The sequence below is a fragment of the Apteryx rowi genome, unplaced genomic scaffold, assembly GCF_003343035.1.
Source record: "Apteryx rowi isolate R43461 unplaced genomic scaffold, aptRow1 scaffold_25, whole genome shotgun sequence".
NCBI lineage: Eukaryota > Metazoa > Chordata > Aves > Apterygiformes > Apterygidae > Apteryx > Apteryx rowi.
This window is the reverse complement of record NW_020448863.1, coordinates 1,035,934-1,180,112: the sequence shown is the minus strand read 5'-3', so window position 1 is coordinate 1,180,112 and position 144,179 is coordinate 1,035,934. Positions and strand designations below refer to the sequence as shown.

Here is a 144,179-nt window from a genome sequence, read left to right as displayed (position 1 = left end):
GAAACAAAATAAATAAAGAAAAAAAAAAAAACTTACAATCCTTTTGCAAAGGAATCAAAAGGAGCCAAGGATGGGACAACACGTATTACCAGAGATGCACTTATGCTAAAGTCCACAGGATACTGATACACCTCATCTACTTAATTCTTTCATCCAGGATTCAAATAGTATTTTTACAAATCTATGAATAGAACCACACAAATTTATCTCACAGATAGTTAAGAAGTTGATTTACTGGCTGGATGATTCCGCTCGGGGCTTGGACTAAAAAAAAAAAGTCATCAAATACCAAGCTGGAAGTTCCATCATACTAAAAAACATTACCTAATACAACCACTGAGTCATGCCTTTCTCAGTGACTAAATGACATAATAAAGTAATGAAAATCTGTGTTTTGTTTAAATCTCCTATACACTCCAGATAAAAGTTAATGGTCTAACATTTCACTTCTAAGGAAGTGGCAGGACAAAATGTCAAAGATAATGACTACTCTAGGCTAAGATTTGACATCACCTCTCCAAGAATTTGAAGAGATGCAGCATATGATACTGAACGCCCAATATGAAGCGGATAGATTGCTTGTGTTTGATATAAAGCTAGTTTACTTTGAAATATTCTAGGCAAAGGGAATTTGGGAGTCTTTCACAGGGAGAGTGTTTTTGTTTTTAACTAAAGTACAAAGTTGAAACTACATTACTGGGAGCTGTTTTGAAACATTAAAATTGTGAAACCAACAGAAACTACATCATTTGACTTGGGAGTAGATTAAAATTGAAACGCATACATGATCATCTATATTTCAAAAAAAAAAAATTAAATGCAGTGTATGTTGAAGCTATGACTTCCGAGCATCTATATCAGAACTACAGACAGAGCTGTTTCAGTTTGAACTCCCATGATAACCAATCTTACATCTGCCCTATTTTATATATATATATTTTATGTTTATATATTAAATATATTTTATCCCTAATAAGATTCCATTTGTGAATATTATCAAGCTGTGACTTTTCCTCAGTTTACATGCAGCAACATGTATGCTAATGATTTTAAGAAAATTAATGCCAAGTATAAGCACTTAAATATACACCAACAGCTTCAAGATGCTGAGAGATTAGCACCTCTATCAACAATTTCAGACTTTCAAATGACTTACTAAGAAGAATTTACTCCATGTCTGAAGTTAGTCATTCAATCAAAAAAACCACATGATACCAAATCAAGTGAATGATGTAAAACACAACAGCTGAATGCCCAGTGCCAGGCTGCTGAAGGCTTACTCCTAGTTACCACTAGATAGAGAGACGATACTTCAAAACAAAATTTGTGCCTATCATTGAAGAAAGGAGTATTGGGAACTAAGGAAGAGGGAAATAAGGTAAAAAAAAGTAACACCAACCCCTCCTCGCTGACCATCCACATGTATGGAGCGAATGTGATCTGCCAAATCCGGGCTGGAGCTGAAGCAAGCATGGCAGTGGTCCCAACAACAGTTATACGCAATGCTTTTTGTAGAGGAGGCAGGAACTCCTTGTCCATTCATCATAACTGGAGTTGAACGCCCACTGGAAATTGTGCTGTCTACATCCATAATAGTGCTGCTTATGCTGTAAGATAAAAAGAGAAAGTTGGTATCTGTTGCACAATGTCTCTTTCAGATGTATTCAGACATGTTGAAAAGATGATCTTAGGCAAACACAGCATTATTTTCAGTGGCTCTTTGCCTGAACTACAATAAATTTATAGTAAGGCAGTAGTTACTGTAACTCCACAGTATAACTTATTCTGGACACTACCAACAAAAGGGAAGGCTGGAAAATTCTCCCAGTCACTGACTTGCCAGAAGATTAATTCTCCTGTGATTAACAATTATTTTTCAACTTCATCAAGCAGCCATTCATTATTTTCATTCTCCAGAAACACAAAAAAAAGGCATGCTGGGTCAGGTCAGAGATGTATCTAGCCCAGCATCCACCACCAATGCTAGATCCTTAAAAGCACGCAGAAGAAAAGTTTTACAAACGGTTTAAGGCACTCCCATACTTGCTCATAGCCCTCCCTCTCAGGGGGTCGAGGACTTGTTTGGGTTGTTTTGTGGTGGGTTTTCTTTGGGGGAGGAAGGGGGGAGGAAGGGAAGAGGGGTTTTGATCCCCCCCCCAAGTTTCCAGAGAAGTTGGTCACAGTACTGGAAATATATGGCCAGCAGGAGTCATTTTTGTCAGCAGTTCTGCTCTGTATCTTGGTCTAAGTCAAGCCAACTACCAAAAAAAAAAAAAAAAAAAAAAAAAAAGTGTGGAGATGGCTGCAAGTTGTCCCTGAATCAACACGTCACGCAGCCACTGACGTACCTCTCTTTCCATACATTTGTCCACAGCCTTTTAGAACTCTTAAACTGTTCTGTGACTTGATGGAAGAAAATAATTTATTTTGGAAGGGACCTCAGCAGGTCAGCTGGTCCAATCCCCTGCTCAAACAGGGCCAACTCGGATCACATTGCTCATGGCCTCGTCCAGTTGAGTTTTTAATGGATGCTTTTAAAGGATGGAGATACTGCTACCTCTCTGAACAAAGTCTCTAATGTCTGATTAATATTTTCTCTGTGGAGTAAAAAAAAAATCCCAACATCTCATTAGAATTTCTGGTGTTGAACTTTTGCCTGTTGTCTCTTGTCCTTACCAGCCGTACACTTGAGAAGACTCTGGCTCCTCCTTTTCTATACTCCCCATCTGGTCACTGAAACAAACAGTAACTCAGTAACTAACAGTAACTTCTTTTCCTAAAATTGAAGGAACCCAACTCACTCAGCCTCTGTCACGTGCTTAAGCCTTTTAACCATCTTGGAGGCCCTCCACTGAATTTCCTCCAGCGTGTCAGTATCTGGGACGAGCACCAAACTGGACATTAATCCAGATGCAAGTGCATAGAGGGAAAGAATCACTTCTACTCACCTGATAGCTACACTTTTGCTAATACAGCCCTGTATGTGGCAGTAATTTTACACAGCTGTCTTTAAATATTATTCGAGCAAAGTGCAAGGAACACTTAATGAAATTGCTTTAAAGAAAGAGAAAATAATAATATCCCATCCATTTCCACATAACATTTATGATTTTATAGACTTTAATCACACCCCTTTTCTTCCCAAGCCTCTTGCATATCTTTTTTGTGCCAAAGCATCCTGCTTTTACAGGTACAGGTGCTGTTCCATCTTTCTGACCATGACTGAAAGCTTTTTCCATATCTGTTCTTATTCTACTAGTTTTTGAGATGGATGAAACAAGAACTGCATCATTATTCAAAATGCAGCATCATTAGCATGTTTTCTCTTTTGTTTTCAAAGACATTACTACCAATTTCTCACATTACCTGTGTCTTGTTTAATCATTATTGAACCAGCATTGTTTCCTGTGACATCTATGATGATTTCAAGATATCTTTGCTTATTTGCCTTTAGATTTTTTCCTCACCCGCTATCTGCATTCCTCTGTATTTATCAATATCAAATTTTATGGCTTAGTCCCAATAACAGATTCCCTTTGCAATACTTTGCACATTAAGCTTTAGTTTTAACTACTCTGAGTAATCATTAGCAAACTCTGATCTGAAACAGGGAGAGATACCAGTAAGGTAACATTTATGAAAATGCTGACTATTATATTCCAAGAACAGATCCCTCTGAAATCCCCTTTTGATAAACTTGTCTCCTGATATTATTAAAACTGAGCAATTATTCTTAGGCTTTTGTTTTCAAAATTAATCCAAAAAAGAATCTTTCTCCTTCAAACATTTTAGTTTTAGAGCCCTTGACAACAGGATTTTACTTTTAATTAAAGTGTATCAAATTCAAACTTCTTAAATGTCATGCAAATACCATATCCTATTTTTTCTATTAAAGAAAAAAAAATCTAGTAATTTGCAAGGCATGACTTCTCCCTGTGAAAGTCATAATGGCTCTTTACTGCTACACAACATTTTTCCATGTGCCACTATTTTTATTTTCTTCCTTTTCTATGTCCTGAATATTACACATCTTTCCATCTCCCCTCCTCTTCCCTCACTCCCCTTTTCCCCTCCAAAAGGTAACCTCAGTTCCCTTCTTGCCATGTAAACTCACCATCTGTGACTACCAAATAAAGCAAAGGTGGCCAACAGAAGCATACATATCTGGCTTTGAATCTGTTCAATACTGATTTCTTTCCCCAAAAGACTGTTTTGTATGTTCATTAGAAACTTCCAAAAAGTGCATCTAGCACTGAGCTGAAGCTACCAGTCCCAACAGTGTTAACAGCCACTAGCTGCAAACTACTCGTAAGAGTAGTTTAGGATCCCTCTAGAAAATTGGCATAGCTTTAAGTGTAAAATATGTTGCAAGCAACACCAATTTTTCCACTAAGCCAGGCCCACAATAGATGTACTAGGGGACTGACAACCCCTCCTTCCTCAGCTGATGCCTAAGTCAAAAATTATTCCTGAAAGTAACATCCTTAAAATTGTGTTATGAAAGCAAAGTTAACAAAGAGGATGAAAAAGAAGAATTGAAGAAATAATTTAATCTGACCCCACATACCAAATCTAGAATTATCAAAATATACATTTCTCAAAATCAGTGTTAAGGAGAAGTTTTAAATGCATACAAGATGGCACACAGTCTGACCACTTGTGTTGAATACGGTAATGTTATACGGATCAGTGGTTCCAACAGGAAGCTGCTTAACCAAGAACAGCAAAGCACTGTAGATACACTACTCATGCAATAGCTGCCTCAGATCACTTCAAATGGATAAATAACCCTAACTTTCTCACAGCTGAGAAGTATCAAAAGTAAAGATTTTTTTTTAAACTAGGAACTCAAACTTCTAAGCAATTTACAGTCAGTCCATGTTTCTATATCCATTGACAGCATTAGTATCATTCTAAAAAACCCCTCAGAAGAGCATAAGCCAACTTTCAAACAAAAGGCATAGAGCTAGAGACCATAAGTACAGACTAAGAGTGGTTATTGAGCATACTTCTCAAGGGTGCCCTTCTTTTAAGGCCTAGTTTTAAGTGAGAAGACAATTAGAATACATAACCCAGCATGAGTTTTGTGAAGGGTGTGTGTGTGGTTTCTTCAGTTCACAGGCATGAAATCTGACTAATTTCTCTAAACAAAGATGAAAAATACCCTAAAATCAACCAACCCGTAGCAGATGAGTGTTTATTTAATATGGCAAATGCAACATACCCTGACCATTTTAGGGTACAAAGTCACAGGTCACTAATTTTTACAGCCTAAAAAACACAAGCAGTCAGACATTCTATATATGCTAGTCCACTTGTAGAAAACAAACTTATTTTCAGGAAAAAATATGGAAGAGATGAAACTAGTAATATTGATTCAGGAAAGGATATAAATATATAGATAAGAGATTTCTAGCTATAGATGGATATATAAAGATATAAGTTTATTAATGACTTGAGAAACCAGTAACACTTAGAAGGCTGATTTGGTTGTGATAGTTTAAATGTTTGCTTGATTTGGTTCTAATAGCCTATGTGTTTGATAAGGACTGACAGATTAGAGTTTCATGCATTATATCAAATTTTAATATTAGAGGAACAGAAACAGAAAAAGCAGGCCATAGCACTTAAAACAAAAATAGCACATGGAATTTCTTGGAAGTTGAGGATGAAGTGCTATACCTGACCATGCTTCTATGATCCATTCGATCATGCTGAATTCTATTTAACTGTCAAATCCAGCTGATTTTTAACATGTCAATAATTTATTTATTTAACAGAGAACTCCCCCTTTCTCCCAGTTTGAATAACTTTGTGTAAGATATTAAGAAAGTAGACCAATATCGTGATCAGAGGACCTACTACAGAAATAGCCAAAATGCTTATAAAACAAAATGGCAAGCAGCAGTCAAACAACGGATCACTATTTTCTGATCGTTTCTCTTGGCAACTTCCCCCAAAGTGCTGCCCTGACCACATTCCTTCACTAAAAATAATTCATTAAATAAAAACACAAAATGAAATTTGCAGTTTTCACAGAATCACAGAATAGTTGAGGTTGGAAGGGACCTCTGGAAATCATCTGGTCCAAGCCCCTGCAAAAGCAGGATTAGCTAGTACAGACTGCACCCAGAACCATGTCTAGTTGGGAATTTTTTCTCCTGTGTCTCCAGAAGCAATATATTTTAGGTGCTCAGGGATCTACCAGTACTCAGAGGACCCAGGATTATTTTCAGTCTTTCACACTCAATGAGTTCTGGGTCATCCAGTAAAGAAGAGCTGTGAAGAGAATCCCTGTAAGACCAAAAACATCTTTCCTCTGTATCATAATGTTTTATACAGCTCAAGTATGTACACATTTTCTCTGCTAGTATTCCATACACCGAGAAAAGATCAGGAAACTTTTTGGAGAAAAAACTATAGCATCAGAGCAGACAATGACTTGGAAGGTCACTTGCCACTGAACTGCTATTTCAAGAGGCAGCTGAAAGATGATGTTAAGTTTTATAACCAGACCTATGGCTGTTGCTGAATACTGTGAAGACTTAATTGCAACACTGTTTTTGTTAAACCTGCTGATTCACCCGCTTTTTTGGTTCTTTGGGTTTTCAAAAAGGGCATGAGGGAGGACATGCATGGAGATGAGATGTGTCCACACGCTGCACAATTTTTTTAGTCCACTTGAGTCTTTTCCTGACCAAAAGAATGGAAATAAGTCAACCCAGCCCTGTTTGGAATACTAAGACAGTGTCCGTATATCTTTCACCTCTGAATGGGACTTTTCAATCGAATCTGACTCAGTATCTACTTGGGATGATCCAAGAAAGGGAAAAGGTCCTTAACAAAGAAAAGATAATAATGGAAAGCACATCACTCTGCTTTCCTTTCGCTTTCTCATCTGAAATCCACAAAGCCTGTGAGTCAGAAACTAATAATACATATCAAAGGAGAGGAAATGGAACAAAGTAAGGAAAACGAGCATTCTGGAAAACTACTGATAACACAATGAAGATACTAAAACAAATTTTTAGCTAAGTAAGTTAAAGTGAGCTTTCCCTCCTTAAAGGAGAAAGAAAAAAAGAAGAAAAAAAGACTTTTCCCCAGCGCAGAGATCTGTTTAAATCTTGACTGCCACTCTCAAGGCAGAACGACACTAGTAGAACTTAAGCGCTTGTGGTATTCTCCTATTGCCAGTGACAGACAGGTCTGGTTTTGCTCCCTTGCTGCAAGCAGGCTCCAGTTCCATTGTAACGGATCTATAGACCATAGCCCGATGAAGAACATTAGACATTTGAGTTTCAGAGAGTTCAACTCAGAGGTCATCCCAAACAATAGAGCATCAAAAACAGTCACTGCTGGAGAGAGCCTGCATACACAATAGCTGTTTTTAAGAACCACCATTCAAAAGACTGACTAATTACTAAAATTTAAAACTGTTACAGCAAGCACAACATAGACTTCAAGCTTATACTATCCCCATTTTCATCCTCATCTGAGTACCAGAATCAGCCTGAAGCAAAAATCACAGCACTAGAGACAAGAATCAAGGACACAAATCTTTAAAATGCCTTAGCACATGCACACACCTCATTTTACTCAAACACCGGCAAATGATGCCTTCCAAATGCAGCAAGGTAGAACTGGAAACACAGAATCTTCTCAGAAGAGTCAGACCTTTTTCCCTCCTCCTGTAACTTTTCCTCTGCTAAGAGGAACAGCTTTGAAATGGTACTGACATTTAAAGTCTGTTCATTAGGCAATACAATTAATGTAAGCTTAAATAGAGGAACCATTACCTCAAAAGCACTGCTTGAGCTATTATTTTTACATTCTACCCATAGCTAAAATAATAAATCTTCATGATCAGGAGGATTAAGATTTTTCTAACATCACTTTCATGTTAGAGGTTAGCATCTGCACAATCTGTATGTGCATGTGAATCAAATCAATCTAGCTGGTTGAATCCAGTCCAGACAGTATTTAAAAATAATCTTAAAACTGATAAACATCAGTGCTAACAGCTGAAAAGTCATTAGTAGTTATAAGCCATTATTTTCACTTCATAAGCCATTATGTTCACTTTATAAAGAACAAAAGTTCTTCAAGCAGTTTCAATCCTGGATTCTTCTCCTCCTTTAAGGATCTGAACAAAATTAAGTCATTGTTGGAGTCATGTAAACATGAAAATGTTCTTTAATAATAAAAAACCCTCCAAATTCTTTCCAATTTAAAATGCACAAACTTTAAACCACATAACTTACATGCACATTTGTGCATTAATTGCTGTGTACAGTTAAATGCAAATGAAAATATAATGAGCCTGTGATTTAATGCATTGAAGAAAATGGTGTATGGCACATCATTCCTGACACATATTTAGCTCTCCAAGGAGATCGATTTCCTATTTCAAGTAATCCCTTCCATTCAATTAAATGAATGGGATGCCTACCCCAAAATCTTTTTTTCTTTTAATTTTCTATAACTGCAGACATAGCAGTCTAGAAGAAATATCAACAAAAACAAAACACGCGAGAACAGCGTGATTTCTTAACTTTCCATGAACCCCCCATTAGCAACTGTCCACTTGAAGTAATAGCACAGCCACACACCAAACATACACCAATACAAAAGCCCAGTCAATTTATTACTGTATTTTTAATGTCTGCTAAACATACTCCCTCTAGACTTTAACTGAAGTAACCTTCCCTCAGGCAAATTCAGACCTAACAGATGGGCCTTACACCATGCCCTTGAGGGTCAGCAAGCACGAGTTCAGTCTGATCAACAGGCGCTCATTTCAGAGTTGCAGCACCTCCACTGAGAACGCTTAGCTTCCAGTCCCCAGATGTTCAGTAGGTAGGCAAAAGACTCGGCTGATTTCAGCTAACACCAAGGGAAATTATTTTGATCCTATAATAAATAACCTCATCTTGTAAGGCAACAAACTAAAGACCAGCAGAGTTTTCAGGGAACACAGTTGCTAAAGCCAACACTACTGAGTAGCCACGAAGCTGCACACTAAATACACTAAATGCAACAGAAGAATCTTCAAAAGCAGTTTCATATAAAGTACACAATGAAAATCAAGTCATAAAGCATCAAATCCATGGAAGATTGCCTCTGACTAGATGAAAGGCATAATTAACATTCGAGAATCCAAATATGATGAACCTCACTGAAAGTACACGAATATTTTAATTATAAAAAAAAAAACCTACCAGGTTTTTTTAGTTTTCACTAGCCTGTGAAACACAAATTCCAATGATTTAATTATAGGTGCCAAGTAAAAACAAAACAAAAATTGCAAGGGGGAGAGGGTGGGGGGGGGGGGGAGGACAGGCCCAGTGATCTGTTCAGTGACATACCTGGGCACTTCATCATTTTCATTTGACTAGGAAAAGTCAAAATATAAAGAATATAAAGAAACTTAAACTTCACAAGTTTCCCCATTATTCTATTCCTTTCCAAGGTGAGAAGCAGCACTCTGGAGCATAACGGCCAGTGGACCATTTCCACAATAACAACAGAATATCTAACAATTTCAGGACTTTTGACAATGGCAAATTCAAAGTGATTTACACTCACTATTTCCTATAGACTTCTTTTACCATCAACAGTCAAGCAAAAAAAATCCTTATGATACTTGAAAATTATCAAGCCTGACCTCCCATCTTTGATATGAAGAGCCTTCATCTGTCCTAGGAAATAAATCACTTTTTTTTTTGATAAAATCTCCATCACTCGCAAATGTGGGAGCGGCTACATGTTCTCCAAGAAGCATTATCTGATTTATTACTTTATGTTCCACTCAAGAATAAGAACTGCAGACCAAAGCTATTAAGAACTAAAGTAGGACTAACATTGTTTTTAACAGCTAACAATTTCAATGGTACAACTGAACTTGTTATAATTGACCTTGACGCAACTGAACTTGATACCAGAAATTGTTACATTGGCTCCCAAATGAGAGCAGAGAAAGAATAAATTCATACATTTTTGTATTAACTATCACTGGCCTTCAACGAATATTAAGCAAATGTGAATGCCAACATCTTTATGATGTTACTATCAGAACATCAACAACAGGGTACCAATATACAATAAAATGCAGTGCTCAAGGCAACTATTCACAGTTGCCCAAGCAGATTTAAATTAATCTTTGCCTTATGCTCTCCAAATGACTATGGTGCCAATTTAAAAATGAGATTAAAACAGATCTGAAGAAAAATGAAGAGCTCACAAAAAACAAGCCAACACTATGAGCCAGCAACAGAGTGGAAAAATTTAACACTTGCCTGATCTTTCTCGTTCCACTCCCTACATTTGGTCAATTTTGTGTTTTATGATGTATTATTTCTATATTGGTAATACATACACTTCTACTATTAAATTTCCACGATTACCAATTTAATTCCCCAAATCAGAAACATTTCTGCTCCACAAGAGAAAGAGTTTCTCTTATTTTAATGTGTGTAGTCTGATTCCAGCATAGAAATGCCATAAAGCTTTGGAGCTCCTATAGTTTTTTTCACTTAACCAGCAAGTAATTCAGAGATAATCTTCACAGTAGACAGGAAATAACTTCAGCTACCTGAATTCCTAATTAGCTTTTTGATGATTAGCTTTTTTTTCCTGGGAAAACCATTTGTTTTTAATTTAATAGGCTGTCAAAATCATATAATGACTCAGATAATCATCAGTTCCTGAATTCAGGAGAACCTACCATCAGTAAGAAAAATTCAATGTATGCATATAAACTACCATCAAAAAAAAAGGAACACAGTCTGCAAAACACTAAATGTCTGCAAAAGAAAAAAAAAAATGCAACAAGACACAAGAATGCCTGGGTCCAAACAATAACCCAGAACTATGCGCAGTAAAATCCACCACTACATCCTGAAGGCAGCACCTTCTATTCACATCTGCTCTTGCAGCTCCAGATACAGTCCACTGATAGTCAACAACACAACTCACTCCATGGCTCTTCAAAGGCAAGGGAATAAAAACAGTATAGGGAAAAATTGCAGATGTCAGCAAAGTTGTTTTGCAAGGAAACAAAATGAAGGAGAATTAAACCAGCAATTAAGAGCTGTTATAAGAAAAGTTAAGAGAGGGATTAAAAAAAAAAAAAAAAANAAAAAAAAAAAAAAAAAAAAAAAGGGGAAACAGGACTGCAAGCTTGGTGTTGTAGCATTTTCTGGAAGCGCTTTCAGGTTCCTGATACCTTTAAATAGGTGAAAAGCATGTTGATTAGGTCAACCTATGGAGAAAGAAAAAAGACCAGAATTTCCAGAACTGCATGAGTTAAGAGCATCAATTCTCTTAGAAGCACTTCTGCTTCTGAATCACATTTACCTGGCATTTTTTGGAAATTCCACCTATGCTTTTTTTTTCATTAAGTTATCCTAACAAAAGATTCCTGAAATGAACAAAACTCGAGAAATTTTTAGAAATCAATCTTAAAAACAAGCCAGCAAAACTCCTTATTGAAAACCTATACAATTACACAATTACTAAGAAATCAACATGGGGGAAAATTAAAGAAATCAGGGAGAGATAATTTCATACAGCACAACAAGTGATAACATTAAAGACTTGTTTAGAAATTTCTTTTGAGGCAGCAGCTTATTTTAGAATAAAGCTATTTCTAGATTAGGTAGAAATACCTTGAAAAAGGAGCAACACTACAAACATTTCAGTTTGATGATATAAAAGTGGGAGAAGTTAGAAAAGCTCTTCAACGGAGAGAAATCAAAGGAACTTAAAATAACAAACATGCACAGGAAATAAAACAAGACTGAGAAAGTGTGTTCTGAATCACCACCTCTCTGTAGCTGTTTCCACTCTCCTGAATTACCTATTTGATTATGTAGGTTGTTAGCCCTAGAATACTTGGGCTCATAGATTTACATAACACAAAACCAGGTTATCGTCCAATTTGTAGCATACAGAGGAATCAATAATATGATAAAGAAATGTGGAATGCCAAAATATCAGAAGAACAGTGAGAGAGTACAGCAAGTTAAATGTGCATGCCTTGCGATACGACAGCAAAAAAGACTACATATGCAAAAGCATTACACAAATCAAGAAACTGTAAGTGTCTGCCTTAAAGATACAAATAACACTGAATTTCATTTCTGGGAACCACATTATCTGCAACTTGATTATCTCCTTAGAAAGTTAGGGAACAGGAACAAGTGGTTCATAATTTTAAATCTTTACTGATAAAGCAGTGTCCTTTACAAACACAGGTTAACTAAGATAGGCACAAAATAAATGCTTTCTATAGTTGAAGAACTGCCAGATTTTAAATTTTTTATTGTGCTTTTCATTCTGAAAATCATAACCAATTTGAAGTCTAGTCAGCAATGGAAGTCAAAAATATTCAGGCACAATGTCAAGTAAATTCTGCCAGGTGCTAACATTGCTGTCCCATTCTCCCATCCCCAAGACATGTTTCCCCTGTACTAAACGCGAAACTCAAAAAAYGAACAGAGAAAGATGCAAAAGAGACAGTACACAAAGGAGACCCAAAAAAGCTCTAATTTCAGTTACTGTCACATTAGGTTTGACTCAAGAAATAGAGAAAAGAAACACAGACAGGATAGCATTCTATGAAGTAGCAACTTTGCCTGTTCATACTTCAGTGAATAGTTGCTACTTCAAGTATTAACCAGCCATCAAAAGTAGAGAAACCAGCAACATAGAACTACACTAATGGACTCAATTCATAACATAAAGGCCATAATTAAGGTCTGATTCCCATTCTGCTAAACACTCTACTAAATACTACTTGTATAAATTGTTCAATATACAGCTTGACATGCAAGTCAGCCTAAGGAAGTCTACTAAAGACATTCCAAAAGTAGCTTTATTTCAAAAGAAAAAAAAATGTGATTTCTCTACTTACTGTGTATATAGAGAAAGTATTTTCATTGAACCTTTAAGATCATTTACATTTGAAATCTTTCTTACACTTACTAGCATGCATCTGAGTTATGGTTACAGCACAATAAACTATAATATCAAAATTAGGACTTCGCTGCAATTTTACAGGGCAAATGGTAATTCGTACAAGATGCTATGCTGAACAATGTTAAGATTAACAATAAGTGGAGGTTATGCTGCATTCTTATATAGGTAAAGTATATTTCATAAACGATATTAACATTACCTGTGCTAGTAATCTTGTTTTAAGTCTCTGAACTCAAATATCTTAGGTTCTTTTTATTCAGTGAAACTTCAAGTTATTTGAATAACAGCAATCTTATACTACGCATCATGATGACAATGTTTGATATCTATCAAATTAAATCTTTTGCTTTTATACCAAATATCTTAGCCTATGTCTTAAGGAGCCCTCTATTAAAGAAAGCATCCATTAAACTTAAGCAACCAGAAGTTTAGGCAAAGATCATTTAAGACCTTAAATCCTATTATAAAGAGAACTGTATGGAGAGAAAAATTAGACACGGAAAAACAAATTCCAGGTCACTATTTTTTGCATTTTACCACCATGAAGAGGGGAAAAAAACCCAACAAACACACACACATCAATATCTTGAGTTAGAGGCTGCACATTTATTTTCTTGATAATGTTTTATTTTTTAGTTTTGCAAAATGATAACTTAAGAATTGTAAATGCTATCTCAATGCACTGCAAAAACAATGATAAATAGCAAGTATAATAAGGAATGTTTATATTTCATCTTCTAAATTAAATTTATTTGAACATACTCTTATTTTAAATGTGAACAACTCTGGACACCAGGCATACAAAGCTACAAAAAGGACCTAGTTACATAGATAACAAAACAAAAAAAAGTTCAATTATCTTGAACAACCTTCTAAAACTACTAATTTTGTTTTTCAACAAGTCATGCCATCAGTTTTTAAAGCAACAGGGAGCCTGGAAGAGACTCACTGCTCACACAAAGAGGTTCATTACTCTCTTCTGTTCCCCCCTCCTGCACGAGTTAGCTGGAGATTACCTTCCCTCTCTGACCTATTTCAAGGATTCCTTGCAATTACTTAGCTCCTTTATGACAGGGACTAATTTTCCACTTCCCTCATAAGCTCTCACTTTTTCTCAGGCTACTAGACACATCTCATTCCCTATCATGCCAAAAGGTTTCTGTGTATATCTCATTTTCCCCTTGCCAGAAACTCCTATTCCCATCTCAAGTGCTCCACCTGTTCCCTTCTATGCCATGTCCCCACTTTTCTACTCAAGAACAGATTGCTCTGTGACTTCTTCAACAGAGCAGGTTCTAGGAATACTTCCACACTGCTGTCTTCCACATTAGCTCTGCGTACTGCCCATTCCCCCACCATTATTCTCTAATYGGATAGTACTTAATAATAATAATTATTATTATTATTATATATTAAAGCTATTGGAAAAATGTGTAGACCTGAGTAAGAGTGGCTACCGGAAAGTGTTTGAATTGCAAAAAAGTTAGTTTGATCTGTGAGCAACTCCAGAAATGCACGATGTTATCTCTTTGCCAAACAGATGTTAAGGCTGCATATAACCTCCACTTTAACTTAAATGGAAAGCGAAAAAAATAAGCACAGTTCCTTCCACTAATGCCTAGGAAATTCCCTGAAATTGCCCACCGATCATACCTCATATACAAAAGTTACCACACTTAATGGCATCACAAGCTTAACTAACAAACTACACAAATACCTGTGTGGATGCCAACAAACAACAAAAATAATACCACTTATCTCTTATATTGAGTAGGAAAATACTTTTCTCAAATTATAGGAAGTATATTTAAATATTACTGCAATAACTGTAACAGCTCACAAGACCAAGCTCTTTCATCTAGTTCACAAAAAGACCTCATGTTAACCACTCAGTTATACCAAGCAACTTCTTTAGTAATGAAGATATTAGTTTTGCAAAATATCTAGGCTATTTTGTCTTCCCATCAAAAGCTACTTTCTTCAGTGCTAAAAAGGCCTGAACGCAACCTAAGCAAGGATTTTATTTTGCAATTTGAAAGCAAAAAAACCCAATAACAATAATTGCAGTCAGAAACACTGTTAATATAATGTTCAGCAGAATGTTGGTATCCCAGGTAATCACCTACATACCCAAATGCCCACTGTGACGCATCAATATTACACACACACACACACAAAAAAAAAATTTAATGACTTAACCACCTTGCCACAAGTGCTAATGAATGATCTTCACTTCCTGGATCGGAACAAGTGAGACTATGTAGCAAAAGAGGCCTGAAGAATTTTATAATCTGGTCTCATAGATACATGATACAAAGGTATTAGAACCATATGCCTTCTTGATCATATTTCAGATTTCCCTACTGCCTTCATAACTGTCATTCTTATAATTCATGTATCACTGCCAAATCAGTCTGGAAAATTATTCAGTTTTAAAACTACAAGTTTAAAAACAAGATCAAATAAGGACAATACTTAGACCTTTAAAGAACTAAAAGATATTTTTTTTTTAATCAACATACACACAAAAGGCTAAGGAGGCCTTCATTTTAAATGAGATCAGATAAAAATAAGCCTAGTTTCTGGATTTTTCAAGTTTAAGTCTCTTATCGTTGGACCTGTTAGTTTCACTCTGTCTCATTTCATTCTATAAAATGAACAGACCTAACAAAATTTTAAGCATAAAAAGGTTTATTAGCGATCTCAGAGAAGTTTTTCAATAACAGTTTTAAGACTGAGTAAAGCATCGCTCACCTATTACACAGAGACAGAATATCCTTTCTAGAAATATTTTACAAGTCTAATATGGTTTACTATAGCTAAAAGTTTCCTTTAATATTACTTTTAGACTAGTTTTCTTATAAAGTGAGGTTTGTGCTATCATATTGTCAGTGCCTCCTAATAATTTTGATTCTGTTGATGAACTTCAATAAAGTGAAAAAGGCTCAAAAAAAAAAAACCCCCAAAACACTCAAATCTTACCAGTTTCATGAAAATTGTCCACTGTATGGAAAAGACAGACATAAATCAGTGCTGCGCATGAAGGAAAGATTACAACATAGGTCCAACAGCTACCTGTTATATTTGGCCTACCAATTAGTCAATCAGCACTTACGTACTAGTCGGCAAAACTGCTCATGCATACTTCCAACTGAAACACATTTTGCAGTGCTTCTTGCCCAGTCAGTAAGACAGAGCAAAGAATGAAGTGCTAGAGAAGGGCAAAGATGATACAAGAAAGAGGAACCTGGGTAACTTCTAGGAAAGGGTACAAAGATGCAAGACAAATCCACAAGTGTTGGGGGGGGGGGAAAGGGGGGGAGGTAGGGGAAGGCGGACCCTCATTAGCTGTACTACTTAGAAAATAATTTATTTCTTCTGAAACATTTTATTACAATTGTAATGTTTGCCACTGTTCTCTAAATCAAACACAAAATCTGATAACAAGACTATTTCAAATTTAAATACACGTCCACAATAAAATTACTGTTAAACAGTATTTAAATGATGAGTAATGTAACACTTAAAATGTTTCTAAATAAATATTGTAGTTCAGCAATAACGCACCACTGAGCTGCTGCTATACCTTCACTGCATTCAGATCAGCTATTTGTACTCAGATCCATGCATCTGCTTAAGTCTAGCTTTGGTACAAGAGGCTAAAGTCAGTTACTGTGTTTATTATTAATTGAACCATTATTTTTGCTTTTAGAAGCATCTCAAATGTTTCTCAGCATTGTAGTAAGATAAGCTGCTCCAGAGAACTGTGGAAAAACTTACCCATTCTTTCAACACATGCCTGAGGTTCGGGAAAAGCAGTAGAAAACTACGAGAAGTTACATGGCTTTGTCCTTGCCCTAAGTACAGATCGGAGGGTGACTAGACCTAATTTCAGCCTATTACTCTTGAGCTAGTTGACCTGGGCAGGATAAAAGGCAGGCCAACTTTAGCACAGTAGTAGGAGCCTCGCACAATACCCAGGAAAAGGCTTAGCTTAGCTCTGCCACTAACAGTCAACTAAATCAAACACTGCTAAGCCTGCGTTTTGATTTTAGAAAAAGAATCATCACTTCAGCTCTTTCCTTTATTATTTTTATTTTAAAATTGGTATCTCACTGATTTGTAATCACTCCAGAGTTATTGCCCTGAACACTGATCACTAATATTAAACTGAAAATGCCACCTGGTTATCCCAGGTACCAGCTTGGGTTTTGCTTTTTGGTGGTGTTTTTGGAAAATACATCTGTTCAAACAAAGTACAAAGTCTATGTGCATGGAAAGAGCTGGTTAAAATTCACTCTAAGTTTCAGGGCATCATTTTTTGACATTATTTTTGTTTCTTTTATTGTTTAAAATACTTAAAAATTTCCTACAGTAATGCCCCCCAATTTTTTTTTATTTTATTAGCAGATACTCTCAAAATCCATTCAAAATATCAGTATTAGCAGTGGATGAACAGTAGTTAAAAAAGTTTCAGCTGAACAGGAAAAGTTTGCATATGATCCAAATATATATAGTATAATTTTATATTTCATACCATTAACTCAAAAATCACATGGATAATTCTTTGATAATCGCAGAAAATGATAAAGAGCATGCACAGAGAAAAAGGAATTTGATCACTTATGGAATTCAGGCCCTCTCACCACACCCTCTTATTTATTCAAATTTTCTAAAGAGGAAACAAGAAAAAAAAATCCCAAGCCTGAGGGCACGATCTGAGTGTTACCAAACCTGCCTACAGCAGTCTTAACAGGAGAACCTTTACCAATTATACCCTTCTACCAGCTTCCTCTTGCTTAATCCTGGGACTGTACAAGTTAAGCACGCTAGTTCAGTTTCTTTCTTTCTCTCTTCCCTCCCCCAGGTAATCTTACTACACAGCACACTGAGACAAGCATAGGCCTAGTTGTTCAGGACTACAGAAGCAAAAATTCAGAAGCTCCATTCAGGACACAAATAGTCAAAGATCATGAAATACTGTACAATATACTATTTAATATAAAACATCACTTATCAGATAAAATATCATTCTCCCATAGTCACAGGTTTTATACTTTAATGCAAAGGTACCCAAATCAATGAACGGCTAAATCTCAAAGGATTTTATTATTTAATCGTAAATCTGTACCTCCATTTACAGGTCTAAACTATTCCCAGCTCTTCCCTGGTACTTCACCGTCCTATCTTTCATACTCTTCAGCTTTTCTGCACATTCTCTACCTTCTACAACACTGTTCATCTGGCTGACTGTTCAAAAGGCACATACTATGCTCTGACTCACTGCCAGGGAACAGCAATCATTTGGATCAGTAGGTCAGGCAAGTGACTTGTTGGGCTACATGTAGCAAAAATAATAATGCAGTCTACCATGCTGCAGCAAGGAGTGCACCTAAAATGAAATTTTCAATCGTCAGGAAAAACAAATGGCAGCCTTAGCATTGCTCTTTACCTACCCAACTCAGCTCAACTAACAGGCTTTGAAACTACAGTGAAGCGCCTGTGAATTACAGCGCCTTCTCAGCATCCCCACGTTTTCCGCCTGGAAGCTCAAGATGAAACTTTATGAAGATTAAAAAGAAGGCAGAGTCCTTATTTAAACAGCTAAACACAAAGGGTCCCGCTCCTGCAAGTGAATCTGTGCCAATGTTACTGCAAAGGAGCAATGAAGAGTGCACACATAGATATAACTATGTCACTACAGCAAGAGAAACACAAAAACAACGATAGAGAAAGAAAATAGGACACTGGCTTCGGAGTGCACAAGCAAGACATAATACCAACTCTATCACCAGAAACCCCCCTGCAACTCATTTCTATTATTTCCTCAACTCACAATTGATCTGGACTCAGGACGGATCAGGATTAGATTCAGATTACACATAAAACAAGAAATGATTATCTTAAAACTCCATTATGTATCTGCTGTTTTTCCAGAAGCCTACTCCCATACTTACACGATTTCATGTAAAATCTCAGCTTTCACAAAAAAAGCCTTCTAATCTTGCACATGTACGGAGAAAAGAAAATGTGACCCCAGAAAAGCCTGAAGTCTCAAAAGTCAGATGGAAACCAAAGAATTAAGGTTTTTTTCTAGTCTTAAGACTTGCAGGCCAATTACACGGTCTTGGGGAACTGACTCATGGGGATTCTGTTTGCTTGTTTTTAATACCTGAGGTTAGATCTACTGATGCCACACTTCTGAAATATGGATACTTGAATAGGTACATGGGATTCAGTCTAATGTATTCTGAAAATACATATCTGGAGCAAGACACGTAATTCTTCACACCGTAACAATGAAACTCTCCCAAGAAAAATTCTATTTGATTTAAATCAAATTATATTTTTTACTTAATTGTAATTCCAACAGGGAAATGAGATACTGTTTTTAGGCTAAAGTGAGAAGAAAAATAGTACACTAATTTCTTAACCTATTTGACAGGACAAGCTGGTAAAGAGCCGTACAGTATTTCAAGTATCCTATCTTCAGTTTAAGCATCCTATCTATTTTCAGTTCAATTCAACCATAGCACACACATCTGAAAAAGCCACTACATAAACCACAATCTTTGGAAGTTCTTGACACAGTAAACTAAACAATATCTGAAAGGTAGAATTCAATCACATGTGAGGATTTGGTTGTGCCTTTCCACAAGAACTAAGTCTCAATACAAGAAAGATGATCCAAAAGCCAAATAATCTTCATCTTTGGATGAATTCCATAGCAGTAAATGTAACTTTTACATTTGAGTATTCTGCCACGCTTAATACTTTGCGGACTTATTTCTTGTGCGTGCTTAATGCTGAAAGACTAGCTACCTTTTTATTTCGGTAAACTATTTTTTTTATCCTCGTGCTTGGAAAGATTGAGGTTCTGTTTCTGCCTGTAGCACAGAGACACTTGTGCGGGTGCAGGCAGCACAAGTCCGCAGAGTACTTCCCCATCCTTAAGCTTTAGCACATCCTGCCTGCGCTTTAACGCAAGGCACAACCTCAGCATCTGCTAAAAAAGAAAACACCAGCTTCCGAGGAAAAATAACAACTAGCCGAGGCCGCCCAAGCAGGCGCTGCTCCGAGCCGGCACCCCAGCGGAGTGCTTGCTGCGATCTTCAGCAAAACACCGACCCAGCGACCGACTTGTGAAGCGCCACAACTCCCCCACGGCGCGCGCGGGCCGGGGGGCCGAGCCCGCTCCCCGGACGCGGGGGGGGTCGGGCAGGGCCCGAAGGAGCAGAGGGCCCCGGGGGGGGCAGGCAGGGCAGGGCAGGGCGAGGCGGCTCTGCCCCGCACGCCGCGCCGGGCGGCACAAGTTGGCCCGGGAAACCTGTGGCTGACATGACAGCGCGGGGCTCCCCGCCGCCGCCCCGCAGCTGCGATGGCGCCCGGGGCCCGCGGCGGCTCGGGGCGGTTGGGCGGGCGCGGAGAAGGCGGCGGCGGGGAGCCCCGGGCCGCGCGGCGGCGGGACATGGCGCCCGCGGGAGGGCAGCGGCCCGAAGGCAGGGCCCAGGGCGGCGCGGAAGGGCTCGCGGCACTGACCTGTCCTCCGAGTCCATGCGGCTCAGGGGCTCCCCGTCCGAGGACATCTCCAGGCTGCCCCGCCGGCCCCCCGACGTGGCGCTGCAGCTGCTACTGCCGCTGCTGCTGCCGCCGCCGCCGCCGGTGCCGTAGCCCTCGTCGCCGCCGCTGGACACGCTGCTGGAGCTGCTCCCGCCGCCGCCGCGGCCCAGCCCGTCCTCCTGGCTGCCCCGGGGGCCCTTGGGCTCCTCCTTGGCGTCGGCCTCGCTGCTGCCGCCGGGGCTCAGCGAGCGGGTCTCGTCGCTGCAGCAGCCGCTGCTCGTGCTGCTGCTGCCCACCAGGCTGCTCTCCTCCTCCTCGCCGCCCTCCTCCTCTTCCTCCTCCTCCTCCTCCTCCTCCTCCTCCTCGTCGTCGTCCTCGTCCTCCCCGTCTCCGGCCTGGCTGGCGCTCTCCGGGCTCGGCTCCGACATGCTCTCCGCCTCGCCGCTCAGCAGCAGCAGCGACTCCGCCTCTGCCGCCGCTGCGGAGGACGAAGACGACGACGAGGATCCAGCCCCGGCGGCGGCGGCCGCCGCCGCCTCCTCCTCCTCCTCGGCCGCGGCCGCCGCCTCGCCGGGAAGCAGCAGCAGCCCCTCCGGCTCCGCCATGTCGCTGAGAGCGGCCGCCATGGCGCCTGCAAGTCGCTGCGAGCGAGCGGGGCCGGGCGAGCACGCGCGCGCGGGGGCGGCGGCGGCAGCGTGCGTGTGCGCTGGGCGCGCGCCCGCGCTCCCCCCGCCCCTGCCCTCCTCACCCGCACAATCGCGCGGCGGCGCGAGCCGCAGAGAGGCGGGGCTCGGGCAGCCGGCGCCGCTGCACGCGCTACGGAGCGCGCCCGGGGACAAAAAACACCGCGCGCTATGTTCCCGACGGGGCGAAGGTGGTGCGTGGGAGGGGCGTTAACGGCCCAGCCCGCCGTGGGGGGGCGGGGGGCTGCTCGCACAAGCAGCGTCACGGCCCAGCAGCAGCCTTCCCCCCCGCCGGTGCGGTGGGCAGAGCCGCTAAATAGTCATGTGCAGGGGGAAGTCCCGCAGGACGAGCCCGGGGAGGGAGACCAAGTCGGTCCCGGCCGCGAGTTGCGCCAGCAGCCTTGCCTCCCCTCGCGCAGCACACCCCGGCGGCCCCGGCCCCACCGCCGCAGCAGGCTCCTCAGCTGTTGAAAAGCTGGAGTTGGGTAGCCCCAGGGGTGGCCCGCAGGGCTGCCGGCCGGGCCAGGCAAAGAGAGTGGGAACCACGGCGGAGCAAAACTTAGCGAAATTTGTGTCCGTGAAAGAAAGGGGAAGCAGGGGAGGCTGTAGGGAAGCCAGACCTGACTGGACTAACAGTTACTAAGGGGGGGGGGGGGAGCAGAATACAGAGTTTATGAGAAAGGGGAAAAACAAGGCTCTTCAGCAAAGAGAGCTACAGGGTACGGGTCAAGATGTGACGTTACCGAGTGAGAATTGTCAAAAGACAAGCTCAGCTGGGGCACAAAGGAGACAGAAAAAGGTTTTCAGTAATACAGAAAGGAATGAAGAAGTAGGCCGGCTATGCAGAGAGAACAAACTCGAAATGGCCTTAAACCTCCATTTTCAATACAGAACATGTTAGTTGGGGGGGCAAAAGCAGTATGACTAATGGTGAATGGAAAATGTAAATTATTGCATTTAAGTGGAAGTAAAACTAAAGAGTTAAATGTACCAGAACTGGGGAAATGGATAATCTCTTTTTGATAAACCAAGTTTTATTTTGGAGGGACAGGGATTAGTAAATTTGTTAAGTTTAGACCTGTGCCATCTGATAACAATATGTGGTGCATGTATTTAAGAAGGAAAGGTGAATGATAGATGGATAGATGATTGTCAATCATATACAAAGACTTCAGAACAACTGTGAAACTTAAAGGCAATTTAATATAAATGTAAAATGGGATAAAGTTTACTAAAGGCAGATGCCAGACTAACCTAATTGGCTGTTTGACAAAGGTCTTATTTATGCAGACATTAAAAAAAATTGATAAAAATGTCACATGGAACTGATTAGAAAAGGCTTATAGGATGGGGATTTGCTGTAAAACAGGAAGGTAGATAGAAACTGAAAAAAAAAACAGAGATGAAATTAGGTAGTTTGACAAATTTTTGGAGTGATGAGGGGAACAATTGAATACATAACATACCATTCCATATGAATTTTAGATGTCATATATACATCTTGTCAGTCTTTACCCAACTCTTACAGAGCTTTGCCACATTTAAAAAAACTATGAAGTGGTGGTAGTTTAGTTTAAAAACAAACAACAAAACACAGAACCACAACTCAGTCCAGAAAAACATTGTGCATACTGCATAATAGGAAGAATATCATCAGTTCAAGTTATAGCAAGCATTTCTGGCATATCCACAGAGATCCTAGATTCAAGCAAGAGTTAACTACATTGGATTAAATTCTGGAAAGGGTGCTCCTAAGACGTACATTAGCATAACTGGAGATGGTATCCAGCCCATCAACAAAGTAGTTGTTAGCAGCAACATCAGCAATCTATAGTGTAGCAACATCAAAATAAAATGTCACAATGGTGAAATAGCAACACAGTATTGGAGCAAAGGGACATGACATTAGAATAGTCACCAAACTCGGAGCTTCTACATGCTCTCTGCCCCCCCCCCCATTTCCCCAACCCGAAATGACAACTTGCTCTATACCTCCCCCTTCAGTTACAAAGGTGTGGCACTCTAGCGTGGGTGTTGCTGTCACTAGTCTCACCACACGGTAAGAGTAGGGTTTAAAAAAGAGTTAAACAGAACCCTTTTGACTCAGTCAAAACGCAGCAGTAATTGGAATAATTCCCGTGCCTCTTCTACCCATTAATTCCCTTCCCTTCTAGAGTTCTCTAAAAGTCAGTAGTAGTGAGGGACAGAATCAGAGAGGTACCAGGTCATGAAAAACCAAAAACGTGTAAAGGTGCTACATAAAAGGCACCTTTCACAACCTATGAATCTGAGGGGAAAAAAAGGAAGGAAAAAAAAAGTTATTTATCTCAAAGAACTCCAGGTACTTTTTTTTATCATCTCCCTGGGTTTCTTGAAATCATGTGTGCACCCAAGGTTCCTTGTGTTTGCGTACCAAAAGCATATAGGGTGATTCAGACCTCCCACTTTTCACTTTCATAAGTAGAGCAGTAGAGATGCCAGTTCATTAGGTAGTTATTTGTTTATTCAAAGAGGGCCAGTGAAATAAACCTCAGGACACAAATGAATAGGAAGGATGGTATGGACCCTGGCTAACGGAAAGCAGTTAGCATTTAAGCAAGAGATCAGTACCAAAGAGGTTAGTACTACAGAAGTGATCAAAGAAATACTTTTTGATCATCTTTTGGTGCCCTGCTCTGTTTTTCAAGACCACCAAATTCTCAGTCCAGACTTGCTCCTTGAGCACTGTCGTAAAGTCAAACAAGCAGCAATGATGACTTGAGTCTCTTGTTATTGAGATTTTTCTGTGACAATTTATCCAGATGAGCCAAGACAAATCTCCTTTTTCTCTATCATTTTTGACTTTTTCAAACCCTGACTCCAGTCTTGAAAGAAGAGATCTGTCTGAGAACAGGTGGGTCTAAAACTTGCAAAAGCATCAAAAAATCAGTTGTATTTGAATGGTCTAATAAAAGCTCAAAGCAAGGGACATGCTGTTAGGAAATCCTTTAGAAAAAAGAGCTTGCACATCCACTTACACCATAAGGGTGGATGTTACTCTGCCATTCACACAAAGGGTTTCTGGTATGCTCAGTCTAACTTGGTATGATTTTATTACAACAGAGACAATACTTTAAAGCTGAGGGACTTATGATGAGACATACTAATCTCTGGTACTCCAAAGATATTCTCAACAAGGTACAAAAGAAAACAAAAGTCAGTAGATAAGCTAGCAAAAGCTTGTTCATGGTAAAGGGTCCAAGTAGAAACATTCTCCTCTAGTACAAGAACAAACAACAAGCTTCACAAATCTCTGAAGAAGATTTGTATTGCATTGCCGACACAGCAGAGCAGCAAGAAGAAATTAAGAGCATACCTGTTATTGTCTCACTTCAGGAACACAAAGGTGCAGGGCATTCACATTCACAGCAGAGTCAATAATGAGTATACTCCAAAAAAGTAGTTCCTTCTTTTCTTGAGTCACAACAACTTTGCAGTTTTTGGGGGGGTTTTTTGTTGTTTTTTTTTTTTTTTTTTTAAGGACGCTTGGGTGAGATCACCAGAAGTAGCTCAGCTTTGATACTTGTTATGTAATTTTTTACCTAATGTTGACCAGCATCAAAATACTCTATAATGTATAGTATGCGAACAAAATACTTCAAAACAGTGAGAAAGGCCTATAAAGAGAGAGAGAAAAATACCAGAGGCATAAGATACAGGAAAAATGACATCCTGTCCTGTGCTTGTTAGGATACATGGGGAAATTCTGTAAGATGAGACACTTGGTCACTGAACTCTTTTCTCCTCCTCCTGCCTCCGCATGCACGTCTTAAACACTCTGCAGGAAATTCCTGCTGCCTGAACCTCATGACTCACCTTGCTCACAATAACTCGCCTGCTCAGCAGCCTCTGGAAACTGCACCCTTCCCTTCTTTCTGCCCCACCCTGCCCCATCCAAATGCAAGGTCTCGAGGAAGAGGCTGCAACCTCCCATTCCCTCAAGTAAGCATCCAGCACTCATTTCTCACCCTTCCCTTCAGACCAACTGAAACTACCTCATACTGCAATTGCATTTCTAACCCCACCCTCTCCTGCAGCAGCCAGTTAATCCTCCCTTTAAACTCAGCTTCTACTCTCTTTCCTTTTTAAAGTTGCCTTTAATCTTTCCCCATATTTGCTTAAAACCACGGCAATGGCCATAGGAAACATCACATCTCAGTTAGGTTGGTTTAAGGAAGCCTGTTGGGAATGCATGTTTGGCTGGAGTCTCTCTTCTATTAGGCTGACACCCAAAGCTGAGCCTGTAGACTGATGTTACAAAACACTCTGTGGCAATATGACTTCTAGAGATTACTAGGGTCCTTCTTCCTCCCCTCCCTGCCCATGTTTTGTTACAGCCCTCATGGTGACACACTGCCCCTTCTGTTGGGCCAGCACAGCTGGCTGTGAAATTCATGCCGTGAGCTAGATGAGAGAACCCATTTCAGTGGTAACTAGAAGAAAAAAATTAGAATGGCATTCTGGTGAACTTGGATCATGAAACTTCAGAAAACTCCAGACACCTCAGTTAAATATAACTGTGCTCATTTGAGGAATGGGAAAAACAAGGAACAGAGAAATTAAAAAATTACTAGGGTTACAAAAAAAATCAGTAGCTGGTTCAGGAATGGGAAACCCTATCCCTCATTCTAGAGGTTATCCAAAAACATGTCCTAATATTAATTATACTGCATTTATACTACCATAACACCCTGCAAACCCACTGAGATCAGGGCATCTTTGTGTTAAGTTGTATATAAACACAAATAGTAAGAGGAAGCCCATGCTCCATAGATATTGTGATATAATCAAAAGGAACCAGATATGTTACAAATACATAAAACCTCTTCTTTAAAGGATACAGTAACTGACATTAAATTCGCTGCCACATGATACTGAAGGAAAACAAGTACAAAAAGCAAAACAAGTAAGAAAGCAAGAAGATTCCTTATAAGTGAAATATTATAAAGCTTTAAATTCAAGGAATTAGAAGACCTCATAATGCTGTTCATTTACAGGGATTACAGGCTGTTGCAAAAAAAAAGAAACATAAACACAAAATTTAAGATAGATACTATGTAGCCAAGATGAGCTATTAGTTGAGTATTGTTAATACTACTGAGAACCAACTCAGAATTTGCTTCAAAAGCAGAGCAACTTGCACTATTTTTACACTGGTATATCTATCTGAATATTAATACTGTCATCCTGTGCCTCTATATTTTTGTGTGTTCCAGAGGCTGGGATAAGTATATGCTAAAAATGAGATGTGCTCTTCTTTGAAACTATTCAGAAAAGTTTCCAAATGCTGCATTAAAAAATTTAAATAGGTGATCATATTAACAGATAAAACAATAATACATGTAATACTATACAAGCAAATAGAGCATCTCCTTGTTATGCCTATTGCCCGTATTTTTCTTGTATATTGTGATTTGGACAATACATCTATGTAAATTATCAGAGAGACATTGTCTCCTCATCCCAAAGTACCCTGTATTTTCTTGTATACATTATTTTACTTGGCACAATTTGTTGTTTTTCAATAAAAGAAGGCCAACATTCTTGAGTCTCAGAAGAATCAACATTCTTAAAGTGTGCAATTTAGATTAGTTTTAACCAAAGGTAATTAACATATTTGCTTCCAGATTAAAGAGTCTTTACATGCTGTTAATTTGGGGAATGCATGTTTTCTTCATTCTTATGCAAAATGAGCTGGATTCCAGCTTTAAATGAAGGTGTGCACCCAACCACAAATATAGAATTGCTACCAGTACCTCCATTTATTTTCTTCAGGTCAGTTACTACAGAACATTACCATTAAAATGAGGTAGGGTATTCCAATAGAGGGGGCAATTCTGCAGGAGCACACTAGTCTCTAAATCTATCTTTATATATATATATATTTTTTTTTTAAAGTAGATGTGAAGTCAGTTACAGAGTCTCTCTTTACACACAGAGATTCTTTTTAAAACCAGAAGAGTAATCAATATCTTGCATGTTGCAAAACCAATGTGTAACCATTACAACCAAACAGAAATGAATAATGAATTGAATGTTAATTAAATACAAATCACATCTTGGAAGGGGTACAAGTATACAGCAGCTTTTCCACATTCTTCTAGGATTGCTTTAAAACTTCCCTTTTATAATTTGTGGTCATATCTAGAATATGGGTTTGTTTCATAGGACAGTCTTAACTTTTTTACATTAGTATTTATAAAATTTAAATGAAAATTGCCATACAGAAATCTAGTTATAATTTTTAACTTTTTTTTTTTTTTTTAAAGAGTCTCTTAACTGTTTCATCTGAACAGCACATGAACAACCACAGTTCTGGGCTCCCCAATACAAGACAGACGTGGATGTGCTGGAGCAGGCACATCAAAGGACCATGAAGATGACTAAGGGCTTGGAGCATATCACACATGAGGAGGGGCTGAGAGAGCCGGGACTGTTTAGCCTAGAGAAGAGAAAATTCAGGGTCGATCTTACTAATGCGTATAAATAGCTGACGAGAGGGTCTAAAGAAGATGGACCCAGACTCTTCTCAATGCTATCCAGTGAAAGGACGAGAGGCAATGGGCACAAACTGAAATATTGGTCATTTCAGCAAAAGAAAAAGCTTTTTCACTGTGAAAGTGGTCAAACACTGGAGCAGGTTGCCCAGAGAGGTTGTGGAATATCCATCCTTGAAAATATTCACATCCTGACTGGACACATCCCTGAGCAACCTGCTCTCTGACCCTGCTTGAACAGGGAGGTTGGACTAGATGATCTCCAGAGGTACCTTCCAACATCAGCCATTCTCTGAAAGTGAGATATTATTCCTGTATTACACAGGAATACAAGCAATGTCAAAGCTGCAGAAACAATAAATATTTCTGAGTTCCCAGATCTGAGCGTATACCCTGGCTTTGTCCCAGCTCCACATGGGGTTGAAACCCACACTCACACCTGTTATGCCTTGTACCATGATTTCTGAAGAGCGGAAAGGAAGCCTAATCAGGCCACAGAAGCTGGGCTGAGCTGCATGACTATGAGACCAGTAGTGAGTCCCAGCAGGTAGGTTTAGATGCAGCCTGAGACACTAATGACTGCATTCAGATTTCTTGTGATAGTGTGTATGACAAATGTAGGGTCCTGCTAAGGCCCATGAAATAAAAAATGATGAGCAACTGAGACTGCGCATTCTCCATGAGTGCCAGATCTTGGCATGCTAGAGTTAAGGAAGAGGGGTTAACATTGAGAGAGGCATTTATCACAGTCTGAAGTCAGCCTTGAGCTAGATGTGGTAATGGAGCAGGATCTCAAACTACAGATTTCCCAAAGCCTTAACAGCTGGACTATTCCTCTCATTCCTCTTCTCTCCCCACTCCTCTGCTAATGTTACAAGAAAAATTTAAGTCATGTGGAATGTTTCTGACACAGCTGGAGATATACAGCATTACCATATATAAACATAAAATATTATTTAGTAGGCCTGAGCATGAATAATCAAACTCTTGAATTTCAGAAAAGTTCAGCTTTGCATCAAAAAACTAGTATTTCCATTATTATGGTATTCACTGAGCAGCAGAAGTCATACTGAAAGTTATCCAAACTGATTTAACAATTACAAAACCAGCAGGACAACTTTATTGTCATTAGTCACTAATGACAAATACTTATTATAGGTAGTATATTTATCTTCTGAACTACTAGAATGATCTTTCTAATTTGTAACTCTTCAAACCTTTCTTATAAGATCTATGATCTGTCATGTTCAAGGAAAATAAGCCAAGTCCAAAGAAGCACAGTGTCCATCCCTATTCTCAATCACATCTGAGAGAGAGAGAGAGAGGGAGATTGATGAGAACAACCTACTTTTCTGTGCATAGCATTCACTGAATGTGAAAAGGGGCTTCAGCAGGACCCAGAAAGTAGCTGTTGTCATGACAGCACTGGGAAGCCCAGGGATTGAAAAGATCTTCATCAGCTCGCGGCAGCAATTCTCTGCCAAAGGAACTGCACTGCCTGTCCGCATACCGAAGACAACAGAGCCAGGGGAATGCCTGCTTGTCAAATCTCCTTAGTTTTTACTTTGCAGACTTCCCCACTCTTGCCCTCTGAAGCTGGCATCCAGTTGCAAGTTAGCAAAAACACGTGTCATCCCCCCCCAGTACCCCACACACTTACTCTCTCATTCATCTATCTTTACTTAGCCTTCCTAGATTCCCTTTTGCCTTTCTCTGGAAACAAAGTTACATTATAATAGAAGGCAGTAATCTGCAGAAAACCGGTACAAATACTAGCACATTCTGCAATTCAAGACTATCAGTGTAACAACTGTCAGTCCTGCTATCTCAGTGTTGTGGGCCAGCATGTGTACGCTGTGATGCTTGCATGGCAGCTTTGGGGCAAGAGGTTGGGAGGATTTTCGTGACAGTATCAGCAGACTGGGGTGATGCTCTGGCAATGCTCAGATCGTATCTGGTCTGTTCTGGCCATTCCTTTGCAAGTAAATGTATTGCCTTTCACGCTGTAACTGGGCAGCCTGCCATCCAGGCCAACTGCCATGCTGTGAGTACTGCAAGCACCAGTTCTGAGGACTTGCAAGATCGTTCCATTCACAGTGAAGCTTTTATTTTACAGAAGTGACATAAAATGATTGCTGCGTGGCTGTGACCATCATAATGTAAACAAGGAAGGAGAAAGTAAGGTACTTTTTGACTTTGCACAGGTTGGCTGAATTCCAATATTATGCATTTGACACACTAGGAAATATAAACGTGAATGTTTGGAAACTTGCATTATGGTCATGCTGATTACCGCTAATGGAATAGAAATTAAGATTGGACACTTTATACCCAATCTTGCAACAACCACCTTTATTGCAAATTAAAACCTCAGAGATGTGTGCTCTCAGATGAACTCCGCAAACCTTTTCTGGTATTACAATTTGTCTGGTTTCTCCAGTATTGATGGCAAAATTCCCACTGACCACAGTGGGACCAGAGCATCAAATGTAGCCCAGGAACTGAGGAGTTCTGAGGAACTTCTAGCAAATCCTGGTATCGGTGGCCTACAGAGAATGGCTGCCAGCAGGCGGGGACTGTCAGAGATCAGGATTCAGCACGTATCACTGGAGAGATCCCAAGTTGCACTGTGACCCTTCAATAATTTAGAATTTAAATAGTTCAGAGGGTCCCTCTCTCAGGTACCCTGGAACACATTGCAGAATTGGGACACCTAAAGCCTAAATTAGCTTAATGCCCCAATGACATGCCCTGCAGATGTGCTGCATGTCATCTAATAGGCAAAGCAGAGATTTTCCCCTTCTGAAGTCTATTCCCAGCTTAGTTGCTCACAGACTCAGCAAGCAATTGACTGTATAGGAGTGGGCAAACCATTTCATCTTTTCGTTATGTATCAATTTAACCATAGTTAGAATGGGCATAAGAGAGTCTCTTTTGCCAGATTGCTCTGAGGTACAGGCATCTTTCTTTGAAGCCCTCCAGTCATAGCTGCTGTTATACATACACATGGACTGTTCTTAATAGAGCTGGGCCTAGTTTTTAATCACATAACATTTTTGATTTTATTCAATCTTTTAAAACTGTTGTTTCAGAGAAGGCAAGCATTTGTCATCTGTTTATTTTAATAATTTTTGCCTATTGACACATTTAAACTGTATTCATGAAACAAATACCCTTCAGCATTTCTTTTCCTAGACAGTTCAGTAACCCAAAATAATCAACCATACTGCTTGAAATATAGTAGGAAAATGTGGGCACTATAAATTATTAGTAAGCTGGTACTATAGAGGCCTAATATCAGGAAAAAATGGCAGTGGTTTGGCTTCATGTTACATTGAACTGGATAATTTATCAGAACTGTCATCTTTACAGATGAGTTTCTAGCTGGGTTTGGCAGTGCTAAGTATTTGTTTCATCTTGGTGAAAATTGGATTCAGTTCTTTAAAGCTGAGAAAACACAGGAGACTTTTTTTATAGTGCACTTTAGAACAAGGTGAAAGAGATCTAGTTTTAAATGTACTGTATCTTATAATGATTCATGTCTACAGACACATCTTTCCCATAAAACTGAGTGATCCTAAGTTGAGAAAACTATATGATTTAGGCTGTGCTGGTGCATGAGAAGCACAATGAGGAAGTATATATTATACAGTAAGCGTGATTCAGGCATTAAAAGGTATCAAGGTATCAGCTCTGTAAAGAACAATCACCTACTTCTGCCTTGTTTCTTCCAAGGAAAATCCTTTTGGCCTCACCTCAAGTCATGGCTTCTCTGCTCCTTGCTGTCTTGAGCCCTCGTTTCCTGACCTTACACAAATGTTCCTCAGCCATATTCACTTCCCAGTTTCTCTCACAACCTCAAGCTCCACATACAGAGGTAGCAAAGCAGCCAGTTTAAAATGGGACTCTATAGAAAAAACATTCCCCCTCACCACCCCCCGATTTATTTTGAAGTGAATTAAGTGCTGGACCAATAGTCATGAGCCACTCATCTTTCAGTTTTATTACGCTAGCATACATCTCAGAGCTCTTTTTCATACTAATATAGTCAGATTTGAGGGTTTTTTTTTTTTTTTGCACCAGGTGATCTCAATCCACCACCTGCACTGTGCTGTGGTAACTTGCTTTGGCATATTGCATATACACTCACACCCATTACATACAACTTGTTTTAATCAGCCACTTATGCTCTTTACTAAAACATATGTACAAACATAAATAACCCACTTTATATCAGGCTTGAGCTAGTATGATAAAATATATGTTGGTTTAAAAATGATACATATACAAAAACATAAAATATTTCACACTTAGTCCCCCTCCTCCCTTACCTAATTATAGTATTAATGAGCAACATGCTGAATTTCGGATGAGATGTAGTAACCACAAGAGATCAGACTCTTGCACAAATCCTATCTCACATTGTCATGTTTGCAGCATGAGCATGTGTAACTTTTAATCACACAAGTTGTTCACCTAAAGCCAGCAGTGCTGTTCCCATTTGGACTCAGGCCTGCTMTAAGAACGTGACCTTTGCTGCCTTGGTTGTACGTGACTCCAGGTTAGGCCACGGACATGCTTCCTCTGTGTTGCAGTAATTTGTCCTGTAGTTCCAATTTAATATGATCGCTTCTTATCTTTAACAGTTGCTGTGCACAATTAAGCAGCAATACCATGGCACTTAAAAGTCACTTTGTTGTTGTGGTTAGTGAAGCAAGTCTATTCTGTGGGAAGAAAAGGGCTCTGAAATGCAACTACAACCCTGCAAAGAAACCTATTTATGCCAAGTCACACTAGGGACTTTCTTCATTTAGATTAAAGGATTGAGCCCTTAATATTTGAAAATACACAAGAAACATACAGCAGTGGATCATTGAGTATGAAGGTTAACAAAAACATAGCCTGGCATTAACATTAAAAAGGCTCTAATTTTTCTTCACAGGTAATTAGTTCATACAATGAAATAATCTCCTTTCTTATCCTGGAAACACACGCATAAAACAGCTCAGATAACATCATTTACATATGGGCTGCTGCATACGCATGTTAATGTCTGGCAGTGAAAAGTTCAGACAAGTTTGTAATCCCAGATTTCCTGCGCGTGCTCAGCACCCAGATTCCCAGAAAGCCAGAATAGAATGAGGTACTAAATATTACTAAAATGACAGGTCAGCTGTGGTTTGTTCTGCATCTGGACTGCTTGCAAGTTAGGCAGTTTCCCAGACCATAAGATTTTTGACAATTCTGGTTATTTTAACATCAGGGGTCTTTTAAACACATATTGGTATTTGTATATCACAGAGTTTCTTTTGTCAGTCACTTCTGCTTATGACAATCAGTCTAAGCCTATTGTGTTACCTCCACTTGCTTTGTCCGGGTTACTATATTGCTTGGTATTGGAACCAATCTGCATTCCTATTTAAAGTGCTATCATGTCACCCATCAGCAATCATTTGCTTTCATCCCTTAAAACTACTATACAATAGTAACCACGCTATGAGGCCAAAAGCACAGGCAGAGAGGAAAAAGGAGAAAAACTAAAGTGGGAGAGCAGCAGCAGCAGCAGCTGCTAGGCTAACTTTGTTCTTCTGGGGTCCTTCCAGTTGAGCACTTGAACTTGGGCTTATAATGTGCACGCCCTTCATCTTCTGCTTCCCCTGTTAATGCAACTTATCTCCCCAGTGCAGATACTGCAAAGAAGTTTAGATTGGCTGCTTTTGTGTCAAAGCCAACAGGTAATAATACTATTTTTACGGCACAGACCAGTGAATTTGTGCCTACTGGAAGCTGCAATGGGAAAAAGGGAAGGGAAGCCTCTCATTGCAGTAAAATTGTTGGCGGCAGTTATGGAACACAAATCCAGCTTGCTGGGAACCTTTAAAATCAACAGCAGATACTCCTACTGTTGTTGGAAGAGGCCATTGGATTAACAGAATAGAAAACCAGTTTGCTGCCTTCAAAGATGCAGATACAGTATCAGAGGGCTTGGGAACTGATTAGAAAGTCTGGAGCGCTTAGACTTTAATTTGAATTTGCTCCTTTGTATAATCATTCTCCTAATAGTTTAGAGCCATCAGCTGTAAAAAGATCTTAGACCTCTCAGACTGCCCATGATTAATCGCCCAGAAATATCGCAAAAGTTTGGGATCCTGTTCAAAGGTGAAGTAACTGGAAGTGCTCTAACCTGGAACCAGACATACTGGGAAAGTTGTATGATAAATCATGGCAGAGCACCTCCCTGAGTCCAAGGCTACCTTGGACTGCTACCTTTCACAAACATGACCTGACTGTGCTTCTAGGGGTCCACAAGATTTTAATGAGGCGAAAATGATCAGTGTCATGACTTCTGCTCCTTCTTGCCCTAAGTTCTGGAGAGCAGAAATGAGGAGGAGCTTCGTTAGGTTATAGTTCACTGTTCATATGCTATGGAATAGCTTTATGAAGATCAAAAGTTTTAAATAAATGCTATGAGTTCAGAGTAGTTACCTTCCTGTACATGAAAATCATCAGATCGTATAAGCAAGTATCATTTTCCCAATGTTGCAATTCATTTAAGTATTAACCAGTTCTCCCTCACTAGCACAAACTAAACAGTTATTTTAACTCATGCCTGCTAACCTTGATAACAGCGACCGCTACCTCACCTTGCCTTTATAAAAACACTTATGTGTAGATATAATGTACAAGAAATAGTAGTTGCAAATATTATAGATATGATGATATATGCTAAGAAAACAGAAACTGAAAACAGAAATAGTTCAAAAGTTCTTTCCATCAAAATTCCAGGTTTCCAGGCAATCTCCTTGCTCAAGAAATGACAACTTCAACTAGTCCTCACTCATACACACATTTGCTTTAGTACAGTAACAGCTCTTGTATAGGCAAAGTCTCTGAAACAGTCTCCAGACTGCAAAAAATCAAACATGAAGTATCATCAGTCACAAACACCAGGAAGAAAACATTAATGAGAAAGTTCAGCTATCTTTTTTCTATCTGTCTAGGTATAACCATTACCATGTTAAAAAAGAGAAAAATGTAACAGTGACCAATGACAGTTCCCAAAACTGGATGAACACGAAAATACCAAAAAATACACTTATCTTTAAAGCTAAGGCATCTGAAACACATTCTTGTTGGTGAATGGGATTTTATCAAAAAAGCTGTGCAAAACAGTGCAGTCAGTTACACATAGAATTAGCGGCAAGACTGAACAGAAATTCATATGGTGAAAAGGTGATTTTTATGAGTTTAAGAAGTGTTGAATTTTGCAGGTTTTTGCAATCACTTTGAAATTTATGACAGTTTTCTCAAATTCTTATATATTCATTTGCACTTAACAATTATTTGATTTTTAGCAATGTGACTAATACTTCAAAAAAAAATCTTTGTTCTTGTAAACGAAATCTACTGCTGAAAATAAAGGAGACTTGCATGTCATTTTATTTGCAGCAAGTTACTTGGAAAAATTAGGTGCCTCATGGTATGCCTTGAGCCTCATTTTTCAAAGATGCTGAGCCGCTGCAATTTTTGTAATCTAAAGCTAGAAATTGGTGACCTGGATTCAGCTGGCCCTGTTCTTTTGTCGGGACAGCTGTTGTATGGATATGGCATTTTTTTCTCCATACAAGGTATGCAGAAGATTTTACATCTTGGGCTGAGAGTGGATTTAAATTTGCAGAAGAGGGATCTGAACACGGGCAGTCACTTTGCTGCAATTCAGGAGAAACACCAGGTGAGAGATGACGATCAGTATTTTCTGGAAATTCTCAGTGACCAAGTCGCTAGGTCTTAGGTAGATTGTGCTGCTTCTACTTATGAACTTCAAGCCACAGGGTCTGCAATTTTTAACAATACTGATTTCACCTTCAAGAGAGGAAGAGGGTTGCTTCCATTTTTAGTCTCCAATTCTTTGAAGTATTCCTTTTCCGTTGAACAGGGATCTGGATAGAATTTGACCAAAAATTCATTCCGTATTTTACGTTTGGTTTCAGCAATAAAGAAGCTAATGAGATCACATCTGTTTTTGTCCTGTTACACTCTACAGGAGTCCACTGGAAACAGCACCATTTTCTTCCAGCATTTTCTTTTATCCCAAACAGAAGCTAACCCAGCCTAAATAATGTTCTTCAACACATCCATAGAAAGACTGCCACATGAACCAATTAGCAGTCGTCCTAATGATGGTACTTACCCACAGTTACAATCAAGAGTTGCTTGCAGTTTCACAGCAATGGCTATCTAATACATTTAGATAGATCTTAAAAGATTTTGCTTGGAGTATGACAAAGTGGAGAAACATCACATAAAAACACCAAAAAATTCATTCCAAAAGTAACATTTGAATATTGACATATCTGAAACAGCTGGGTAACAAGTTGTGCGTGTCAAGTTCAGAAAGCAGCTGCTTTTAGCCTTCATTTTGGGCCAGACATTTGCTTTCAGCCACCAGCATATTCCATTTTATTTTGTAGCAGCTTCTTCAGCGTTCCCATATGGACAGGCTAAACACTCCAAGAATATAACTGCAAGTATATATACTGTTCTTTAGAAGAAATGAAAGCCAGATGTTGCTCTGCTATCTTCACGGGCAACCTTAAAAAAGTTAAATTAAGTTGTTCCAGATACATTATTAATGCCAGGTATAGGCAATTTGTTCATAGGCCATTTAAATGTCAACTTTCCAAATGATGGAAAATAACATTTTAACTGAGGATTCAAATTGAAATAAAAAGAGTCTACCTTAGAATAACTTCATAAAATAAGTACAGCAGAATCCAGGATTACAGGGACAAAAAAAATATAGTGCGGAACAGACATGATGACCTGTTTCTGAGACCTGAATGAGTACTATTTATGGTTTGTTTTATTAAAAAAAAGAAAAAAAGTACCTCGCTGTTACAATATAACGGAAAGTTTGGGTTAAGACCAGCACAAGCACTGATTAAAGATCTTTCACTGCACTGCTTTACTCTTGCAGGATATAATATAACCCACCAGCCCAAATGCTAGAGAATTTAGTAACTCTATTATTGACAGTGCAAACCGTTAACATTCTTCATGTATGGTTATTATATCTAGTGGATCCACTAGAGTGAGTAATAATTCTTTCCCAGACTGTCCAACTAAAGTGATGTAGATAAAAACAAACTGTTTTTAATTTTTCTGATTGCCTGAGAATAAGACCTTATGGTACTAGTTTTATGACAGATTTATTTATAAGAAAATTTTTATTTAACTGAAGACTATTTTCCCCCTGCTCAGTTGTAACAAAAACAAGGATTGGGTTTCAATTGCCCTGATGAGTTCTTTCTCTGTGAGCCAGTCTACAACAGTTCACACACAAAAACTGCCAAGACACCAACTATAACTTTTTTGAGTAATGTCACTTTATTAAGGAACTTAGGAATCACATTCTGTAGTAGTCTTGGAACAATGCAAATAGTGAACAAAAGACAAAAATAGATGTAATTGGTTCTGAAGAGCATGAACATCTGTAGAGAATGTGTTGCATTATTCCTAAGGACTCTACTTTTGAAAAAAAGCACACGTTCTGTATATACAAGTGTCAGTGCAATAGCCAATAAAGCAATCAATCAGAAATATAAAAATACCCTAGATACAAACTTAAAATAGACATTTGAAAGCTGACAGTGTCAGCATTCTGTTATTTCTATACCTCAGGAGCATGACCACTGGGATGAGTTATTCTGATGAGGTAAGAGACGGTAGATGCTCTGTGATAACACAAAGCAATACATTTTTCTTCCATAAGAAACAAAAGATAGAGCACCCAATGAAATTTCAAATCTTTGCTGCAAGTGCCCACAGGAAGCGAAACTACAGTCTATGAGTGTTGCCACATTCCTGTAAATCATCTGTTTGCTGTCTTTAGCAACAATTATACCAGCAAAAACTTGACAATTCCTCCCCACTCTCCCAACCTCTGTATAAATTGCACCTGCTTTGCAGGTATACCAAACCAGCAACACCTATAAACAGACACGTTCTACAAATGTCCAAAAACCACTTAGTCATTCTTTCCTCAACGGATTGCAAATCTTTTCTTGACAGCAAGGACAAGAAGAGATTGCAAAGCTTGACAGCTGGACAGATCTCTCTTTACGGGTTAAGGAGAGAACAGGGTGTGTTGTATTTGCTTTGCTTTGCCCCAGGTATTTCAGTGGTGCCACTAAACTTAAATCTTAGCTGGCTGAGCTATAAAAATCAAGCTCCTTGTGCTCACTCAGTTTTGGATGTGTGGATGGACTAATCTGGGGCTACTGTTCCAATAAAGGAGGAAAGGCTATTTGGCCAAACTGTCAGCCTCCTATTTCTTGACTTTTTAAAGAGAAGCAAAAAATGCGCTTTATGTCTCTGTGTGGTAAAGCACCCCAGGAAGAACTGAGAGCAGAGCTGGGAGTGGCAGAAGAGTAAGAGGAACAAAACCTCCTACTTTATAGGGGTAGAGTGATAAAGAGTTAATTTCAAACTGCGTGTCAAACCCAGGCACTCCTTTATGGAAAAGCACAATGAATTATGTAGTCTCCAGTACCTTCAGATTAACTTTAACAGGATATGATTTATCTAATGGGCGGGGGGGGAAGGCACAACAGGAGCTGGCACTCTTCTTCTTATGGAACTTTCCTTACCACTTATGGCACACACGTGCACTGAAGCATACAGCAGTTGCTTAAATCTTTAGAAAATTCTTATCTTTATATCCTAGATTCAAAAGCTTTCCCTTTAAATCTTTTCATTTTTCATCATTCTTTTGTAAACCTCTTTGGTCTCTAGCAAATTCAGACAGATTGCGAGATGGAAAAGTGAAGCTAGTAACATCTGTAGCCTGATGACACTTGACTATTTCAGGTTTTCTTTTGGTTCATGGAAGATGCTTTGCAGATGTCAAAGCCTCAAGGAATCATCATACTTCTCTCCTTAACCCTACTAAATGTGGCATTCAACAGTTGCAGATATTGAATTCCTTCTCACCACACCCCAGTGAGACAGACTATTACTGCTCATGTAAACAGGCAGGCAATGGAGGCACAGAGTGACTAAGTCATTAATCCAATGACACGACACAAGTCTGGGAGAGTCAGGAGCTGAACCTGTATTTCTTGCGTCTCAGTTGCAAGTTGTCTTTTTGTTCTGTGTTGCAGCCTCGTTCTTTGCCATAGAGGAAGACTGGAATCTCTTAAAAGTCTGTCACTGCTGCGCTGGTTCATAGGTGACGTCGCCGGTGAGAGAAGAACTGTTGTGTTCCCCGCATTGAGAGGTGGAACACGCCGTATGACAGCTGTTGGCTGGAAAAAATACTAACCATACAAGTCCTTAAGAACATCAACATTTATTTAATATGATATAAAAGAAATGAGATATGAACATTTGTATTTGAACAATAATAAGTAGCTTCTTATACTTACATCAGATGTGCTCATTGTATAATATATACACAATGAATATAATTACATTTGTACACAAACTAAATACTGGATTGAAAACCTACTTATTGCTGTACACACCCTAAACCAACGAAGGAAAAGCCCAGTACCTCAAAATACCTACACTCCATTTTATTTAAGAAAAAAAAAAAAGCACTAACATTAATGTATATGTTGACGGAAGTGTGGCAGTAACTGCTGACATTGCAACCTGACCAAGAAATAATTACAGCAGAAACGGGACATATTTTACTAAGCAATAATAAAAATGGCACATTTTAAATATATCTATATATATATTTATATATATAAAAATTTTTACAAATAAATGTTAAAACAATACATTGTAGTGTTAAAAAGTGTAAAACAAGGTTTAATGGTGATATGTAAAATTAACTGATTTATAATGCATCTAAAAGAAGCAAAAAGCAAATTTATATGATCCATAATTAAAAGAACACTAAATTCAGGAAAATATCAAATAAAGTTCTGACTGTAGGCTGCACATTAAAAAGAACCTTTATTTTATGTGCACAGAAATCATAGCAGCGAGCTGGTATCAGAACAATCTGAAGGTTGTTGAGTGTACATATGGGCCATTTAAAGCTCTCTTGGAATAAACATTTTCCAGGAAGTGATAAAATGATGCTCTGTGGCCAAAAGCATCAGAACTATGAATTTCATAGATTTAAAATATACTGTACAATATCTTCTCACATTTCCATAGGTCAGGTCCATACATCTCAGGCATGAATTTTTTCAACAGAAGCTGTTAGTGCTGAAAGACAGACATAGATTAAGTTATTCTATTTTAGCAACAGCAGAATATTGTATAAAGTAACTCCTGGGATTACACACAGCACGGAATTTCTGACCTCACCCTAGCAATAGTTATCAACAACATAGAACATAATAAATTATAATGTATTTTAGAAATAAGTTGTTTCCAAAATAATTTTCCTGATGAATAATACGGCTGTCAAAGTACTTTGACAGCAAGAATCAAAAGTAAAACTTTTTTTTCAAATTTACACATCTTTGTATGAAAAACAGTTTACTCCGAGAGTTTTAACCTGCTGCATATTGCCAAATCAAGTGTTCTTCATATAAGATCAGTAATAGCAAAGACCCTAATTGCTTTTACAAATGACAAGCAAGGCTTGAAAACGGATGCCGTATTATTCATTTGCTATACTGTAACGGGCGTTCTGCAGTAGTACTCCACCCAGAGCTAGCTGCATTTTGGTAAATGCTGAAAGGACTTCTATAAATAGCATTAACAGTTCGTTAGTAAAAATGTTTCTGAGCTTTGGATCCAGGTGCTGTATAAAGTTTCATTATCGCTCCATTATTCCATGTAAATGCATTGCTTAAAATGTAACAACATCAGTAGTACACATCCAGATTTGTCTCTGCAATGCAAAAGCTGTGATAAAGAAAGTAGCTTTGTGTTAATGGTTTTTTTCTTAGTCCTAGAATATCCTGTACCACCAATTTCCTATGCCAAATTCTCCCGGCATTGTGCCAAGAGTATCATTTTACTAATTGACTGTAAAAGCTAAATATAGGTATTACCTCATTATTCTCTGAAATCTGCCATACATTTTCCAGATGCCTCCTGAAAAATTGGGTCTAGTAAGAACAGGCCTGATCCTAGAGCTCTGAAGTTCCCTCCGCTGCACAGGATTTCTTGCCCTTGAGAGAGACAAAGCTCTTGCACACGAGAAGACCTACCCTCCAGCAAAGCACTGGAGATACTGGGATACGGTCCCAGAAAGCAAGGGGCAGGAAACCCTGCGGGCTAGCAGATTACGTTCATACATCTCCTACATACACTAGGCCCAGCTCACGGCATCAATTTGTTTTGGAGCCCCAAGAAAACAACTAACAAGGGCATTGAGTGCAATGAGGAAGTTTGCAATGCATGTGCACATACACTGAATAGTTTTTCTAACTCCGTTCAAATACAAAGCAGCCAAAAGGGGTATATTTTGCTTTCTGGAATACATGCTCCACTACAGCGAGGCGCGTACAAGCAGAGAGTAACTTGTAAAAGTACCAGCCCAGGGATGCGTTACTTTGTCACAAGCAATGACGTTCTGTTTGTCTTAAACGTTAAGGTTATAGTTACAGTGCCATAGATGCATAACACTGTGGGACACCAAGGATTAGGCATTAAATTACAGATCAGATCACTATACCAGCTCTTCACCTTTGCTAATCTCAGATGTAGCAAAAATACTTAAAAAATGAATTTGCAGATCTGATCACTGGAGCTGATGACAAGAGCTGAGAGCAACTTGATGAAATTGGTAAAGAGTTTCTGGTGAAATTATAAGTTGCTCCCCTTCAAGACAGGCGTGCTGTGCCTGCAGAGAGAAATCAGCAATACAGTTTCAGACTCCTGATCTGCAACTGAGTTGACTAGGTAATGTTTGTCCTAGTTAAAAATAAGAGGCATCATAAATGTGTTTATACAGTGAAATTAAAAAGCATTAACACAAATCAGTATTTCCATAAAAACCAAATGGTCCCACTAATCAGTTTTAAATACTTCCATAATATTACTTTTTGAATAAAAGCATTAAGAGTCCAAACTGAATCTAGTCATGATAGACACACCCTCAGGAAGCCAACACCACAGGTGTCAGTATTGAATGCAATCTTTACATGCAAAAGGACAAAAAGATGAAGATATTTTCCATTTTGTTAAAGAATAAAAATAGTTTCCTGCCTACAGTTCATATAAGAAAGGAATTTATGATGCACAGTAGGCATAATTTTGCAAAGATTAAAGCTTGGTGATATAGATTGGGACAGTAAATGGGAAAATGCATTTTAGACCTTCCCATGCTAAATCACTGAAAACTTCTTGATTTAAATTTTTCCTAAATCATATCATCTACAACATTTAACATTACCATTAAAACAAAGCTTGTTCTTTTAGTAGAAAGCTTATTTAAACAGGTGCCTCCTTGCAACAAAAAAATGTTGATTGATTTAAATGCTGGTAAAGCGCCAAAGCATTCAGTTTTGTATCCTATTAGTTTCTTTAAATAYCTGTATAAACAAATATGCTTACTTATATTTCTACTTTCATTCATCAAGTAGGTAACACTACAGGCAAGAATATGTAAATCTAGCCAAACTCATGCTTTCTAACTTGATTCCTGGAAGAAATCATCTAGTATGGAAAGGCAAGAGAAAGGCTATCTCTGTATAGAAAGAAAAAATATATATTTTTGTAATTGTTATACTTCTTCCACCCTCATTTTTCCCATTCTATTTTTCATGCCCCCTTTATCTGTGTCTTAAAGCCATAAACTCTTTGGGACTTTATTCCATGCCCTCCTATGCATCCCTAAGAGCTCTAGCTCCCCTGGCCCAGTACCCTGACTGAAGCATTACGGCTTATTTGCACCTGAGCACTGATGCTCCTACCTTAACTGCATATCTGCTCTGTAACAGCTTAAGTCTCTCATATATTTTAGCAAAGGGCTATTATCCTGCCATTTGAGGAAAGTGTGCTTGATAAGCCAATTAGTCCTTTCTCTTTGTATTTGAATACAGAATACATTACTTGCAAGCAAAACCATACATTTCTTTATTTTATTTTATTTTCTAGTTAGGTTGTATTCAACATTGCAAATACCTTTGTCTTCCATAATATTGTCTACAGATGTTTCTCAGAAAGATAACTAGAATACACACACTGAAAAATAATAGGAATATGGCAGGAGGGGAGGGAAAAAAAACGTACTTGTCTGTAACTACACACACATGAAATGTGATCCTTCTGTGAGCTGTGGTTGTGTAGATGGAGCTGGTGACAATGATGATTCTGGTGAAGAAGGCAAACTTTTCACTGTGAGTCATACAGCAAGATAAATAAAAATAAAAGTTACAGAAGGCAAGGCTTAGCTTGAAATCATGATTCCAAGCCATAATAATATACGCTTGAAAATCATCATTTCAAACCATAAGAAATATAAGCAGAATCAAATGAAAGTTACCCAAGTAAAGACTTAAAATATGATCTTTTTAAAAACCACAGCACAATGAACACAATTCAGAGAAGAATGTAAGCTCTTCTCAAGAAAGATCATCATGCAGACCTATAAGTGACTAGTAGAACATCTAAGGAACAAAAACGGAACACATGAAAGCTAACGTTATTTACATTACAAAGAGAGGAAACATTTTGACAGAAGATGTAAAATTTAACTGTTCAGGATACTTCTAGATCCACCTTTATATCTCTAACTCAGAATAACTAAGCATTTCTTATTCTGCTTGACATTATAAAATGTATTTACAAGTTCTGGTCTGGATTATCAAGTCACAGAAAGGATTGCTGACTGCACTACAAAGGTCCAGGTCAGCTTTTAAATCCATAGATTTCAGCATTTTGCTTACTCAACCATTTCCCTCACCAAATATTCTAATAACACCTTAAATTGTCTTCTTTTTTCTTGCTCCCCCACATGCTCTCCTTTCTTTTTTCTCTTTGCAAAAACAATTCTGCTTTACTCCAGCTTTTGGTTCTTGCAGGCTGCACCACCAGTTGTATTACCAATCGGCTACTGTTTTTTGTTTCTACACATTTTCTTACTCCTGAAAACATGACCAAACAGTGGTCTTTTATTTGCTAGCTCATAATCTACTGTATATACTGGAAACTCTTGAGGAATCTTCAATCTTGGTGGTATTGGAGGCAATTCATTAGCAAGAAGGTAAGGGTAAACAGTGTATAAATATCCAGGATTAAGAAGTTGTTCTACACGATGAATATGGAAGGATTTGCTCCAACCAAAACCTACAGTCTGACTCAGTTTCTGGCAACAGTCTCATCCCTGAATTAAATGTATTCACAAGATCTACATAAAACCTCAGAAAACTGGAATTTCTGTAGTTATCCATTGGGTAACTACTTTTCTCTTTATGTTACCCAAACACACATTTGATATCTAGACTATGTCAGCACTTTTCAATTCACAAGGATTTAAGAGCATCAAAAGACATCACCAAAATGAAACAAAATTTTACACTTGTAGTGTGTAGGTTGTGCTTCAGTCAAACCTTTTTTCATACCTGCTGTTTTCTGACTTCCTTTTGAAGACTGTGCTGCTAATTCAAATGAAGAAATAATCCCTTCTTGTTCTTGAACGCTGACTATTTCACTTTCTTCTGAATGGGTTTTAGGTTTGTGGTTTGTAACTGTGGTCACATTCTGCAAGCTGATTAAAAAAAGCACAGCTTTTAGAACACGCTCTAACTTAATTTCAGGTGTTAACCACTAAGTATAGGAGTTACAATTTAGTTTTCTTCTGCTAATAGAAAAACCTTGCAACTTGGAAGTTGGTGTAATGCAAGTCAAATACCTATTTTGAAACACTTCTACCTTGTAAATTTAGACTCTTCAAAGAACTGAGTACTGTTAACTGAACTCCTTTCCTTCACACATGCTCAGTTTCCTACTACAGGATACCTATTTCACTGAAGTGTGAGAAACAGTGAGAAAGGTATGATCAAATGTAGGAACTCCCTTAGGATTTATAATGCAACTGTAGAATCTGTGCAATTTATGAAGTTATGAATCATTAAAGAGGAATATCTGAGATACAATATTCCTCTAATTTTGCTATCTTATGAAACAGTGAAGTAGACATTAAAGCATGAGGTGTAAAATAAGCCATTTAGTCTGCTCCTGAATGTGATGTTTTCTTAAATATCAGCAAAAAAGAACTTGCTATGGAAGACTACTACCTTGGCTGAAGCTTTCACAAAAAAAAGATACAAAGCTTGAGCCAACATAACTACCTTTTATATTCCAAAGCGAGGATTATGAACATATTCTGCCTATAACTGGGACAATACTTGAAAATAAACATTGCCTCTCCCACCTACTCATCACCTCTTACTGAACCCTTACACTGCTCAAGTTTCTCACTGGATTTCTCTGTAAGTAAACCCCTCAAACATATAAAGATACCTTATAAGTATTTATGATGGTATTTCATTAGCTGCTTGGTACTTTCAACTAATAAATACAATGTGCAAGCTTAAAATAGCCCCTCCACATCTTGTTTTATTTTTACCTTATATCACCATCATGTGTTTCTTCCAATTTATTTTTCTTTTCCTTTTCTGCTTTCTCTTCATTATTTACTTCTTTTGAGTCAGATACAACATGTGCATCTGATAAAAGACCATCAGTTTTTGTCAGCTATAAAAAAATTGAAATCATGAAACAAAAAGCTGTAACACATACTAACTGGTAGACAAGAAACACAGTATCAGGAAACAGTTTTATTAATGGACAAATTTTGTCATCATGTAAACTTAGTAACTCAGAATTACATAACTTAAGAAATTTTTATCAATACCATTCAAGTTGATAGTGTTATCCTGAAACACACACCACAGTCAACGAGCAGGACTTGGCCTAATAGCTTCCAGAATTTATCTGAACTCTTTAGATTGCAGCCTCTGTCTTTTCTCTTACTATCCCTCTCTTAACAATGCCAACGGCAATTCCAGCTGCAGGAACACATTGCTGATGAGCTTGAATGCTGCTCCTAAAGGTCTGATTAGATACAACTGATGGTAGCGTGTCACATAATACTCCTTTAAAAGACTTGACTACTTAACATAAAGCAACAGGCTCTCAGTAGAAAGTGCTTTTAAAACCATGAGAAATAACAAATGTTAATAATCTAATTTTATAGCATTATCCATCAGAAACATGCTTTAAAAAGCCAAATAAATATCGGAAAGCAAAAGGAAAAATGAGGGAGGAAAAGGAAAACCAAAGGGAGATTAATGAAAGAATATGGATAGCAAAAGAGGGGAAAAAATTCTACACAAGCAAATTTATAAACATACAATTGCAAGGAGGATATGCTTATGTGGGAAAAGCTCCAGTAAACTCTGCTCCTCACAGTCAGCCTGCTTTTACTGAGCGTTCAGGGCATTTCAGTACCAAGGTAACACTGCCAAGTGAGTCAGACTATTTTGAGACAAGAATCAATCTGATGACCAAATAGCACAAATCGCAGTTACCACCTAACTTCATGTGTAAGTTATGGTGGCAGCTTTATTCTGCTTCTTTTAAACAATTTGATGCACTGGTGCCAACCACACAAAGAAGTCAGGTGTAAGAAATGACTGTCAAAAAATATTAGGATATCTTATACAAAGAACAGATCAATGATTACTAGTTAAAGATGCATCAATATCAGCTTGGTTTTCAAAGAAGCAACTCTCAAAGACCATTCTGTCATTTTCCATCAATTAAGACATGAAGAGCTAATGTTAAGTAAAATGAAATTTAAGAAGACTACATACACAACTAAGAAAAATGAATTTCTCAGTAACAGACACATCTGATCCAATTTGCACTATATATGCTGCACAATATTGGTAAGAATTTTGCACTATAAATGTTCTGTAGAACATTTTTTACATGCAAGAAGACACCTTAATCTTCCAAGCAAAATTAATTGGCTCAATCCCCATACTCTGCTGTCTGCAATTAAAAAAAATTCTACCATAGGACAGACTGATGAACCCTTCAATTAAGCACCGTTTAGTACCTCTTTAGTAAAATCTGAATTATGTTCTTGTGCTCCATCATCTTTTAGTTGTGCTATTTCTTCTCCAGGACTTTCATTATTTTGTTTCAAATTATCTTTAACAGCACTCTCTATGTTACTAGGTACAGTATCATCCTTTTTTCGACTCTGCAGAACAAAATTGATATATAGACACTTACTATTAAAAAAGTAGTTATTACAGTCTCAGTTCTGCCTGAGGCTTGCACTCTCCTTTCTGAATATGGTAACAAATTACTTAAGAAACCTTGAGCATTTAATCTCAAATTTTCTAAGTGACATTCCATTGCAATACATACCATAATCCAGTAAGCAAAATTAAAACTGTTTTTAAGAACTCACTGTTGAGTTTCTTAATTTTTTTGTATATTTGAAAACTGCCCAATGTACAACAGTGGCATAAAGTAATATACACCTTAGGGAGACCACTTGCAGTAACATCTGCATTTAGGCTGCCTAACCTTTTTCTTCTGTGCAATATTATTATACTTCCCCCCAAGAAGTTCCAGCATTTTTATTCATTGCCTTTTCTTATCTTCTGTAACTCCATTTATATTTAGCTCAGTTACACACAGGTTTAGTACTTTTCTTATTTAAATTCATAAGCACTGATTTTTTTTTTTAACTTTTTCCTAATTAAAAAATTATTGATAAAAACCTACTTCTACAGTGCAAAATTTACAGCACACTTGCATGCATGATCTCCAATTATCTTGGGTATCTTCCAAGACTACACTGTTAACTGATTTAACAGGGGACATCTGATACTAGCAGAGGACAAGTGAATGAGGTTAAAACCACAATATTACTTATTTCATAAAAAGAGCCATTGCACAGAGCATAAAAATATGACAAAATTTTTGAGGAAGGATGGTAGAGGCGTCTTAAGATTTTGAACTGCAAAAATTATGTTGTCAGAATAACAAACCAAACTGAACTTCATATAAGTCATGTCGAACTAAGTACTGGGATGGAGAAACACAGGAGCCATGAAAGAAGCAAATCTTGTGGTTGAATTCCTGTCCAATTAAGCACATGAACTCTTTTAGGAGGAAATTCCATCTAAGCCAGTTCACAAATCAACCTCTCTGCTTTCCTACATAAAGTATGCACCCATATTGTACACTTGTCCCAAACAGTAACAATTGTTAACTGACTTCCTTTAGTATTTTGATAATACTAAAGGATATTAGTATCTTTTAGAAAGGATACTAATTTCTTTTATATAACTAAAGGATATTACTATCCTATTAGTATTTATAAAGGATACTAATATCCCCTTTATATAATAAAGGATGTTTATAAAATCCTTTTGCTCCAATTCTTAACAAAACTTCAACTGAAAAGACTTCCAGCAGTTAATGCTACTGCATCATTTTTCTGTGTGAAATCAATAGAAGCATTCCTATATAGAACAGAAGCATTAAAACTACGCTTTTAAAAATAAGTAGTATTAATACAGTGTAATGGCTCACCTTGGGGCCCTTTACCAAAAAGCATTCTGGAAGAATAAGAAGCTGCCACAGGAAAAGCGATCTGGTAGCATGGACTACTAGCTAAAGATCTAATTCACACACATTTTCACTTACACTGTAAATTTCTCATCTCATTCACATAGCATTGATTTCACCCAGCAGCCTGAAGTTTATGCTGACATGAAGAAAATTCTTTTGAAGCCTGTGTGGCAAGTGGTGCTGCCACACAGGGTTTAGGATTTGGCCACTTTCCCTCTCTGCTTCCAGGGTAAGCAGAGCACCTGCTAACCAGATACAATAAATACACTACTGTTAGCTTCCTCACCTTGAAGTATGAAATGATACCTAAGGAAAGTGGTGAAGCTCAAACACCTGTGCAAAGAGTACAAAAAAACTTGTGCAAAGCTTTGCTTTGCACTTCCTCCTCGTGAGAAAGGCCACATTATTTACAAAAATATCTGGAGCAGCCACCCTGCATTCATGACATCCTCTCAAATACAGATACTGCAATGCAAAGGCAAAACTTGAATTCAGTATCTTCAGGGGATCCAACCTTGTTGAAGGAAAAGTAACTTTTGCATAGCTCTGAAGACAGTTTAGCATGCTAGTTTTAGATTAATAAAAATCCTAAAACTTATTTGGAAATAAGTGACCTCTTTACAGTGCAATGCATTTAACCTGGCTTTGGAGAATCACATGTCAAAACAAATGTGAAACATGAAAGGAGGTATTTCCAGGTTACTCTAAAATATTAACAGCAGGATCTATGAGACACAAAGTGTGTCAGAAGATAAAAAGATAACTCTATTAAGCTCTTGAAAAAGAGAACATGATTCATTTTTTAACTCAGCTGTTGCAAAGTAGCAGGCTGTGTCTGTAACGTGCACCAAGTTGAATCTATTTCTGTTTTTGTCCTGAAGGTGTTTTTTTGTTTTGTTTTGAAAGAAGTATTCGAGTCAGTATTTCCTGGTTAATAACAAGCAATTATTTCCTCCACCTCCTCCTCTCTCTCCACCCTTACACATTTAATAAACACACCACTTTGCCTTAATTGTTGCTTAATAAAAGTATGAGTGAGAAAGAAAGTGAGGATTCTATTTTTATGAATTTATGGGCTCAAAAACCACAGCTAAAGAGAACACCATTTAAGAGCTATGGTGTTAAAATACACACTTACCTACAAATGTTTTATAAATCATTTTAAAGATGTTTGTATATACTACATGACACACGATCTTCATGATTTATACATCAAATGATTCATGATTCTCCCTGACACTGTATTCAGTGACAAAGCTTGTAATTTCACAGTTTGTTAAATTTGACAAAATATCATAGCTGTTAATAAACATCACAATGCATAATGTGTATATGTAATTTTAACTATTTATTTTCAGGAAAAAGAAGGTGAATTTCACTATCATTAGGTATAAACATGAAGATTGTCATCTCCCTTTCTCTTGTGCCTGGTAGAGAATTGTGACTGCTCTTCTATACGAACAGTCTCAAATAGGCACACAATATCATGTGACTTTGGAATAAGAATAATTTCCTAAAACTTATTTATTTAACATATTTGGGACTCACCTGTGTCAACTTAAAAGGATTATCTCTGACAAAAGACAGGCTCTGTGAAGGAGACTGCTCTGAAACACCAATAATATTTAGTCCTTTTCTCTTCTCTCTTAGGCAAGCTTGTTGGTGCCTTTTTATTCGTTCCATCTGTTCCTCCACAGTCATTCGAGGCCGAGTGCTTTCTGCAAGACACAACTGCTCCACTGCACTTCTTGGTCTCTCCTTAAATGGAAGGATACTTTTTTTTAAAAGAAAGCAAGATTCTAAACTGTTCAGCTTATCACAAAAGATCACCTAATGATTTACTAAAAAGCAGAAAAATAGTTGGCAAGAAAAGATCTCCTATGTATCTGAAGAAAGTACAAGAACCAATGATTAATAAATGAATGCTGACATTGAAAATAAAAGGAAGGAATATATCTATCTAACCATCTATATTTAACAGTGACATCATTACCAATGATAAACGTCAAGAGAATGGGTAGATGCTTTCTCAAAGCCATCCTGCCAAGTTTAAACAATTTACCAAATATTGTACCATAGTCAAACACTTGACTGAGACAGAAATATAAATGAAATCTAATGATCCATGATATTTCTACCAGTTGATCTAATAGTCCCTTCTATTTTTTTATTCTAAGAAAAGATACAGCTAGACATCATTTAATAGCAAGTGAAAAGTGGTATTCTTTCTTCAGTCAACATCCTGCTACTTTTTCTCTCCTCTCCCATTCTTCCTGCAACTTTTCCTCTTCTATTTGTTCTCCAGCTTTGGCAAAAGTCCCCCTCTCGTGCCTGAACTACCTGCATTTTAACTCTGTCTTCGAGACAAACACTGAGGGACTACCTGATCTGAAATTTCATTTATTACCCACATATTGATCACTGTATCCTTATTTTCTGGCTGCTTTAGGTTTTTCCTAAATTGTTTTTGCAGTAAAATAAATAAAACCTAGTATTTATTATACAGAGATTGTTAAATTGTCCCAAAACCCAAAGATAAATCCTTCAAAAAGGTTAACAGAAGATGCTTCACATCCTTTCAATACAACACGGGATGACTGCTCACTGCTGCTGTCCTGAGTCTAATAACAATAGTAGTGATGAACTATCAGAAAAAAATGAGCTTGAACTTCAGCTCTCAGTTGCGTAGTAGATTTTTCATTGTCACTTAGCTGTTCACCTGTTTGAGTGCAATGAAATCTCTGTGCAGTTTACTATATATGACCTTTACAGTTATGTCATTCTTTCTATAGCTGTCTCCATTAATATGGTATATTTTGTCTTACCTCATAACGTTGTGATTTTTATGTAAAGGAAATGAAAAAGCTACAATTTTTTTTAAGTAACTACAGAAATTAAGCTTAGAAAATTAACACATCACTACCCATGAATGATTGAAAGTTTTTATTTTATTTTATGTTTTATTTTATTTTAAAGTACCGTTCTTAAATCTATCTTCTTATTCTTCCTTAAAGTGACATAAGAAGCTATTGTTGAAGATTCTGGAGTCGGTGATTTGGTTCTAGGCGGTACAACTCCCACAGGAAAATGTGAGCCTGTGAAACAGTAAAACAACATACTAAATGCTACAGAAAATATCACCAGAAGAGTTTATTATTTTCTAAAATTTTATGTTGTCAGCCCTGGAAACTGTTCTTCAAAAAGACCACAAAGACCCTAATGCCTAACTATCATGGCTGTTAAGGTATGCAGGTAGATTACTAGCCTCCAGCCTGAGGTTTATCTAACCGAACAGAACATGAGAAACTACTGCACATGATAAGAGAAATTACTGGACATAAAAGTAACAGTGAGACACTGACAGAAGTTATAGGTAGCACCGTGAGGAATGGCTAGATTTCACAGATGGTTAAGGGGGAGTTATGTGAGAGATGGCCAAACTTCACAGATAATTGGAGGGGCGTATTGAGGACTTTCTGGGAAGCAGAACTGGCAAGACCAGCAGCGCCTAAGTAATTCTATCAGCAATAGCACATAAGGCCAAGCTCACCTAGATAATGGTATGAGAAATACAACATTTGGGTATGGATGTAGCAAAAGTGGCACAAGTGAAGTAATTATGTGCAGGCTATTTACTTGGTGAGGAAACAAGGGCAGAGAAAGGGAGGGGTCAAGGTGGACAGGAAGAACATGCATGGGAAAATAGGAGGGAGAATAAGAGTGGCTGGTTGTGTGTAAGCAAGCTGCTGGTCAGTATGCTTTGTCTGGCCAAGCCCTATGCCTGATTATTACTGTCTATCCTATCTTTGTATGAAACTTTATTCCTAAGAATTTCCTGTGTATGAATGCATGTGAGATGCTAGCAATCTTCAAGTCAGACTAGCTGGCGAGTAGGATAAGAGATGTGGGAGTCAGCTATAGGGAGATCATAGTCTGGCAGCCAGAAATGGGAAAGACTGAGGGTCTGCGAGCTGGCTACTGGAAGCACCATAGGTCTGGAGCTGCTACAAGAAAGACCTGTTTGTCTGCAAGATGTCTGTGAGCCAAGACTAGCCAGTGAGCAGAGGAGGTGTGGGAGCCAGCTATCCAAGAGACCTTAGGTCTGGTAGTCAGATACTGCAGAGGCTGGGGGGCTCTGAGAGTTGCCTACAGGAGATACCATAGGTCTGCCTGGCTCCTGGAAGGACTGTGTGTGCACATCTGTGTGCATCTGCGAGTGTGTGCATGGGTATGAGATCAGCTAGCAAGCTTCGAGCCCGATTAGCTGCTGAGTAAGAACAGATCAGGCTGTTTTGCTCCATTTTTATGCACGTACTGTTTGTGCTTAGGTGTTTGTGTTACTCTGCTGCTGGTTGGGCACATCTGTACTGAGTGTGTGTGCTTGTGCCTGTTGGGAATATGTGCTCGCTCAGCCTTGCTACTAGCTGTACCTAGGGACAGGGAACTGCAGCAGCCTGGCTCTGTCAGACTGGGATCAGAGGAATCTCCTGGGTCTTGATGTCCACCACATTCAACATCCCTTAACAATATCTGCCCTTAGTTTTACTCCTTAAAGAACCCTTGCCAAAATGTAATTAACCTGGTAGAAAACTGACGTGAGTTAAAACTTATCAAAAAATATACATATATATATTTAAATAACACATACTTCATTTCTGCTTCTTGATGCATGCAGGAAATCAAACTGTTGAGAAAACTGTATTCTGTCTTTGCCTAAAAAATATCTTTGACAGACAAATTATTTCTCCTTGTTTTTGCTGGAGAGGTCACACAGATTTCAGAGGATATATTGACTCAATGAAAGCTTAACTGTTTCTCCAAATTATTTGGTAGGGCTCACAAAACAGTCTGGAAGTATTTGAATGCCAAGTCTAGCATTCAAAACAAAAACTGTAAAACAACAGTTTGGGTCTCCTTTACACATCAAAAGGATAAAACACTGAGCAGAAGTCCATTTGCCTTGTGCATCACCTTTATGCACTATTCAGGTCATAAATATTCCTCTGTTTAGGGAGAGCAGTCAGGGTTACCTTACATAGTTCCATTAAAATGTTTCTCTTTTTTGTTGGCATTTGGAAAGAAACAGAGAGGGAAATGATTGACAGCAGAAACATGAAAAGTGGTTGGTACAGTGAAGTACACAATGAGCTGGAAAAATATTTACTTTTCCCCTGATATTTACTGAATCGTAGAAGCACCCGTACCAGGAAGTTAGTCATTTAAGTATGACTCCTTAAAACAGCAAGAAAGAAATATTTCAGGGAGATGAGCTGCCTGTGAGTTTGTTTCCTTTTTTAGCTTGCAAACTGTTAAGACAGAATGTCATAAAAAGTTCTTTGAAACCAGAAGTTGTTGTTTTAATGACACATACACTATAACAAACAGACGAGTGCCTGTATTTTTCATAATGCATGGGATTATTAAGTGAATACAGAGAACAAGAAAATATGTTCTAAATAATTCACATGCTTCCAAGTGTGGACTAGATGATAAAACACAGCTACCGCAAACCCACTTCAGTCTATTGTTTAAGGAAGATAAAGAGTGTCCCTCCACTTGCTACCACTGCAGCTATTCTCCCTACCCCCCCAAAAGCTATTTATATTATATAGAAGTATTTATATTATTGCTTCCTGTTACTGAGGACTGTTTTGTTAAAGATGGACATAATAAAATTACTTCTCTCTTTACTGAACAAGACAAAAAGCAGAGTGGGGTGCTCAAAAAAATATCAGCTTGCTTTATTTAGTCAGAGAAGGCTTTCTTGTGTTGTCTTTACAATGACTTTTCCTCTCATCCTAAATGTCTATAAATAGCCTGGAACATCATAGGTCAATAAATCTTAGGTACGTCATCAGAAAGACAACCGCCTCAATTAACGTGGCTGATGATTAGCAAATCTCAGGCTAAACCTTGCATCTTTCACCACAGGTTAAAAGAGATTTAATATCCATCTTAAGTGAACATTACATCTCAGCATATGCCATACTGAATCTGAATTGAGTAATTTAGGAGCATTTGTCTGGTAAGTGCAAGCTTAATAAAAAAAATGTATTACAGTACAGAGTCATTCACTGTGTTTTACACCCAAGCAGTATGCTGTCCTTAGTTTTAACCCCCTCCCACAACTGTTCTTATGAAAGTAATACCCTTACCATGACCACAGTTCTGGGGTCATATTCAAGTACCATTACACCAGACTGCTATGCACATGCTTAATCACACTATCACAACAGAAGCCAGCGATCTTGTTGGCACTGGAAATATCAATCCTTATGGAAAGAAAAGGGGTAACTTCAGTTACTTTGTTTAAAAGCTCTTAACATGGTTTTTGGTGGGTGCTTAAATTGTTAAAGTTGCAACTGCTTTTCCTGAAGTCACCTTTAACAAACTATTCTGTGTGTTTTAACAAACAGAATTGAGAAGCACTTCCTGGTAAAGGACTCTACCAAGCAATTAGTAGCTTTTATAGAAGCTAGATGAAGAGAAGAATCTAAAGCATTTAGCAATTGCAAAGACCTTTATTGTCTGTACACTCCAAGGTCATGATCATTATTCCTATCATATCAGAGGATAGAAGGCAATTCAACAATTACAAGATTAAAAAAAGAAAAAGACATTGTTTCCCTGCCTTACGAGAGCCTGAAAATTCTGTGGTGCTGCCTTTTTGGACATTCCAGTGACATAACATTGGGAGCTTGATTCAAAAACTGAATAATTGTTCAAGGGCAAGCACATAAAATGGGTAATTGTTCAAGGGAATGGTGTATGGGGAATGTGAGTGATGTGATTAGACATGGTGTCAATAAGGATTTCAGGGTTGTTGGTGAGTGTAAGGTTTGATTTTTCTGTGGTGTAATTGACTGAAATCTTTCTCATCATATGATTAAATCATTATTTTATTGTGGAAGTTGTTTCATCGTGGACAGGCTACAAAAAGTATGAAGGACAATATAGCTTTTATAACAGTTAAAGCTTTGGATTCCTTGTGAAAAACACTGAAAGACTGTAAACAACATGCCTGGGAACAAACCTTTAGGTGTAGATTCTGATTCTGAAATTTGTTCTATCTTTTCTTCACCATTAGACTCATCCACTTCTGCTACTGTAGTTAACTCTGGTTCACTCTTATAAAGTCTATAATCAGGACCCTGCAGAACGACAAGTTAGGAAGTAAATAAACTGGGATTTTTGTGCAAGCATTTGTGTCTTAAGACTCAAAATGGTTATTCTGCTGATGACTTTGCTCTCACTTTTTTAGGCCAATGTTTCATCGTTTAAGTGCTGTTGCAGTGGTATTCCTTTTTAATTAATTTGAGTGACAACAGTTACAGACTTTCTGAAATTACAGAAAGAATTTGTCATGAAAACATGAAGGGACAATTTTTTTAATGATCTTTAGGAACCAAATTGGTACAAGGCTTCTGCAAAGATGGATTCCAAGCCTAGAGTTTTTTAAGAACTTGTGAGAAGAATCCGATTTGCTGAAATTTACTCAGACACAGAACACATGCCTTTAAGTCTTAAGACATTTTATGTATGACAGAATACATGACAGGAAAATGTCAAAAGCAAATGATGGAGCTATAAATAAAACTCAGTAACCAAAAGTAAAAACATAACGCAGAAGAAGCCAGATGGCAAAAAAAAAAAAAAAAAAAAAAAATAGTGACTGTGCAAAGGAAGGGGGAATGCTTCAAGAACAATGTGGCAGTTTAAGCCACTTACACAGTGAGATCCATTTCTCTGATATCCTTGAACTTGGTGAATCTTCTTTTCTTCTGGCAGATGTACTGGGCCCCTGCTATAACAGAGCAAGGAGCTGCTATCACTGGGCAGAGGGGGGATTATGGGAGGATGCTCTGTAAAGTCATAGGACCGAGGGAGTGGAGGACGAGGTGGGACTACTTCCTCTTCCTAAAGATTGTAGAATAGTCACCTTATTTAGATGTGCACACCTGTTACAATTATTTATAACTTAAAAATAAAAATATATTACCATAACTACACAAGCTTTAGTTTTTGGAATTAAAGGGACAATGTCACACTTAAAAAAAAAAAAAAAAAAGAGCAAGAGGACTTTATTTTTAATACTATCTAGCCTGAAATACTTTAATTATTTCACTCTTCAGCTTATTAAGTTTTTCAGTTCTATCACCTGTATTTTCTGATGGACATGTACAAGCTCTCTGAAACATCATTTTAAAAATTAAATTCAGTATCTACTTAAAGATTTGTACATACATTAGACTTTCAAAAAGTTTTGCAAGCCAGATGTATATTGTGTACAATTTAGACAAACATGACAATGTCCCTTTAAAACTGTAACTTCCAGCCAGATTTTCAGAGGAATTCAACATTTCGGAGCTCCAGCAGTTTCAGCTGCTGTTTGTTGTGCTCAATATGCGAATAGACATATAAAGCAATGTATATCTTCTCATGAAAATTGTGGTGGGGAGAAAACAAATCCAAAAACCAGGGTTATTTTTTTTAGGGTAAGAGCCTGGAGAGAGGAAAAGGTGAGAAATGGAAAAGAGAAACATACTGGTGAGAATATAAAGACAAAGAACAAATGAAAGTTTTAAAATTACCCTCTGAGATATTACTCTTTAAAACTAATCATAATACAATATTTTAATGTAAGCATATTGAGTACATATTTCAGACACTCTTAAAACAATTACAATAATATTCACTCTTATCATATATATATATATAAATATATATATATATATATATAAAAGAAATTCAGTGATGCTAAAGTGGTAAATATGCTAAAATCATACCTCATTTTTATACTTAATAGCTGAAAAGGTCCTTGATCCAATCATGCCTGTTTGGGGGCAAGGGGAGTAGGAGAGAAGAAAAAAAATGTTTACAATAAATAGCTTTTAAAACATGTTAGCATGTTGATGGTTACATGTTGCAACAGGTTACACGTTGCTATTAAACAAATATGCAAAACATTAAATTAGCTGATTGTGTTCTTGTTTTCAGCAATTGTACCACCAAAGATTTTTCAAACATACAAAAGCAAGTGTGAAATGTATCCTTTAAATGTATACACAATCCAATCTCACCTCCTAAGGGCTAAAAACAATCACTTTACCTGCTTCTGAAGAGCTTCTTTGTTGTTTATGTTTACTTAAACCCTCCATGACATCTTGAATTCTCCACAGTTCCTTCTGAATTTGAGCTCGCTGTATCCCTGCTGACTCAGTCTGCCAGTAAAGAGATAGCATATGTGAGCTATAATTTGGACTATGTTTGAGGCGGGAGGAAGCTTTTTCTTTCTGTAGACAATATGACATTTCTTTTCCCAATGAAGGAAAATAAGGTGCAATAATGACAGACAGTCTCCTTTCCCATAAAGATGTAACATTCAAATATTGTCAGAAACATCAACTATAAGATTAAGTCATTTCTAAAACACAATGTGTCAATTAAATTAACAGCAATTTGCTAGTTGAAACTGCACTTAAGAATAGAATTATATCTAGTCTTTCCAAAGAAAACCCAAGCAAGCTTTGTACAGGAGACCTACAAATGATGAAAGAAAAGGACTCATCCCTTCCAACCCTAAGACAGGTGGAGATGAACATGGTGTTTGCATACCGGCATATAAACCAGGGATCCATTTGCATTCATGGTTATGCATGCTTTGGGCTGAAGTATGAGACATACGCAAATTTGACAGCTCTTGGGCTTCCTTGTAATTTCCCCTCCATAGATGCATAGAAAATCAGTCGCCAGAGCAAATGGCCGTTAACACACCACTGCATGGACCACACCATCCAGACGCCATGCTCACCCATGTGTTTTTTGTGTGACAAAGATCTCAGTCGAAATTCAGAACTTATACTAATTGTTCAGTCCTCCAGAGCACAGCACAAGCAATAAGATCATATGGTTTATATGAAAAGTACTGCTGTATCAAACCTGAACAAAAGCTTAAAATATTTTTATTATAAGTTATTTTTGATAGAATAGATTTAATTATATTCTTATGCGTGCAGTTAAAAAGAAAGGACTTGTGAGAACATTTAACAAGTCCATCATAGCAATTAAGGTCTGAGGAAACTTCCCAGTTTTGGACACCATCACTGTGACAGAAAGAAACTGGCTTCAAAAAACAGGAAAAACTAGAGACCCCCCCAGCCCTTACAAACTTTTAATTTCTTCTTATGCCTCGTTAGCTAGTGTTAGTTAGTTAGTGTCACACGTCCCCCTTTTTTCATTTGTGCACAGTCTTTAATCAAAAGCATAGAAAATTAAAATGACTTAAATGTACTTTAAGATAAGACCTGTGTCACACCTGAATTTCTCCAAGTCGATCAAGTTGCTCCTGCATATGGTTCCTCATTACCGTTACATCATACTCTAACTTATCATATTCCCTCCAAGCTCTTTCCAGTTCCTAAGTGCATAAACAAAGAAATGCATGTGCACACTCAACAAAAAACCAAACCAAACCAAAACAAGGGTACTTCTTTCAACAAAAACAAGGATACTTTCTTCATTCAAGAGCATGAAATTTCAGGAAGTAATTCACAAGTAGATACCAGCAATAAATACATACATGTTTTAGAGAATGTTATCTTTAAGCAACTTTTTCAATTTCCAACAATACTGAATGAAATTAAAGCAAACAGTATTTTGTCTTCTTTTACAAACAAAAAGATAGGGCGAAATTTTAATCCGAGTACAGCCTTTACAGACACCAGGTATATGGGTCTTAAACTTTCTTTCCACAGGGGCAAAACCCCACAATAGTAGATGAAAACTTGCTTCTCTCATCCCACAGAACACATTCCTGTGAGTGCAGAGCATGTGCATGTGTATGCAATGTTTTATGCAAGACAAATGTAAGTCATCTAATCCTGCCTGTGAGTTTGCCAGTGAATGCCCTAGACTTACTAATATACTATTATTTTACATATGTGAAACTATGAATACCAGATGGGAGGAGGTGCAATAAAAAACCTGCTCTGAGACCAGCCCTGGCATCTCACTTTTAAAGTCTGCATCGAGCAATTTACTCAAATTAGCATAAATTAAATAGTTGGGGATGAAAAGTATATTCTGAAGATTCCTTTCCTTTCCCTTGCTTCCATTTTCCTCAACTAAACAATCCCTTTTACAACTTCTCTAAGACTCAGACTGAACACAGTATTGGAGGGCCGACTTCCCATCAGTTTCACCACAACAAATCAATGGAATTTGACACTCAAATACCTTTTGGGTATTGATTTAAGTGGGCAAAGATGATTCTTTGTCTTGTCTTCTCAAAGAAAAGGACAGTAAGCAGAGATTCCCTTCCTTTCATTTTTTAAGGTTTTGAAAGTGCATGACTTTAAAGATCTTTGAAATGCACTGGCCCACTATAAAGAGAGACTGTAATCTTTCCTTCTTTTCATCCTGTAGCTGCTTTTGTTTAAACAAGTTACACAAAATATCTGATAAAGTCTATGCTTTTTATTATTTTGCTATACTAAATAACTTATTTGCATTATTTACTTGCTCTCTAATCAATTTCCTTATTATAAAGATGAAAATTACCACACCAGTTACAGTCAGTATGTACTCATTCCTGGCAAAAGAAAAATGTAAGAAAGACTATGTGATGAATGTACTGAAAAGATCATTTTCCAGCTGCCTTTGCAAAAAATGCATGCAAGTGCAAGACAACTGAGGTTTGTTGAAATGTAATGAAAAATCACCAAAGACAACCCAATTAAAAATATGAACATGAAGATAATTGTTTAACAATTCACTGAGTTTTACTAGCAAAAACGTATTACTTACTGCAGTAGCTCGAGATACCTCTCGACAGGTGCTAAGTAGCCCATTCTGCAAGTCATCTCTCTGTAAGACTACGTTTTGTATGGCTGCTGGGTTATCTGCATTCATTTCTATCTCTTGACTTGCTGATAGCAAAGCTTGTTCAAGCGTGTACTATTATAATAAAAAGAATTATTTTTAATGTTCTGCATCATTGGGCTGATTTTCATTTTATTTCAGTTATCAGTGTTCTGATAATAAGCATGTAAAATAACATCCACTTTAGGTAATAAATACAATTGTCCTACTTTCTCCTTGTGTAGCTGTTGAAGCTTCTCTTCCAGTGCTTGTACAACTTTATCTTGTTCACATAAACGGCTAAGCTTAGCCTAGTATATAACAGAAAACAATTGCAATTAGGGACTTATTTTTAACATCATCTATAACCAAAATATAACTTGATCAAAGCATTACAAGAGACTACATAAACTGATGTTACCACAAAATATGAATTCTACAGTTCTGAAGGCATCAGTGTTGCCTTTTTAGATTAATCTTAACAAACCCTCTTAAGATTCTATGAAATAACTGTTACAAATAGCATGACTCAAGAGCTATAATTTATATCTAAATCTTCTATGTAAATATTATTTATATCTAAATCACAGCTAAATCTTTACAACTTAATAACTAGTAATGAAATATTGTTTTACTCTACCTATCATTCTTCATTATGGTAAAAGAATATTGCATATATTCATAGTCTTTCCTATAGTTTACTTCAGGTGGTAGTTTTTGATAATTATTTACTAATACTAACCATATTCTGCTACCCTACTTTTGGTAAGGCCACCCGGAAGATCAAATGATTTTTTCGATTTGCAGTGCCATTGAACTTTCATTAACTACTCCAAAGTCTTTCAGTTTAAGCATCATGAGCTGTTATTGATGGTTGAAATGCTGACTTCTCTGAATTTCTGATGTTTGTGTGTTTCAGATGTGCAGTAGCTTCCAGGACAATGACATTTTCTATTTTTGCTGTGTTTTAGGATAATGGAAAACTTCAGGTTGGAAGGGACCTCAGGAAGCCTTTAGTCCACCTTTCTGCTCAAAGCAGGGTCAGACCAGGTTACTCAGGGCTTTTATCCAGTATGTTCTTGAAAATCCCCAAGGAGGAAGACTGCACAACAACTGTTTTTCAATTCTGATTTCACAGGATCCTTAAATACATTTGAATTTCTAACCAGTAAGAGTCTTCCATTTCACTGAGACAAGTTTTAGCACTAACACAAGAAAACTGCTCTAAGTTATAATGCTTAATCAGATGCGAGTATCCAGGATATGATGATTCTCACATTTCCATTAATTAAACAATATATTTTACTGTTAAATCATCTTACATATGGCTATGACAAAATTCAGAGACACTGACATGATTCACAGCAATGCCATTAGGAGTACTGACATCAAAAGACTGTTGGAAGGGGATAAAGATCAAACCGACACAATGCATCTGACAAATCTTTTGCATTTTGATAGCTTCTAGAGGGTAAGTACAACTCCTCCAAAGGATTGTCGAATATAATAAGGTGCAAACCTAATTTGTAGAGCCTATAAACAACATCCAAGTGCCTCAAACACAAGCCTTTCAGATAGTGTTGATCTAAATATATTTTGGCCTTTCCCATGGGTCATACAATTCTCCTCTGATCTGGTGATATAACCTGCCAGAGTGAACCACACCCAAAATATTTACAGAAAGAATAAACAAATCTTCTCAAAGTACTAGCAAGGGAAAATGGCTTTAATTTAAGGAGCTATCAAGCGTCTTGCAGAAGAATCCTGAGATGTCTAATGTTAGCCCTACTGATGCATGGAATCGTTGTGGTCTTACACAGGTCCTCACAGCCTTGTTATGAATTTGCACCTATTTTCTGCTTGTCTTATGAAATACCAAATCTTTCTCCCAGCGATATGCATTATTGCTTGTGTAAACTTAAAATGCAACAACTTACTTTTTTTTTTTTAGTAAGTTAATCTTAGTGAAGAAGTAAATCAAAGGAATGCAAGAGTTTTTTTAAACAGTATTTCATGCAAAATATGAAAAGCAGAGTCTTAACCATTCAATTCTGCTAAAAATCATTTAAGACTGTGCATATAACAGAGCTGATGGTATATACTCATGCTACATTTCATGTCCTGTAATACGCTGCTCAACAAATGTCCCGACCACCTCCTTTTTGCCATACAGAAACTAAGCTAGTTCTGTTCACGTTTATGATTTATCATTTTCAGATATTTAAGAAAAGAATTTTCTGCTCTTTGTATAAAGTTTCCACAGAAAGGCAATGCTGGATAAACGATACACATAGTTTTTGTGTTTCTATATATAATCAGTAGTATGTGTCAAAATAAGATTTTATACCCCTCAATTTTACAATGCAATTTCTATTGGTAATCTCCTATATAAAGTATGCTTCAAACCCAAAAGTCAAGGGAGGAAATCATTGTCAAAATAATACCAACATTTCCAAGGAAAAAGAAATATAAATACTTACATCAATATCCAGCTCTTCAGTTCTATATTTGTATAGTGTACCCCTACATTCTTCTTGTGTTAACTATAAGGAAGAATAATATTGCCATAAAACAACTTAATTGKACTATGAAAATGAAACTACTGTTCAGCTTAAAAGTTTTAATACAGTAAATCAGTTTTTGCTTGAAACTTCATTCAAGCAAAATGTCAGACATCACACTGAACAATATACTTTCAGCCAAAATATAATAATGAAGATAACTAAATGGAATGTCAAACAGATTGCCAGTAAAAAGTTATATCAACTAAATCTTAACATAGTCTGGCTATGTTTCTGTACTGAACTGGAGTTTCACAAGCATACAATTTCTTTTGTGATAACTCAGACATGGATTATGTAGTAGATGAAACTGCAATCGGAATACACCTGAACACACTGTTACACATCACTATGTATGTTTTTGTATGTGCACTCTAAGTACAGGGACTCATTCTACTTGGAATCAATCATTCTGGGTCCACTAACATCAACTGTATTTACAAGGAGAATATTTTGATGCGAGTCTGAAATCAGAACACAATGACTTAAGTATGCAGAACGTTTGTAAAATGTATCATTAAACAAATATACCCAGTAAGTGTTGCCAAATACCTTTTTAACTATTTTTTCATATGGATCCCCTCCTTCCCCAGAGTTCAGAGTACTACCACAACTGCCATAAATGGAAGTCTGCCTGTTTTTTCTTTGGACCTAGGCAAACTTGCCTGCTCATCCCAGTCAGCATGTAAGGTATCCTCAAACAACTTGCATAAGGCTCCTCACATTAAGTTCCTACCTCTTTCAGTCTCTAAACTGACTAGTAGCAAGATTTAAAAATATTTTATACAAAAAAAAAAAAAAGATAGCTACCCATTTTAGAATAAGAGTTGTCCTATACAATAAGTATTTGCATAATACTATCAAGCTTCACATTCTAATTAATTAAAAATGTGTACAATGAGTCCCAGAATATATGCTTTGCTGTAATATGTATGTCATGTAATAAGGTCATCGTGGCTTAACAGTGCAAGAAACGACTATAAAAACACAAGTCCATGTTAAAGGACACTTATAAATAAAACAGCTAGGGAAGGGTTAATCAGACAAGCATTCCAAACATACAATAAATCTTCAACACACTTAAGTGTTTCATTTCAAGACATTATGTCCACGTTCCTCATGCAAATGCACCTGGTGACAATTTAAAAGTATGTATAGTGTATTAAAACCACACAGTAACTTTCTTTGAAATGGACACTTAATGAAAATGAGTGTCAAAATATGAAAAAAGCCACAGCACTTTTGCACCTCATGAATGTCATAAATTTTATGTTTAAGACATCTATTTGAAACCCCCACTATCGTAGAATTGTGCTTTATAACTGTTGATTTTATCTTAAAAAGAGAAAAAAATGAAGAATGGAAATATTTTTAAAAAAATACTCATAAACATGGTCAATATAAATTTAGGCTAAGCATTTTTTGCTTAGAGAAAAACTAGTTATATTTCACAGAAGATAGATTTTACAAGAGAGACTATCCACCACTAGATAAATGCATTTTTCCAAGGCACTCCAACATTTTATATGACTTGCCTGAAAAAAAAGAAAAAAAGTAATGGAATTTTTTCAAGACAGTAGCTTTTTAAAAAGTGAGCCATTTCTTTTTTCAGCAGCTCAACCTTAATTATAGCTGAGCTTAAAATAGCTTGCCAATTCAGCATCCATATCATCCTACCTCTTAAATGAATATAAGTATTCAGAAAACCAAAACATATTTTCAAAGAATACTTTATATGTGTTAACTCTTCTTATTAAAATCCTATCATATTTTTAAAATTGCTGCTATTTTCTTCCTTTTATCAGTATTACTGGTTTACCACGATAGGCACTGGTAGAGAGTCACTTCCACTTCAACATTTTTACTTAACTTTTTACATACACTTAACACAAAAACTCTAAAACTATACGAAACACTTTATCTGTGACAAAGCAGCAGTTTCTCTTTGCACAGCGCATCTATAAATCAGCTTAAGGCAAAAAGTGTAGCATACTATCATATTCTATTGGAATTATAGAAGGAATTGCAGTAGACAAAATGCAATTACACATTACAAGCAAGGTTAACAACCTAATAACCTTGGAAATGCATTTTAAGAGCTCCAACGATCAAGTCAGAGAGCTATTTTATGTCACGTTCAACAAAAGCCTCCTTCACTGAATGGTTCCTATAAATACTTTACCAGGCCAATAATTTCGGAGAAAGAGTGCCACCTACTGAACCATCCACATGACTTGCTACAGGCTTCTACAGTTTTCCTTGACATTTTCCTACTCAAATACAAAAAAGTCCATTTCTGCTCACATGGCAAAATACACTGTAAAGCTGCAAAAAGATAAGTAGCAACTTCGGTACCCCAAAGCAGAACTTACCATTTCAAAAGGCAAACTGTATAGAGTTGGGTCAAACTTTTATCTTACATGTGAAAAGATTAAGTGGCCTTAATTCAGCCTCCATCATATGTTGGAAATAATTTCTACTAATATGCCAATTCCTATGGAGATTAAAATACCCACTTTCATGTTCTATAGATCCTCCAGCAGAATTTAACAATTTCATATTGTTAAATTTGATTTCTTAGAAAAGTAGATGTCACATACCTTATAGTCCCACCAACAGATGCACCATCTCTTTCAAAAGCCAATACCAGATTAATCACAGAATTGTATAAACCCACCACAGTGGGCACTGTCCTTAGAGGAAAGTTTCCTCCCAAATAAAGACAGATTAGGCAAATCTCTCTCGAGACATGAGGGGTTAAACCTATTAAAGTAGTCAATATTAAAAACTTCTAAGTGAAGGGATCATTTCATCATTTTATATGCCTTTTTCAGATTCCCACTAACCATTCTGATTCAATAAATATAATATGGTAGGAAGTTTCACAGCCTAAGAGCACACTGAGCGCCTCTGCAAGATTCCTGCACTTAGGAAATTAAAACAGGACAATATAGAATATTTGTGGGGAGCATGAGGTTAAAGTCAGATTTCCAAAAGGTTTTTTTGTTTTAAAGGACCTTTTACTATCAGGAAGCAGTGCAAATGAGCATTTACCCCACAGTAAGCAAGTGTTTAGAAGAATTAGAAGATTTTCTTTTAATTCAGCTGGCTCAGTACAGAGCCCAAAGAGAAGGAACATGCCACATTTTTATAGATGCAAATCGCATTTTGCTTAATGCAACAGATTTATAATTTCAAATACAAACAGGGATACAAGATTTTTAGCTCAAATACAATCATCTCATGCATTCATAAACAAAATCTGAAAAATATTTATACCTACAAATCTCAAAATCTAACATGTGTAGACAGTTTAAACGTATGTATCTGGTTTAAAAAAAACTGCCAGAAGAAAAATAAAATTAAGGACCATTTTTATATCATGTTTTTAATGTATTAAGAACAAAGACCCAATTAAAGACACAGATGCTAGTTCGTTTTACTCGGACTTTCATTTCCCCCCCTTTAGCAAACCCACTCACATGTAGGAGGCAGTGAGAATAACTCAAAATTTTTGAATCAACAAATCCCCCTTCAGATAAAAAAAATTAACACTCCTCACCTAGCATTATAAAGAAACAAAATAATAAAACCCAAATTAGAGAAGGATTCAGGCTGCAAAAAGTCAGTCTATATTTTTCCTGTCTGTACATATATTCTGCACATACAGAATCAATGGCCTGGCTTATGTCTGTATATTTACAGCAGTCTGTAGAACAGACTGATACAAGTTGAAGTGATTTAAATAATTATTATTTTTTTAAACACTGTGATTACTTAAAAATCACAAACAAAAATATCTTAAATAGCAGATTTTAAATAGTAAACTGTTATTTTACAAAAGAACTGTTAATCATTACAAACAAGACATTTAAATTTCTAATTAAATACGAGTTTTACACTGAGTCAGTTCTTTTTTGCTAACTAGGACACACTACTTACACTACCACACAAATTCAAAGAAGAAAACAAGTTGTTCTTGCTTTCCCTTGCTTACCTCTGAATGAGCTAAGTTATAACATTGAAGTGAATAAACTGAAGCAAAGAAAGATCCTTTCTGTTCCTGCAGAAATGGTTGTGGTCATCAGAAACTAGTTTATCCAGACACTGAAACAAGTTTCAAGTGCTTACATAGAGACTTCTCCCAATTCGGATGTTTAAGTTTCTTTAAAATGTCAAAGAGAAGTGCTAAAAAGTAATTAATTTTGACCTAAATAAGAAATTACATCATGCTTAAATTTTTAAATAAGTTGCCACAATTTTAAACAGGTAAATTTTGCATCAGAAGAACGTAGAAGACAATTTAAACAGCAAACTGAGTATATTTTTATCCTTCTGGGAAGTCAGTTAATACAATATTTCTTACAGGAAACTTCAGCTGTGAAATCATAAGATCTTGCTATTCTCTGATTTATGCAATACAGGGCTTCTTCTGCACAAGCCTGTCCACGTGTCACACAAAATCTGATGTGAAAAGATTGCATCTCCAGCAGCAAACAGGTATTCAATTTTCGTGACCCTTTGGGCTCACTGTTTCTCTGACAAGAACGTCAAGAAAGGTGCTAATTCAGCATCAAAGATGAAGCAGCGGGTATGTCTACAAGGTAAAAGCAGTGCTGTGTAGAGATACCTTAGCTAGTAGCACAGCTTCATCAAGACAAAACTCAGATTTATTGGTACCCCTAACTAGCCGGGTAGACTAGCCCTGGCACAGTTATACCCAAATGCATCTAGATTACCATTAAAACTTGAGCTAGTTATTATTATGGCACCTGAAGCTGTCCATTGTAGATACGTTAAGACTTGCTTGTTGTACGGAGCCTAATGTAGAAAATTGATTTACTTTTAAAACTATTTACAACAGCTAGGCATCTTTAAAAAAAACCCCAAACAACAGCAACAACAATTTTCATTTAGGGTTTGAGGGCACCTTACTTCTTCCATTCCGCTCCCAAATAGCTCCTTCAGGTTCCACGTTAAAGCTCCCTTTTTGCACGTAAGAATACAAATCAGATGCTCCTGAACTAAGAAGTTACCGCATGCCATTTTTTCAGCAGTCTCTTGCAACCCACTTCCTTTGGAAAGTAGAGATGCCTCTTGCAACTTTTCTGCATAGCAAGAAAATCTACAATGCAGAGTTGACTTCCAACACAGTAAAACATGAAATTACTCTGCAGCAATTTTTAGAGACATGTCAAAGCATTAATCCCTAGTCAATTATTATTTTATACAGTAAAATGTCTTATTTTCTTCTAACTATACACCTTTATTTATTGGCTCACAAGGTCATTACCCCAAGCTGAGGGAAACAGGCCAGATACTCTCTTCTGACTGTCAGCCAGACCTGCACACCTCATCAGCTGCAAAATATCACTGTCATTTAAATAACACCACCACCTTTGCTGCAGCTGTGGCTAGAAACTTCTTAAACATTTTCTGACATGGCAGGAACTATTCAGTTCAGCTCCTATAGCCCTAAGACACTGCAGCGCCAACAGGTAGGTATTGGCCATGCTCATAAGTTAATGCAGGTCTCAACTCACAGATAATATTTCCATTCACATTTCCAGGTCTTCTGCCTTACCATTTGTGACCACCACTAGATATTCTGTACATGTGCATTGTTATGTGCATTTTTAAGTCTGCTGTGACTTTATTAACAGACACTGCCTTTCGGATTTACAGTCCCCAGATCAAAGTAGTTTTGATCCTTTCTTTCTTCAGTGGCTAAAAGGCTTGGTAGGTGCAAACACAAACTTGTAAATCCACTTCCTAGAATGAAACAAAATTGCTAGAAATGACCAGGTAAACACCACTCACATGCTTTTGTAGTTGTCAAAATAAAGAAGCACCTTTGAACACTAATTGCATAGAGTCATGCTATGACAAATGTTGGAAGCTCATTGGAAGTTTCATGAATTTACTGGACACCTGCGTAAGACATCAGCTAATTAAATAGTCTAGACAGAAAAAGTTATTCAAAAGTGTACACTTAATACTCAACAACAAAAATGCAGCAAAAGCCATGCTAACGATATTGCAGCATTTTATAAAGCATGGATGACTTGTGGTTTTCCAAAGCAAATAAGAGAAACACCAATGTTATGAATAAATCTGAGGAACAACCAAAACTGTCACTAAGGAAAATTTTCGCAGATGATAAAAGCAATTTCATTCACTGTCCAAGACCTTACTTGATGGTACAGTTGCGGTCTTAGCGCCGAGTTCTCAATCATAGTGTGAACCATGGTGATTAAAGGTTCATTCTCTTTCATCTATTTCAAATCAGGAGGAGCATACAGCAAACATCAGTTTACAGCACGGCTAGATTTGAAAGACGACACTGTAAATATAGCCTCTACTTTAATTTTTTCTAATAATGCAGTAGATTACATTTTATCCCATGCTTTTTATAGATTCCATCATTCAGTAATATCAAACACATGAAAACTTTAATAATGTCAAACAGATGTAGCAAAAACACATAAAAATACTCAAAACCAACAGAATGCTCGTTGACCAAACCTATCCCTTTTTAAAAATAGGCATGTTTAAAGTAAGCCTAGCTTTACAAGACTTTGAAAAGAAAAGCAGTATAAGAAATATGCAACAGGGAACACTTAAACCTTTATCAGAAAGCCTTTTAAAATATAGATTTAATAACTCAGTGTACATTATAAAGATATAAGCATTCACAGCCTCTGAACATTGAAGCCAGGTTTAGGCATATGTTCCTGTATCACAAAATGCCTTTATATGCTGCATTGTTTTATATACTTGGGAACTTTGAATCATTAGTCACTGTATTTAACCCCCCCTCCGCCCCCAATTCCCCAGACTGTTGCGAAACTATTTGGTTCACATTTCCAAGCAGGTCAGACATTTTCTATCATGATTTACATTTATTGCCATGTGTGCAAATAATAAAAACAGGTCCTTTGGTCATTACAGTAAAAATTGCATACATTTGGCATTTCAGAAATACAAAGAGCACACAGAGAAAATGGTCTGGGATTCTTCTATAACAGAGGACAGGGAATACTTTGAATATTTTAGGAGCCTACAGAAGTATTATGATGTAYAGAGCTGGATTAATATCTACAAAAACCTTTAACCAATCCAGCTTCTGGATGTTCCCCTCTCCAGCATTTTTTCAAAAGGTAAAACCAATATTTTCCTTTTTTTTTTTTTGGTTCGAAAAATGATCTTCCTAACAGTAAGTGAAAATTATGAAAACAGGTAATTCTCCCCAAAAGAAAGTGAACTGTCACTTATTAATGCACAACCCCCCCTCTTTTTTTTTTCCACAAACACTCTCTCTTTTTTTTCTTTTTTTTTTTTTTTTTGAAACTTTAGGAAAAAAACAGCTCTTTGACTTCTTCAGCAATACCAATTTCAAATACGGTTACACAGGAAGACAGTATTGTGAATACTTATGATCTTTCTATATGCATATACATACGAATTATGAATTTGCATGGCAAGGTTTTGTTTCACAGATTGAAATACTACAGAAAGCCTGAGTTTTTGATGCTTTCTGGAAGTTCTTGCCCCTCTCTTCTATTTTTTTTTTAAACCTAACTTGTATATTTGCAAAAAGGTATTTCCCTAATGAGAAACTTTTTTTTTTTTTTGCTGTTGTAGATATAACGCTTTTTTGTTGTTGTTGTTGTTGTTTTTAAACACAGAGATTTGAGCAGCTGCTAAGTTAATCATCTGAAAAAAAGAGTACCTTATTTTAAGAGGGTAAACTTACGATGCTGTTTATGTAAGGTAAAAACAAAAACAAAAAAAMCCCCACAAAACCGCAAGGCATCCTATCCCCCATCCTCTACAATATCACATAAACAGAAAACTAGAACTGATACAAGAAACTCTTCTCCCTTTACATTAAAATTTGGTTCAAAAAGGAAAAAACGCATGAACTGGGTGATACCAGAAGATATATACCCAATCAACAATAAGATCCAAAACCAAGCTATCAAACTACAGCCAACTGAAATTTTTGTAAAACAAAAATAACTCTGAGCCTGAAATGTTTTATTAGGAGTATACTGGTTTGGAAGCATTTTATTAGGAGGATTTGAAAGGCTTCAGGTTCTCTTGCCAATTCTTTGTTGTTGTTGTTTTTTAATAATATTTCAAATTTTATCTTTCTGACTTAGAACAATGCCAAAATTAATTTCTGTGAAACTGTTCAAAGATTGTTTTTATCCAGACTAGAAAGAAAGCAAACTGCATTTTCTCAAGAGTTGTTCCAAAGTAAGTTTTTGTCCTCCAGCCAGATCCAACTTGGATGTATAGGACTTTCTCCAACACTTTTACCATTGGCACTTAACCATGCTTATTTAACACTGTCTGCAAAGGCCAGTTATTTCTGCCAAATTTCCAGTTCCTTAAGCCCTTACGGGGCAAAGATTGAGAAACAGATTATTGGCAAAGCAATGCCAACCAAAAAGTCATTGCAACAATCAAAAATATCAAGCTTCCCCCCCGCCAATGAAATCAACATTTCCAAATACTGATCGACTTTTGACTATTCAAGATGTTGAGAGAGTATATATCTGTCCACAGACCTTTTGTTAAATAAAGCTAGTGCACACACAAGGTGGTGCATCCTGAAGAAGTGGCAGATTAAAACAGAGCTATGCTGGAAACAACAGCAGGTCCTATGTTCTAGGCTTAAAGGAATATCTAGTTTGTGCTCTTAAATCACTACCACGAGACTACTCCCCAAACTGAAGGTGGATGCTATTCACTTTGAAATGAACTGTTCTACTAGTTCAATGAAGAATATTTGCTTGTTCTATAGCACAGAAATATGCCTTTCTCTCACTTCAGAAAATCTATTATTTATTTTTCAGATAGGATTTAAAAGGTTTTCTTTATTGTGCAGCAATCTATGATTTATCTATAATTATTACTAATAGTAATATATTCACAGAGTATCTCAAATTAAAAAGGTTACAAAAATCTCCGCAAATTAGAATTATTCTCTACATGTAAGAAAACTGAAGTGTGAACTGCCTAATGCCACAAAGCAACACAGGAGTAAAACCAAATAAAATCCATCCGTCTTGGTTTGTATCACTTGATATTTCTAGTAAAAAACTGTTTTCTCCCCAAAAGTGATCCTCTGGCTTGGCTTTTATTCTTACTGATGTAGTATATAAAAGCATTTTCCAGTTGGAAACAATAAAAAAAGGATCTCCTCAACATGTGATGTATATGAACAGCTACATTATTTATGAGCTAGCATTTGGGTACATTGCATTTTGTACCATAAAGTCAAGCTATTGAGAATTTTTTTCTTCTTATGTTTTCCTGAATTTTTTTCCGTGTTTGGTAACATCCCATACAGACGACGCTTCAGCACATACTGTTCTAGCGGCAGTGATCAGCTGGACTAGTGGCTCTCTACCAGGAGACTTGACATCACTGCTGAGATAAGACCATATGTCATGGATGGCATAAGGCTGAGCTCAGACTGGAAGTTTTATTCATTTCCTCACAGCTTCCTGAAAGTATAAACAATGGCAACAGCACCAGGCCAAGCTTTTCTCCTGCCTTTCCTCTGTCCAAAACAAGGAGAAAGCACTTTTCCTTCCTGCCTTCTCTTTACAGCAATACTGTGCCTCCAAGCCCAGTCTTTTTTCACCCGCACAGCCCCAGCTCTTGAGCCTCTCTCCTTCCTCTGGGGGGGGGGGGGGGGGGGAAGGAGCAGCAAAAAGAACAGTAGCAATGGCTAGGTAGCTCCCTCTATCTTTTCCAAATAACCTGACAAATACAAGCACAAGTAATATCCTATATGTTGCTAACACAGGACATAGGATTTTAGGCTGAAGTACAAGAAATCATGTATAATACAGGATATCTGCCAACTCTGCCCAGGCCCCTTTGTACTATTCCAGCCTCCTCTGCTTTACTACCTTTTCCCAGAACCACCTTCAACATCTCAGAAAGACGGTGGTGAAAAGGAGAAAACAGGACCAAAATATCAGAGAGAATACAGACCCTGGCTGTGGGACCTTTACTCCTTTCTTTTTTTTTTTAATGACACCTTGTTCAAGTTCCACTTACTTTTATGTACCCTCTAAAAAACTTAAAGAAACTACAAAGTAAAAGCACCAGCAGAAGTGGAATAAGTATGTGAACAACTCTAACACCTACACCATTCACATAAACAGCCATTTTATAAACAGACAAAAACAAAAACAAAAAGATTAAACAAAATTCAGTAGAGTTTATACTATGACAAACCAACCTGTGAAATACTAAGATCACTATGACAACAAGCACAGAGAATTTTACAAAAATAGCTTGAGCTTAGCAGGAAAGGGGTTTTCAGTCACAAGCAAAAGTTTACCATCACCATAAAATTCAGAAGGGTGCTGAAAGACCAGTTTGCTGAAATTCTCTGTAGTAACAGTACATAGACATTCAAGTAGGACCTCTTGCCATGGCTTTACTTACAATGGAGAAAAAAAAAAATCTGCTGAAACCTAGCTTTTATTTGAAAAACTTATGTTCCTACTTCTGGTTATTTTTATGGTAATTAACGGGGGGCCAATACATTCAAAAAGTATACTAAGGAGACTGTTGTCTTGGATTTAGTAGTACACATAAGTGATTCCTTAAAATTTTATAATACAGAAGACTGGGATTCTATTTAATTAATGTACCCTCAAGCAAGTTTGCAGACAATACAAAACTGGGAGGAGTGGCTGATACACCAGATGGTTGAGCTGCCATTCAGAGGGACCTCAACAGGCTGGAGAAATGGGCTGACAGGACCCTCATGAAGTTCAGCAAATGGAAATGCCAAGTCCTGCACCTGGGGAGGAATAACACCATGCACCAGTACATGCTCAGGCTGACCTGCTGGAAAGCAGCTTTGAAGAGAAGGACCTGGGGGTCGTGGTGGACAAATTGACCACTACAGCATCCTGGGCCGCATTAGGCAGAAGGTTGCCAGCAGGACGAGGGAGGTGATCCTTCCACTCTGCTCAGTGCTGGTGAGGCCATACCTGGAGTGCTGGGTCCCATGCTGGGCTTCACAGTATGAGAGAGACATGGACCCACTGGAATGAGTCCAGTGAGGGGCTACTAAAATGATTAAGGGATTGGAGCATCTGAGGAGAGGTTGAGAGAGTTGAGACTGTTCAGTCTGGTGAAGAGAAGACTCAGGGGGGAACAATGTTTACAAGCACCCATCAGATATTTATAAAGAGGATGGGGCCAGACTCTTCTCAGTGGTGCCCAGTGACAGGACAAGAGGCAATGGGCACAAACTGAAACACAGGAAATTCCACTTGAACATAAGAAAACACTTCCTAACTGTGAGGGTGGTTGAACACCAGAAGAGGTTGCCCAGTGAGTTTGTGGAGTCTCCATCCTAGGAAATATTTAAAACACACCTGCATAAGATCCTGGGCAACCTGCTCTAGCTGACCCTGCTGGAGCAGGGGGGTTGGACCAAATGATCTCTACCGATGCCTTCCAGGCCCAACTATTCTGTGAGTCTGTCATTCTATACTTGTCCTCATAACATGTCCCACACTGGCAAACAAATCATCATTGCCTGGAGTTGCTACTCATTTCCAAAAGGCCACTTCCTAATCAAATCTCTCTCCAGTATCTCAGAACAGGAGCCAGAGTGGTTCAAACCTCCCTTTAAAAAAAGGATTCTGGACAAAAATTATTTTGGTTGTAAGACTCCAAAGAAAGCATATGGCTAGAGATGTGCATGTCAGTCTCTCCAATCTCTTTTGCCCTATCTCTGAACTCCAACAACAACAACAAAAATTCTGAGAGCATAATACAAAATCTCTGAAAGTGTAATATAAGAATTTGTAAGCATCTCAAAGAAAACAACTACAAAAAAGAAGTATAATTTAAAAAAGACTATGGGATATTCTTTAGTCTTGATAAAAAACACATCTGACTAGTAGAGAACACCTTACTGCAACAATATACAAGAACATACAATTTATTCCCTCTACACATGCACTTTTGCCTACCTGAAAATTCTTCTATGCAGCCTTGGTAAAAACTTACTAGTTATTGTTATGTACAGTACTGAATTCTTTGTGACCAAAAAGGTGAGGGTTAAAGATAACAGGACAGGAGTTGCACCACATGCTCTAGGCAAAGAGGTTTTCGACACTATTTTCAGAGATTATATATGAATCAAGAATAAAAATACTTAAGTATATTGGGCATTTAAAACTCAATGAGGGTAAGTGATTACGTAAGTTGCTCAGAGATGCTTATAACAAAGAGGCATGGCCTCAATTAGCCTAGAAGAAACTTACAATTTTTTCTTGCTAAAATAAATGAAAATTGATAATGGATAAACTAATAAAGGGAAATCAATGAGATAACCACTCCTAGAAGCAGTGGTACTCAAAGCAAATTAAAGACTCTCGGGGCATTTACTTAATACAGTTGGCAGTCCTATAATAAAGCAAAGAAAAAAAATTCAGACAAACTGGGACAAGTATTCCAATACTCTCTTCCATGATTTTATGTTTAAGGAAATATATTTTACACTTGACAATGATTTCTTACTGTAAAAACTGTAGTAATTTCTTGCACCTTTGGTGGAGGCAATTATGATAGATTTATAAGATTTGGGCACTTCCCTAAATTATTATAAGTTTATCAAATTACATTTATAAATTTTACCTGATGCAAGAAAAGAAAATCCTTTTTACCACTTCACATATTTTATAAACCATTCCCTCTATTTAATCCTGTACATTACACTGACAAGCTTGGCTGATCAAGCAACAGCATGCTACATAGTTTTAAATTTCACGTGGACAGTTGTTGTCCCCTCCTCCGGCAATAAATTACATTGAAGACAGAATTATTCCCTCATTCCAAAACATTATACACTGAAAACTGTTGATTCGGATCAGGTATTTTGGCCTAAAATAAAGATTAGGAAGACGTTTTTCCCCACTGTTTTCGAACCTCCTGCAATCCATTAAACAAGGTAAAGATGTTTAGGAATATATCACCATCTAACTGGATTGGTCACAATTTACACCTCACTTCCAAGTGACCATAGAAAGATAAAGTCACTGGAGCCAAGAACTTTTTTTTTTTTTTAATTTAATTTAATTCACTGAAATCCTGCCTACCACTGTAATATGTAGACCATAAAAGTTCTAAAAATTAGTGGCTTTGAGTGTAATGCTGGAAAATTTCATTAAGACAGACAGTATTTCAAAAAGCTTTAGAGATTTTCATATTAGTAACTAACAGATACCCAGTTGTTGATGTTTCTTCTAAGCACTTATGATTGTCTTCTGTATGTGCTATCAAAATTTCCCATTTAAAACTTTTCTCACACACAACTTGCTAATAAGTCCCATTTGATCATGCAACAAAGGCATAAAAAGCTGAATGTGATAACATAATTATTCCCTTGGCAACAAATTATGCTGTCAAAGACAGAATTATAGCCTAACTCTAAAAATCAGCAGAAGTGATGAAGAAGTAAAATCTAAATATTTTACAAACAACTGAGTGAATGGGAAAAAAGTAATTAGCCATGCTATGAATTGTTTAAAACATTTTTTCATGTTTGATCTCCCTTTCATTTTATGCCCTGTAGAAACATCTAACTCTTCTTCATTCAGAACACTGAAGTAATCTGAAGTACTATTTATCTATAAATTGCATGTGTATCATATGAGTTTGGAAATATGTTATGATTTTGGTTAAAGATAGTAAAATGCTACAGAAATTTTAGTTAGCTTTATTATAGGAAAGACATGAAGAACAGAAAAATTAATTGGAGAATTGCTACTGTATTCTGACAGAAATTTTAAGTTGTTTAACTTAACATGTTAACTTGACATGACATTGCATGTCAAATTTGCAACAAATTAAGATATTTTATGCTACTTAAAAAGATCACGTATAAAATATCCAAATTCATAAAAAGCACTGAAAATCCCTCCCCCCCCCAAATATTTCCAGTTTGAAAGGAGCAAGCGAAAAGCATTAAGAGACATAAACATATAAGAAAGTTGCAAATCCCACCTGATGATCCAAATGTATGGCATTCCTTTGAAGGTGATGTGAAAGAATCTCATTCTAGCAGGCAGCAGTCAGAAGGAAAAAGGAGAGGGACAGAAGGTGCAGAATGCATGAAGAGAGTTTTAAAAGACAAACTAGACAGTGATGTTTCAGTTTCACTTAGAAATAGAATTCTACTTTCTTCTACCTTTTCTTTGTGAACTTCTAACACGTTTTGACCCCGAAACAGAAATGATGATGGAAGTTTGCCATGAATCATACTATACACTATTACTTTCGACTTTATTTTTACATATAAAATACAGTATATCCACCTGGAATTTCTATGTATGACTACACAGACAACTCTAAACCCTTTGATAAATCTGTGTTTTAATCACATCCTAATTTTTGTCCACAGATTACAAATAAAATTTTATCTGATATAATATACACAAAGAATTAAGCTCATTATCTACCACTACTATTGTTTATAGCAAAAACAGGTTAAGAGCCTGTAACTGCACTTAAAACTTAATAAGTGCAATGTATTTAAAGTGTTCCCACCTCTTTGAGCTAAAAACTCAAAGGGTTAATAGCAGAACATCACACACGGGAGGAAACAAGGGCATTCTATCCACACCCATAGGAGTCAGAGAATTTCGCACTAATGGTACAATGCAAACTGATTAATGAATGACTAAAAGTTAGTGAGAATGGTACATGACACACATTGCTTTATAGCTGACCTTTGGGCTGCTGGCCTCAAGTTTTAGCTGCATGAGCTGTGCTAGTGTGTGTTCCCGGATACTACTCAGTTCAGCTTGCTGCCGTCTCAGCTTTATTAGCAGCAGCGTGAGCTCCTCTGGCTGAAGGAGTGCAGTGTGAGAAGCCAAAGAGTGGAAAAAAGGTTAATTGGTATCCTAAACAACACTTGATTAAAATAAGCATTCTTAGTATCTTTCTCATGGTACAGAACTGCTTATACTGATATACCAAAAGATGCACTGTTTTCCCCCAAATGACCACTTTCAAATATTTAACAAAGGGTTAAGTTTTAACTACTCAAAACACATGATACTGCAAATGCCATAAAGATGGCCATAAAGAATATTCTGTATAAAGGACAAAAGAATTTAGGATTTTGCAGGAGAAAGTCTGTGCAGCCCTCAAAACAGATTTTTTCTGACAGGCATATCAAATTGATGATATTGACTTAAGTGAAGGGGGAGATATTCCAACATTTAGCATATCATTATCTGTACATGGACAACTATTTGCAGTTGAAAAAAAAAAAAAAAAAAAACAGAAAAAAGTTCTGTTTCTGCATCAGAAACAAGCATCTTTCACACAAGAAAATAGCACAAGCATGACAAAAATTATTTTCAGTCCCTCCTTCCACAGGTTTGAGGGTAACAGTTAATTTATGATGCATTTCTATGACTTAGAAAGATGTATAATATAGCCTTAGGAAGGAACAGGGAGTGGTATTTAAAACCCATGATTATTTAAATACAAAATCACAGTCAAGTGGGGATTTCCTAGGTAGTTCCACAGAGGACAGTTCAGGTCAATTTGGAAAAATCTGCATGAACTTTCTCTGGGACCCACTTTTATTAGCAACACTTCTAAGGAAGCAAAACACCATTAACATCACAAATATTTTTGTTATATTCCTTGTTTTCTTCTGTCTCTTACACTTCTCCAGAAGTGAATCTTAATAAGAGGTTAAATATTCACCCGGCATTTTGATTTACTGCCACAATTAACAAGCTCTGTGAGTTAAAAAAAAAAAACCCTGCTTGTTCTCTCCCATAGTCACAGAATTTCCCAAAAGCAAAAAAGTAAAGAAGAAAACCTCTAGAGAACAAGAATGTTAAAATACTGAAGAACAAATCTCAATTTTTTGGAATAAAGAACAAAAATATCTGAGAATAAGCATGGCACTGGCACTATTGTGAGCTTATATCAAATTAGCCCACAAGAGGGAGCAAGGGATTTCCACATAGCTTCAGCTGTCAAAACCATTAGCTTCGATGGAAAACAAACACCAAGGCCAAATTGTCTAACGTACAATCTTGTTTTTATTACTCTTTCAGTATCTTGAATTAAAATTTTTAATTTCAGAACGAATCAGCATCTAGACTGCTATACAATACATGTTCAAGTTTTCTCCCAGAAGCAGCGCCAAGGCTGTCAGCGTGAAAATTAGTCTCAATTCAAAGCACAACAAAACTTAAATTTTATAAATAAGACAATTGTGAGAAGCATCTTTGAACAAAAGGAATATTGAATCTGATCGTATTTCAAGATCAAAACTTCTCTTGGTATGTCCTGCAACAATCTGATTTTAGTGCATTAGAAATACATTTTTAATGGTAGTTAAATGAAAAGTTTGCAAGCAATTTTTTTTCCATAGAGGAGCCAACTGAACAGTAATTCCTATCCTTCTCTAGACACAGATAACGTTGCAAACATTTGTGACATGGCTGTAAGTGTTGTGGTTTGTTTTTTGTTTTTTGTTTTTGTTTTTTGAAAGAGCTACCTACAAGGTTTCCTCCTCTGGCTGCTGCAACGCCTGCACTGGTGGCAAGGCTACTGGTATCTATAGGCAGAGCCCGCCACCGCCTTGCACCCTGCCCCCGCTCATCAGCCCGGCACCAGCACCACAGCCCATGAACGCACAGGGGCCACGAACGCGCAGAAAGGCCTTCCACCAGCGTGCGAGGTAAGGCACCAGCTGCTACAGGGCGCCCAAGAAGAAGTCGCAGGGAGTGCCAGAGATTCATGCTGGGAAGTGCAAGGAACAGGGGGTCTGGGCAGCGGAAGGATCAACTGTGGAGCTGGTACCCACAGTAAGATCCAACATCTATACTTTAAATTCTTAACTGCCAGTAATCTAAGCTGGGCAGAGAAAAATTACAGAAACAAGACAAAAACTGTTTAAAAAAATCTAGTAAACTTAGGCCAATGCCTTAGCTTTTGGCTGAGTCATGTTTCAGCTAGTGAGGTTGACAATATTCATCAGCATTACTTTGATGAAATATCTTCAGAGTTTTAATTCCATCACAGACAAATGGGAGCTATCAGAAGGAACATCATGTTACTGAATGGTGTTACAGTAGCCTTAAGATTTCCAAAAAACCAAAAAGTTTATTTCTAGGATTTTCTTAAAATGTATTGGAGAAATAAAAATGCTGTTCTTGGTATATCCCTCTCCTCTCCTCCCCAAATCTTTGTAATGTATTAAAGCTGATTACAAAAGTCCATCTTTCTGGAAGAAAATCTGAACTTAGTGACTCAGTGTCCACAGAATATTCTCAGAGTTAACATAATCATAGAATATCTCTCAATTTGCTTTTAAAATCTCTGCTAATTAAAATAAAGGCTATATTTAATGCAAACTCTGAAAAGAATAAGAATTCAGTGCTGCGTTTTTACATTTAAGGAATTGTTCTTAAAAGAAAAAACACAATAACGGATGTACCAAATAAAAATGCAACTCACTGTTTTGCCTTGGAGGCTCTGAGGAGTAATAGGCTGCAAACTCAGACCTGCTGGCATTGACCTTCTGTCAGGCACAAAGACATGCTGTACAAAAACAGAATTGCATGGTATGATCCATAGTTATTCAAAGAATCAACAGCTATTAAATATATTTAAAAAAAAATCAGTTTCACTGTCATGACAAATTTGTTCTGATTTGTGACAGCTTTGGCTCATCATGGTCTCTGCTGATCTACCAGCTTGGACACTCATCTTGAGCAGTCTACCTCTAAATTTTAGAAATATGCCAACTTTCATTGTTCATTTAATTAATGGTCCTCTCTCATAGTGGCTGCCCTACCAATACACCTGCCTGTGTAAAAGACAACAATTTTAGTTTTTCATCTAACACTGAAAGCCATTTGAAAATCTATAGTCTCTTTATAGATCAGATGGCTTCCAATCTTAAATTGATCCTACTGGTTGTAAACAGTTGGTCTCCTAACTACCCACCTCTTAGAAACTGGTTTGTGTTTTTAAGTTAATGGGAAAGGCTAGTTGTAGAACTGAAAAAGACAAAGTAACTAACATGAAAGACTGAAGAGAAACAGAAGTCTTGTATACAAGATGCTAAATATGAAATGAAATGCTAGCATAATGCATTACACAAGGAAAAAAAACATACCAGAAAGCAAAACATGGCTGAAATGATAAATAAGCACATGCATTGTGATATTTCTCAGATTTGTGAGTAATGTTGATCACTAAATTTTCAATGCAGTTAAGACAACAGATATAAAAACAAAATGACTCCTTTATTGGCAGGGACCTAAAAGCTTTTGAAAAAGAAAGTTGGTAAGCAATTGTAAGATGTTTAAACTGCCTCAAGATGCAGCTTGAAGGGTTTATTTTATTTTATTTTTTTGCCTCAAGACATTCACCAGACACCTGAGCTAAAGATTAAACAAACAGCTTCATGAAACCTAGGAGCATTTTATACAGTTGATTCTAGGAAACCTGTTAGTTTACACCCAGTTTACAGCATAATTTTTATTCAGTTGTCTCCAAACTAGTAAAATAACATCCATAACACATAATGGATACACAGACACATATGGCACTCAGGTTTATGAGTTTAACTAACTTAGTCTCTCCCTTTCACTAATGAAGACTAGCAAAGTTATGCTTGTCAAGCACTGAGGTCATGTGCTTTAATAATCTCACTAATAACTCAAAAAAGGCATCAAAAGAAATGAGTACACTCAGTTTTTGCTGCAACCTAAAGCAGACAAACTTGTGGCTTAAGAACAGAAAACAACAAGCAGATGGAAAGAAATCAGGGACTTTCAGATCTCCTGAAGTTCCAGTTAAAAAAGCTACAAGGGAGAGAGATGTCTGCACATTCACAAACTACCCTGAATAATATATTTACTGTGTCCTTTTCTTCTCTTAAGAGAAATGCGATGCCATGGGCGGCGATATTAGGACAACATGTTTTCATCCAACAAATTAGAAACAAGCTTTTAAGACCTACACAGTTTTTAAGTGTTTTTTTAGGCAAATCTTCCTCCATGAAAACATCACGATGTAATTTAATCTACGTTACAATAAAATATACTACACTATACAGTGGAACATGAGAGTTTTACAGCAATCAGACACCTTCTACTAAAAATCCATATAAGTCTTTTTTTAAAAACTATTAAAACAAATATTTTACCTTAGTATGATGCGTCCTATGTCTGCGATCAATAGTTACATCTCCCCTTTGCACTGGCGAAGACAATTCTGATCTGTAGGTCCGCTGTGGGGAATATCCTTGGAAACCAGCTATTGAACCATGAGAAGGTGAGGTGGGAATTGAATGCATTGCTTGATCAGAAATATTAATCATAGTTTTGGGACTAGTTAACGTACTGTGTCTCGTAAGAGTTGTTTGCTTATTGTAAAACTGACGTTGCTGCCATTCATAGAGCTGCCACATTGTGTCGTCACGCATTGACCTTCGTTTCTCCTCAGCTGTCGCTGGCCCCACGGTTCGGTCATAAGCCGACGGTGTTACGCTACAGACGCTCTCCGGCCGTGCTTTGCTGTTCCTGGGCAGCGTTCTGTAGCCTTCTGGGTACCGGGGTAAAACCTGAGGTCGATGGCTTGGCATGTTTCTTGGTAACGTTTGATACGAGATTATGCTGAAACACAAATTTTCTTTTTATTAGTTGACAACATTAACATGGAAATATAGTTGCTCAATATTTATTTGGTTTATCTAGCTAGAGCCATCTTCTTTTGGAATACCCCAAGGATCATTTTTTAAAAAAAAATGGAAAAAACAAAAAGTATTACAGAATCAACTATACTGATCAAATGCATTATAGTAGCTGAAATCAGATCCTATCTGATCAGATTACCCGCTTGATTGTCCATTTTGTATTTCATCTTTTTACCAGTTTAACAGTGTAGTAATGTCAATTTTAGATCAAATCTTGTAATGTGTCTATGGCTGGCTAGATCAAAGTTTTGAAAGTTTAGAAGTTCTATACTGTTTCCAATAGGAGCTGATATTAAATGTTTTCTTCCTTAAAAGTGAAAATGCTTCCTATTATTTCTCAAAGAAAATCTTGAGCAATTACTATGCACATAAAAAAAAATATGAATTTGTAACAGCAGACCAAGGAAAAACAGCAATAATTGTCTAATAAAATTATATTGTTCAATCACTAATGACAAGCCATTTCATATCAGCTATTCAAATGAAACAAAGCAAAGTATTTCTTTGCATGATATTCTATTGATTTTCAAATCGAGTATGAATTTAAAGCCTTATTCTTTAATTTGTTGCCATATTAAAATCCCTAAGCATTATAGTCTTTTAGCAACTTCTATGCAGCAGCATTAGTTGAAGTGCAAAATTTTCCAGAGCAAAACATCAATGCATGCTTAAGTATGACAAAGTATTTCTTGTCTTTTCAGAGGACAGAATATAGGTCATACACACTGATTCATTCAACCTCTATCTCAAATTCTGATGAGCAGCACTTATTGCCTTTCGCTACTGGACGTATCTGTGATGGACACTTTCCAGAGTGAAGAAGAAAAAATTAATCTCAAATTGGACAGGATTCAGCCATTAGAGGGCAGCAACTTCTAGCTGCACCTTAATTAGCCTAATTCCAGCTGTAACCATAGAACTGCAAGGCACCAGTATCTAAAGTCAATTCTGCCATGTGAATGACTTCAGTGCCACAAGTACTTTAAAGGAGTGACTTAGGGCAAAGGCAAGGTGAAACAGCACTATGTATGCTACATTCTTACGAAAAAACTAGTAAGGAAATCGATGGTGGTAAAACCTACCTTCCACTGAAAATAGTTAAGCTGAGTATTTATGACCACCTGGAACATTTTGCAGATGAAAGCTGCTATAGAGCTTTACAAACAATGAATCTGACTACAGTTTCTGAGGCTTTCCATGAATTAATGAAGTATTATTCCCTTTTTATAGACTGGGCAGCTTGCTACCTTCGCTGAAAATTTGCATTTTAGGGCTTCAAATCAGCAAGGAAGTTTGTGACCAAAAACAAGGAAATAGACTCTTCATCCTATTCTCTTATTGCAAAATCTGCTTAAATACCTCTGAGCTTCTTCATATCATTAATTATAAGGCCTTACCAATGATAATAATATAAACAAAATATAGAATTAACATATGATATACATTTTATAATATTAATATATGCAATATAATATATTTAAAATAAATTTAAGTGCTTATAATTATGTTAATTAATGATAATTATTAATAATCAATGACAATTATAACTTTCATTAATTATAAGGCTTTCTTTCTACCTCCATATTTAATAAACAAACAACCAAGACACTTTGGGGTTCAATTTCTAACTTTCAAAATACTATTTGAGCTATTTACAAATGGCTATGGTGAAGTTTGAGATTTTCATGAAGAAATCCAGTAGTTCGATATACCTCTCTCACTGACACTCCTCTCCCATTTTATTAATTAATGGTCGCTGTAATCCTGTTGCCTTCTTTAAAAATCCCAGGCAACTCAGAGGAAAGCTGCTTGAGGGTCTCAATATGCAGATAGCAATTTAAATTCTCCTTGCAATTCCTTATGTTCTAGGGCATTTATGAAGATATTTCCATCTTTTAGACTACGAAAACTGTAGAAAGCCCAATCACATCAATATTAAGCCTTGTTTTACATCATTTGATAAAAGATTCACCAAAGTCCTGTTGATATTTGTACACCTTATTTTAATCAAATCCAAAAAAAACAACTCTAGACAGCGTTCCAACTTTTGACCGCCTTCCTTGCAAAAAGGAGGCTACGACAGTCATGCAGACCACCAGGCTGCAAAACGTTTCTGCAAATGCCATCATAACAACTCCCTCCAAACGTTTCTGTATGAAAAGAAGGCTTCCACATGAGTTTATAGACTCATTCAAAACACCTTTAGAGGTAGTCTCCAGAGCGTTACTACTGGGCAGCAGCATCTGCCATGGCGCGCCAGTCGGCCTAGCTGAGGAGCCGGCTTGCTGCACCACCTCTGGGGGCTCAGCTCTGCAAGGTTATGGCACCCTCAGGGCGAATCCTCAAAATATTTCTTTGTCCTGAAGAACGTAAATGCCAGCTGGCCCAGAATACAGGACTCACCCTGTGCTTGATTCACACACGAGGCAGAGAGAAGATGAAACCCTGTTGCCACAAATACGGCAGTTACTCTAGGAAGAAGCTCATACGGGCATGGGTGAAGATATTTACTCATAACCCATTGATGCAAAATCAATTCAGTAAAAGGACACTAAAGCAGAATACTGTATTTGTGGTTTACAAAGTGTGCAAGGCTTGTCTTCCTTAAAGCATCAGTTCCTCTTAGTCACATTGTTCTTGCAAAACTAGACATCTATTCCCACAGAAGTGGCAGATAATAGCTTCAAAAATTAAAATCCATGTTACCATCATTAATTTAGGATGCAGTCAGAAACAGCTAAGGAGTCAGCCTCTCCTCTAAAAAAATAGTATTTTTTACCATGAACCATTTTCACTCCAGACTGAGGGTGACGAGCAGCTGCTATTTCATAAATAATTATTTAACTGAGCCTCTGTCTTTTAACATTTTAGTATACTTAAAGTCCTAATTTTTTTTCAGTCTCACACATCACAGAGGTCCAGTTTGGTTCTCAAGGACTCCTCTAACACAGTACAAGTCTGAGAGAGATGTTTTGGAAAGCATCTTTGTGGCAGTAAGCAGAGAGTACTTTTCTCAAAAATAGAAGTCACAAATTTAACAGGCCTTACTAAAAAACTATCTTACTAGCCCCTTTTCCTCCAAACCTTAAGCTTTCAACACAAACTGGAGCTTCTTTCTACTCTCAGTCGCCAACTTCAATTCTACTTAAATTTCTGTCTCCAGTCAGAATCTGGCAATCTGAACAAAATCAAAATTTAAAATTTAAATGAAACCACATTTTAAAGACACCATTACACATTAGAAATTCTGATAATTATTCAATGCCAGTTCCACACATCAGAACTAGGAAGACGGCACAAGGGCAATTAGTTTGTTAGTTTTATGTGGAATTGCAGTTCTAAGTATACTTTTTGTGTAATCGCTGCCACCCATAGTTAAACAATAAATATTCTCTATAACCAAAAATAAAATACTTCTGAATAGTAACATATTGTTAATAGCATTTCCCACAATCCAATTCTCACAGTGAAATCAGTGTGTTTTAAAATACAGCCAGCACAACAGAGTTGTGGTAAGAGTCATCAAAATGGAAGGTGGGAGAGGGATAAAGACTCAAGGTTGTAATGTCCGCAGCTGAAAAACAGCACAGCTATTCACATTTCTAGTGTTTGAATGCAAGTTTTACAGTCCAATTTAAGATATCTAATTGCATCAAAGAGCTTTCTGTTCTCATTACCCAAGCATACAAAATACACAGACGTCAGGGTATGGAAGTTGCTCTCTGCAGTGCAAATTCAAACTTGATCAAGCTGTCTACTTCATGAAACACCAGTTTAACAATTCCTAATTATATTTAATGAAGGCAATAGGGAAACTTTCAACCAATTTTGGCAAGCATAAGGCAGAACAATGTAAATTGTTGCAGCTTTGCAAAACACAAAACAAACACCACTCCCCTATTTTAACATTTCAGGAAAGCAGCTCTTCTGAATTTGAGTAGGTCTTAATCTCTGCTCTGCCATCCACCTACAGGTGAAGTCCCTAGATCTCAACTCTTCAAAATATCTCCTGTGATACCAGCCACATCATTTCCATCTAATGGAATATTATAAACTTTTATGTTTGACCAGTAGAGCTGCTTGTCTGTAAGCTAGGCTGGAAGCAATGTCCCTACATTGTCAAACAGAAAAACTGCTATGGGCATAAGATTAAGTACTGTCAATCATTCATGCACAATTTCAAAGCTTCATAAATAAGCGCTAGAATTCAATATTAGAAGTGGGATATGTTTACTTTCAGGAGAAAAAAAGCTTTAAGCATCAGGTTAGATAAATTTATATAACTTACTTGTAGGTAAAGCTTCTCTCTCTCTTCAATTAAAGCTTATTTAAGCTTAAAAAGCTGCCTAGAATAATTTTTGAAGAATTTTAGATAAAATTCTGTTACAAGATCTTGTATATAAAAACACAGAGATAGAGCAATTTCAAGACCAGATTTTAGGAGGAAAAGGAATTTTATGACTGATGACCCCTTCACTCTGCTAGGATAGAGAAATTTTTAACATCTGAAAGGGGTTTCTGGCCAGTTTTATTTACTTAATAAAGAAGTTACTAACAAATTAAACTTTGTTAGTAATCAGTCAATGTTAATAAAATAAGAAACTTTAATGGATCTGATCTGTTCTGAATAGGCAATTCTTAGAGAGCAATGAATTATATATTCATGCGATATAGACCAATAAAATGTAAAGGAGCTAGCCAGGATGCAAGTGTAAGCACTGTTTAGTAGAAAGCCTAGCTACAAAATAATTACATAGTACTTACCCTCTTGTTTCCTCTTCTTGCCCTTTTCCTCTTTGTATTTTAATCCACTGTTCCAGCTGCAGCATTGAATTGGTTCTCTGCATGACTCGCTCCGACTCCATATGCGACTGAATTGCGTTGTGCTGACCTCCATCTCCCGTGTCTGCCAGGCCAACGCCAACAGCTTTATTTTCAGACCCGTTTAAATGAACTGGCCTGAAGTGTCCAGCCTGAACTGTGCTGGTGAGTAAGGTCCTGTATTCTGACCCCAAAGGATTTTGCTTTACGCTGTTAATTTTTGTTAATGGTTTGTCTTGCCCAACTTTCTGGAATCCATATTTTTCAGCCTCCAAAGCCTTCTTCTCTTCATTTTTGTTTACCTCTTTGTTTTTCTGGTTATTTTGTGTCTCTGGCTTAATTAGCACCCGGTGGTTTGAAATATTATTTGCCTCTTGAGGTGGTGTGTTTTCAGTGCTTAGCTTCTCTACTCTAGAAAGGAATATATGACAAGCTGTAACATCAACAAAACATGCATTAAAAAAAAAAAAGTGAATCCTTTTGTGTTTACAGGGTTGTTTCAGGGGTCACCGCCCAAGTATTTTAAACTAACATCTTGTCTTTGAGAGAAAAATCCAGGACACACTTTCACAATAATCAATGTCAGATTTTTTGTTATGCTTCTCTATTTCTTTGCTATTTTAAAAGTATAACATAAAAGAAATTTTTTAAGCTAGCTTCAAATTAACCCCTGTCAGTAAATGTGCACTAAACAAGAGGAAATAAAGACAGAGTCCAGAAAAGTGGATGTTCAGTTCCCAAAGGGCTGGATATTTAAACAGAAAATTCAGTGACTCTTCAAGAGTCAAAGCTTCCAGATGTCAACAGCCTGAAATTCAGACCATTTTTAAAACAGTCTTTAAAAATGGTAGCACATTATGTTGCTGAATAGCCTGTGATTCACAAAATTACCGCATTTAACATATAACGAGCTCCTTAAAACAAAACAAAAAACAAAAACCCACAACAACTTTTCATGGTCACTGGCATCAGTTAGGTTTCTCTGGTATGTTATCACTTTGGCTGCTCTACATTTTGCGGAAAATAACTGTGGCTTCCCTAATTTTACAGGGGAAAATAGCTGCTGACTAGGGGAACTGTGCCACAAAAATAATGACACATATTTAGAACAGATACTGTTGCACAGTACTTACACAAGTAGTCACTGTATGTAGTTCTATTAGCTACCTTCCTTTTGAAATTTCAAAATGTTAAGAAGCTGTACCTTTTTCAGCACTGGGACATGATCTGAACATCCAGTTCAGATGGTGATAGAAAAGTAAACAAAAATCCCTGAAATGTTTTGATCAACATGTTTGGGGTTATGAGGAAAAAAGAAAAGATAAAGTTTTTTAAAGATTACATGTGTATAAATCAAAACTAAGAACAAATCTAATGCAGTTTAAGGTGACGTCAAATTAAGCTTTCAAACTGTTTTGCATTTGTTTTGCAAATACATTATTTATCTTTATAATTGTGTCCAGTTCCAGTGCCTAGTCTATGCGTGCAAAAGGCCACCAGGTAAACAAATGACCAGGAGCACAAGAATGACCACTTCACTGAAAAATACTCTATTTCCAAGCAGAGCAACTGCATATGTAAAGGTATGCATTTTTGCTTACCCAGCCTTGAACGTGAGGCCTAAACATCCAACACATCTGCATTTCCCCAAGAAATTATTTAAGACATAAATTCCCAACAACTTAGTTATTTGGGACAGAACCCCAATAAATATGTAAAGGCCTGAAGACTGTAAGGTCTCCATAAAGTACTACCCATTGCTAATAAGTCTGGATACTTTTAACTGCATCTCCCATCACCACCCTACTCTGTTGCTAAGAGTTTGCTGTTATGAATCAAGAGCCTCCCGCTGACCTGACAAGTCCATCTCCTGCATCTGGTGTTTGAAGGAAGCTGCACTATTGCAAAAATATCTATCAGACACAGCAAAATAGCCACATTTGCTGCCTACACTAGGTCAGTTGGTACAAAGCACCCATACTGTGTGTGTCAATAGGGGAGTGATTTTTCTCCCCTGCCTCTTCCTGACATAGTTGTAACCTTAGCATGATGGTCCCAATGTACGCATGATACTTGACCACAAGATAAAAGTCTTCCAAAATTCACTCTGTTATTGTGAGTTGTTCAAAACAGCCCTTTTCCTCTAGCTTCTTCCATATTATTCCTGAGCTGCTGACATAAAAGTGCATATGCACATCAAATGAAGTGTACACAAAAACATTCAAATCACTAATCTAACGTGCATATCCTTGGTTACATGCATCAGCATTATTTTTTAAACACAGTATGGTTTTTCTTGTATGGTACTATTAAATACAGAGGTCAGATACATCAGATATATTCTGCCAATAGAAAGGAGAGGGCAATATTTCTGCCCACAGTAATTTTTAGAGAAAAAAAACCCTTAATGTGGAGTGCATTTTTACTGGGGCTTTTGCCGGGAGGGAGAGAGGCTCACACATGACAAGGCTGCTATCCTCACATCATCTTTTCCATCACTCCCAGGTATCAGCAAAGAAATACTATGCTAGTCTCCTACTGCACTTTAAAAGTGTTTTTTCAAGACTTTAAGAATGTTCCAAAGACCCAAGCATTTCTGCCTGGGTTACTTTTCAAAGGTACACAAAAAATTGGCTCATCTCCTCCCTCTACTTCAAAACTGTACTACCCAGTGGTTTATCATACACTAAAGGAATTTTCCAAAGAAAGAAAAGTGGATAGAAAAACTAAATTTCTCACAATTGTCTACCAAAAAAAAGTGTTAAAAATTTCAGCTCCCAGTCAGCACTCTAGAGTTTAGAAATAAATAAGGACTACCTTGGAAACAATCCTGCACACAGGCTTTTATTTATTTTTTGTTTTTTTAATATGTACATCCCTTAAATAGTACCACCCTTATACAGCACTTTTTAAATAAGTGTTTCATGGCAGAGAAACTGTTGCCATTTTACAGATGGAGACACTGTGGTGCAGAGACGGAGAGTGGTTCCTCTAAGGACATTCATCAGCTAAGTGGCAAATTCAAGACTGAGCACAGTGTTCTATCCACAATATCATATTTCCCTCTGTAGATCTTAATTAAAAAACAAAAAACACACACACAGTTGTTTCTGCATGGGATCTCTATGCTTTATCACTAGTTACTCTGGTATGCTTTATACACAGCAGAGCCAAGCATTTATATTTGATGTTCTGTTTGATGCTGTAATGAGTGAATGACTGACACCCAGATTGATATAAATAGACTCCTGGGCTCTCCTTTAACTCCATGGATTAACTCTGTCAACTCAGTGTCAGCAAAAGATCTCACTCAACAGCAAAGGTTCCAAATGGGAAAGAATTATCAGAAACTAGTAAGTAAGTGTAAGAAATATAAAACCATGCTCTTGAGGACATCTTCACCAAGACTTGCACGGTATTTTAAAGATGAGAGAGAGAGAAGACAGAAAAGAAACAAACGTAGAACAAAGATGTGTTTCAGTACACATTGAATACCATTTATAGGTTTCAACAACAAACCAGGAAAAATACCTTTGGAACAGTAATAAAGGAAAATACTGTTTTCAACTGTTTAAAATATATAAATGATTTTTTTTTTTTTTAACATAATTAAGTATCAGACAGACATGAGAATTGTATCACTAGTGACATAACAAAGCCAGGTAGAGGCACGAGAAAAGAAAAACACATCTGTTCAAATACAGCAATGTTGGTAAAACCCTCACTGTGGATGTCATTATGCTGACAAGTGTTTTTAGAAACAAGAACAAGAAACAACTTCTCTGAAGCACACACAGCTGCCATTAAAAGGACAGAAAAATCATGCCCTTAAACATGGGGGAGTAGAGAAATCAGCCTGCATTCAGGGTAGAACTGATAAATCACAGTGTTGGTGGATATTAGCATCTATAAATACAAGCAAACAATCACTACACATAGATACAACTCCACTACAGCCTGTGGGGATACAACATGGAATGAATAAGATGCTTTGCTAATCTAGAGAGGTTGCCTGAGATCATACTTTGAGTGATAAGCTTAAGTAGTTCCTGACTGATTAAAGTATTCGGGTTTAATTATTTTGATAGATCCCCTCAGGACATTATTAAACCTGAAACTACTATCTAGGTAAAATAAAAATGCTTAGAAAGCAGTAATTATAGTTAAGTTCATGGGACAAAATATGGCATAGCTGTCCTTCCTTCAGTTATACATCAGAAGGGAGTTTTTCCACTGCAAGCTGCTAAGAATTCAAGATCAATTCTAAAAGAAAYGGTTACATTTTTATTTTCTCATCTCAATCTCTCATTTCTGTATTATGTGGCTCTTTACATATGGAAAGTGAGAATATTTTATGGAAAACACAGCAAAAAAGCACTTAATGTTTTAAATATTCCTTTTATCTTTTTTCCTTCTAAGGAACTCTCATCCTCAGAAAAATGAAGATATAGATTCTGCCTCTGAAATTATTTAAACTTGAATCATGCAATTTGACAGACTGTTGGGTTTAGATTTTCAGAGTACCATCGGCACAGAAGTCTCTTAACTTCCAGATTTAAGGAACTATACTGTAAATAGTCTGATTTATCATTGGGCAATTCATATTAAAAAGCACATACAAGTCACTCAACATCAGTCTGCATAAATATTTAAGAGAGTAAATTCTCTTAAAAACACTAGCTATAGTATCTCAAATAATTGGTCTGTTGGAAAGCTGTATTCAATATTATATTAGAACCTCTAAAAAAATAGCATTGAGAAAAAAAGGCACCAGCTGAATTTGATTCATCCAAAACCATTTATCCTGAAAGCTACTCGCGTGCCAAACTTTAGGTTACTCAGAAATGAGGTAATACAATGCTTAATACTTAACAGATTTTTACAGGGAATAAAGAGTATTTCTTCTGGATAAGATCATATCCTGCTAAATGGTTCATTTTAAGGACTGGTATGATAGCCAAAAGATGGATTCTTTAGAAACAGATGTCTGAGGGATTTTTTCTTCATTATAGCTAATAGACACGAAAGTCTAAGAGACTCCACTGGTCTTGAAATGTATCTTCTCTCAAGTAATTATTTCAAGAATACTAAACTCTTCAAAGGGGCCAAGTTGTTTTTGTTTTGTTCTGCTTTTTGGGGGTTGGTTGGTTGGGGGTTTTTTGTCCTGAATTAAAACGATAGGTTCGTGCTATACAGTTGCTTTTCTTGTCTCTGACACTTGTTTTGACTGCTGGTAAGCCAGTTCAGCCTGATAATCAGGCAGAAAACGACTGATTTTTCTGCTAAGAGCTTTTGTACTAGTTTAGTGGGCTTCGCCAAAGGGAGATATAAGCACCAGCACCAATGCAAGGCAGGTGGCAAGAGCGTGTAGGTGGATGAGGTGCTAGATAAGCTCAGTTATATAGAAAACCCTCACCTTTTGGCTACACGCTGTCAGATACCTGAAACAGTCAGAAGTCAGTCCTGGAATGGGCACTTCTGCTGAAAGAAGGAGTTGGCAACGCATAGCCAAGCATTTGGGGAGGCTGGGCTACCCCTAATGGCAACAGACTGCACTTTGGGCATGTTAAAAGCAATTGTGGAAGCGCGGCCTAGAAAGCAAGACTATCCTGCAAAGCTGGACCAAAAGTCAGTCAGAGCTTAGTAAATATCTTGATATCCTGTGAGGCAGCAAACGTGACCTTACTTCTATATTAATGAACCCAATGAAAGAGTGACTATTCACATTAAAATTTCATTTTGGATTGCTGCTTATGTTAAAATAAATATCACAATTATATAATATTTATTTATATATTCAAGCTTACTAAATACCTTCTATAGAACATTGTCTATTACATGAGAGACTATGAAGAGACTTACTAAGGAGGTTCGGTCAAAGAGAGATATTGTTTTACACTCTGATTTTTTTTCCTCCCCCACTATAAAGAAAACATGTCCTCTTCAAATGTTCAATCTTTACAGTACTGCACATACCCAATGATTCTTTTTAACCAATGAAGGTCCTTTCACTAGTTCAAAAAGATTCAGCATGACCCACTTAAATATCACTCCCCTAAGAAGCGCTTGTATAAATCACGATTAAACCAAATCAGACCCACTTAACTTTAAACAAAAATCATTTCTTCATCTGTAAGGTACCCTAGCTATTTACAATGCACTCACAGTGCAACCCAACATAGCTTTTTCAAAAGAAGTTTATTATTGACTAGCCTAGATGAGAGTTTTATTCTGTTAAGGTAACCTCATTATTTTAAGTGTAATCTCTTTTAAAAGTTCTCCATGGAGAAATTAAAGTGAAACTGGTACGGAAGTATCTATTTGTGCTCTATCTCACTCTCTGCTCATCCTTTCCCCACATCATGTGTTGTTCCCTAAAACAAGAAGAGGGTTACTGGAGATTAAGAACATCTTGTCTTCATATGAAACCATACCTAATCATATCCAACTTTATGATGGAAATTGGGCCTACCACTCATCCTTTCTACAAGCTGAAATCTTTTATTTATTTTCAGGATTCTTTTTAGGGGGAAAAACAAACAAACACGTCAAATGACAGCTTGAAGGACATGCTTTTTATTTTCCCAAAGTACAGAGAACATTGTTTTTTCTATTAATCTATTTCAGTGTGCTGTCCGATGCAAAGAATGAAATACTTCATGTACTATTATATATACATGTATATATATACACACACACACACACAGAGCAGGGTATTAGAATAGAAAGCTAAGATTTCAACTTTTTGTTTAAGATTAGTTACTAAAAGGGTGCACAGATACAAATTTAGAAGTGTTGCTAGTTTTAGTGTTATCCTTCTGAATGTTATGCACATTGGCATAAGTAAAGATTACATTACGTTTGACTGAAAACTCACAAAAATATTAAAACATGTAAGGTGAATATGTCTAATCATTCTGCGGTCCATTTTATACTTCTGGCAGCACCATACCAGAACACAGGATGCAGAAATGCCAGAAACAAGTTAACAGAAATGACTTGCACTGGAAAAAGATTCCTTGTATTTTAAACAAGTTTCATGTGTTCACCTTTCTGCAAAAACTGTACCTCTTCCTTCTTTGGTACCTGTTTTTACTTGAAATTTCTCACCATTGCTGCCATCATTTAGCACCAGTGTAGCAAGAACTAAGAGAGTGCAAAAGCAGAACAATAAACAGCAGCCATCAGCACTAATTTCTGTGCCATCAGAAGTGAGGAGCTTTAAATTTTCAACTGATAAGGTTCCTACCATAGATACTATGGAGCTGAACCAAGGGTTCCACATTCAGAGGAAAAAAAAAAATGTACTCGTTAAACCACATCAGGTAATATTCAGCTTCTGAAAACACAGGGCTTCCAGTGATAACTTCCTTTTCTTTGCCAAAACATACACACATAAAAGATAAGGTTCTAGATCACCTAAGTGTCAATTGTTAAGCAGTCCTTAGAAGGTGCAACTGTTCAATTAAATTAGCCAGAATCTGTGGCTGTGACTTTGGCACCTAAAACAGGCGTAAGCCAAAGACTACCAGGAGTTAAACTGCTATTGCTGTTCAGTCAGAGGGGTAGAGGAGGTCAACATGCTCCAGGTAGTACTTACCATTTCACTTCTTTGGATGCCACTGGCTAAATGAACTAGTCAGTTTTACTTATTCTAACCCCTTACTCTTAATACATCTATAGTCAAAACAGAACTTAGATTATTTTTACTAGTCCAAAGTTTTATCCTGTACTGTTAAATTGGCAGGGGTCCTTAAATGTAAGAAGGAATTACTCCAGTGGATTTACATTCTATTTTAAGGCATACCCTTTCATTCAAATAAATCAAATCAAATATGAGAAAGAAATACATTGTTCCACTGGTTTGCCAATCCATATTACCTTTTCACAGGCTCTGTCTGCACAAGTGCTGCATCTGTCATGGCTTTCATCCACAACTCCATTTCCTTCCCTGTATCTGTGCAGAAATAATAGGTCCTCATGTTTGGATGAGCTGCCTGATTGGAAATGACATGGTCATAGCAATAAAAATATAAGATTCTGTAAAAGAAAAGAGGCAAATAAAAAAATAGAACAAATAGTAACATTATTTAATAAGATTTCTGAATATAATATTATCATAAAAAATATTGGAAGAAGTATTTCACAGTTATGTTCCTCTTTTAATGCATTCTCATTTACAAAGTAATTGCTTAAAATTTTCAATCATAGCTGCTTCTTCATTAATATACATGATTAAGAGTCCTTGCATTTCTTTGAATTATTTAAAAAAATCTTGATTATTCATTAATATAAGTGAACATAAATGAACATAAATAACATGCTTTGGTAAAGATTTTCACAGTCTGAATGACACAGTAAGTTTTAATTTGTACTTACCACTGTAAATAAATGATGTGCAGCTTAGCAGGCATTAAGAATAGCCAAAAGCAGCTCATAAAGCAAACAAACAAACAAAAAAAGGTCAGGAGAGAATATGTAGTAGATTGATTCATAACACCTGATTTATAACATGGTTAAAAATTAGCTGTGAAACATCCTAACAATGATTCATGAAATATTGTGATTTACGTGACAAAAATATCATATTTTATTTATATATAAAGATAACTGGTATCTAAATAACTACATACCCTTCATTAGTGACATAAATCTAGCTGTGGATGCATTTCACAATTCCAAAACACCAAATGCTATTTAAGGCTCACGAACTACAAATAAAAGGCTAGTAATAAACAATATTACAATATCCACCCTTTTTCTTATTCTAATAATGATGCTTGTATTTACATCAGACTAAATACTTGAATCCTTTGCTACAGTATTATGCAAAAATCAACTTCAGAAGTTGTTTGTCAACCCTATTTTGCATAATAACTCAGTAAAACAAGTTCTGATCACTAGGCTATTGTACTTTCAGATATAAAATTAAACTGAAAAATTGGATTCCCTCACCTTAAAAGCATATTTGCGGTTAATATGGTCCTCAGGAGAAAGAACGGATATCTGAAAACTGGGTAGAAGTATGCTACCCAATATTCCTTCTTCTTTCTCATCTATAAATACATAATCTTTGATTAGAGAAACAAAGTATTTTGATAGATGAAATACCCATTCAGACACTTTTACCTGAAAACCTGTATTTAACAAAACATGAAGAGTATCCAAAATTGTTTGCTTATTTATTTATTTATTTTTTACATGACACAAGAGAAGAATAGAGTGAGTTTACCTTAGAAGAAAATGCATTACAGAATCACCAAGCCAGACCGATATGTTAGGCAGGTACCTGCGTAGAGCCAGGGATGAGCGCGGTCAGCGTAGGGGTCATGCCACCCCTCCCTGCCACCACAGGCCACAGAAACCATGGCACACATGGGAGAGCAAGGGAGGGTGGAACAGTGTGAAAGCCTGTGAGCAGCACACACTCATGTATATTGTGCAGTGGGCTGAGAGGGAGGTCAGGAGAAGAGTTTACCACATCATTAGCCCATCCGCTTTGATAAATCCATCAATGACAGCAGATACTGCGAGGGAATTTGATTCTGCCATCTCCAGAGCCTTTTCTGGAAGTGGTTCACACTAGTCAGACCAGTATTTCTTGCTAGGAAACCACAGGAGATCTACCAGTCAGAGGAAGCATTTCTAAACGTTTCCTCTGGGAACCACAATAAATATTTTACTAAACAAATACAAGAATTCTCCTCTGAAGCCTCATACTAAATTCAGTTACTGCTGTGGAAAAATCAGATTTTAATCCAACTTCAACTGCATTTCTTAAAATAAATAACTATGGAGTCACTGATATTTCTGAATGCAGAATGGAGATATTTTGACTAATGGAGAAAAATAAAAGTTGAGAAACTTGCAGAAGACACATATGATATGAATACTGAATACGCTGATACTGGTTGCATCAATACAAAAAGGTGCCCTCCACTGGCATCCATTTGGTCATAAGAGTCAATTCTTCTCAAACACTTTATGCAGCCGATATAGTAAACTGGATATGAAGAAGTGTTTCATTACTGTTCAAATATATATTTCTAACAAAATAAACCATTTTCTATATATTATACTTTAGGATTAAGTTTTTCTTTGTTTTATGAAGTAAATAGGAATACATTCATCAAAAAGGACTTTAAGCAGGGGACATTTTTGGTTCTTATCTGCCCTAATTTATCATATGTTTAAATTTACTTGATTTTGCTTAAGGTTACCAATATTTAAAATATCAATACAAAAAAAAAAAAAGGATCAATAGTTAGTTATATTCAAATACTGTAAGTTCTGTCTAAATCTAATGAGTCCACACTTTCCTGTTGGCCAGAAACCCGTGAAAAGGACCTAAAGCCAAAGCCATTCCCACACCTGCAACCTACTAAGCCTAGTGAAATCTAGGTGACCTGAATATGGCCATCTTCAACCTTTTCCTGAGATGGACAAGTATTAAAAAAACAAACAAACAAAAACAAACAAACAAAAAAACCACCACTCAAAGTGCCCATGATGTAAAAGTTTATGCGAGCTGTCTTACAGAATCCACTACCTTATGGAAATCACCATGAATAGCTTCACCTATAGTTTTTCCATGGATCAGTGCTTATCTGCAGATGACTTCAAAACTAGGAAGATGGGTCAAGCTTCTAATTCAGTGACAAGAACAATACCTGCTATCTTTTGTCTAGTCAGTAAAAAATTACAAATACCTATGAGAGCAGAAGTATTTTAAAATACTGTTTCTAATTGCTGGCCTTGGAGACAATTTGCATATCCTTCCACTTGTTGATTGATGTCAGGCATATTAAGCCAAGAGTTGGTTTTAATTCCCTTTGACAACAGAGCACAGTCAATAATTACATTCCATTTGTGAGAATGTGTATATGTTCTAGATCATTTGCAACAAAAGTAGTATTTCCCCCAAAATTGTTTTACCTACAATTTTAGAATGATACATAAAAATAATAAATTAATATTTTAATTGGAAGTTACAACCAGCTTTTAAATCCAATTACGCTTTTAATAAGGGATAACTGGATGCAATTCACAAAGTCAATCTTAATTGTATTCCAAACACACAACTTCTATTCACAACCAATATTTTATGAGACTGCTCCAAACATTCTCTTAGTTCAAGATATTGCTCACAATAAATGACTATATCTATGTAATTAACATGAAAAATAGATACTCCAAAATTTCAAGCACAGAAAATTTATACTGCTACAGTTAAATAAACTACAGAAAAATACATATAAACGCCACAAAAAGACTATATCATATATGTGGATTTCCCTGGTTCTTGTTCAGACCACTGAATTCCAAAAAGCCACATTTTTTCATTGCAGTTATTTATGCAGGAAAAGCTCTTCTCAGCTATATTAGCATCACATGATATGCTAGATGTAAAAGTTATGCTTTCTAGGCTAGCTAGTTAACTGGAGAACTGTGAGTATGCAAGTATTCTGATTTAAAGGTAGCAAAGAAATGAAGGGGTTGGATTTAGTTTCAGGTACTCAACTGTCTACTAACAGGCATGCTTGAAACCACCTCTCCTCCCCCCTCCAATATTGACTCTGATAAACACAGCATTTTTTCCCCTGTCCCAGAATACATAACAAATTTGGGGTTTCTTACTTTATTTGGACTGCAGGTTTGGGAAACATTTTCCTCTCCTGCTAGATTACACTTTGCCCTGTTTGTTTCTGAGTAAGTCGCACTCACTAGCACCATATAAAAGCATTAAACATTTTCCATTGAGCAGCTGCATGTCTGGAGGACTTTGGGCTTTGTTAAAGGCATACTGCTACATTCCGCTTCCAGCTTTTTAAAATCTGTTTCCCATCAGATTAGCTTTTATCTACACATTGCATTGCCCCTGTACCCATCTTTACTTGTATGCAGTATATGAATAATACAGGAAGAAAATGGCAGATCTTTGTTCTAGTGCTAAGATCTTTTATTTGTTGCAACAATAACCATTTTGCATGAAAGCAGGAAGTCTTTTATATCCTTCAGTGAAACAGATAAACAGTATGCTCTAAGCTCCGAAAAAATACAGTGAAATAATTTTTCTTTTTATCTATAAAATAGATTTAGGCATTAGCTGCTCTCACTGTGACACCAATTGTACAAGTTCAATAAGATTGAGTGACTTTTTTTAAACAATTAGGCAACCAGAAATAGTGCATCCTAGGAGTAAGTGCATTGCTCCCCCTTTTCAATATCTGAGCCAGACTGAATTAACCTAACACACAAACTTTAAAGCACAGGGTTTAGAATGCAGGCTTGTTATACTTCCATAGTCATTTCCAATACCTTTAAGACTTTAAGACTACTGCTATGCATCTGTTTAATTCCAATTTATCAGCTTTAACTACTTCCTAGTAAGAGAATGATAGCTAAACATTAAGTTTATCATGAACAATTAGACTATTCTGCTTGTATTTCAGCTTATTTGGCACACTTTAAAATACAGCACAGGAAAAATTAAGATTATGGAGCTGCCTGAATTTATTTTATTTTTGATGTTTGCTTTGTTTTTGTGAGATATTTCATGTGCAGTTCTTTGGGTCAGTTTAATCTGGTCTTAACACAACCATAATGCAGCATTTCCTTTGGAAGGGAAAGCTTAAAGACTTGCTTAAAATAAGAAAATCCTGCAAGAGAAACCACACAATATGAAACGACTACTTAACTAAATACAGTATAATTATAGCACAACCAATGTCTCCACGACTGAAATTACAGCCCAGGTTTGACTCAGCAGTGGTTTAGCCAACAACATCTACTTTTTCGGGTAAAGAATTAAATCCTAATGATTATATTCCAATGATTTGGAATTTATAAACTAATAAACAGTTACAAAGACAGAGCTTTTATGTTTCATGGCCTGATTTGTCTTGATTACCATAGAGACATGCTGTACTTTTAACAGAACAGCATTTTAATTTCATCAGTCACTGCTTGCAGCATTATCAGCATCAACACTACTTATACCAATTCAAATAACTCTCATCCCAAACTGAAACACTTTCTTACCCATATATCCCTCGTAAGGCTGCAGATGGCTTTTACTGTTCACTTCCACATGTTTTGCTCTTAGTCCTCATTAAACAATTACTACTGTACCACTTATTTCAGGATTGAGTGAATTTCCATATGCACAAATCCCATTTGTTTATCCTCTCAGGAGTACTGCAGTTAATAATCTGTCACAGTGAAGAGATCACTTTTCTAACATACAGATCTCCAGACTAGAATTAAAAGCAGCTACATTTCCCCATTAAGGTAAGTCTGATGTAGCTACATAAAAGTACTAGCAGATTTCTTTTTTTGTTCCAAATACAGCAGAGACATCTACTCATATGGAACTGGACAACATTTCACTTAACAAGTGCTCACGAACAGTTATATTCCCCAAAGGCACATATATCCTCTCTATCTGTCCAAAGTCAGAGTTTCAGTCCTCCTTCACTATCCCTTTCATATTCCCTTTTCAGTTACTTAATTTGCATGAGAAGTTAGATTTAACTTGGCCTATATACTTCATAACAGAAGTAGTGAAAAAACTACAACCCGGAATATGAATGTATTAAAGAGGTGGCTGTGATGAGATTCGCCCTTTGAGCATACCTGAAAGGCAGGAAGCAATTATGTGAAATCACTAACTAAGAAAGGAAGAGAAAAAGATATATATACCAGGCCAGGATATGGACAGCTACACCACTGTTTTATCCATCAAGTTAAGCAACAGCTTCTTTCACCCTCTATTCAAGTAGAGGGTCAAAATTTATTTTAAAAGACTTTAAATTATAATGAAAATAAAAATCTAAAGTTATATTAGGGCTCTTACAGACTTCATTTTAATGAAGTCTTCATTTTTTATGCTTCCCGTAAAATTAACAAACCTGTCCCGAATGAAGCTTACCTCTGTAATAGAAGAGACACAGATCCGAGAGCACAAACCACCGTTTCTTCCACAGCTTCATCCCAGTACTGTCCTGTATTAGTCAAAGTGATCAAATAAGAACTTTCAGGCTTTTAAGAGTAAACAGGTCATAAAGTAAACTGTGTACTACATAACGGTGGCATTGTGCTAGTTGTTCATTTTCCAGGCTAAGTGCTCATTTTAAGTATCTCTGATTTCTCATCACAGATCTGTTACTGAACACCAAGGTGATAATCCAGGAGGCCTGAAGTTAACATAATTTAAGAATTAAATGAGAGCCCATTATTTTAACAAGCTAGAGACTACATTTTACAGTAAATAGTAAAATTACATACACATTTTTAAAAGGAAATGAATAAGGTGAAACTTAAAAAAAAAAATCCTTCTTTGTTGCTTTCTGAGGAAACTATCTGCTGAACTTCATCCTCTACTAGCACTCATATCTGAAACAAATTTCTTTCCCACATAAAGTTTATTCCTAAAGCAATTTCATTTTCTTTTATGTTTATAACCAATTTGCACTGCACAGCTCAGAATGAAGGACTGCCACCACTACTGCAGTGTAAATAAGCTGAAGCACTGCAGCGTGCACATCCTGGTAGAATTAGATTTAATAAATATGTTAATCTGTTCCGAGAAGAAAGGTATGTGTGAATTATCAATATTCTTGTAGTGAATAGGTTTTTGTGACAACCAAGAAGAGAGATTCTATAATGAAATTTGGAGCTTTGCATATGCTCAACTAAAAGTATTTTTTTCTTTTTTTCTTTTTTCTTTTGAGAAAAGTCAGCATAATTTTTAGCCTCTTATTTCAAGCCCTGCTCTTCTTGGGGTGGGGCAAGGAGCTGAAAGAGGGAGAATAAAGGGGAAAGCAAACATTAGATAGGAAAAAGTATTCAGAAAAAGCTAAAAAAAAAAACAAAAAAAAAACCTTTGCTGCCAAAGTTTTCATAAATAGGATAACTGGGCACTTTATAGCACCTTACTTCTGAGGACTTCAAAGTCATTTAACAAACACTAATGAAGTCTGGAAGTACTGTCTATAGCAGTCAACTCCTATTTCACAGCTGGAAAGGCAGACACAAAGCAGGGAACTGGCTTCCTCACCTCCCTGCCACGGTCACTAACTCAGCAGCGGATCAGAACGCAGCACCCCTGGCCCCAAGGACACTGGTCACAAAAATCAATCTCAGGATTTGAAAATACTCCAAATTCTTCATTATAAAGAGTTATCTCAATCCCTTAGACAGACTTTTTAGGGAAACTGTTGGGTAACACTGCATTTATCCTGTCATTCAAAATATCAACAGGTTGCTGCATGGCCAACTGGAAAATTGCGCAGGCAATGAGACACTCAAGGAATGTCTTTTCTGCCTTGTTTAGACATAGCAGATAGAGGCACACAGAGGGATGACATGGTTCCCATATTTTAAATTCTTTCCTACTTTAAAGTAAATCCTTTCTGTACCAGTGTATTTGCAAATCATTGTTTCCTCTTGACTGTGATAACGTTATAACAACTTCTCAGTAAACACCTTCAGAAAAAAAGTTGATTCTGGGCTCAAAATTGGTAGAAAAACTACAGAAGGATGGCATTACATGCAATGAGATAGCACATCCTGAGACAAAAAAACAATGTTATTTTACTTTCAAAGAGAAACCTGCACAGACTTTCACTGTACATTTCTGAAGGCCTGTAGATTTCTGAGGGTAATACTGATTGGCAAAACTCTTGAGTAAGTTGACTTTCAGTTACTACTACAACATGAAAATATACAGCATTCATTTCTTACGAAAAAACAATCAAGCATCATAGCATTTAAATCATTTTACATATAAACTGTACCCAATGGTATACATCTTAAAATATATGTTTTTATTAGTAAAATAACATACTTGTACACTAAAACAGACTTTTTAATATTAACATAGTATACAATTTTTTAGAAAAGTAACATTTTTCAATTAATTTATACGCTGAATATGCATTCTGAATATTTCTCTATTAGTTTGACATAAACCAAGAGACATACATAATAGCAAGAATCTTTAGAGCATTCCACTAAGTTGCTTCAGCTCCATAATTGTAGCTTTCCACACATGAAATTCACTGCAAAGCATCTCAGAATAAAAAGTGAGATCATCATAGTGAGGAATTCATCATTTTACCACCAGTATCTGTCTAGATTTTTCAAGCCCTTTGTGTATTTTGGAGAGAAACAGATAAAATACACCAGTATTCTGTAGTTGTCTGATGTCATTACTCATCAGAATGTTATCCAATAAGTAGCTAATTATAATTAATTAAAAAAACCATGCATCAGGTCCTCCCGATTTATAGCTTTGCTCTAGTATTCCTGCCATTATATTTTACACAAATGACTGTTTTTCATACATTAGACACCTTACAAAAGAAAAGGAAGGGGGTGGGGAGTACCTGCTTGTAGAGCCAGCCACGCCTAACAACAGGTGCATTAGGATTCCTCTTTATTGAGTTTGATCTCTTTCCAAAATTATGAACCTTCTTTGAAGATCGTGATGTCTAAATTAAATTGAACAGGTTAAAGAAAACCACATCAATATCTGTTGACTTTAGAAAAATCATAATGCATTTTCTTTTCTTTACGATTTTTCCCTTATGTGTGCCCCTCTGGAGGTTTGCAGAACATGAACCTTATTCCTTTTTTAGATAAATAATTATTACAATGGCTCTGCTGACTTCAGCATTTCTTTCTTTTTCCTCTGTAGGAAATTTAAAGACAACTCCCAAGACACGTACTTAAAAAGTTTTTTTTTTTTTTTTAGCAAGAAGAAAAAAATATGTATATATCTGACTTTCTTATAAAGCAGGTAGAAAGTCTACCAAGCTGTAAAGAGAGAACTAAAACTAATAGAGTTAATATTAATAATGGAAAAAAAAATTCATCATTTGGGCAAGAAAATTCTACTCTTTCCTGCTTGCATCAAAGCCCTGCTTGCAAATGTGCTCAGATTTCCACAAGGTGTAATTCCAAGAGTTCTCACTGGGTCTCCCCCCTTTCATAATATATACCATAATTTTTTTATTCTCTCTCTTTCTCCTCAAGACCCTTTCCCTCTATAATCTCTTGGTTTGTTTGAATATTGATTATTTTACCGGCTTGCTCTAGGACCTACTTTGAAGTCTTTTGCCCTGTAACTCCAATGCTTTTTTCTGCTGTTGATTGTACCTTTCACATCCTTATAGCTATGCAATGATCAGAGATGGTTAAGAGAAACAGGATAAATAACCTATCTTAGATTTCATTCCTCTTCCACATCAGAAATCAAAAGAAATGGGAAGAGGCACAAAGAAAGCTACAGTGCTTTGCCATTCACACTTCATTCTTTTCTGTTTACATTTAGAAAGTTTGTCCTGCGGTTAAAATAGCTAAACATTTACTTTTGTTTTAAATTCTGTAAAAATTGGTGACTCAGGGGCCAAGCAATGTGGCATTGACAATATCCCATTCTGCAAAAGTAAAATTCAAAATAAGTTTTTCAAGCTGCGTTCTTGGCTCTGCTCCAAATCCACCACTTTAATTTAGACAATATAACCTTGTGCTTCAGCTTCTCCCTCCCTACCGCTCAGGCATTTAACTAATGATAAGGTTATGCAAAGTTCCTAAATGAGATCCTCAAATAGGAAGGCTAAACAAATATGCTCCCTATCAGTTTTTGTTGCAAATTAGGGTGCAGGGATTCTCTGTGGAAATTTTCTCGACATTCACCACAACACTGAGCTGTGTTTTTTACACATGCTTCAGAGAACTCCATAGTGGATTAAAAATTCTAAATTGAAAACTGAATTCAAAATGATGGGCAGCTTTTGCCAGTAATACCACTCCATTCATTGAAAAATACGAAATAGCTTAGTCTAAAAAGAATAACGTTACAAAAACTTTCATGGTGTCGTAGATTTAAGACAAACGTATAAAGTAAAACAAGGTTGTTTTGTCTTTCTTTTTTAAAGAATCGGGTGTGGATATAAAAGAATAGGGTTTTTTTTAATTCACTTGGAGATACAGAAATTTGACCGAACTCAGTCTGGAAAACAAAATGGAGCAAGCAATTGAAAAAATAATTCAAAATAGAAGTTCAAATCTTTAGCATTTTCATCTGGAAAATCCTATCATTGCATAATGGATGAAGGTTTGTAAGATGCCAAGACATATTAACAGAATTGATAGCTCTATAGCAACATTCCAAAATTTGGATGGCTCAAATTATGAAGCTGTAAAAAAGAATACACAGAGAACCTGTAACAATCTGGAGCACAGAGGATTAACTCTATATCCAACTCTGTTAACTTGCAGTGGCGCATCACACAGGAGCTGCCTCAAGACATGCATGAGCAATTTATAGCACTCACACCTGCTCTATGATTTGGTACTAAAGGTTCAAAAACCTCTCAGGAGTGTTCCAGATCTCTTGAGTTTGTAAAACAGTTAACCTATTAGGGATGCTTCTGAAAACACAAACCACCTTAATACTACTAGTATCAAGTCGGCTAACAAATTCAAGTCATTTAAATAGACTTCTCTTCAGCAGGTCTGATAACAAACCAGATTGTCTCCAATTTCACTGAGCTCAGAACAGATTTTAAAGGGTTAATTATACATCTTACCAACTATGAATACAAACTTCCATTAATTGAACAGAGCATCACAAGTGTTTTCTAATTTTAGTTATTAGAGAGAACACTCTAGATGACTCATGCCATTATTTTACCACACTCTGCATAAAAAGAGTATCTGTTCACAAGCAGTTCTGAGCCTCAGGACAGTAAGTATTTTAGGATATTGAAATATCAGAGGAGTATATATAAACTAATTATCACCCCTCAAACTTGTAAAATCATATCCTCCTCTTTCCCTCCTCTCATTAAGCCTGGGATCCCCTGGTCATCTTATGCTCCCTCACATGCACATATCTAATACATCTCAAACTGAGGAAACAGGAAAAAAGGAAAGAAGGAAAAATGAAGGGGTTCAAATTTTTTCCACCCTACAGCACTAAAAATACAGTCCACAGGACATATTGCACAGCTCTGGCTTCTGAAGAAGGCAAAGAAAGTCATATCTGCTACATCTGGCCCCTGTTCTGAGGAAAGGTCCCAGCTGCTGTGATGTCTCTGAAAGCTGAGCCTATGGGACCCAGAGCAGTTCAAGTACTGAGAAAGAAAATACAAAACCTAGCCACTGATATCCACACTTACCCCTACCTGGAGAAAACAAAGGCTAGCAGGGTTTTGAACTCTGGGCAACAGATCAGTTTGCATCTGGGGCTGCACACTCAATTACTCTGTAAGCTGCTCTCCACCTAGCTGGTAGGTGACACAGAATTTACCAAAGCCTCTTCCCCAGTTTCAGAAGTACCAAATTTATCTATTAAATGATCTTTGATTAACACAAAAATAGATGAACACAGAAGTTACTATTTCTATACTTTGAAAGCAAGGCTTGAGAATCTTACTAATAGAAAATTCTCTGCATATGAAGTCAAAAAGAAGAGAATCTAAGATTTTTCTCATATTCAACTTAGATTTAAAAATGTGTTTCTAGTCTTTAAGGCTTAGATTTTCTTCCAAACCACAAACTGACATGATGCTGCCTTCTTGATTTTGTAGGCAATTTCTATGCCTTCCACTATTGCAGTTCTCCATGAACTGTGTGGGTTTCTGCCTCAGCATTTCAGCTTGCACTAGAATGGTCTCCCAATCATTCCCCCCCCGACTGTGCACTGGTTTGCATCATAGACCAAACTGGATTTCTGTGGATAAAAGTAAAACTGAAGATGCACAAGGAGCACTACTCAACTAGCCTGGAGTTAACCCACTAAAACGCAAGTAATATGGATATTCAGCCCTGAGCACTGCTTTTGCTCTACACATTTGATCCTGTATATACACACACACGTACCTCAGGACTATTACTCTAAAATTTCTGACTAACCTGAAACCTGATGTAACACGCATGGCTATATCTAAACTAGCCATTTAAAGCTGGACTGGCTTGAGCACTCTATGAATATCTAGAAATAAATTGATGAATATTCACAAACAAATTGCCCCATATCCTAGCTGTAAAGGAGACATGAGGAGTTCTGCAGCAGTTGTCTTAGGCTAACACTCCATTCCAGTTACTAAGAGAAACCACTAGTGTTGGTCTGCTGATAGGTAGGACAGTCACGAAGAGCAGAGAAGAGGAGCTGCGGAGGGGCACTGGTTACATTGCTTATTTTATGTACACATTAAAAAGCTGATATCCTAAATGCAGTTCAGGACACGCAATCATATTTGTCTAGGTAAGGATTTTAACTACAAAATAAAAAGAACTGCAACTGCAAAAACTACTTCTTCATTTTAAAAAGAAGGCTGGAAACATACACCTCTTGTAGCAATCACAAGCCTACACAGATCTTTCCTGCAGCCAGAGGTCTGTGCTAGTGACTCCAGATTTAGAAATACACTTCAGGCTAACAAGGAAGAAAGCAGCACTTAACAGAGCACTCTGACCAGAACTTTCCTGTATTATTTGGCCAGCATCGTTTATGTAGTGGGGAAGGAAGAGAAGACTTCTGCCAGGGAGAGATTGGTTTTGCCTCACCTCATCTTTTGTATTAGCCTCTAGGCAGCAATAGACTCTAACAAGTATTTCTAGAACAAAGGAAAAACTTCTCCAAGTGCCATCTCTATTCTAGATCAACTAATATTAATAAAAAAGAGAACATATTTCCACATCCCTCAACTGTCTGAAACTTTAGTTGTACTACAAAAACTTTTACCTCAGTTCCTCCTTATCTTCCAATATTAGATGTGTTCATGACTTTTCTCTGCAAACAGAACCACCTAAAAAAAACAGGTGTGGCAAACCCACGGAGCATCCTTCTGTTCCATAATTTACTTTTCTCACCAATATCTTACTTCTCTTCTCTTATGCTGTAATACACAGAACCTCCACATATTATATTCAAATTCTGACATGATAGCCCAAGAATTTCAGGCTCTACTGTTGGAGAGATGAACAATAAAAGCATAGAAGAAAATGAGGTGTGCCATCCAGGTACACCCCATAGGTGATTTCTAAACAGTTATCTTTTAATTTATCTTATTCAACCTGTTAGCCTTAAAGAGTCACCAAAAAAGGCTGACTAATACTAGCTGTGGTTCTACTTTGCAAATATTCATCTCCTGAAAACAAAACTATTAAAATGATGTAACAGCAATTCAGACAAGCTTACATTTGAAACTGATGAACAATAATTGCACATACAGTCACATTAATCACATTAATATTTTAAGTGTATTTAATAATTGGAATAAGGGTTAGGAGCAATGAAAAGAAGCACAAAGGCCTGTGTTTCTTTAAAATATAATTAAATAATTTCCACAGGAAGCTAAAGTATCATTAATCAAAGATGTAAAGAAATTACAATAATTACCCTGCAGCAATCTCAGTTTCCTTCTAAAACATAACGAAACAAACATGCTAAAGGACATGCTTTTAACCGCTCATTTGAAAGAGGAGTGTGAAAATATGTTTGTAAAACAAGTGTTCCAAAATTGGAATTCATTTCCTACACTTAACCTGAAAGCGCTTCCTAGCCAGTTCTGTTATAACTCACTTTTTATGTAACTATTACTGTAATCATTGCCACCATTACAATTCTAAGATAGTTTTTTTTTTTTTTTTAAACTGGCTTACCTGAATGGACTTAAACATGACTTTACTGAACTTGAGACTATGAACTTTGTTACTGTTTACAATTCACCTGTGATTCTCTCTTTTCCAGCAGCACTGACAGATTAAGGCACTCCTTGAAAGCTAGGGGCCTTTTCTCATTACATAATGGTTTTCAAATGTAGGTTGAGGATTCTGCCTGGCTAATGAAATATTTGTAAAAACAAATAAGAAGTTTCAAAAACACACTTAAAGCAGCTTGTTCTGTATGCAAACTTACAATGTTTCTTTTCTGTAAGATGAAAAATAAATTATTTCTATTCAAACTTTCTAAAATTAAGGAATCTGCAGACACTCTGAACTATATTTTCTCTTGCAGACTGGATTAATCTGCTGCACTTTTCAGAGTTAAGGTTTTCAATGCTTAGCAAAATTATATATATTTGTTTTTTTTTTAAATGCTACCTGCCAAGTAGAAGACATTACAAGGCTCTTGTCCCTAATCACTGACCAAAGCTGTCAACTTGGTGTTCTAGTTTTTCTGAAAGATTGCTTGACTGATAATGACAAAACTTAAGTAAAACAGTTATGCAGTAAGTGCCCTTTCCTTTTATGAAGGCTCTCCAAACAGGAAAAAAATGCACACAGTATTCTCACCAGCTTAGTCCAATAATCTTAAAGTACATATTATTGAATCTATCATGTGGATAAACATCTGGGGGATCTACCTTAACCTTCACAGAAGTCAGATTAAGGGAGAACCTGGGACATGATGAAGCTAGGGCAGCCTAGGAATGGAATCCAGGTCTTCTACTTTCAGCCCGATGACTGCGAGTCATGATGTATGTGCTTAAATACCTACTGCACGGTCAACACCCATTTTGCTTGTAACCATTTACAGACAATCATAGTTCTGTGTGTTTTACCTGAATAAATCTGGTCAATTGTTTGTACCTCTAGCAATTGCCACAATGATGCCTACCCAGATGTCTGAGCAGTCACTCAAAATTTTGCTGTTTCACACTTATTTGACTGGAAAGGTTAGATTCCATAAACAATTTAAGTAGGCGCAAGTCACAGGATCCACGATCTCTGAGAAAAATTGCAGCTTCTGTGACAATTTTTTTCAGACACCCAAGCTTCCAAATCAAACATGAAAGGAGCCAAATGCCCCAAGACAGATATAGTTTTGTTTCTCTTTTCACAAAGACTACTAATAGCAAAGTTTCTCTGTGAATAGCACTCTAGTACCTTATGGAATAACTGAGTATTTTTACTTTTAATTTAATTTGGACACAAAGACTTACTCTGCCCACAGGGCTCATCGGAAGAGCAGCATAATCTGATGTCAAATTATAGTTAGTTGCTTCACATATCATGCTTACTGGTCGCTCTTTCTTTTCTTCAGATGTCATAGCTGCAGCAGTCCTGAAAATAGAATTTGTAATAGCACTAGAACATGCTGTGTGTGCAGACTGCTATTAAAAAGCATTCCTAGATGTTGCCTAATAGGAACTGTGTCCTACTTTTCCTATTTTTAAGCAGTTCACATTTCATTGTAAAGGTACCTGTACTGTGTTTTAAAAAGGCCATTAAATTATATAGCAAATGAAAAATTAAATTTATCACAGATGAATTCTCTATTATTTTAAGCAGCTGGTGGGAGGGAAAAAGACAGTTATGACCATGAGGTTGGAAGGGAAAGAAATGTTCTTCAAAGACCCCATTTGGCTTTGACCCACTTGCGTGAAAGCACTCATGTTTGTTCAATTTCTCATATTCCAAGTCTCTCAGTCATTGCTCTAACCACTCTATTTCTGGTGTTGCAGCAATGGTGAGGAATAGGACACCCAACACTCGGCCACATATAATATCTTGAGGTCAGGTATGACTATGTGATACACTTTCTCATAGTGTTTAGGTTTTCAGGAAAGACTTTGTTGTGTATGCTACAAAATTAATGCAAAGGTAGCAAAACAGGTTATTACTCAACTATTCAGAAAGTGTCTAGACTAGCCAGGAAGGTAGCCAAATGAAAAGAGACTATTAGGCAAAACAAGATAAACTAAATACACTTGATGTTCCTTATATGATTCAAAAATAGATCCCTTGATGGTAATTTACTGGATTGTTAAAAAAAAAAAAAAAAAAAAAAAAGCTGTTTGCCAAAACTAGAGCTGAATAACTCAAGTGACAAATGAAAATCCACACAATTATACACAGTGCAGTTCTATTATATAATCAATTTGGGCTATGGTTTTTATCTTAAAAATTAGTATTAAGTATCACTTTCATATAATTAAAAAAACTCCTAGTATCACTCGGGAAAAGTAAAGTTTTGCAAATAGAAATCACTGGAGCATATGGCAATATTAACATATTTTAAAACATATGTATTTTGTAGCCTTAAAAGGATGTCACTTACTGTTCATTCACAACAAAAATACAGTTGTCCTGGGATGGCTGTCCCGTCACTGGATGTTTGCAGGTTACTTTTCGTTCATTATGACTGTGGAAGAGAAATAAGAAACTTATATAGACACTAGATATGTAACTTTTAAACTCAAGTATATAAATCCAGTACATCAAGGATATAAGCCCAGTGAAAGTAATTACGAATATTTCATTATGACATGTAACTTCATGTTTCTCTTCATAACCTATACACACACATACACACACTCATAAAAAGAACAATTCAAAGAATTAAAGAACTTTCATGAATACTCTGGAACTGGATGCAGAACATTTGCATTGTGTTGGTTAATGTTTTTGACTTTAAACACTAGAGTGGTAAGAATGTTACCAGCTCATATAGGATCATTGATAATTCACTCCAGCAAAGCCTTTATATATTCTTAAATGGGATTTCAGCTAACCAGGGAAAAGTTAAATGTAAACAAAACATTAACTGTTCTGTAGGGGTAAAATAACCATACACTACAAGCAATTTTCTTCTAGCTGAGAGTTTGATCCTGATCATTGAAAAATCTCAGATGATATGGATAAATCAACTGAAACAGTGATGTGTCCAATCGTGCTTCTGCTTCCGTTGGCAATTCCTCAGCGCAGAGTGCGAGGGCTGCCGCAGCACCCCTGCGAGTGCCTTTGAGAACGGGGCTGAGGGCTTCACCGCCCTGGCACCACAGAGCTCTCACTGCACAGGATCTTGCCTCCGGGCACCGCAGCTGGTTGCAGCAGCACCCAGAAGGTGGAAGGAATTGCCAAAATCCAACAGCTACCAGCTGCCACCAGTCAGGGAAGAAGAAACATTTTGACTGGAGTGTCTCAGCATCCATCCCAACTGGAGAGGGAAGGGAAGAAGGAAGAGGAGCTGCCTTCACTGACAAGGCTCGTCCACCAGCTGGCAGCTGTATCTTGCTCCTGCYGCACCCTGGGGCTTTCAGGCCCCAACTTCCAGGCACGTCACAGGGTCTCGCAGCCCCAGTCGTGCTAAGAGTGCAGTTGGGGCCTGCCAGCGTGGAGCTGCCCATGGCCACGGAGGCGACACCACACTTCCATGAGAAGCAAGGGTGGCTGAATGGCAATAACCCCCCGTGAGCGCTCGGACCCCAAAATCTAGTGAGAAGGCAGCAAATGCGTACTGCCAAAATTTAAACCTGGTTCAGCGATTAGAAAGCATACAAGCAGAAATCACAAGGAGAAAGGGTAATGAGCTCATACCACGCAGATGTGTTATTCAGATATTTCCAAACTGCTTCATAACAAACTCACCTCTTTTATGCTTCTAATGCTTCAGTAATCTATGTAATCTATGTAATTAAGTATTTTAGTATAATACAAAAGTCTGCAGTGTCCAAAATCAACATTATAAACCAAGAAGAAACAATAATCCCTTTTGATAGTATTTACTTCTGCAAAATAATCTACTTATCCAAAGTACATGATAACAATTTTTTCACATGTGCAAGACACCTTCTGTAACTCAATGCTCTTTTTGTCACGAGTTCAACCCTGCAAAATATTCTTGGACAGAGAACAAACAGGGAGGAAAAAAGTCTGCTTTAGCTGCAAGGTATCAGAAGAGGTGCAGAACAGAAGCTTTGAGTGCCATTTTATCCCTCTTCACTGCCTCGTTGCCTACTCTTTTTAGCTTTTTAAACAACGAAGCACAGCTCAGCTTGCAAACGTTAAGCTTTCTACTCTTTCAGCTTCCCCGACCAACTTAGAGTCAACACAGCGATCTTTACATTCCCCTGATTTCTTGAAAATTCCTTTGGATCATGATCATTTGGCAAGTTTAGAACATGACTAATCGCAAGTTCCCTCCACACAAAAGCCTAATACAACATTTGCAGCTACGCTCATGGACGATGGGCATTTGGATAAATCTGCACAAACCTAAACTGCCAGATCATAGAGATAAGCCAGTTATTTTTTTTTTTTTTGCCGCAGTTTATTGGAATTTTAAAATCCTACTGGTACCTAAATGGATGGCTGTTATGGAGGTTAACTAATGAGCTAACCAACTCCGGTACTTTTTCTTCTCACTATAGTCAGAAGAATTATAAGTTTAGCTTCTAAACAAGCTTCTGTTATAAAAGTGCATCCATCCAAAGAGGGGACTGGAGAGAGACTCCTTGAGCATGCATGTGCCATTTCTAATTGCCATGATCCTGCAGTGCCATTCGAGTGAAAACTGCCCAGAATACAGAGAACTAAAATTAAAAGGATTCCTGATAAAACACCCATTTTTTGTGATCCCTCTTTTTCCTAACTTCCAAAAACTTTCTTTTCATTCTCCCAAACACTTCAGAAATTCTCACATCAAGTTAAAGAGGAAATAGAAATTTAAAAAATAAAATAAAATAAAATAGGAAATGGACCAGCAGTGCGCAGCTTTGCCAAAATGTTGCGGTCTTGCCCATGTTAAGCCTGAACAGCTGGCAATCAGCTGACATCCAGAAACATAAAAATAAGTCATCGGGACTGTTGCTCAAAGCCCATTGATACTCAGAGCTGCGACAGAGGCAGCACAGCCTGTGTTTTGTGCAAAAGCAAATGGCACACGTTGACATGGGAAAAGGCAACAGTCAGAGGTCCTAAAGGGAGGTCATACAAAACCAGAAGGGAAAACAAAGTAGGAGGAAAAAAGGGGAGAGAAGGAATGCAATGACACAAACCTATATTTTGAGTCAATCTGAAGTCATATATAGTCAGTATTCCAAAAACAAAGTATTTTGGGGCAAGATTTCCCTACTACTCAAACTAATGTCAAGATGTATAGAGGTGTAGCTGATATTTTGTCTAATCATATAAAAAAGGCAAAAAATATCAACATGGACATGAAATTCTGTGGGCTGTAAAATAGTTTTCCTAGCATTATGATATTTTTATAGTCACTTCATACTAAAAAGGTGAGAAAGCTGAAGAACAATCTTTTCTTTCTCTTGAGCGTTGATGCAAATGAGGTCTTAGGAGTGATCACTGAAAATCCAACTTGTACTACTAAAAAATGATTGTTGTAAGCATGTTTAACCGGATAAAGAGATTTTAAATACTTCCATTTGAAAACGTTATCATTACTCATCCAAAATGCTGCATTTTTGATGTTAATTTAGCTCATATTTTGACAAGACTCCTCCAAATACTGTGTAAGATGTAGAGTATCTTGATAATTATTTTCATAACCCTCCTACACAACAGTAGGTGAAGACATTTATTTTGAACTTAATCCTGCAGACTAGGACTAGCTTTATTAAAAGCTACCACCTGATACTCACAACCTTCATGACATTCAATTTAGACAGCTGTTCAGTTATCCAAAAAATTTTGTTCTGGGTCCCCACACAAGCTTAACATTTTACTTTGTAACAATACATATCATTACTATACCTCAGTATATAACTGACCCTTACCATTTTAGCATCCATACTTAGGTTGTATTAATGGTATGTTAAATGCTAGAGCCAAACAGGGGGAAAAACTGCCTGTGTGTTTTATTAGTAATCATGAGCATACTCTCCAGACTCAGTATGTGGCATGAACTGTTACTCATTAATATTTGCCATTGGGAGATGTTGGGCTCCAGAAGTCAGTGCAGCTGGCTAAGATGACATTACAAATATGCATTTCAATAGAAAATAAATCATAGTTCTTGCATTTATCAAGATAATATTCTGCTCTTAATCCCAGTAGTGGCCCTGGACAGTGACCTACTAAAAAAGAATTTAAAAAAAAAACACCCAACCCACTAAAATAGCTCAGGGCCAGTTTCCATTTTCAGCTATCTCAGTGCAACACAACTGATACCAATTTATTAGGACAGTTCGACCTCTTTCTCATGAATTTTTAAACTTTTCTTCCCAATCCATTCCTCTGAACATTACAAGCTTTGGCATCAGTTAGCAAAAAACTTCACTTAGCTCAACTCTGGCACACGTGCAAGCCCTCTGAACATAAGGAATTATCTTTTTCAGGTTAAAGTTCACAACAACCTTGAATTTGACTCAGGTTGTTTGCTTTCCTATCTACTCTCTTTTCCTCTGCTTTCCATCCCTAGATACTCCTACTCTCTTTAAATGACAGTACTATTTTACCTATCCTCACTAATGCTAGAAACATTCAAAACACCTTGTTGGAGTTTTAATCTACTCAGTAAATTTACAGTTAACAGCAAGCTTTTCTGTAGCCAAATGTGATACAAGGACTACTAAAAAAAAACCCAAAAGCAAAAATCAAACCTTCAAATGGATGATTCAAATGGCATTATCCAGTTTTTTAGTAGTAACACACTACACAATTCCAGGGGCAGCACTTCCCAACAAAAGCTCTACACAATGAAAAGAAATGAGTCATTTAGTATGACCACAATCCCCTTTCAAAGCTAGGACAGTCTAGCTATGTAGGGTAAGAAGGGAGAAAAGCAGCGATGAGAAGAGCACCCAACATGTTCTGCACACGATTCCACCGATTTCCACATATATTAGAGCAGCGTTAGAGCATCAAAAAGGCTACACCCTACTGCTATTGCACAAGCATTGTGGGCCAAGGACTTTTGGCACAGCATTTTTGGTTTTTTTTCTGCTCTGGCACTTCAACTTTGAATTAATAAGTAAGGTATACAAGACATTAATGGCAGAGTAACTTGATATGATGCATGTAACTGAGAAACAAATATAACTGCGTTTAATATCAGAACAGTACATACCCCTATCTTTCCACTGCAGTCTTCTGAGACACATATGCCCATCTTTCTATATTGGCTAATAGCTTGCAGATACTCAGTTTTCAGATGTTGGGGTTTTGTTTGGTTTTTTTTTTAGTTTTACCTTGCATTTTACAAGATTGTAAAATTGCAAGATGATTCCAAAAATGTTGTGTGCCAATATTTTGTTCTGATCAAAACTGCTATGAATCAGCAAGTTCAAAATTCTGTCCAGTTTTGCCATTTTGAAATTGCTATAATCTTCAACTACACTAGGATTTTTTGGATTGGGAATCAACTCAGATACTGGCAGTTGAAATGGAACAGAAGATATGTGGTCCAGTCATACAGCAGGATGGACACAATTAAAAACAAAGGGTTAGACCATCTTTCCCCTGGAAAAGAGAAGTTCACCGAGAAGCGGCAAGAAAGATCAAAGTACTAGGGTGGGGACATTTGGTTTGGGGTTCTTCCATTGTAACATTTGGTTAAGTTCCCTCACAAAGACAAAAAAAAAGGAAGAAAAAGAAAAAAAAACGCACTGAGTTGGGCCAGAACTGTGTCACAAAGACACATCTGGCTTTCTCCCACTGAAATTAAAACTAGATGCCACTTCAAAGCTTCTCTCATGCCCTTTCTTTGCATACTCTATTTATATGCTCCTAAACGCTAAGGCCTTCTCATTTGCTCATTCTCAATGTGACCATCAAAGCAAAGGCTGAGTTCTGCTTCACTGAAAGAATACAAACAAAATCATAAAACAGGACACCACTTTCAACAAAACTCCATATCTTTAATTTAGAAACAATGTTCCTTTTGACAAGTGAACACGGAGGGACATATTTCAGAAGAACGGTATGCCAAATAGCTAAGGGTTAGAATAAATGTTAGGAGGCAGATAAGATTTACAGTCTGACAATCTAATCTTTATCAGGCAAGCAGGCAAACCCTATAAACCACCAACTTACTCAGAAGTACATGAAGATACTTTATGTGAAAAGCAAATTTATACATTTCTCATATAAGCTTCATTGCAAAATATAAACAAAATTACAAGTAAAAGTAAAGACGCTAGGCAAAAATTTCAAAAGGAAGTTGTCCTCTCTATATGTATACTAAAGTTTTGCACGGACGTTTAAAGATGAGATGAAACTGGAGACAAAAATAGGACAAGTCTGGCCCAGCTTTATTCAACCTCTGAAGTATTTCATTTCTGAACTAGGGAAAAAAATTACATCAGCAATTTTTACCTTATGTATTTGCTTTCTAATGTAAGAATGCCTCATTTCTAATTGAAATAAATGCAGTAACTTACAGTTATCTAATAAAAAGTTGCCTGAATTTGGAAAAAATGTAAGTAAATGTAGTCTCTACACAGCTGTTAGCAAGGATGTGGTCTGTGGTTGTACAAACTCTTCTATTTTACTAAATCTGTAATGCCACATTGTACAATAAATAGCACATGCAAACGCTTTTCAGTCAGTACTGGCATACCCAACAATTACGAGCCTTTTTTCAATTAAGCTTTTTAAAACAACAACTTTGGAAATCATGCTGTTTGGCTTCACTGGAAAATATATGAATATGGTAACTTCTAACATCAGGGAGTCTGAACAAAAAAGGATGTACAGAGACAGTAAGTTTAAAAGCATACAAAGTGCTGACAGACCTGTATAACATCATATAAGCTGCCAAAACCAAAGCACTGAGAATTCTTCGTGTACCCACATACACGGTTAGGTACACACAAAATGACTAATTTTCTTGGCAGACAATAGAACACCTAACCTACAGCTGCTGCTGCCATTTTGATCTACTATGAGTTTATTTTTTCAGGCAAAGGGTCAATTCTCTCAATTTTTTTCTAAGCCATTCTTAGTTGAAAGCAAGGCTGTTACAAGTCACGGGAGGTTTGGTTTCCTTGTTGCTGCTGTAATGAAAAAGCACCTAGACATCTCTACACAATGGACTGTACTCCAGCTTTTCAATTATTATTTATTTCCCAAAAGATCAAGCACTACTGCCCTGAAATTGTAAACCTTTCCTTCAGTGGGATCCTTCTAAACCCAGATTTATATTCCAATGAAAATACACAGTGAAAAAACGAAACCTTTTGTCACCTAACTGGATGCAATTAATACGCTCTCATGAACTACTTCCAACAACAGTAACATTCCAATATAAAACAGTATCTTTTGTTGTACATGTTATGTAATTAAGCACAAATATTAAAAAGCCCTCTCAAAATGCTAGGATGGATATTTTGTAAAAATAGTGTATGCTGTCTTACAGATTGAGAACCTTTTAATATGAAGTTGTTCTTTCTTACCAAGCAGTACATTTCCAGAGAATAAAATTGTGACTGCTCTCAGTTTTCCCAAAACTTTGTGGGAGGGTCTCTTTCATCTGCAGATAATGTATTTGGGAATCTGTAAGATACTGAGATTCAGTAAAGGCAACAAAAACCATGCACCTTTAAAGAGAAGTGTGGCAGTTTGAGAGATGTAGTTGTCATGTGTCAATGTTTGTAACATTTTCCTACAAACCTTTTAAACCTCGCGCATGGGGTCTAATATCATATGTTGGTAACAGCACTGCAGATGAAGAAAATTTTCAATTCTGTAAGTATGCTTCATAATAAAAACGACTACTATGTTATTTGCTATTTGAAATAGTTTGAGAAAATGGTTAGGTGGGTGTTAGAAGGCAGTATTACCCATAAGCCTCAAATTTGGCAGCTGAAACCTAAGTTTGCTTAAAGGTTAAACACCTAGAAAAGTTCCAAGAACAAAAGTAACACAACACTTCTGCTGTGGAAATCTACACTCTGTTTTCTAAAGAAAAATGGGATGTGGAGGAGTAGGTGGCTTGTGGACCAGAGGGGCCACTGGATGCTCCAGTCTGGGCACTACTGCCTCTTCCCATTGAAGATGGGCAACAGACGCCTGATCACTAATGCTGCCCAAAAGCCTGTTTCCCCTCACACAGGAGGGATGCTGTGGCATCTCCCAAAGAGGTAGCGAGGACAACAGGGGTAAAAGCTACTATTTGGAAAGGGGAACAAGAAGTCAGACAACAGCTTTTCCTATATGCAGWGCTAGTTCTCTTTGCTGCTAACTTTAGACCACTCAGATTAACAAACTCTAATGACTGAAGTCACTGAGTGTCACTGAGAGGTGTTAATTAAGAGCTATGAACTGATATTTACTCACATATATGGTGTTAAAGGTTTTTGGAACCAGAAACAGCCCTGACTTGAACTTACATGGGACAAATGCACTTCGACTGTGTAACTGCATGATCATCGCTGCATCGCCACACTTGGAGCAATATATCGCACTAATTGCTGTAACTTGGGAATTAGAGAGACTTCAGTTTCCTTAGCCATCCTCCACAAATCTAAGCTTGATTTTTCAGCGACTTGCCGTATAAATTTTAGCAAATGCTTTGACAGTTGCGTAACAACTTTAATGTTTTCTTCAAAGCTCACTAGATAAAGTTATCTCCAAAACTTCTGCCGACGCATATCACTACGCTCAGTTCTGCAAGCCTTTGCCTGCATGATTTATTACAGTTTTAGAAGCATAAATGAAACGCACTGTTTAGCAAGTGTTAGGGAGGGAAATACGAACTTAAAAGGCATTTCTGATTTATGCTTCCATTCCAAGTTACCATGTGAAATCTAGTGTTACTTTGCAGGAAAAACTTACTCTAATAACAGTTCCTTTAAGCTCTAAGATTAAGCTGCTTTTCAGTGAATATGTTTTGAATAAAATTGCTAGAGATAATGCATAAAAGAAAAATCAATGCAAATAAATCAAACAGTTTAATACCTAGATATATATTTTTAAATACATTAACCTTTTAAATACATTAACTAATTATCTAGCCTATGCAAGCAACACTCTTGTTGCCAAAAATATTTTCAACTGAAGTCTGATTGGGTCAGACGTCTTTGCAAGGTCACATGGTTTCAAGAACTTAGGATGTCTCCAATTATTTAATTTATCCTGAAAAAATGTCAGGGCCTTGCTGCAATGTCTCAGTCTCCACTGGGCTTCAGACTACAGCACCATCACTTCTCTGCACGTTGCAATCACTGCTAACCTTGACTGTCCTGTCACTTAATCCAGTTTCCCCCACACAAACCTTTCCATTCAAAAGGGAACTCAGATTCAGTAATCAGAGGACATAGAAAAATAAAGAAAACTTACGTTTTCTTTCAGAAAAAGGTGTGCATTTACTAACAAGAACAATAAATCCTGTATGCATTTCCTCACCTCAGTTTCCTCAGCAGCTGGGACCATTCTCTGATACAAAAGCGCTCCAGAATGGTCAGTAACACATCCTTCTCCAAATGTGAATATTTAGCAAATTCTTAAAATTTCCCCCTATTTATAGCCCTCTATGGGTTTTTTTTTGCCCCACATATATTATGGGGCAAAAAAAAAAAAAATAAAAAATAAAATAATTAATAATCAAATTACTACTGCACTAAACTTCTCAATTAGTATGGTCAACATACTGTCAGATTTCAGATAGCCACTTCGAAAGATATTTTACTTTATTGGTGAATCTGCTTATCCATTCTCCTGAATTAATAGGGCAAAGCAATACTGTAGATTCATTTAAAACAAAGTTGGGAAGTAAGTCACATGTTACTACTGAATTAAACATTATCCAAGATTTTCAGGACTATAGCTGTTATAACCATTGAAGGCTTCTTCACTGTGGAAAGGCAAATGAACTGATAAGTAGTCTATGAACTTTTGCAGTATTTTTTCATTCAGTCATATTCTTCCTCGTTGTCAACATAAGGAGACAGTTACAAAAATCTAAATTTGGACAACAGAGATCCCCACTTTCTGATCCTAGTCCCCCATAGCTATCTCCAAAGACAATTTGAAATAAAACACACTTTCAGAAGACAGTTCAAACAATTTACCTCCAAAATGCAATATCAAACAGATCTGAAATTAGACAGGGTAAATATCACCCTTCTTTGTGAAGTACAATTCTTACAATTCTATTAGTAGCATTTTAACAAAAACTAGTTCTAAATTATCATTGCTACTTAAAATTTGTAATATGAGTTTAAGCAAGTTCACCTCTGATACCTGCCCCTCAGACACCACTTTCATGTATTTTTTCACTGATACTCAGCTACTTTCCCAACAGGTTACATGCGTGTCCACTTTTGTTCACTAGTCTTTGTTAACTAGTTCCCGAGATTTAGTCTCATGACCACCAGCTCTCTTATTCTCTTCCTCATAATTTTAGGAATTTCATTTCATCTCAGATTTCACCATATTGTGGTAATCTTTTACTTAAGGTGTAGACGAAGGAGCAGACTATAAATTTATAGCACTTGAACTATGGTCAGCTCTCCCATTTTTAGTATTTAGCACTTACAAGTCTTTTTCTTTCTTTTTTTTTTCTTCTTTTTTAAATTGGAAGACCACACAATGATTTAATTGTGCATATAATTCCTTCCCCGGGTTTCCAATCATTTTGTGCAACTACTCCATACTTTCACTGTCATGCATTCTTCCTCTCCCTTCTTCCCACTTTCTTGAATAATGGCATACCAACTACCTGTTGCTGAAATAACCCGTTTTGTGGATTCTCATTCAGCTCAAAACACACTTTTCAGTTTGTTTCCACTGTTGCTCTCCTTAGATCTCAGCTGTCGATCATCTTCACTCAAGACTGTTTGCTTTTTTGTTACAAGATATGACTTCCTTTTTTTCTTTTTTAATAAACACTTTTATAATATAACCTAAATTCGTTTAGTTTAGTCTCATAAACTACTTAAAGCTAGGACATCCTTTACAAGACACTTTCAAGCATAGTTGCAAGAGTTACAACACAACTCAATCGCTCCATTAAACTGCTGCTGTAGAATTGTAAACAGAAGTAAAGCTGCCTAATTTTATTGAGTTACAAATGCAATTTGGTTTTTTTATTTCAGTAAAATGTTACCTTCAATTTAATGCCAGGCTTTGAAGAGAGATTTGGTGGAATCATATCATGTTGCCTCGCAAAACTAGCTAAGCACATCAGTAATCAAAGTCTGATACGCATTAATAAAGGTAGTCAAATATCTTATTTCTCATGATAATTTTCTCCTTTGGCCAAATTTCTAGGGATATCTTTCCCTTATCCCATCTGCTATTATTTATGATTACTATCTGTATCTTTTTTCTAAGGATTATGTGAAACAGTATTAGCTATTAGTGGCGCAAATCCCATTTTTATCTTAGCCAACATAACATGCTGTGGGAGTTTAACAGCATAACACTGTTCAGATAAGTACATGACTTCCATGCTTGCTTGATCTCTTGCCCAAAGCCTTATAAGCTGGCATACTTCCACAATCACATCTCTAGTAAAAACAGCCATTTTTATTAAATAGCAACACACTTCTATTAATTACATTGTACAACTTTAAAAGTAAGCCCCACACTTACCAAACTCTGTTATATCAAAATATATTAGTCATAGCTACACATCTCCTCAGTCTGCTGAGAGAGGAAAAAGGCCTTGCAAATTTCTGCAGAGTAAATATATTTTCTTATGGGAAATCTTTAGAAATACTTAACAATTTGACAGAAGAAAGCAGTTGAAGCATTGGTGTGTCCATTTGTGAATCAGTCTGAACTGTGCAACCACATTCAGCCAAATCCCGTATTTCAGGCTTTCCCTCAGAATAGATCTTATTCTGAAGAAAAGGTACATGCTGAAGCTTTACAAAAATAATTATTTTAAGGATGAACAGTCACCACTAACACTTTAATCACAAGTCCTCTTAAAGCCTTTGTAACGATTTAACTGAATAATCCTGGCGGTCCGCTGGTAGAGCATATGCAAATAGGCGTACCAGATCCCAGAACGTAATTAAAGATCACACTGTGTGTGGGCCTGCATTCAGCACAGACAAAAGAGTACAAACTCTATTAAAAATATTCCTTGTTTGTGACGTGAAGTTCAAGTGTATGGGCAGCCAGGACATAAAGCGCGGCGCTGAACTGGAACACTGAACACGTCAGCTGCCACCTCCAAGGTCTGAGGGCGCAGCTGAACTGTGCACAACGGCTGTTCCTTTGCTCCCTCTGCTAGGGCTCAGCCTCAGGAGCCCATCACTTCAGGAAAACGTATCGGCCTTAGAAGAACAGCAGCACGCTGTTTCAGAAGGCTGGGAAAGACTGAAACGTTGGCAACAAATGCAAATGGTTTTGCATTTGTTTGAAATCACAAGTAGGTTGGAAATGATTTCGTACTTTCTCCACACATTGACATACTTTTAAAAACTTCATTTTTTTTTTCTGGAAACATTCACACTTAATGCTCATCTGTTTGCAGTTAACGTTCATGGACTCACATTTCAGATTAAAGATCTTGGAGGAGAGTATAAAAATGTATTTTAGTCTAGAAGCGTGGACACGAATCAAGCTTGTGGGGAACCTTGACGTAATGATAGCTATCTGTAGAGAACTAATCTAACTTCAAAAAGGCCACATTTCCTCTCTTTTCTCTGCTTTTAAATTCATCATTCCACATGATTCTTCATCTTATTACCTTCAAGTATTGCTAAAAATTAGGCAGGCTTCAACACTTCCACAAATACTACTTTTCAGGAAAAATGCCATTATAATATTAACCACCAAAAATTCTGAAGGGTTGTTAAACATCCTACTTCAGCGTGGTATTAATTTTTCCTACACCTTCCTTTTGCACATTGGCACAAGTCACTGCCAGGGACAGAATGCTAGATTCGATGGACCTAAAGTCTGATCTGCTGTGACAGGTCTTACGCTCCTATGGCGAGTTTAACTTTGACTGTCAGAATAAGTGACTGTCAATGGCTAATTGTTGCTGTTAAGAACACCTGTCAGCAATTATCGAAACCCAGCCCTTTATGGAGCCGGATCTCTCTTCCATGCTGTTTAACACCATTAGGCTTCAGCTATAACTCTGAGCTTTGTCACATACTATCAGAAAGCAGTGGGAGCTCTAGAAACAGATGAGGCATGCCAACCTGAACACAAGACGAAGTACTGCTTCCTTTAGGTAGCATTTTAGCAGTTTTTATTCTACATTCTCCCATCTCAATGCTAAGTTTCGTATGAGAGAAATTGGCACCGCAGTTTAGACAAATCTCTGAAGTATCCGCAGTAATTTATGATATCTTCAGCAACGTTATTCATTACTAGGCAAGGAAGCAAGGCAGCTGAAGGGTAAGGACAATATACATTCTTTGTAGATTCAAAATATTTAGCTTTTCTTAAATAAACAAAAGAAAATGTGATATGATAACCACAGAAACACATTCACTTAGTAAAAGCAAACAAACAATTAAAATAAAGTGTAGTTTCTTTTAAGTCATACTGGCTTGCACTACATGGGAAAGCTGATTACAATTATGTGTTTTAATGCATCCAGTCAGGTATTTCAAAAGGTGAATGGGCCAAAATAAGCACTATAAGAACATAGTCATTTAGATAATAGGTTACATCATTATTCAGTTTATCAGATGAAATTTTAGTACTCCATCTGATTAAGAGTTAATGTCCACCACCCAGTGCTTAAATGCATATTGTCAATCACTTTGACGTCTGCTGGTTTTGTCTAATCAATCCATTGGCTCTAAATTTTTGAAATTTCCACTTGACAAAATCATTTCTTGGCTGTCTCCCCTCATATTTTCACATCTTTGGTTTCAACACCTACACAGCTTGTTCTGCAGATTGTACCCAGTTCTTTCATAAATGCAGAGGAATGACTATAGCTTATTTACAAAACGAATCGTCAGCAGATTTAATGGATATGCAGGAAACTCGCAGCAAAAGAATATTACAATTGAATCTCTTAATTTTACATCCTGACCCTCACAACGGTATCCTGACCCCACAATGCAACTGAAATAACACTTTATTTTTATTAACTACTATTCTGGACCCAAGAACCTGCACCCTTTCAAAGAATGGCACAGTGGGTTGTCTTTTCCAATTACAATTATAGGTTAATTGCACAAATACATAAAAACCCCTCTGGTACGGTACTACTTCTTGAACAGACATGATGCAACTGATAACCCTGTTGGGATTTTCTTGCACCTGGGGGAAGCAGCAGCATGCATTAAGTTCATAACTCAGCAGAAGCCAGAAGCAGGGAGCGTTTTTCCTGCACAGATGCTTTTTCCAGGCTACTGTGAGACTTCAAGCTCCTGGAAGCACAGCATGCCATTCAAAGTCTATATGCAAGCCATCTTTGGCCAACTTTTGGTAGGCTGCTCACCCACATATTGAATAATACAGGCTAACAGCATCAGTGACATCTTCTTGAGCTTTAATCCCAAGAGGCAGAATTTTCTGGTGTGAAGAACACACACTGCCACGGGCCACCAAATGAATGTAACGCAGAGGCAGCTGTAACTCTGCATATGAAATACAGCCCATGACCTGCAACTAGGATAGAAGTGGCACAAGCTGTCAGCTCAGAGCCGGAGTAATGCAGCAGAGCAACACAGGCTCCTGGCTTTTGCACTGGCACTGCTTATGCCCAGCCAACCTGGACAACACTAACAGCTGCCATCTGTGCTGATATGCTCTGTGCAGCTCTACATCTTCTGCTTAAGCTGGGTCTTGGAGGCCACATTTTTACCTTAAAACTGCCCTGAGATTATGACTAGCAGCTGCCAAAACAAACAAACAAACAAACAAAAAAAACCCACAACCCCACTCCACCGTTCCCTCTTGTACTGGTGCTCAAGCAATCACACAGTGATCTATCCAGTTCATGCAACTGCAAGCGAGTCACTTTTCATAGCACAAATTTCCCTGCAGGCAGATAACATAAGGTGCAGTATGGGGAAATGGATCTGTCCTTTTTGACAGCAGCCAACTATTGTGTTGGCTCAACTATATCCTCAGTGTCAAATTGGCAAACATAATGCTTTTATGTTAGAGCAGTACATCTGTGCTAGAGATTTATAACAGTATAATTACAGAAAGAAAAAATCCTGGTGCAGACTCTCTCTTCATGAAGCCACCCTTAATGTAAAAATGACAAATTAATTTGTTTCAATGCTGTTAGAGTAAAAGGTCAGGGACAAAGGGACAGCTGGATGGCACAGATCCACATTCATAATGTCAAAGCCATTTCAGTGACTTTTTAAATGACAAAAGGGAAAAAATAACATCCAACGTAACCCTCTCTATATTGGTGGGAACATTTTATTTTCTACTAACTTAAGAACTTGTTTTAGTTTTTCTTACATTGAAACTGGCTTTAAAAAGAATTTTAAAAGACTAGTAAATCATATTCAACAAGATAAATTAACTGCAGTTTACCATATGGAGCATTACTCATTTCTTATTTTACCACTAGAACACATGAACATAAGGAAGAGATTTGTGAAGCAGTGATTTTTCAGAGACCCAAGAGTGAAAACTCCTTGCCTCAATTCTTCTTCTTTCCAGATTACAGACATTCTTAAAGAAAAGCAGATTTTAGGCTATATTTCAAGCCTATATTATAGAGTATTTTGTAAAGAATGACGTTTTTACAGTATCTCTCACCTTACAGAATGTTTCCAGAATTAGCAACTTTGCACATATTTCAGACCTATAATTTATGCTACGCAGAATTTCTACAGATCTCCAGCTACCCAACACAATTCTACATGCTGTGTGCCTTCTAACACTAAATTTTTTTAGAATGGCTTTTCTTCTGGTATCAAAGTCCTGGCATCTTTACAGGTATCCAGGCTCTATGTGTGTGTGCTCCCTCTCTTTGCAATAAATTGGGKTTTTTTGTTTGTTTTTTTTTTTGGAGGGGGGGTAATATATCTACTTTATGTATGTTTATAATCATAATATATTTTTCTATTGATATGAAGAGTGAAAAAAGCTTTGAGCTTGAACTAAAAAGATACCTTACTTTTCCTGAATAAAAAGAACATTGTTCACTTTTTGTTAGTTTTAAACTCAGATTCCCACTGTGTGCACCACAGATTCGGGCACAGCGTAGTGATCACAGAACAGGCACTGCAGACCAGCTCTAACTCCTTATTAGCATTTTATTGTGCCACCTGCTCTGATCAACACAGTGATGAAATATCTGAAGTAGGCTCCTGTCAAGAGCTTTATGTACATTTACATTACTTCTTAATGGCAGATGTTAAAATAAAAATGAAAATCTTTGAAAATCTTTTTGTATCATGTTTAGGATTGACCATTCCATAAGCATTAAGAGATCATAAAACTATGACAACTTTAAAAACTGCAACTCCATAACTCAGATCTTCACCTGGAATTAGCTACTATCTATGAAAACTAGCAATTCTTTTCCTATCCCATTTGAGTCTCACCAAAGAGCTCGTTGCACCATACCATAAAGCAAGTGTCCTGAATTTCAAAGATGGAAGGTTGGGGCAGGGGGATAGGAGAGAATTCAACAGCAATATGTCATTCTGCATGAAAAAAATGGGAGAACAATAAGCCTGGTATATGCAATCAAAATGCCACTTGAATGACTCTCCCAAAGAGGATGAACACGTGGAGTTACTGACTTTGGTTGGGGAAGTTTCCAGACGTCCATCGAGTGCCCCATACACTAATGCTCAATTTGCTGTTGTTCCTGGGGCTCCCTGCTACCTAGGGCCAGGAGGCCAAGGGAGCTCTGTCAATGCAGAGTCAGCACCAAGCCTGCCACCGTCCCCTCGTCCCCTCGCTCTGCAAGCGCTTCCTCCGGAGGCCCTCAGGGCTGCAGGTGGCCCCCAGGCTACCACCTGAATAGCCCTGATAGCGTTCTCTAATGATGCTCTGGAAAGAGGTGAAGGGAGACATTAAAAAAACATTTATTTCAGTGCTATGTATTGAAGTGCATCTCTAATTTCATCAGAAGTTTTGTTTTGGAAATGAAGCACATAAAGCAGTACTTCATTTTTTTTGTTTTCAAAACTATGAAGAACTGAAAGAGCTGTGTGGGTATTTAAAAAAGATTTTGTTCCTCAGTTTCTGATAATAAAAACAGATCTTGCTAGGCTTTACGGATAGCTATAGAACGTGTACAATATTAATACCTCAGAAATCAGAAGAATGAAAATTGACAAGGAAGGAGTTTTTGTAAGAACATTCAAAATGGCTTTTTTTTTTAATTCTACTCTAACTTTTGTAATACATTAATATTTTGCACAAACAGCATCTTTGTTCGAATCAACAGCATCAATCCTTTAATGCAACAGAGTTAAAAAACATGTTCCCTAGACCGCCAATAAACCCTCTACTAAAAACAGGAAAGGTTAGCCGTGATTGATAACTGTGAGGTAAAAACATCCAAATTAAACAATTCAACTTACTTTATGCATTTTTAAGGAGTAGAAAATGCACAAGACAAAATGTCTGTTTGCAGATCAGTTTTAGAGCTAAAATCTATTTTCTCCTTTACATGGATACTTCTGGCCCTGAAAAAGTGATTGATATTGGTACATAGCTATGTTACTTAATGATTTAATGTTAAACCAAAAGTCAGATCCCAGGCTATGTATTTTATATGAAAAAACATCATTTTCACAAAATAAGTGTTTTTACTACTTAGCCAAAAAGAAAAAAGTTCTAGAAGATGAAGGCCTACAGATAAATAACAAAACATTAAGGCCAACCAATACATTCAATTTCACCAAGATCAAGTCAGAAAAAGTGGTAACGCTTACTGTGAATGTTGGTCATACTTTTCTCCATTAATAAAGAGACAGAAGGTATTTTGTGGTAAAGAATCTGCTCAAAGCTCATTGTTTGAAACTATTTCACTGCTCAGGCCCTACCCTCGAATATAAACACCAAACTATAAGCTTTTAAAAATTTCTGGTAGTTTCCTAGCCTTTTACTCTTTTCATAATCAAATTTGTTTCCACAGCCAGATAAGAGAAAATACAGATCACATTGAATGTTCAGAGTTCTGAACATGCTTTTGTACTGGGCGCTCAGAACACACAATTTAGAGATAAAGATAGACATAGAGATACTATGATTTGGATAAAATAGTAGTTTCAACAACAGAAGAAATACATTTGCCCTGGGGGGGGAAAAAAATTGCTTCAACTGGCTCAGTTAAAAAGCAAAGACAAAAGTATCTTAAAATCACTTGGCCAGGTAATATGCACCTTTAAATATGTCAAAATAGTCCTCATTTAGCTTATGCTAGTTATCCACACATCAGTCAAGTACACTTCAAGATCTACAAACATTTGCTTAGATGTGCACTGTATCCTTTTTCTCCTTAAAAAAAAAAAAGCTAATCCTGCAAAAGGATAGGAAAATTATGAGCAATGCTATAGGTAGCAAAAAGCAACTGGAAAATTCCAACCATCACCACACTAACTCAGTCTAATAAGAGACTATGGCACTATTCAGTTAACCACAAAACCAGCAAGTTTCATGCTAACAATTACATGAGAAAGCTAACCTATCTAATACGTATTCTTAGATCTATGTTTAAGGAAGGGCTCTCTCATTTCACTTCCCCTTTTTTTAAATTTTTTACTGGAAATCATTTAAGCAAGTTGTCTCGATTTATTTGAGAATATAATTGCATGTTTTCTTTTGATAAAGAAAAGCAACAAACTGGAAGTTTATGCACAAACCTAAATTCCGATCGGCAGAACAGGACCATAACTGTTTTTGTCACTCAACTTACACAGCTCCTAACCTAGAATTCTAACAAAACTTATCTCTGTTCTTTTCCACATAATAGAACAGTCTACACTTTTACATATACCAAAAAGCACAATACACTTTAAATACTTTGGAAGACTTAGAGCTTCTGACCATTTGCCTACAAAACTCTATCTGGGCTAAGCCCAAATTATGTTTAAAAAAAGTGATAAAATCAGTGATAAATATTATTGGTTTAGCAATCTTAAAAAGGCTAAGTAGGTATGCCAGAATCACATTAAAATTAAATATTAAAATTAATTCTGGAAATTTTAATGACATAATGTGTATATTTGTGACAAGAGTTTTAAAAGCATTTTCCCATAGCTCATTGCTTTTGGTTCTGTGTTGGAAGGCAACCATTTACATGAAGAGTCAGAGCTACAGAGAAACTTCTGTTCATAATAATCAGCCAAATTGCATCTATTATAAATATACCAATTCTGTCTGCAATATGATATTACCACACTACTATACCATAAAAATTGTCAGTTGATGCCTTAATGGAACTATTCTGAGCACAGTTTCTGAAAGCTAACATATTACATCCTCCTAACTATCTAAAGCTCTGATTCAGACCATCTAAATTTCAATCTGGAACTGATTTTCTGCCGCAAATCAATACCTAACTTCCACCAAGAACAGTTGCACTACTGCCCAGAATCTCCAAACAGCTGAGTAAGAGATCTGTAGGTCTATTCACCCATCAAGACTTGCCATCCTTGAAAAGAAAAAACAGAAACCAAAAGCAACACAGTGAAACCCCAGAATTTCATCACAAAATACTTTTGTGAAGATAGCTGTGCTATAATTTTCTAGCTATAAAATGGAAGATTATCAGTATTAAAATAAAAACTCTTTCAAAATTGGGATTCGTCAAGATTTCTCAATGTAGTAATACTGCAGAACTTTTAGAATTAACTAAGTGCTAGGGGAGAGAAGACATGTAAACCTATATTTCTTCTGCAATGAGAAAACAGTTACCATGAGGTAGAAATTGAAATGTACTTCAGTTATTTAAAAATTAGATTACAAAGTGGTTTTTTTGTTGTTGTTGGGTTTTTTTTTTTAAACACTAATTTTTATGCTGACAGGTTTTGTGGCTTAGTGTATGACATTCACGTAGAAACAAACGTACATCTTGGCAGATTCTACTTACATAAACTCACTGGAAATGCATCTGTTTTTCCATTTGGTTCCCCCCTACACTCACACACAACCCCCAAAATAGCATTTGTAARATGTTATTAAAATTATTATATTGCCTTAAAAGCTATATGTTAAATTAAGTTAACTTACATCTGTCTATTTTGAGAGTACTTCCATTTGGTATTGCATGCTAATTTAAAAAAGCTCAAATTCCTGCAACATTCAATGTCTTAAACACATTATCTTGTAGACTAGCATATTTGAATAAAAATCTTGGAAGTTATACACAGTTACTGAAAGTAATAAATCAGTAAACACTTAATGTCTACCTAAAATTAGGTTTCCATTTAAAATTTTAACTTTGAATTTTATAAATGTTCTATGTTACTTCACATACACTGTGAATTACAGAATGCTGGATTTAAAAAAAAAAAAAAAAAGCATTTTTTCCAAAGAAGGACGTGAATCTTTATGTTTAAAGAAAGCAGTTAAAATGTTTGCCAAAGAATAAGAATTACTCACCAGTCTCCAGGGAAATTCATTCTTTACCAAAAGCTTAACACACAAACACCACCACCACCACCACACCACGATGCGAGGTAAACCCTTTTTTTTCTTTGAAGCTGCTCCCCAATGAGTACTGCACTACCCTGACCCAGAGAAAAAGCAGCATAGCTGTCAGGACTCCCAGCCTTGGCAGAAAGCTGATCCTCCAGTGATGTCACGTACTTCTGAGATGTCACTGCAGCTCCAAACTACCGACTCCAGTCCACCCATAAAATTGTTATTTCCAAATGTTGGAAAAACAAAACATATTCACTAGCAGAATTAAATTTCAACAGGAGCCAAGAGTAAAGATTTTTAACAGTATGTCATAGGTTAGACAAAATATTAGTCAGGAAGAGTGAAAAAACAGATGCTGGCTATGTTGTCTGAATATGTTCTTCCAATTTACCTTCAACATGCAGAAAGATTTTATTTGATGCACATAAATTCATAAAACAGAAGGATGACACTTCCCGAGACGGACAGGAAGGGAAAGACTAGTACTGAATGACACAGCACTGGACATTACTCTTCAGGACAGAAAGCCAGAGGAAGGGAAGAGCACTGGAAGGCAGACACCAAGGGGCAGAGCTGCCAAAATGATTCTGGCTTATCCACCTCCAAGTTTCTCGACTCTGCTTGGTGGCCCTCAGCATAGTCACCTTTCTCGCGCTCTTGGCCTCCTTCTGCCCCAGCATCTGCCTCTCCATCCCTTCTCTTACCCTGCATGCAGAAGGCCTTGCCCAGGTCACTTGGAGTACCTGGGAGCACTATGGGGTCCAGGCTGAGAAACTCAAAAAAGACTTGCTTCTGCTGTTGGGAAACAAAGGCCTAGGAGACTGCATGAAAGGCAGTGGAAAATAATCCTTGTATGCTAAGGTCAGGAACTTTGATACCAGAATGGATGCATCCAAACTACTAATGCAGGATGTGAAACTATATGCACTGTGAAGAACACCACAGAAAGAAGAATGATCAAAATAGAGATACTGAAGGAAATTTCTATACAGAAGAAAAGTACGGAGTAACCAGTCTATTTTAAAAGTATGAAAAGGAGGTGAGCAGCATGAATAAACTATGTGTTCAGAAAAAATTACTTTTATAAAGGTAAAACAAAACAAAACAAAACCAAAAAACCCAAAACATAAGAGTTTCAGTCACAGTAACAGTTAGGGTCTACTACAGACCCCGAAGTTAGACCTGGGGACAGAAATCTTTCGTACAAAAATAAAGAAGTATCAAAGATTGTCTTCTTGAATAATTTTAAATTTATATCACACATTTTTAAGGCAGCCCACAGATATTAAGCAGTCCTGAACTAACATCATGCTAATTTAAATTTGGTTAGTAAGCAACAGGGGCAATATACAGGAAATACTGCCTTCGGTCAACTAGACTGAGAACCACACAAGCTCTTCAGTACAAAGTCTGAAATTCTTGACAGTAAAATTAGTAAAATTATCTGAGGCCTGTAAAGAGAACAATCAGGGGAGAGGTTCCAAATTCAACAAGATAATTAACTACTTTTTAAAAATGATGCAACATGAATAAGAAGAGAAATTCTAAGGAAAGGAAAAGAAGAACTAACCAGAAACAGAGTATTAGGCTTTCAAAGTAAAAAAGTAGGAACTTGAGTTAAGCACTGAAGAAGATTCTTCAGACAAAAGAATAAGGAAAGAAAAAAATTGAACTGGTATGCAGTGAGAAATGAGAGCTAGCCAAGATGGGGTCCAAAACCAGAGTAATATTCCATCTCAATTTTCAGCACGAACAGTATCACTCATGGGAGTTGAGAGGCAAAATGAACTAATGGAAATAAAATGCATGGAAACAGACTACCATTGAGATAGGGAAGAAAATGGCTAAAGAGAAGAAGCCAAATGCAGAAACAGGACTAACTGACATAAAGAAGGCTACTGCCAGAATTCATTTCTGAACACCAGAAGAGGGCTGACTTAAAATTAGTATTTTCATTAGTAACTTGGAAAAAAAAAAAGTAATGAAGCCTGCAGGTGACACAAAGCCAAAGGACAACAGATATATGAATTATATTTGATAAAGTATGAGAAACAGATGACTTTCACACAGAAAGAAATGAATAACCAAGAAGAAGGAGCAATAAGTGGAACAAAACTCAAGAATACAAATGTAAGGTCATACCCTTAGCTAACAAAAGTATCAGTTACAAGACCGACAACTGAAAACAATTACTGAGGACAGCATCCCGTATGTATCCAGCTGGTTCTAACCCAAGATCTCTATATCCTGACTACTTCTAAGGTAAAACACGCAGAAGCATGCACTTCCCAGTGAAAATTTTTTGCCACTCCCCCCCCCCCCCCCAATTGGGTCAACAACCTGAGAAGGGTTGAAAGACAGTGCAATCAGAATATTTTTATGAATTATTTCATGTGCCTATTCCAATTAGTTAGTAATATCTATTAGATTATATTAGAACAAAAATAAAGGTTTACCAGCGTGACTGTCCATTCTGTGTGAGAAGACTACGGGAATATGCCTTATTCAGCCTAGCAGCATGAAGTGCTGCAGGACTACATTATACAAAGATGATTAAAAACTGTATAGATATATACCAGGAAAAGGTAAACAACATGTAAGTGAGAACAAATAGATACAAGTTGTCTGAGAAATGCAAGTTGGAAATAAAGAGTTTTAAAATGATGCTAGTTGTCTTAATGGGGGAGATTATATAACCGTTTTTCTGTGACAGAGAGGGTAGCTTCAAAATCCACAGATGCTCACCTTTTAGTTAAGTCATCTATTTTAAAACAATTTCACCCATCTGTCACAGTTAGAATGGCAAAAGTCAGTGGTTCAAAAATTGAGCAGAAGTGTTCCCACAGTTCTCAACAGAGGTCTGGAATAAGAGATTTGAAGTCAAAAAACATTCTAGAAATCTAGATTTCAGCAGGAAAATTAATGAGAGTTTTTACCATCAGTCACATCGTAACTGGCCAATACGACAAGGACTATACTTCACTCTCTTACTTGCATATTGCATGTACAAAATTGATCTGGTTGAAATTAAGTTGACTTTTTTTTCTCCTTTTTTGTTATATGATAAGCTTTATAGAAGTAATTAATCCCCTGTTAGTTCCGAGGCATTAATGCCTCTCTTCGTAAGAGCTGTGCAATTTCCAGTAGAATCTAAGTTTCATTAGTAACCTCCAGCCCCGATTTCAGGGTAATATTTAAAAGTAATAACCATGGTGCTTGAAAACAAAGACAAACAGGACCAAGGAAGCTGAAAGAGAAAAGAACTAGTTAGTTCCTACCCCAAAATGGTAGTTTACCATCACGTAAGGGCTAATTTTGAATGAGGGAAAAATTTAATATTAGTATTTTAATTAAACTGGCTTGCTGCTGTTTTCCAGTTTTCTGCTTCAGTAGAAAACAAAAAAAATCACTACTTCACAGCAAAAAACCCCCCCGGCTCTCCACTTCTGAAGAGCCTGTGAACTCAGATAGCATACAGCACTGAAGCATTTTAATCTTCAACAAAGAATTCAGTATCATAAAAATGTAAGATAGCTAAGATTAATCCTAAAAGTCTAAATCAGAGTAGAGCAACTGACCACAATTTGTGACTGTTGAAACATACTACTTTAGAGAGTTATGAAGTGTTCCAGCAAACACTATCTGAAAAGGGAATTTTCAAGTAAGGAGAAAAAGGACTTTTTTCTTCACTCAAGCAGATATAAAGATATAACAGAACTGCATCAAACAGGCAGGAGGAAAATAAAATTGCTCTGGACACATATGTACAGATGACCACATGCAAGCCTTGCCTGTTTTCCCCTCAGATTTAGGTTTTTACACTCATGCTAAGGTCTTCAGACATCTGGTTTAGTGAAAGTACAGCTGATAAGCATAACTGCTATCTTCAGACTGTCCATAAGACAAGTACAAAATATATACAAAAACCTTAGGTCAAAAAGGTTTTCCACAGAAATCAGACTGATGTGAAAATAAGTTGAACAAGACCTCTGGAGGTCCTCTAGTCCAGTCTCATGCTCAAAGCAGAGATAAATTCAAAAATCAGATGAGGTTGCACAAGGCCTTTTCCAGTTGAGTTTCGAAAATCTTCAAGGACGAAGATATCAGAGCCTCTCTGTGCTTAACCACTTTGTCATTTTTTTTTTTTTTTTAAATCCAGTCAGAGTGTACTTCACTGCAATTTATGACCACTGCCTCCTGCCCATTCTTTGTGCACTTCTGATAAGAATCTCCCTCTGTCTTCTCTATAAATCCCCTTTAGGTAGTGGAAGACTGCAACTGTGTTCCTGCTTCAGCCTTCTCTTCTCCAGGCTAAACAAATCAAGCTCCTTCTGCTTCTTCTTGTACATTATCTGCCCTGCCCCTGTAACCATGTTAGTGCCCTTATACTGGTCCCACTCATGTTTGTATCATTCTCTCTCATACTCATAGGACCAAAACTGGAAAGGTATTTCAGACAGCCTCAGAAGGGATGAGCTGAGGGAAATAATCACTTCCTTGGACCTGCTGGTTGCATACTATTGCTAACGCAGCCAATATATGTTTAGCCTTCACCACTGCAGCAATGGCATAATCATGATTTATGTTCAAGTTTGCTGCCCACCAGGACCCTCAGGCCATTTTCTGGGATGCTGCTCCCCAGCAGGTCAGTCCTCTCCCTGCACGCTTGCCTTGCAGTACTTCAGCCTCTTCCTGAGGGCTCACTTCTCCCCCTTGTTGAGGTCTCTCTGAACGGCAGCCCTGCCCTCCAACACACTGATTCCCTCCCAAGTTTGGTGTCATCCCGGACCTCGCAAAGGGTGCATTCTGTGCCACTGTCTAAGTTGAATTAAAGCAATTAAAGCAACTGCTGATCAATTTAAGCAGTCAGTCCCAGTACCAACCCTAAGGACCACTTCTTGGGAACAGCCACCAGTTTAAAACTTCAAACCATTGATCACTACTCCTGAAGCCCAACAGTGCAATCAGGTTTTTCACCCACCTTGTGGTCCAACCATCCAATCCACATCCTCTCAATCTGGCTACAAGGATATTACATGAGACTACATCAAAAGCCTTGCTAAAGGTAAATGACATCCACTGCTTTCCTCTCACCCGAACAGCCATTCATCATTGATGGCAATCAGGTTGGTCAAGCATGATTTTCCTTTGAAAAACCCATGCTAAGCTGTTTGCAGCCTTCACAGATCTGGAAACAGATTCTATGAGAATTTGCCACACAATGTTCCCAGGAACTGAGCTGAAGCTGACCAGACTTGTAGTTCCTTGAATTCTCTTTCTTGCTTTTCTTTTGAAGATGGCTATACTATTTGCCTTTTTCCAGTCATCAGGGACCTCCCCCAAACACAAGGACCTTTCAAAGATGATAAAAAACAGTCTCACAGTGACATCAGCCAGCTTGCTCAGCATCATCAGATGCATACCATCTGGTTCAACAGACTTGTACATGTTCGGCTGGCTTAAGTAGCAGCGAGGTATCTTTTAACAGAAGATAAAATCTTATGGGCTGCATTGTGTGGATACTGACCAAGTATAGACAAGATGCATCGGTGATACTCATTATTTTTAAATGACAGTTAAGCTCAGCTGAATGACAGGCCCCAAATGCCTGGTTGTTCAGAGCAACACGGATGAGATCTATTTAAACCTTGGGCTTCCATGAAGTGCAAAGCTTGTTTTATCATTACATGTAGTGTATAAAATAAATAAGGAGAAAAATAGTCTAGATTACAGGATTCTTGGAATAAAAACATGCTGAACTGTTTCTTTCTAAAATGGTTATGTTCCTCCAAGAGGGGAAAAGAACAAACAACAAAAAAGGCTTGAGGCATCTCATGTCTGCCAAAAGAAGAGGTGGAACAACAAATGACCCCATGGCCTCAAAGAGAAGATATCAGTGGATCTGGCTGCAACCAAAACGCTTGTATGCCCCAAGACCTACTGGCTGGCTAGAGGATATAGCAGAAATAGGAATTTTGAGTGTTTGCTGTTGGCAGAACAGAAGGAACAAGTTTTTCTAAAGGAGAAGGCCAGTCTTGGCTTACAACTGGAACGTCTTGTTCTGGCCCAAACAAACAGGTTAAAGATACACAGTAGGAGCATTGCTAGTTCAACAGTCTCAGCAGGGAAGGCAAGGACTGAACAGCCTTTAGGACACTTTTCTCCAATAAGAGTGGCATACAAATGCTGACAGAGAACCTTAAATAAATGTAATGTATTCACTGTGGTTTGTCTGGGGTAAACAGATTCGACCTCTACAATTGCTAGTCTTTCTAGAATAACATGTTTACAGTACTCTACATGTATACAGCCTTTGATTTTAAGCTACGCAATTAAAACAAAAAGAAACAACAAAAATGAAATTGTCTCTTCCTTTCCAATGCTCTTAGTGAAAGAGCATTGTGAAGAGTATTTTTAGGTTAACTTCTGGAGGATCAGAAGCATCTTTCAAAACTCTGTTGCAGCAACAGCCATCTGCGTGTGCATATATATATATATATATATAYAYACACACACACACACACACACATATATACACACACATTTTTTTTAAAGTATGTTCTGCTCAGCTACAGCACTTTATTAAATAAAGCAACCTGTATGCCAATCCAAGTGATGCAGTCTCTCTCACATATATATGTGAGATTATATATATATAAATATATATATGTATTTATATATGTGTGTGTGTGTGTGTGTGTATATATAATATATATAATCTCAGACTGAAAGAGTGCTTGCCATTAGGTATGGCTGTAACAGAATTTCAAATAATTTTAGAACCCTCCTTAAGCTTACATCAGCCACAATCTGCTCTTCATACTAAAGAGGCTATTTTCTAGCTATTTTCTACAGGCTATTTTCTTCCCTTCCTTTTCTAAAGCATACTTCATGATGTTTAATACAGCATAAATATGAAATGTGTCTATTTCAAAAAAAAAAAAAACATGAAACTTAATTAAGATTTTTATTCACTATAAAACAGGCTTTCAAGCACAAGCCAACAGTGAAGACTCCACAGTCTCCCACAGCTCGGCACTAAAGCTGAATCTTCTAATGCAGAAGATGAATATTCTTACTCCATTCCCTAAAGTCTGTGATAGTCTTCTGCTCCACCCAGTGGCAAAAAAAAATTAGTCCAGAAAGACACCACTCGACAAGCCCCATTTCCTCATACAATACAGTTCCTGAAGGTTCTTCAAAACTAGAATTGAAGGAAAAACAAAAAGATTTTGATCTACAAAAAATAAAAATAAGTCTAAATCAACATTCACCGTGAACCCATATTTATGCAAGAAAGTTATAAGAACAGATAAGTACAAATTATCTGATAATGAAAGCAGATTTTAAATTAATCTATAATCCTAAAGTTGACAGGCATTTTCTCAGGTAACGATAAAGAAAAAAAGGCCATCTTTAAGACGACAAATACTTTTGATAAAAGTATCAGCAGCAATCTTCTGTTTTAAAAACTAGTTAGTGACTAGACACAAAAAGCTGCTAGCACACCGACACCAAGGGTAGATAAGTACCTACCCTTATTAGGATTCTTTCTGATGGGAATATCTGAGGGATACTTCATTATAAGCTTCAAAAATTTTTTTAAAGTAAGCATATTAAAAACTATTTTCTGAAAGCTAAACCAAATATTTTTAAAAACGATTCTGATATTTAATTTAACTTTGAGGAAGTATCACAGATACCGTAAACAATTATTTATGCAAGTAGCAGTTTGCTAAGTTCAAAGTTTAATTGCAAAATTATATTATTTCAAATATTTTTGGCTTATATTTGTGGCATCTTATATGCCCTTTAGCCTTATCTAATAACTACCTCTGTTCAAAATTTTATAACACAAAAATAGTGACTAATAATCTTAGAAACCTGAATTCAATGTGACCAAACCATCAATCAAAAGCATGATTGCTGCTTAGCCTACAGTCTATTAAATGTTTAATATTGCCACAAAATTTAACAATAGAACAGAGGAATGCAACAGGAGAATCCAGTAACACTGACATTTTAACATTTAAATTTACTGGCTGGCATAGTGAAGAACTAAAAAAAAAAATACACTGATGAGAAGTGTGGTGTAGTATTTTCTAAGAAAATGCTTGCATAATGCAAGATGATAATCAGTAACACTCTAGATACTTTGCTGTGGCAAGCCTTTGGCACAGAGTTTTCTACTTAGTAACAAAAAAGTGGAAGCACTATTGTTTTGGTAAAGATACTGTTTAAAACCTACACTCCAAAAAAAATTCTGCAGCAAACAAGATGTCATAAACCCAAGTAAATCATGGGAAAATAGGGAATGACATAGTTCTAGAAGCTAATGTCCAATTAAGTGGGTAAAGATTTCACTGAAGACTACAATCCGGCTAGATTAAGAGATGACTAAGTATTCTAGATTGGTATGAACATGTAATAGTTAGAAGCTGAAGTACCAACAGAGGGAAAGGAGAGAACGGGCCAACAGGACCTCAGGGACATTCAGCAAAAAGGCAGAGCCCTGCCCCTGGGAAGTAAGAGCTCTGCAATGACGCAGGCTGGGGCCTGACTGCCAGGGAGCAGCTCTGCGGGAAAGGCCCTGGGGGCTGTGACGGGCAGCAAGCTGAGCACCAGCCAGCAGCGGCCCTGACAGCAGACATGGCCAACAGCCTCCCGGGCTGTGTGAGCAGGGGCATAGGGGTAGGTCGTGGTAAGGGATTGTCCCCCTCTATTCAGCACTCATTAGAGCACAGCTGGAATACCGTGTCTATTTTTGGCCCCCCCAGAACAAGAAAGGCATTGACAAATTGGCACGAGTTCAGCGGAGGGCCACCAGGATGGTTGGGGGCTGGAGCACCTGCCCTGTGAGGAGGCTGTAGGAGCTGGGCTGGCTCAGCCTGGAGCAGACATGGCTTCAGAGGACTTAACAGCAGCCTGTCTGTCCCTGTGGGGAGATTATCGAGAAGATGGAGCCAGGCTCTTCACAGTGGACCATGCTGGGAGCATGAGACAACAGACATGTGGAAACAAGAGAGGTTCAGACTGGTTGTAAGAAAACCTATTTCCCCCATGAAGGACAGCCAGGCAGTGGGGCAGGTTGCCCCAAGAGACCATGCAGTCTCCACCCTTGGGGGTTCTCAGGACCTGACCAGATAAAGCCCTGAGCAGCCAGGTGTGATCTCATAGCTGATCCTGCTTTGAGCAGGAAGTTGGGCAAGAGACCTCCCGTGGTCCCTTCCAAAGTGAATTATGCCATGATCACTTACCACTCACCTTCAGAAACCTTAAGGAACTATGAGAAACAACTCAAGGGCTTTTTCTTTTATGTACTCAGAGAGGTGAGGTACTGATCCCACATTTGAAGGTCCAAAATATTAATGCAAAATTTAAAGCACCTTATTTATGAAAATAAATTACCAAATCGCACTGGTCCAAACTGAACATATTATAGATAAACACAGCTTAGAGTTGATTAAAACTTCTAGTAAATTGAAGAATTAAGTTTTAAAGCAATTCAGCAAAAAAAGAAAAAAGAATTCTATAACATGGTATTAAAAACAGCCTATATGCTGCACTTTTTTAATATATCATTTTCTGAAATGTGCAGTGTTTACACAAACACAAAATGATCTAATACATTAAAGTAGTCCCACAGGATGTTATAATAAATGTGGTTTTAACTGAATTTCAATAAATTCTAGGTCACAGTTTTATGGTTATTTCAAAGAATTAATGTTCTGCCCTGCTTACTTTAACAAAGAGAAAAATTTTTCCATTATTTTCTCAGAATTTGAAGTTCTGTTGTGCAATCAAGTTAAAGCCCTTGGCCTGTCATGAAGTGGTTCTAGGCAACCTTCAAGTTCTTCACTTTTTCTGATGAACAAAATGATGAACTGCTAAAGATAAGCTATAAAGACCAACCTATCTATTTAGGAACGTTCTGTCAGTAAAGAGAGTGCTGTCCATATGGAGTAATTATGTCAAATATTACTATCTGCAATACTATTAGCAGCACTGAAGCAAGTAAGGCAAGATTTATAGAAGGATCAGCATCTTTTATTACACCTCTGGACAAAGTTGGAAACCAGCTACAAGCTTCTAAAGCAAAAGCCAATGTGCAAACTTGAAGCAAAAGCAGCAACCTTCACTAATTGAAGCAAGTTGAAAACAATCATACACATTGAAAATAGGTATGTTAATCAGATCACTTGAGAAGGGAAGGAGTTAATATCCAGCACAGGGATGCTGGGAGATGTGCTAATCACCTTGTTTTTCTTTTATTTCCTAAAGGGGAAGGTGCCAAAACTGTGGAATTAGCTGAAGTGGACAGGAAAACTGTGGTATCAAACCACCGAGTTCATGATTTTTAAGATCTAATACATCTACGCATTTCATTCCCATGCTCATCTTTCAAAAGCATTTTGGAGACTTCCCTTGAGGATTAGGACCAAGGTGTGACAAATAGCTTTATAAGAATTTTTCTCCCACTCTTTTAATGAGTTTGAAAGAGTTCATACTGGTGCACAGTAGCTGTTTATCTTCATGGGCATGGTTTCCATAAGGGAATTTAAAATTCAAACAAAATACTGCTGAAGTAATCATTTTGGTATCTCAAAATCAGAGTATCAAGTATTCACTATCTATGACTAGTAAAACACATACCATCATTTTTTTCCAGTGATTACATGAAAATACACGTTCAGAACATTTCAGCTCTTTGTGGAATAAATTCTAATGATCCACACCTATTGGCTGCACAAGTGAATACTGCCTGTCAGAAAACCTGAGTTTAAGATTTTGACAGGAAGAACTAGTGGTAACCAGCTGCACAGACATAAGTAATTTGGCACACTCTGAAAGACCATGTAGTTAGCAGTTATAAACTCCATTTTTCTATGTAGTTGGGTTCTGTTCCTAACACAGATCACATGCTAGACTTGCTTGTCAGTAACTTCAAACCATAAAAATGTGTAAATTATAATTTCTGTCTCCAGAATACGGACTGTGATATAAACGGAATCAGCAAAAGTCAGCAGAAGAATTTACTGCCTTCTAATCAAATTTACTTTCTCAATCAGAAGGTGCAAGGTTTTACTGATTATTATTATTATGATGATTCTTCAATTAAATTTCTGTGTTTGTTCCATAAAAGAAACTTGTAGAAAGCTGGAAGTATATTCAATCACAATGCTTAGATCTTTAGAAATAAGTAAGAATGCTACCAGTGCGTGCAAAAGGTACTGCACCTTTGGGGGGGGGGGGGAGTACACTTTTAACAGATAAAACGAAATGCTTTTCACTGAAGTAAGGCCTGATCTTCTTCTAAATTGCAAGCTCTTCCTCCATACCACAGAGATATCAGAGCTTTGCTGAGAACCAGCTGTAAACATTTTAAAACCATTAACAAGACTATTTTTCTCCTAGTGTCTTCAGGAAAGTGACTAATGTTTTCACTCATCCTTTTAGATACAACTATTCAGATGCATCAAGAGAAAAAAATTTGGTCCAAGAAGCTGAAGTGCTTTCTAGACCAGAAAGTCTAGAAGTTAAATGTTAAAGAAACCACAACATAGTGGTGGATAATGCAAGCCTTTACATACACACACGTACACACACACACACTGTGATACCAGCATTGACTCCTCCATTTCTTAGCTTTTATTTCCTTCCTTTTTGTGCTGCTACTCTTTCATCTAGCTTTCAAACTATTTTCTGCTCTATGTAGGTCCAGTAGAAGTTTTCAGACACCTGCATGTAAAATGGAGAAAAGTCAGAGTATCCCAATATCACTTCAACACAGTTGTCAAAAGATGGCATATCACTTCTCCAATAACACTGTTACTATAACTGAAAAGTGAAGAAATCAAATAACTATTATCTTGCTGAAGTCTCACATCAATTAATATATTTAAGAGCTCTAGTTAAATGAAATCTAAGTTGTTTTTCTTAATTTCAACACTGAGACATTTTAATGAAATTAACAATATCCAATGGATCAAAATATCAAGTTGATTATATGCTTCCAATGAGAAGTACTACAGAACAAGATGAGGCTCAGTGATTAGGATCCCAAGCTGATGAAGTAAAGGACCTTGAATGTATCATCATGGTACAATGCAGCACCAGGTTAACTAACTGCAAGTGACCCAGAGTTTCTGGATGGTATAATGTAAAGGTAGGAGCTGAAGTCTCAGATACAGTACAGCCCTGTGAGCACAAAGTGCCTCTGGGGCTATTTGGCTATTCCTCCTATTGGGCCAGGTAGAGCTTTGCACTCGCATGGCCATAAGGCTGCGTTTCAACACCCAAGATACTTTATTGACAATCACTCAGGGGTCACAAAAATCAAGCTAATTACATTTGGGATATGCCCTTCAGCTTTACTTTCTGCTTCATTAGACTTTGTGTGACCTTGGCTAAGTAAACCTCTCTGTTTCCATTTCCAATTTGTAATACCATGATATAAAATACGCTCTATAATTAAAGCAACTAAATGCAATAGAAACTGTGAGCTACTAATGCTGCAATGAAAGGTTGGCAGAGTAATATCAACTTATTCTGATCATTTAAGCAGCTAGAAATGAAA

At 37.1% G+C, this 144,179-nt stretch overlaps 2 protein-coding genes across 10 annotated transcripts in view; both read right to left on the bottom strand.

The window, feature by feature from the left end:
• AEBP2 (AE binding protein 2) overlaps positions 1–21,221 on the bottom strand; it is a 52,461-nt gene extending 31,240 nt beyond the window's left edge. For all 9 annotated transcript variants that reach the window (XM_026066869.1, XM_026066870.1, XM_026066872.1 and 6 more), the window contains exons 1-2: positions 20,518–21,221; positions 1,400–1,607 (exon numbers count right to left, since the gene is read on the bottom strand). In XM_026066869.1, the coding sequence (XP_025922654.1) occupies positions 1,400–1,607; positions 20,518–21,164 (855 nt within the window). In that variant the 5' untranslated portion in view covers positions 21,165–21,221. The remainder of the gene's footprint in view (positions 1–1,399; positions 1,608–20,517) is intronic.
• A 15,927-nt stretch (positions 21,222–37,148) lies between these two features.
• On the bottom strand, positions 37,149–111,488 carry PLEKHA5 (pleckstrin homology domain containing A5). The gene is made up of 27 exons (XM_026066930.1): positions 111,432–111,488; positions 110,314–110,434; positions 103,744–103,848; positions 101,286–101,358; positions 96,311–96,411; positions 95,237–95,352; positions 87,299–87,766; positions 81,986–82,454; positions 80,287–80,370; positions 77,529–77,648; positions 76,804–76,857; positions 68,943–69,023; positions 62,668–62,730; positions 60,418–60,498; positions 60,134–60,283; positions 58,644–58,745; positions 57,438–57,549; positions 57,115–57,161; positions 56,057–56,245; positions 55,362–55,479; positions 51,308–51,423; positions 49,877–50,086; positions 46,797–46,943; positions 45,300–45,427; positions 44,293–44,438; positions 42,962–43,066; positions 37,149–39,979 (listed from the first exon to the last, which is right to left on the bottom strand). The coding sequence occupies exons 2-26, from the start codon at positions 110,419–110,421 to the stop codon at positions 42,972–42,974; spliced, it is 3,483 nt and encodes a 1,160-aa protein (XP_025922715.1). The 5' UTR covers positions 110,422–110,434; positions 111,432–111,488; the 3' UTR covers positions 37,149–39,979; positions 42,962–42,971.
• Positions 111,489–144,179: the final 32,691 nt, after the last annotated feature.

What these genes read in the sequence shown, in the direction of transcription:
- PLEKHA5 (XM_026066930.1), bottom strand. Translation starts at nt 110,421, where the DNA reads ATGACATCTGAAGAAAAGAAAGAGCGACCAGTAAGCATGATATGTGAA. An exon ending in AGGTATCTCGAGCTACTGCA is followed by an intron (nt 58,746 to 60,133) that starts GTAAGTAATACG and finishes TTATGCACTTAG; the next exon opens with GAACTGGAAAGAGCTTGGAG. An exon ending in AGAGAAATGGATCTCACTGT is followed by an intron (nt 55,480 to 56,056) that starts GTAAGTGGCTTA and finishes GTCGTTCTGCAG; the next exon opens with GGTCCTGATTATAGACTTTA.